The sequence below is a fragment of the Taudactylus pleione genome, unplaced genomic scaffold (genome assembly GCF_031769625.1).
Source record: "Taudactylus pleione unplaced genomic scaffold, aTauple2 ptg000185l, whole genome shotgun sequence".
In the NCBI taxonomy this organism is placed as follows: Eukaryota; Metazoa; Chordata; class Amphibia; order Anura; family Myobatrachidae; genus Taudactylus; species Taudactylus pleione.
In genome coordinates, this window is record NW_028284587.1 from 649561 (window position 1) to 793739 (window position 144179).

Here is a 144179-nt window from a genome sequence, read left to right on the forward strand (position 1 = left end):
GCTATGACTTTGGTCATGGGGTTTAGAAAAATACTCTTTCAATTTCAGCTGTCTGTTTAAGGCAAATTGTTCGATTTGCCATTGTAAGGGATCCATTTTCACCGTTGGCATGAAGGACAACCCTCTGTTAAGTACTGCTAGTTCTGTACTTGATAGAGTGTAACTTGAAAGGTTCACCACTAGGTCTTGCGGGATATCGGCGGCTTTCTCCCACTTCCTCTTCCTTTTATATTGCCCACCCCTTCTGGTGTGGCACCTCCACCTGTCTCTTGGGATCTGGTAGTCATCCCTAAAGGGTAGACCCGCTGCTTATTCCTTCGTCTAGTACCAAGTTGTTCATATTCACTGTCTGATGATCTATGTTCAAAAGGTGAATCTGAGTCATGCCACTTATGCCGATTTCTTCTAAAGAACGGTTTTCTACCCTCATTGTGCATATTGCTAGTCCATCTATACACAGTGTGCAGTTCATAGTCAAGATCCACTTTAGTGCGTTTTTCTTTTTTGAATTTTATAATATCACGTTTATACAACTGTATATGTGCATTGAGTTTTTCAAGCCATTTGGTATCAGGATCATTCTCTAAAGTCCCATAATGTGTTGCTTCAAAGCTCTCTATTTTTTCTTTCACCAAATTGAGTTCCTTAGTGGATTGTTCAATGATCAGGAGCATAAGGTCAAATGAACATTTGTTCAAAATACTAACCCAGCGTTTGCAAAATAATGGGTCATTTTTACCTATGGTAGGGCAGTTCTTAATCCTCAGTCCCCTCGGGATCTTTTTCGCCCTATGGTACTCACTGAGTGTAGACCCATATAGAAAATAATCTATTTATCTTTTTGAATATGTGAATATGAACAACTTGGTGCTAGACGAAGGAATAAGCAGCGGGTCTACCCTTTAGGGATGACTACCAGATCCCAAGAGACAGGTGGAGGTGCCACACCAGAAGGGGTGGGCAATATAAAAGGAAGAGGAAGTGGGAGAAAGCCGCCGATATCCCGCAAGACCTAGTGGTGAACCTTTCAAGTTACACTCTATCAAGTACAGAACTAGCAGTACTTAACAGAGGGTTGTCCTTCATGCCAACGGTGAAAATGGATCCCTTACAATGGCAAATCGAACAATTTGCCTTAAACAGACAGCTGAAATTGAAAGAGTATTTTTCTAAACCCCATGACCAAAGTCATAGCGATGTTGTGCAGTTACCAGCTAAACTGCAAAAGCTACAGCCTAGATCAACATTTGAGCCACTATCGTCAAATGCGTCTATTAAGACATTTATGAGACTGCTGCAAATGGAAGTGGAAACTACTGTAGCTGCGTTGCCCCCTACACGCTTTAATTTATCTAAAATTGAACAGCAAGCACTGATGAATCTAGCTAAAACAATCAGCTGGTATTCCGCCCTGCTGATAAGGGTGGTGCGCTGGTCATCCAGGATCTCTGTAAATATAAACAACAGGTGAACCAACATCTGCTTGATGTAAGGACATATGAATTGCTGTCTACTGATCCAACGAGATTGGTACGGAATAAATTGATCGGGATATTGGACACTGCAGTACAGCGAGGAAGCTTACCTAAATGCATCCGTGATGCCCTAATTCCCGCACATCCTGTGGTACCACTGCTGTATTGTACGCCGAAGATCCATAAGAGTCTGGTGGATCCACCAGGGCGTCCCATAATTACTGCTAGGGGATCTCTACTACAGCCGACAGCCATATACCTTGATTCATTGATGCAACCCTGTATACGGAGCCACCCATATTACCTTTTGGATACGTCAACCTTGCTTAGGAAATTGGTGGAACTCCCCACATATAATGAAGAAATTTGGCTGTGTAGCCTGGACGTGGGGAGCTTATATACGATTATCCCTCATGGGGAAGGTCTTGCAGCCAGTAGACAGTATCTGACTAATCATCCATTGTATCAAGGACCACATATCGATGTTGTTATTGAATTGTTGAATTTGATTTTGACTCATAACTTCTTCCTCTATGACAATAAGTATTATTTACAACAAGTTGGATGCGCGATGGGGTCCAGTGTGGCCCCATCGTATGCGAATCTGTACATGTTTGTAGTAGAGGAGGAAGTGTTTTTCAAACAACAGAATATTGCTAATAGGATTGCGTTTTACGTACGCTATATTGACGATTTGTTGTTGTTTTGGTTGGGACCCAAACAGGACCTGATTGACCATGTTGAGTCACATAACATCAGTGATAGCCCAGTGAAATTTACGTACAATATTAGTAATGAATATGTCAATTTTTTGGATGTAAATATTTCGATTAAGCAGGGTAAAATCACAACCCAACTGTATCAAAAGGCTACTGATAAAAACAATTTACTTAGGTTTGATAGCTGTCATCCCAGGCCGCTAGTGAAGGGGCTACCCTACTCCCAATTGATGAGGATTAAACATATTACATCTGACCCACAATTGGTTGAAATGGGGATGGATGATATGATATGTAAATTTATCGCTAGGGGCTATGACCCTATAGAGTTGGAAACAACCAAACAGAGGGTGCTTAACCTTGATAGAAATGCAATTTTGGCACAAGGTCAGCGCACTAATAAATCTGAATGTGTACCATGGGTTAACCAATATAATTGCAATAGTCATTATGTTAACAAAACATCTAAAAAGCTATGGCATATTATACAAAGTGACCATGATTTGAAACTTAATGACACGCGCATTATGTCATGTTATAGACGTGGACGTAGTCTTAAAGATATTCTCGTTAAAGCAGATATATCGAGCCCTGTTCCCATGGCAGATAATAGGTCTGACGGTAAACTAGGATGCTTTAGATGTACGTGCACTACTTGCAGATACATGATCCCTGGAGAGTTTTTACCATCCTCACTCGGGCTTTAGATATACCATTAGGCATAAACTGACATGCAATTCACAATATGTAATCTATCAAATTTTATGCCCGTGTGGTCTTTCATATATTGATAAGACCGAGCGGACATTCAAGGAACGCATGGCTGCGCATAGAAGTGCCATTAGAACGGCAATCAATGGAGGTAGAAGTGATCAGCCTGTTGCAAGGCATTTTGCCAGTGCTAGACATGCTTTGTCCGTGCTTAAGTACCGCATGATTGATCACGTTCCCCCCCTATCTAGGGGTGGTAATAGAAGTAGATTGTTAATGCAGCGTGAGACTAGGTGGATATACCGTCTGGGTACTATGGCACCCAGAGGGCTCAATGAGCAACTGGGCTTAAGTTCATTCCTGTAGAATTGATTGAATAGGTATATGTGAGTGGGCTAGATTTACATCATAGGTCTTTATATCTATTGATATAGCCAGCGTCTTTGGGCACGATATGTGCCGTCATAGATGTGAGTAGGCAAAATATATGTAGCGCTTCTACACTTTATTGGGTGCTAATGCACTTAATGTTGTTAACATCATTGCAAAATGTATGGTGCAGCGTTGTTTGTTTGTTGTATGTTTAGTCAGTGTATTTTGTTACTGTGTTACTATGGTTATGGGAATGTGTCACTCATGGAGCGACGTGATGACGTCATTAGGGAGCTGCTGGAGTTTGGGCGTGTGGTCGCGCCTTAGCTAGCATGCTGATTATCACTGGGTGATTATGCTTATGTATATAAGGTATGTTTTTTACTCTGCGAATTTGTTCTGACGAAAATGCTGATGCATTGAAACGTTAACCGTTTTCTACAAGCCGTATCCTGTGTGTTTATTGCGTGGAGTGCCACACTTTGCAGATTCGTATATCTCACCAATTCAGTGGGGGCAACCAGCTAAGTAACCATGTTATTTTGAGTGCCGGACCTTGGTATTTATATGATATAGGCGTCCAGACTGGCTTCCTGGATGCTGTTTGTCAAGGCACCAATGTGTGTTTATTAATATTATTTACATCAGCAATTTCATTCAGTGGTTCAAGTATCTTGCCAAGATACGTTTTTGCTATTCATAGCACAGAATCTTTGTTTTTATATCAAGCACAACTTTCTTTGCACATCCTGATTGATGGATTATATGGTTCCCTGCACATTGTGGATCACTATGAAATATTGGTGTTGATTATTCAAGCTGCATGTATAAATTTTGCTCCAACATATCTGTGTTCTACACATGAACGAAAGACCTATGCTGCTATAAGACATTGAGTTAAGTGAATTATTTGCAACAGGTGATGGCGGAGTTTGAGAATGAGGATGTCAGTAGTGGCTATGTACACACTGAATATACTATTGGTGATGTACACTCATATTCTGAGTCAGACGCAGAAGCTATTTTGTCTAAATACAAACCTTGTGGCCAGTTAGAGAATGTTCCGGCTGATGATTTGTATTATGAAATCCTCAAATACAAAAAAAGAGAAATCGATTATTTTCTACATGGGTCTACACTCAGTGAGTACCATAGGGCGAAAAAGATCCCGAGGGGACTGAGGATTAAGAACTGCCCTACCATAGGTAAAAATGACCCATTATTTTGCAAACGCTGGGTTAGTATTTTGAACAAATGTTCATTTGACCTTATGCTCCTGATCATTGAACAATCCACTAAGGAACTCAATTTGGTGAAAGAAAAAATAGAGAGCTTTGAAGCAACACATTATGGGACTTTAGAGAACGATCCTGATACCAAATGGCTTGAAAAACTCAATGCACAGATACAGTTGTATAAACGTGATATTATAAAATTCAAAAAAGAAAAACGCACTAAAGTGGATCTTGACTATGAACTGCACACTGTGTATAGATGGACTAGCAATATGCACAATGAGGGTAGAAAACCGTTCTTTAGAAGAAATCGGCATAAGTGGCATGACTCAGATTCACCTTTTGAACATAGATCATCAGACAGTGAATATGAACAACTTGGTACTAGACGAAGGAATAAGCAGCGGGTCTACCCTTTAGGGATGACTACCAGATCCCAAGAGACAGGTGGAGGTGCCACACCAGAAGGGGTGGGCAATATAAAAGGAAGAGGAAGTGGGAGAAAGCCGCCGATATCCCGCAAGACCTAGTGGTGAACCTTTCAAGTTACACTCTATCAAGTACAGAACTAGCAGTACTTAACAGAGGGTTGTCCTTCATGCCAACGGTGAAAATGGATCCCTTACAATGGCAAATCGAACAATTTGCCTTAAACAGACAGCTGAAATTGAAAGAGTATTTTTCTAAACCCCATGACCAAAGTCATAGCGATGTTGTGCAGTTACCAGCTAAACTGCAAAAGCTACAGCCTAGATCAACATTTGAGCCACTATCGTCAAATGCGTCTATTAAGACATTTATGAGACTGCTGCAAATGGAAGTGGAAACTACTGTAGCTGCGTTGCCCCCTACACGCTTTAATTTATCTAAAATTGAACAGCAAGCACTGATGAATCTAGCTAAAACAATCAGCTGGTATTCCGCCCTGCTGATAAGGGTGGTGCGCTGGTCATCCAGGATCTCTGTAAATATAAACAACAGGTGAACCAACATCTGCTTGATGTAAGGACATATGAATTGCTATCTACTGATCCAACGAGATTGGTACGGAATAAATTGATCAGGATATTGGACACTGCAGTACAGCGAGGAAGCTTACCTAAATGCATCCATGATGCCCTAATTCCCGCACATCCTGTGGTACCACTGCTGTATTGTACGCCGAAGATCCATAAGAGTCTGGTGGATCCACCAGGGCGTCCCATAATTACTGCTAGGGGATCTCTACTACAGCCGACAGCCATATACCTTGATTCATTGATGCAACCCTGTATACGGAGCCACCCATATTACTTTTTGGATACGTCAACCTTGCTTAGGAAATTGGTGGAACTCCCCACATATAATGAAGAAATTTGGCTGTGTAGCCTGGACGTGGGGAGCTTATATACGATTATCCCTCATGGGGAAGGTCTTGCAGCCAGTAGACAGTATCTGACTAATCATCCATTGTATCAAGGACCACATATCGATGTTGTTATTGAATTGTTGAATTTGATTTTGACTCATAACTTCTTCCTCTATGACAATAAGTATTATTTACAAGTTGGATGCGCGATGGGGTCCAGTGTGGCCCCATCGTATGCGAATCTGTACATGTTTGTAGTAGAGGAGGAAGTGTTTTTCAAACAACAGAATATTGCTAATAGGATTGCGTTTTACGTACGCTATATTGACGATTTGCTGTTGTTTTGGTTGGGACCCAAACAGGACCTGATTGACCATGTTGAGTCACATAACATCAGTGATAGCCCAGTGAAATTTACGTACAATATTAGTAATGAATATGTCAATTTTTTGGATGTAAATATTTCGATTAAGCAGGGTAAAATCACAACCCAACTGTATCAAAAGGCTACTGATAAAAACAATTTACTTAGGTTTGATAGCTGTCATCCCAGGCCGCTAGTGAAGGGGCTACCCTACTCCCAATTGATGAGGATTAAACGTATTACATCTGACCCACAATTGGTTGAAATGGGGATGGATGATATGATACGTAAATTTATCGCTAGGGGCTATGACCCTATAGAGTTGGAAACAACCAAACAGAGGGTGCTTAACCTTGATAGAAATGCAATTTTGGCACAAGGTCAGCGCACTAATAAATCTGAATGTGTACCATGGGTTAACCAATATAATTGCAATAGTCATTATGTTAACAAAACATCTAAAAAGCTATGGCATATTATACAAAGTGACCATGATTTGAAACTTAATGACACGCGCATTATGTCATGTTATAGACGTGGACGTAGTCTTAAAGATATTCTCGTTAAAGCAGATATATCGAGCCCTGTTCCCATGGCAGATAATAGGTCTGACGGTAAACTAGGATGCTTTAGATGTACGTGCACTACTTGATCCCTGGAGAGTTTTTACCATCCTCACTCGGGCTTTAGATATACCATTAGGCATAAACTGACATGCAATTCACAATATGTAATCTATCAAATTTTATGCCCGTGTGGTCTTTCATATATTGATAAGACCGAGCGGACATTCAAGGAACGCATGGCTGCGCATAGAAGTGCCATTAGAACGGCAATCAATGGAGGTAGAAGTGATCAGCCTGTTGCAAGGCATTTTGCCAGTGCTAGACATGCTTTGTCCGTGCTTAAGTACCGCATGATTGATCACGTTCCCCCCCTATCTAGGGGTGGTAATAGAAGTAGATTGTTAATGCAGCGTGAGACTAGGTGGATATACCGTCTGGGTACTATGGCACCCAGAGGGCTCAATGAGCAACTGGGCTTAAGTTCATTCCTGTAGAATTGATTGAATAGGTATATGTGAGTGGGCTAGATTTACATCATAGGTCTTTATATCTATTGATATAGCCAGCGTCTTTGGGCACGATATGTGCCGTCATAGATGTGAGTAGGCAAAATATATGTAGCGCTTCTACACTTTATTGGGTGCTAATGCACTTAATGTTGTTAACATCATTGCAAAATGTATGGTGCAGCGTTGTTTGTTTGTTGTATGTTTAGTCAGTGTATTTTGTTACTGTGTTACTATGGTTATGGGAATGTGTCACTCATGGAGCGACGTGATGACGTCATTAGGGAGCTGCTGGAGTTTGGGCGTGTGGTCGCGCCTTAGCAAGCATGCTGATTATCACTGGGTGATTATGCTTATGTATATAAGGTATGTTTTTTACACTGCGAATTTGTTCTGACGAAAATGCTGATGCATTGAAACGTTAACCGTTTTCTACAAGCCGTATCCTGTGTGTTTATTGCGTGTTGTGCCACACTTTGCAGAGTCGTATATATATATATATATATATATATACACTGTATATATAACTTTGGGAAAGTTTTAGTTCATAATATGCAATAGTAGTAAGACTATCGCCGTCAAAGTGGGGGTAGCTAAAAATGTCACTGACCCTGCGGCACACAATCAGCAATGTTTAGGTTACTGCTATGATGGATCTAGAGGAGTAAAAGTTGTGTATATTGACATGCCTGTACAACGTTTGGTGCCGATTTCCAAAATCGAAGCCCCAAGTCTAAATTCTTATTACTTTTTCCGCAGGTTGAAGCCAAAGTAGGCAAAAAAATCTGTTGTGTCAAATTAATTTTTGAATTCAGCCGCTTGTATCTCCAAAGAAAACCATTATTTTAGTATGTATCAATACTGCTAACTCCCTAGAAGGACACCATCACACTGCTAACATATCAGACTCTAAACTCCTTTAGTTCCTTCATTAAAATGAGCAAATTGCAATCGACAACATAATATGTTGAACATTTTCTGGATAGGCGTTTTGCCACTAAAGGGAGAACACAAGGTCATTTTTAGCTTGCTGCAACAATATTATGAAAAGAGGCATTTTTGAATGGCTGCTGTTATAAAGTAACAAGAGCCGGAACCCTTTGTTTAGGTGTCTGTACACTTTTTGGTTGACGATTTCAAAAATTTTAGCCTGGATTGCTATCAATATTTGTTTTGCAAATTAAGCTGAAAGTTATCACACGGTGCATGAGTTACAAAGGCACTGTTGCCATCAAGACACATGGTATAAGAAATGTCTAGGAAGTGATGGTCATTACTGGGCGGTGGGTATCTGCATGCAAAATGCTACGTTACAGTGTCACAGCCGATGACACTGTAACGTAGCATTTCGCATGCAGATATAACCGCAGTTGCACACAGAACATGTCACGGGCTGGGAAATTGGAAGGGGTGGACCCAAGCTGGGTTGACTGACAGAGACACCTGGACCAGAAAGGAGTTTGAATTTAGTTTAATATAATTCCAGTTCATACAACTGAATGAGGACTAAATGTAAGATGGTAAATAAAGTCCTTGGTGCAGAGATGCACAACTGCAGAAGAATAATGTTAAATCTTATAGTAGAATCCGAGCTGAAGTTTACTGTAGAGGAGTTGAATAGTTGAAGGTGACTCCAGGATGGAGCATGCAGGAATGGAGTGAGAACTTGGGTCTGACTCCGGGATGGAGTATACTGGATTGGAGTAAGCACTTTGAATAGGACTCCGGGATGGAGTGTGCTGGATTGGGTGAGCACTTTGAATAGGACTCCGGGATGGAGTATACTGGATTGGAGTAAGCACTTTGAATAGGACTCTGGGATGGAGTATACTGGATTGGAGTAAGCACTTTGAATAGGACTCCGGGATGGAGTGTGCTGGATTGGGTGAGCACTTTGAATAAGACTCTGGGATGGAGTGCACAGGAACAGAGTCTCAGGTGAACTGGAAACAGCAGGGCTCAGAAGCATAGGTCTGGCTAGGGCAAGAGCATTATTGTACTGGCCATGAGACAAAGTCAGGGAAGGGCTTTTATACCCCTGGTCGGATGCTGATTGGCTGGAGCAACTGGAGAGTGCTGCAGACTGGATGGATCTGGGCCACCTGACTTGATCCAAGATGGCTGCGCCCCCATGATCCGGAGGTCTGACCTACTGAAGTGCATGGAAGTGTGGCTGGGACTCCTAGGCAACAGTGGGGATGCAGGAAACCACCTTCAGGCATAGGCCCCACTCTGGATTCCACCGACAGGAGCGGCAGGCGACTCAGCAAGGCGCGATGACATCAGCGCATGGGGAGATGCAGGGGTCTCAGCCGGAGGTCTCTAGCACGGTCTGCGACAGAACATAGGCATGCCGCATATCATTTTAATCAGCAGAAACTGCTTGTGCGTCCTATTCTCATCACTGTGAATAAAATGAATTTGAAAAAAAAAGTTGCATGGAAAGACGCTCGGCACTACAGAGTCACACAACGCTCGCATGTTATGTGTAACGTGACTTGGAGCGCACGGAGGGTAGATGTATGTGGACACATCTGTATGTGTGGAAATTCACTATATTTCCAAGTACTCTTTGTTATGTGTGGCCGCTGCGGCTAGCTATCCGATTGGCTCTCAGCAGCTGCCTAGCAACTTAGACGCCGATACGGCTCTTTGCCGTCTGTATTATGGCTGTTTCCTAGTCACTAGGATGCTGGCTGATACGTGCAGCAGCTCACCTGTTTGGAATACCTTGTTACCTGACTGGCTGATGACTCCTGTGATTGGTGTCTCCCTTTCATTCGGGATTCTGGTCAGTTCCTGCCGGCCAGTGATATTTCCTAGTTCCTGATTCTAGTGAGCTCGTCAGGCGGTCGCTGTACTCTGTACAGTTCCCAGTCTCCCCGTGTGTTCCTGTGTCCTGGTATCCTGCCATTGTATATCTGCATCCTTGAACCTCCTCAGTCCTCTGTGTGTAGTCCCTGCCAGTCCTGCTCCTGCTGGATTCTGCCCTGTATCCATGTCCTGTGTCTTTCCCAGCTCCATCTCTGTGCTTTGCCAAGACCCTCCAGCTTACCTCCTCAAGTCTGTGTCGAGTCCCAGCAAGTTCCTGTGGGTTCACCCTGCCAGTTCAATCATTTCAAGTCCTGGTTCCGCTACTAATCCAGCCAGTATCCTGAATAGCTGGCACTGTTCCAACTCCAGCTAGTATCCTGTCTTGCTGGTTCTTGTACTACCCCAGCCTGTGTCCTGAATAGCTGGCCCTGCTACAACTCCATCCTGCATCCTAAGTAGCTGGCCCTGCTACAACCTTGTTCGTATCCTGCAATACTGGTTCTGTGCACAGCCAGCCTGTGTGTCTGGTGTGGACTATTGCAGCAAAGTATATTCACCCCAGCTGTGTCTGTAATTTATAAATAGTGTGGAGCGCTGGTTTAAAAAACCAAACAATGGTAAAAACAATATATTTATTCACAAAACTGACAATATAACAGACAATGAAGCAGGATACTGTGTATGATCCAGTACTGGGTTCTGATCAAGCTCTATATGGAGCTTCCAAAATCTTTACTTAGATAGAAAGTTCAAACAGGTATATCCAATTGCTGACATATCAGGGTGGTAAATAATTATAAATTCCTCTATAAACGCTTAGCCAGCATGTGAACCCCAATGTATAATTGCAACCTTCAGTGTGCAAAAAATTGTAGATAGTGGTCCACTAAATTTGTCCAGAAGTTCAAGTATGTGTAACACTGTAGATTGAGTTCCTGGAGTTTAACGATACTGGATCAGAACCTCTATATACCCCTGCCTGTACCTGCATGATGCAATCTCCCCACTGATAACACCGGAATACTGTAAAAAGAGTACGCATCAGTACGAAACCAAACATGACTTGTTTAGCATGTATAAAACCTTAGTTATTAAATATCTTTATTTATCAGCATTTAATCTAACTGAACCAACTTAAATCATATACTTTAAAGCGTATTAAACCTTATGTGCGAATATGTAATGTGTGAGTATTCGGGGTTTGATATAAGGACGCTAGTTAACTTGAGGCAGATGCGTGCGCATAAAGCTAATAAAACAGCGGTTTCATACAAAGTCCTATGCATTCGCTAATATGCGACTAGTTAACAGCGCAATTATGTGTATTAATGTGTGTATGAGGAATGGTGAAAGAAGCAATCGCATGGTGCTAATAGTATTATCGCCACATGTACTAAAATGTGAGTTTATTTAAAATGGCGCTTAGGCGGCCATTCGCAAAATGGCATCTTGCGATCTCATTTTCAAGATGGCGTCTTGCGGCCAGTCGCAAGATGGCGTCATCGCGATTAAATTTTAAACTGAACTTGTCTCAGCCAATTATTCAGCTTCGACAGTCCACCCTTTGATGGCAAACAACATGCTATCACAATCTGCTATTAGAATTTAATTTAGGCTTACATTTACATATTATTTAGTGTTATTATGGGATGGCACAAAGTGGTTCTTAATCCATCAATAATGTGTCTCTGGGTGGGGACATAAAACTACTATTATACGCACACCGCGGATCTTGGAAGATCATGTGAAAGGCGTGGGAATGCACCAGTCTTATAAAAGCAGTCTTGAAGGGGAATTGAGACTTTACATTATCTGAGGTCTTCTATAAATAACATTTCAATAATACATTCTATCCATGTCTAAATATAATACATCAAACAATAGTATTTCCTAGTTCAGGGTTGTAATGCAGTTCTATATTTACCTCGGTATACATATTGTCATTACTGACCACCATCATAGTTTCATTCGTACGTTTTACTCTGTTTTTACATTTTCCACACTTCAACACAATAGGAACACACCGGACGCATATGCCAATTATTATGATGACAATCAGTATAATGATTAAGAATTTGCCTATGTTGGCGATCACTTCCTGGACCCACTCCCCTAGACCTGAGAACCATTTCACTGGGTTTAGCCATGAAACCCATCCTTCTATCTTCTCCCCTACTTCAGCCACTGAAGCGTTATGGTTCTTACGAAACTCCCATTTTAGCTGCAGAATTTCATCCATCTTTCGGTCTATCACCTCCTTGGGGTCACTGGTATTATTGGTGACATAGGTGCAACATTTTACTCCAAATTGGGTGGCTAATGTTACGCAATACCCTCCAGTAACAGCAGTTAAATAATTCAGCACTAGCTTATGTTGCACTAATTTTTGCTTGTACGCTTGCAATTCTCTCCCTGTATACCTGAATGTGTCATCGTACATCTCGGTGATATTATCTATCAATTTAGCAAGTTCCTGGATATATCTAAAATTGAATGTACTCCGAGCGATCCTGGTGGGATCCAATGCGACTAGAACTTGAAAGCCAGTTGCCACCAATCTTTGTGGACTTATAATCAAATGAGGTTGTCTACCGAACAATATTTCAAATAGGGACAGATTCAGCGGAGGTCTAGGAGTGGTCCTTATGCTATGTAGGACCAAAGGTAACGGTTCTGGCCATCCTAATCCAGTCTCTGCCATGATTTTACTTAGCTTATTATTAATAGTCCCGTTCATCCTCTCTACCTTGGCACTGGCTTGCGGTCGGTAGGGGGTATGAAGTCGGCTATTAATACCCATCAGCTTACACATATTTTGAAAAACATCACCTGTGAAATGGGCACCCCTATCACTCTCGATGATTTTAGGGATACCGTACCTGCATACAAATTCCTGAACTATTTTCTTGGCAGTGAACGCAGCAGTATTAGTGGCCGCTGGGTAGGCCTCAACCCAGTTAGAAAATACGTCTGTGCACACTAATACATACTTAAGGTTCCTGCAGGGTGGTAATTTGATTAAATCAATTTGTATCACCTGGAAAGGTCCATCAATCGGTGGAATGTGGGACGGTTCGGTAGGGATCGCTTTCCCTATGTTCTTTCTCAAGCAGGTCAGACAGTACATTGCTATCTTTTCTGCTTGTGAAGAAAAACCTGGTGCACACCAGTATGCCCTCACCAACTCGAACATACCCTGTTTACCCAGATGAGTCAGGCCGTGTGCTGCCTCAGCCAGGCTGGGGTAATATGCCTTGGGGGCTACTGGCTTACCATGTCCATCCCTCCAGAGCCCAGAGGACTCTTGCCCACATCCCTTGGACTTCCAAATGGATTTTTGCTGAATTGAACACAAATTTTGCATCTCAATTAATTTCAGCATATCAATTGTTTGAAATGACATAATTGTTTCAGTTGGAGAAAACATTTTTAACCCTACTGCCCATTTTGCAGCTTCAGAAGCTCTGTTGTTGCCCAGTGACACCGGGTCATCCTCACATGTATGGGCTTTGCATTTAATTACTGCCACCGCTTTGGGCAGTTGGATTGCTTCTAAAAGATGTTTTATATGTGTCGGGAATGTGCAACTGGTTTGCCTGCTGCTGTCATAAAATTTCTCAGACGCCGTAGAGCCACAAAATCGTGCACCACCCCGAACGTGTACCTCGAATCAGTGTAAATGTTAGCAGATTTGCCTGCTGCCAGTTCACATGCTCTAGTCAGTGCTACTAACTCTGCCACCTGGGCTGAGTGAGGAGGACCAAGAGGTTTAGCTTCTATGATGTCTGTGTCATTTACAACAGCATAACCTGTACATAATTCACCTATGTCTGTTTGTCTATGACAACTCCCATCCGTATAAAAAGTTACATCCACATTCTCTAAAGGTGTGTCATGTATGTCAGGTCTAGCAGCGAAGGTCTGATTCAGATATGTCATGCAATCGTGCATATCATTATGGTCTGCTGAACTCACCTCCCGCCAGCAACTCCTCTCCTTCCACCCTTTGTACATCATGTTGTACATATGGTAGGTATGTTGCCGGATTCAGCGCACTGCACCGTTTAACAGTAATATTTGCAGGAGCGATTAGCGCTAGTTCCCATTTGGTGAACCTAGCCGAGGAGACATGTCTGGTTTGAGCTGAGTTCAACAGAGCAGATACAGCATGGGGAGTGTAGACAATCATATCATGGCCCAATACTACGTCCTCACTTTTACTCACCAATAGAGCGGTAGCTGCTACACTTCTCAAACAGGTGGGGAGTGATCTTGCCACAGTGTCCAATTGGGCACTGTAGTATGCTACGGGCCTACTGGCCTACTTTTTGTGTAAGGACACCTGCAGCACAACCATCGGCTTCCGTACAATATAAATTAAAAGGTTTTTCATAATCGGGTATTCCCAATGCAGGAGCTTTCGTCAGACTATCCTTAAGATTAAGGAAAGCCTGCTCTGATTCCTCTGTGTGTATGACACGATCGGGCTTTGAGGAAGAGAATAATTTTTGTAAAGGTAAGGCCAAAATAGAAAAACCTGGTATCCACATTGTACAGCATCCACACATTCCCAAGAAGGTACGAATTTGCTGTTGATTCTGCGGCAGTGTCATGTTTTGTATGGCCTGGATTCTATCTGTCCCAAATATTTTACTCTGGATTGGCACGGCTGTAGTTTGTCCTTAGCCTCCTTGTGTCCTGTTTGTGAGAGATGAAGTAACAAAAGTTTAGTATCATTCAAACATGACATAAACGAGTCAGAACATAGCAATAAATCGTCCACATATTGAATTAGAACAGATCCATTGGCAGGTTGAAAAGATTCTAATAAGAATAATATATAAAAAATAACTTTTATTAGATATATTTTAAAATACCAAAAACAAGTCTGAGCCTGTTACTTATTGGCATTACTGTTGGAATAACAGCTATAAATTATCACAAGCAGAACACGAACATACATAGAACATAAGACAACATATAATACAATACTTATCACAATTATGTGAAGTTAAGTGAAATATTACAAATAGGTCTATAATTCTCTGTTATATACAATATTGAGACCTATATAAAACATATACTAATTCAATGACCTCATAATGTCGTCATAGCACAATGGCTAATCAGAATTACGGCAGAAGCATACAAGGAAATCTTCTAGAAAAGAATGTGATAATAACCATACAATATTCAATATAGGTTACGTGAGATATCACAGCACAATAACACTGAACAGTAATCAGAGAAATACAATGATAAGGGGGTCAGATGAAATAATAGCTGACCCTGCAAATATCAAAATGAATATAAGTAAATCACAGGTTGTAATGAGAGGCAGATCACACGTAGGTCGCCTGTGATGCCACCCAGGTACTTGTAGACAGTAAGGTTACAGGAAAAAGTAAAGCTACTCCTTTATGTGGAGTTTACAAAATAGCAGCTGCTGCATGCCATTGTATAACCATTGAATGGCATGTGAGCGTACTATAAAGGTACTCCCAGGGTAGGGAATAAGTACAATGAGTATCTGCTGTTGGACTGCGTTAAAAAGAAGGTCCTGGTGTAAACATTGCAGGAACCTCTAATAGGCGCACCCCAATGAGAGTACTCATAGAGACAATAGTTATCGTAATGAAATAACACAGCATAGGTTTGCGATCTGTGCTGCTGCCAGTCATATACCAAAGGTAGTGGTGAGTGGTGGGAAACCCAGATCGCATATGCAGTGATAGGAAGAAAGAGTATGAGTGTAGCTGCACTATGGCTAGTACAGGACAAGTGGAGCTCTGTTGCCCTAAAGGTATTGCAGGGTCACAAACTTGCATCTGACTGAGGAAGCGACAGAGAAACCCACGTCTCAGACCCGCGAATCCGGCTGTGTACAGGCGGGATTCGTCATGGCAGCATACTGACAGGCTCTTCTAGTGGCAGATTTTCTATACTACACACCGGCTCCCTGGAGGTGAGCGCTCAGGTACTTTTCATACTACACTTTCTTTAGTGCACTGAGTGGCTTTATTTAACAGAGACAAGTTTGTGACCCTGCAATACCTTTAGGGCAACAGAGCTCCACTTGTCCTGTACTAGCCATAGTGCAGCTACACTCATACTCTTTCTTCCTATCACTGCATATGCGATCTGGGTTTCCCACCACTCACCACTACCTTTGGTACATGACTGGCAGCAGCTGTGATATCTCACGTAACCTATATTGAATATTGTATGGTTATTATCACATTCTTTTCTAGAAGATTTCCTTGTATGCTTCTGCCGTAATTCTGATTAGCCATTGTGCTATGACGACATTATGAGGTCATTGAACTAGTATATGTTTTATATAGGTCTCAATATTGTATATAACAGAGAATTATAGACCTATTTGTAATATTTCACTTAGCTTCACATAATTGTGATAAGTATTGTATTATATGTTGTCTTATGTTCTATGTATGTTCGTGTTCTGCTTGTGATAATTTATAGCTGTTATTCCAACAGTAATGCCAATAAGTAACAGGCTCAGACTTGTTTTTGGTATTTTAAAATATATCTAATAAAAGTTATTTTTTATATATTATTCTTATTATAACCTTTACATTCGAGTGCCCCCAACAAGAGAGTTTTCTTCTTCTCCCCCATACTACGTTTATCTATACTCTCATGGGGAGCACCTCCACACTTTACAATATTTTTGCTTGACACCTATACTAGGGTTTGATATTTATAATTGTGGATTTTCATTATTCTTTTGACTAATTATATCCAATATATTATATCCTGTGCTCAAACTATATCCCCCTATTCCCCCCTTCCCTGGTCATTTAGGTTGAAAAGATTGTAAACAGTCGTGCAATGCCTGGGAGAAGATACTGGGGCTGTCTATGAAACCTTGGGGTAACCGTGTCCATGTGTATTGTAAACCTCTGTATGTAAATGCGAATAGATACTGACAGTCAGGATGGAGAGGCACAGAGAACAAAGCAGAACAGAGGTCAATGACAGAGAAATGGGTTGCATTTGGTGGGATCTGCATCAAAATGATAGCTGGATTTGGCACTACAGGGAATTGGCTCTCTACTACCTTATTAACACCTGAAAGGTCTTGTACCAGCCTATAACCCCTCCCACCACTCTTCTTCACCGGGAAAATTGGACTGTTGGCTACACTAGCTGTACAAACTAAAATTCCCTGTTGCAATAATCGCTCAATTATTGGAAAAACCCCTAATTCTACCTCCTGTTTTAGTGGGTACTGGGGAATTTTTGGAGCTTGCCTACTGCTTTTTAAATTTACCATTACGGGACTTACATTTGCCATTAATCAAGTGTCCTGTCCATCTTTAGTCCAAAGGGAATCTGGAATTAAGGACAACATTTCATCTACCTGTGATGGAGTTTCATTTAAAACTGTAGAGTGATACATTATCCTTTGAGGAGTGTCTAACATATCCCGCACCTCGTATACCATTCTCTCTGGGATATCTAAAAATACACAATCAGGGGTGCAATATATAACACATCCCATCTTACATAACAAGTGTCTGCCCAGTAGGTTAGTAGGAGCCGCAGCAGCCAGGAGAAAAGAATGCCTGGTATGCAACGGCCCAATAGTAACCTCTGTGGACTTTGTTAAAGGATAATGTTCCACTTTACCTGTTACACCCATTGTTGGTACTGTCTCGCTGGTCACCTGCAAATTAACGGGAGATTTTATCACAGACCTGGTCACCCCTGTGTCTACAAGAAAAGGATATTCAGTACCAGCTACATCAACCATCATAACCGGTTATTCCCTAGTACTTCCCGTTAACCTGACTATCTGTAGACTAGTGGTATGACCTGACCCCTAGCGTTGGCTACCATTCTCCAATAAAGCATTTACGGCTACAATTGGAGCTGGTGCCTGCTGAACATTTGCTGGCCTCTGTGCATATCCCTTATGGGGATATCCAGGTCTTCCCTGATGTGGGATCCCTACTCTTTTTACTGTAGTTTCTACTTAAGTGTACTGTTTTTTTACAGTTAAAACATGTTCGTGTATCGGGTGAAGACGTGGTGTTGTGAGGTGTGCGCAGAGGGTAAAGGTGGTGGATATGGGTAAGGATAGGGAGGGTAAGGGTATTGTGGGGGATAAGAAGTTGGTGGGTAGCCTGGGACCTGTGGTTGCATTGGGTTAGTGGGATAGAGTTGTGTTTGTTGTTGCGTGGGGTTAGTGAGAGCACATACTTGTTCAGAAGTGAGTGTGTGTGCAAGTGTGTCTGTTGGCTGTGATGCTACCGTCATTCCCTCCAGAGCTTGTATACTGACAGCCATTAGTTTTTCGCTCTGGGCTTCTCTCTTCTTGGAGATGTTTTTATCATGTTCAATGGCGGTTTCTATGAGGGTATCTATTGTGAGTCCCCGCCAGCCAGGCTGTGAGGTCTGAACCCGAGTTTTTAAACTCTCTTCCAGACCATCCACAAGTACAGTGACTATCATTCCCCGGGGGTGAGTGCTATCTTTAATATCCTCTATCCCAGTGTACTGGGTGATAGCCTGCAGAGCCCGATCGCAATAATCTTCTGCAGTTTCACTCTCCTTCTGCTTAATGGTGAAAATTTTGTTCCAGTTAACTACTACTGGAAAATATATACCCAATTGAGTTACAATGCGGGAAATGTTACCTTGGTTTACTTGGTCTGTTAAGGGAACGTCACCATCCAATACACAATCCGTGATAAATTTTGTCACGTCGGTATTGCCTGGCAGACAGGCCCTTAACACCACTCGCCAATCTTTATTAGTGGGTTCATGTGAACTACCCAAATTTCTCAAAAATCTTTGACATTTGGCTAATTCCTTTTTGGGATCGGGGAAATCATTTATGATGGAATTTAGTTCTGCTCTTGTCCAAGGACAATGCATTACTACTTCCCTCGTGGGCACTATACCGTTTGCATCTGCATTTCCATTTGGAACAGTTATTGTCCGAATGGGATGCAGACCAGTAGCGCTGCTACCTTTGAGCTGATTACCTGGCTGGGGGTTTAGTCTGCTGCTGCTACGTATGGAATGAACAACTTCCTCTACGGGTGCAGAGGGCATTAACACTTCCCTTGCTGTTACCGATGGAGATGGCGGCACCACTCGTGATTGTGGCGATGCAGCATCTATCATCTGCACAGCATGGGAAATGGCAGACATTACAATAGGCTCATCATCCGCATCATGAACATTGTCTTTATAGTTGCTTAAGAGAGGGTACAAGTTGCTTGTTACATTTTTATGGGTATTTTTGGTAACTGTACTTGCACCTCCATCCACATAAGTTGGGGGAGGTGAGCGTGAACTGCTGGCAATACTCTCCACAACGCTACCTTGCTGCATGGGTGCGCCATTTTGCAGCTCGCCCGTATTGCAATTTAGTGCCGCAGATGTATTTTCTGGCATTGTGCTCACGACGCTAGTTTGCGTCGTTTGAACATTTTTAAGCGACGCATCCCCTTCATGCTGCCACAGTTTTAAACATTCAAAATATTTAACCTTTTTCTCTCGGGAGCGCATCGAACTGATGTGACCTCGGACATTGTCTAACACATTTTTATCAAAACTACCAATTCTGGGAAACGGTCTAACACTCTTCCTCGTCATATTAAACCATAAATCACAATACCTTATTGCATAAGTACCGCACTTAGTATGCATGATACGACGAGCCGATCCGATCGGCGCCTCCATTAGCAGCACATCATTGTCTAACATCTCTACTGTTTGCGCGGCTGCCATTCTGAGACAACTCCTACGCTTTTCAATAAAGATTTAAACTGGTGAAAGATAATCAAGATACTTTCACTTACCTGTGGACGATTTAAGTCGGCGGCGCCCACACACCTGGATAAGATTTAGTAAGGCAACGTCCACACCTGGATAAGATTTGAAAAAGGCAACTTCCACACCAGGATAAGATTTAGTAAGGAAACTACCACACCTATTAGAGTTTATATGTCGGCTACTCTCACGCACCTCTCTACAACAAAGACAACATGTACACCTGCTACTGTGTATAGAATGGTAAAGCTACTTACGGAGCGGCTAGACTAACCCTTGCACCTAGCCCTTAAAGGTCATACGGTACCCTTAACTTTGTTCAACAAATATTCACTGATACACACTTTTTTCCTGCGCAGAAAAATAAACGTTAACCCAGATATTGGTAACAATTGGAAAAAAAAAAAAAAGTAAACCTCAATGGCTTTGTTAAAACACGTGGCAGCTGAACTGGAAGTGCGTATAAGCTATTGTGCGACCAGCCGCATACACAATAATGCGACTACCACACAACCGTATAATGACTTTTTAACTGCGTACACAAAAGTGCGTGTTTTGCTATGCGCAAACCTGCGACTTAGCAGCGTACTCAGTACTGCGGCACCCCTTTAAACGTAAGGTTCTATCAACAGAGGAAAACAAACTTTTCCTCTCTTGTCCCTGGATTCTAGTCAGCTTCCTTGATTCACACGGAGACGGATAGCGATCTTTCAGCACAAAGCGGTTGCAGGCAAACCCTGCATGTGGCCACTCCACCCTTTGCTGAAATATCGATAGCCGTATGTACCGTGTGAGCAGGTAAGTGACTTCACTATGAACCCCCAACTAACGATACCTGATCAGAACCTCTATATACCCCTGCCTGTACCTTCTAAAATCCTTCCTATAAACCTCGAAGGATGACGCTAATTTGCGTACGCAGTCATACAGTAAATAAACACTTAGACCTGGAATCTGTGGTTCCAAAGCACAAGTGGTATTCAAGTAAAAGTTCAGACAGTTACACGCAATTGATCCAGACACAATTTAGGCGCAAAAGGAATTATTCAGACCCAAGTACAGTATACATACGCAGCGCTTCCGGACCCGGAGATAGGCATCAGCAAGAGACCTCTCGTCATTCTGCATTCAGCACGAAGACTAAGAACCCACCGTTTGAGCACACATATTTATACCCCCCCAGAATAGACAGGACAATAGAGAAGTTTGTTGCTGAAGTCATTGGTTCCAGGGGAGAAGCATTTGCTGCAGAGCATTTAACAGGTTGGTTCAAATAGACTCTCCCTGCCTCTAACAGCTGGGGATCTTTCCCTTCCCGCCCCCTGCAACATCCTAACAGTTGTTCATGAAATATACATTTTGTTGCTTGTAGGCTCTGCGATCCATAACTCGAGAATGCATGATGCGACCTCCCCACCGATAACACCGGAATATTGTAAAAAGAGTACGCATCAGTATGAAACCAATATATGCTAATGCTTGCCACAGCTCAGCCAGCAGAAAGAGGCCCACTGCTGCTTTCTCACATTCGTAATACCTCACAGTCCTGTGCATACATCAGTACCATCGACATACATCGGCCAATCGGGATGTAGTCTGGAAGCCGACGGTCTAAATGCCAACCGTCGGCTTCCAGACTGCTTTATCCCGACTATGGACGAATGACAGGCGTCTAAATCTAGACGCCTGTCATTTGCCCGACGTCGGGAGACCGGCGCCCAGCATCCCGATCGACTGTTGTCCACTGCGGGGGGTGGGGGAGGGTTAGGTTTAGGGCTCCTGGGGGGGACTTAGGGTTAGGCACCCTCCCGGGAGGTTAGGGTTAGGCTAGGGGGAGGGAGGGTTAGGCACCCTCGGGGGGAGGTTAGGGTTAGGCATCCCCCGAGGGACTTAGGTTTAGGCAGCGGGGAAGGGGGGGTTAGGATTAGGCACTTAGAGGGGGGTTAGTGTTAGGCACAGGGGGGGGGTTAGGGTTAGGCACCCCTAAGTAGGGTTAGGTTAGTAAATACTTACCTTTAGGACGATCGGGATTTCCTCCTTTGTCGGGCAGCCGCTGTAGGGAATTGAACCACCGGCTGCATGGCCGGTAATACATATCACACCCGGCCCATCACGCTCATTTACAGCAGGTCTAACCAGTCGCAGAAACTGCAAGTCTCATCGCACGTAGTGAGTACTCAAGCTGCGTATGCAATCGCAGTGGCTAATTTATGCACGCCCATGCAATGGCGTTCCAATGGACAGGCACGCCTGCGTTTCTCCAACCACTCCCCCGTCACCACCCCCAAATGCTCACGGCCTGTCACTCACTCTGCGATGGATTTCTCTGTGCTTGCGTGATCGCAGCACACATGCAATGCGGCTTATACGCATGCGCAATGGCTAATAATCGCTCGACCTGTGTACATAGTTGCATTTGTGATTGCTGCTAAAACAGGCCCTCAGTTACTACAGAACCCTCATGCATCTGCACATGTGGCTCAATGGGTCTAACTGGACAGCAATGGTGCATCTGCACGTAGGCATAGGCTCGTATTCAATTTGGAGTGAAAAGTCTGTGGCCGGACTTTTTGCCGTCATCGGTGGTTTTGCCGTCGAAAAGTTATCGTGCGTGGCCCCGCTTATCCCCGTATTCAGTTCCAAATCGTCGAACACTAAATCAGCAAAAAGTCCTGTCAATTTGGGGGAAATCAGCCTGACATCCCCCAAAAGATGCTCTGACATGGGGGTTTACTAAGGGTACCCCTGAATAGCCCTGCTGAAGGTATGTGGGGTCTTTAAACGGTCTCAATAGGTGCTGTTTGGCATTTTAAGAAGGTGGTGAAGAATAGCATTCAGGAGGGTTTTTTTGGCAAAATAAGTAATCCCATCAAATTTGGGGTACATGAAAATGGGTACTAGCATATTTTAAAGTTGCTAATATGAAGTTTTAAAAAAACTTGAAAAATCCACCTACCGCAACTACTTGCAATCAAAAAAACACCTGGGGCATACTTGGCGACCCCCCCTGAGTCTATTTCGCTAGTTTTAAAGTTTGTCCCCCAACTTAGTTTTTTTTCGCCCCCAAAACAAAAGTACTTTTTCGGGGTCTCCTAAGGTACTTAAAAAAAATATATAAAGTATAACATATATGTTTGTGGGAATATAGGAGCTCGAGGTACACTATATATTTCAGTAAGTCACACTGTGAATATGTGGCAGCAAGGAGGTTCACTGTGACTGTGTATATGAGTGTGTGGGAGGGGAGAGCACGAGGCACATTTTGTACAATATATGCATGGGGGAGCCTGAGGCACACTATACATATGGTAGGCAGGAACACTTAGGGGCATATTCAATGAGCCGCAAAAGTCGGACGCTTTTCGCATGACAGACTTTTCACCGTCATCGCTGGTTCTAGCTGCGGAAAAGTTTTGCACTCGTCACCGCTTATCGCCCTATTCAATTCTAAAGGGCGCGAAAACGGGACCCGGCGAAATGTGTTGTCAGTTTTGGGGAAATCAGCCTGACACCCCCCAAAATATGCAATAACTTTGGGGATCACTATAGATACCCCCGAATAGCCCTACTGAAGGTATTTGGGGTAAACTGTCAATAGTTGCTAATTAGCGTCTTTGCATAAGTGGTGAAGAAGGGCATTAAGCAATATTGTTTCATCAAAATAACTAGTCCCAGCAAATTTGGGGTACAAGAAAATGGGTGCTAGCATATTTAGAAGTTGCTAATGTGAAAAATCCACCTGCTGCAAGCACCTGCAATCCCAAAAACACCTTCCCCATACTTGGGGACCACCCTGGAGTCTATTTCGCTAGTTTTTAAGTTTATCCCCCAACTTTAGGTTTTTTTCGCTCCCTTTTTCAAAGTGCTTTTTTGGGGTGTCCTTAAGTCTTTTTAAAACTTTTTTTTGACACAGTTTACCTTTGGGGCACTGTCCCAAAGCTGCAGAGTGGTTCCCACAAGTTTGTACCAGTAAACCCCGACTCTGCACTTTTTTTTCGCCAGCATTCATAGGTGAAGCTTTTTCGCCTATTCCAATATATTGACTTTCCGCATCTGCGAAAAGTTTTTGGAATTGAATACGGGGATAAGTTTTCGCCTGGTGAAATGATGTCAACAGCGAAAACTTTTCGCCAAAAACGGCTTATCGCGGCTAATTGAATATGCCCCTAAGGAGGGTATCAAATTAGGCGCGATAACTCGTTTCTCGGCGAAAAGTTTTCTCTTGTGAAAACTTTTCTCCAAAAATGGTTATCGTGCCATCCAACTAGCCACGTTCCGAAGTCTTCCATAGCAATTATCGCAAATTAGTTTTCACCATCTCTGAGGTGAAAAGTTGTGCAAAATCCCCATTTTTGGTCTAAAATGTCAGGACTTGGTGCAGAACCCTTGGGACACCCCCCCTGGGGTGGAGAGTCTGGGATACACTATACCAGGTGTAGTATAGGTATTACCTATGGGAATCAGGAGTACACCCATACACTGTACCTATGCTGGAAGGGGGGTGGATAGTCTGGGGTACACTATACCAGGTGTAGTATAGGTATTACCAATGGGAGTCAGGAGTACACCCATACACTGTAGCTATGCTGGAAGGAGGGTGGATAGTCTGGGGTACACTATAGTATACCAGGTGTAGTATAGGTATTACCTATGGGAGTCAGGAGTACACCCATACACTGTACCCATGCTGGAATTAGGGTGGAGAGTCTGGGGTACACTATAGTATACCAGGTGTAGTATAGGTATTACCTATGGGAGTCAGGAGTACACCCATACACTGTACCTACGCTGGAATGGGGGTGGGGTGGAGAGTCTGGGGTACACTATAGTATACCAGGTGTAGTATAGGTATTACCTATGGGAGTCATGAGTACACCCATTACCATACACTGTACCTATGCTGGAAGGAGGGTGGATAGTCTGGGGTACACTATAGTATACCAGGTGTAGTATAGGTATTACCTATGGGAGTCAGGAGTACACCCATACACTGTACCTATGCTGGAAGGAGGGTGGATAGTCTGGGGTACACTATAGTATACCAGGTGTAGTATAGGTATTACCTATGGGAGTCAGGAGTACACTCATATACTGCACCTATGATGGAAGGGGGGTGGATAGTCTGGGGTACACTATAGTATACCAGGTGTAGTATAGGTATTACCTATGGGAATCAGGAGTACACTCATATACTGCACCTATGATGGAAGGGGGGTGGAGAGTCTGGGGTACACTATAGTATACCAGGTGTAGTATAGGTATTACCAATGGGAGTCAGGAGTACACCCATACACTGTACCTATGCTGGAAGGAGGGTGGATAGTCTGGGGTACACTTTAGTATACCAGGTGTAGTATAGGTATTACCTATGGGAGTCAGGAGTACACCCATACACTGTACCTATGCTGGAAGGAGGGTGGATAGTCTGGGGTACACTTTAGTATACCAGGTGTAGTATAGGTATTACCTATGGGAGTCAGGAGTACACCCATACACTGTACCTATGCTGGAAGGAGGGTGGATAGTCTGGGGTACACTATAGTATACCAGTATAGGTATTACCTATGGGAGTCAGGAGTACACTCATATACACTGTACATATGGGAGGATACACTCACACCTATGGGGGGGGGGAAGAACACAGTGTGTGTGAGGTCAGGACGATCTGTAACCAGGCAACCACGGCCAGACAGGAACCTCCCCCCTGTGCTGCGTCACACAGCCCCCCCTGCAGCCGCGTGGCATTGTGGGACACAAACAAACTGATGCGTTCTACTCCCCTCCTTCGCCCCCCGCCACAGAGAAGTGGAAGATTCCGGGCGCCTGGGCCTGTGTTCGGCGGCCGCTCACACACACGTAGGCAGAGTTTGCCGGTTGGCGGCGCGCACCAACTGCGCAGCGGCAGAGGGGGGATCGGGAGAAGGGGGAGGGAGGCGGCACTCAGGCGCTGGAGGCTCCGGCAGAGTGTACGAGGGAACCGGGGCTGAGGCCTGTAAGACGGAGAGTGCGCTGGACGCCTGGCGGGCCGCACCGAGACTAAGCTGGCAGGTGAGCTGTGTACCGAGTGCTGGGCCGTGTTTCCCGCCTATGGGGGGAGGGGGCGTTAAGTGACTTGCGCCCTCCCCTTTATTTATCCCATCGCCACCGGGGAAGGGGCTCCCTCCATTAATTAGCGTTCCCATATATAACATATATAACATACAGCTATCTGTACATATGTTATTCCCATCACACACGTCCAGGTCCTGCCACAGTCCAATAGCTTGGTCATATACTGAATATAACACCCATATGTCTATGTATCTGCTGTATACTGTGCATGATGTCCCTCGCCCTCTGTATACTGGTCCTATACTGTATATAACACCCATCAGTCTATATATCTGCTGTATACTGTGTATGATGTCCCCCGCCCTCTGTATAGTGGTCATATACTGTATATAACACCCATATGTCTATGTATCTACTGTATACTGTGTATGATGTCCCTCGCCCTCTGTATACTGGTCCTATACTGTATATAACACCCATATGTCTATGTATCTGCTGTATACTGTGTATGATGTCCCTCGCTCTCTGTATACTGGTCCTATACTGTATATAACAGCCATGAGTCTATATGTCTGCTGTATACTGTGTATGATGTCCATCGCTTTCTGTATACTGGTCCAATACTGTATATAACAGCCATCAGTCTATATATCTGCTGTATACTGTGTATGATGTCCCTCGCTCTCTGTATACTGGTCCTATACTGTATATAACAGCCATCAGTCTATATATCTGCTGCATACTGTGTATGATGGGCCTGATTCAGTAAGCATCGTAACTGCGATTCCGCACGCAATCCGCCGATTGTTGCCTTCTACGTTGTGCATCGCAGTGCACAAACACTCCACTGCGATCGGAACTGCGATCGCAGTGACTACTCAGACTCATCGCAGAGGCTCCAGTTGTACTCAATGTTACCAGTGGTTTTGCAGTAAGTATTACGGATATGTGGGTACAGTAAAGGGGGCGTCCTTATGTTAGGCTGCGACAGCATTCTGATTGCAGTCATTAGCAGAACTTCGCAGTGAGACTGCGTGCCTAATTGCTATTGTGATTGCAATAGCAATCCTTACTGAATCAGGCCCGATGTACCTCACCCTCTGTATACTGGTCCTATACTGTATATAACACCCATCAGTATAGCCTGGCTTTATACTGTGTATAGTGCCTAATCCTCTATAAACTGTATATAACCCCCTTACTCTCAATATTATGGTTCTATACTGTATATAAACACCAAGAGGGAATTCAGGTAGGCCAGGGTAACCACAGCTAATTTAATGCGCTGCCCTATTCAATTAACTGCGGGTACCCTGCGCGCTAAGCCCCAGAAGGTGGATCTTTCCACTCATACCCCTTTTACACCTAAATTCCGGGTCTGACCCGGAGTTGGAACAGGGGTCCTGATTTAGACCCGGTCGCAAGCACTGTGCACTCACAACCGGGTTGATGGTGGGCCAGTCTGCATGCGTACGACGGAGCCGGCTCTGTCGTGCGCATGCGCGAGACCCGGATAGCGTCGGGCACTTCGGCGCTCCGGGTCTCGCAACAAAGGGGGCGAGCTGTCGATGTTGAGTGACAGCTCGCCCCCTTTGGTGGGCCGGTCGGGGGAGTGGCTACCCAAACGGAGGCGTTTCCATGAGAACGCCTCCGTTTGGGGGTGGCCCCACTGACATCACGAGTGATGTCAGTGGGAGAGATTTCTGCTCTGTTAGAGCCAAAATCTCTCTGGGGCTTGTGGCAATGAGACCCTACCACAAGGGTCTCGTCGCAAGCCCGATGGTCGCATCTTCCTGGCTGCTCGCTATAGCTGTGGGTGGTCACCCACAGCTATGCGAGCGGCCAGGAGGCCGTTCAAAAAATAAAATTGCCCGGCCCTGATTCAGAGCGAGCGCTCTGTCAGAGCGACCGGCTCTGAATCAGGCCCAGGGTTCCAATCCGGATCAGACCCGAATTAGCCGGCGCTGACTCAGGACATTCCCGAGTCAGTGCCGTTCACACCCGAGTCGGGTCTGCATAGACCCGGCTTTTCCAACATTGAAGTGGACGCTTGGAGATGACGTCATCTCCAAGCGCCACTGAAGCCGGACCATCGTGATCCGGAGTGCGCCGTTCACACTGCAGGGTTTCACGGGTTACGCCCGTGTTAAACCCTGCAAGTTATCTGGGTTGGATTGCCGGGTCACTCGACCTACGATCCAACCCTGTCCCCTTTTACACCAAGGAGCTACCCGGGTTAACCCTGCAATAACCCGGGTTTTAGCTCCGGTGTAAAAGGGGTATTAGACTCTGCATTTTAACGTGCTGGGAAACCCATGGGGGGATGCTGTTAGGCGCAGGGTAACGTTCTGGGTTCCATGCCCAGAACTAATCAATCAATCAATTAGATTCTGTGAAGTGCTGGAATCTATGGGTTTCTCCAATGCGTTAAATTGTAGCGTTTGCATTTTAACGTAGATTTTTCCTTGCAGCTCCCGATGGATCCGGGTTGGATCGACAGCATGGGGAAATCGGGCCGTAGATGGCCGGTATTACTCTCTCTATCCCGGTTACATATTTTTACAGCGTGCATATAGTGCAAACCTTACAGGATAACATTATGCATAACATTGTGACACAATGCATAACAGTGCATAACATTATGACACAAGTTAGCTAATTAACAAACAATTATGCATGTAGACTCATAATAACAAAGTCAGCACTGTTGATGGGTACATGGGTAGATGGGTGCAGCAGAGAGGTTCAGGCCACTGTAAGCGTGGGGGAGGAGATAATGATAACAGCGAGGAAAGAGGATACTTGTTAGAGCTTACAGTTATAATATCAGTGATGGATAACCTGACATTCTTCAACTGCTATTCACATATAAAAAATGTAGAACACCGCACAAATTCTATTCGACAACCACCCTATAAACATACAATCATTATTTATTATCCAGAAATGTATATATGGGTGGTGTGCTACCAACTACCGTTATACATAGATACAACAAGGAAGAAGAAAAAGAGGTAGTATATCGGTGCGCAAGTCGATTGGTTACAAATTACTTAAAACATAACTTTTATTAGATATGTATTATAATATATATCACCCCTCTAGGGAAATAAAGCGGCGAAGTATTAAAATATATAGAGATAGAAGAAATTAGAATTAAAATGAAACTGAGGGTCTTCTCTTTAATGGGTTTATTAATCAATATCTTCTAGTGAGAAGATCAACTATCTCATCTGTGATTGGATATAGGGCCTGATTCAGAGCTGAACGCTTTGACCAGAGCTCTCGCTCTGAATCAGGGCCCTCCTCCCTGAAAATGGAGCGTCCTCTTTTGCGGTAGGGTCTCGCTGCCGCAAACCCAGGAGTGATTTTGGCTCTATCAGAGCCAAAATCACTCCCACTGACATCACTAGTGATGTCAGTGGGGCCGGCTCCAGACGGTAGGCGTTCCCATGGGAACGCCTCCGTCTGGCAGGCACGCCCCCGGTACGCCCACCAAAGGGGGCGTGCTGTCAATCAACATCGACAGCACGCCCCTTTTGGTGCGAGACCCCGAGCGACAGCTTGGCTGTCGCAGTCCGGGTCTCGCGCATGCGCATGACGGAGCTCCCTCTGTCGTGCGCATGCGCAATGGGGGAACATCGACCCGTTTGCGAGCGTCCTTTGCTCGCGAGCGGGTCTGAATGACCCCCATAGTTTAAATTATACTTCTGTTATTGATCTATATCTTGGATCTCCTATGTGAACTCCCACAGTATATAATTTGTATAATCTATAAAATTTGTAGATTATACTCCAAATGTTGCAGATTCAGCTGCTTCTATAATATCGGCACCTTCATATCAATTAACATTTACAAATTATATTCAAAACATTGATGTTATGCCGATTAAATCATTGGTCCAATTATTGCTATACTAATGTTTGGGTTGCCTCTATAAATAGGCAAATAAATCCCTGATGTTGCGCAACGCTTGTACGTCGATTAAATACCTGCAGATTGTATTACTGCAGTAAAAAAAAAAAAAAAAAACACACTACAGCCACTTTATCATAAATCTCGATAAATAGCAGTATTCAATTTGAATCTCAATATTACAGATTCAGTTGTTGAAATATCAGCAGCTTTGTATCTTATATAGTATCAGCCGTTTACTATCACTTATCGTTTGAGAGTTGTATCGCTGAAATCAAAAAAACGATGTTATGCCCGTTAAATCATTGGTCCAATCATCACTTTATTGGTATTAAGATTACCTTTATGTATAGGCGAATACGTCCCTGATATTTAAATATCTTTATAGAGCTGCTTCTATACTATCTGCAACTTTATATCACTTAAACATTTACAGCTTATATTGCCAGATTCAAAACATCGATGTTATACCGAATATATCAATGAACCACTCATCACTATACTGATATTAAGGTTGCCTCTGTATGTAGGCAAATAGATCCCTAAAAATGAGCAACATTGATACATCGATTCATCTCTGCAGATTATGTTGCTGCAGTAAAAAAAAAAAGACAACAGCCACTTTGGGACTGATTCAGACCCACTCGCGAGCGGCTGTCCGCTCGCAAGTGGGTCGATGGTCTGCACTGAGCATGCGCACGACGGAGGGAGCTCCGTCGTGCGTATGCGCCAGACGCGACGAGCGAAGGACTTTCCTTCGCTCGTTGTGTCTGATCAAAGGGGGCGTGCTGTCGATGTTGATTGACAGCACGCCCCCTTTGGTGGGCGTGCCTCCCTGACTGGGGCGTTCCCAAGGGAACGCCTACCGTCAGAAGCCGGCTCACTGACATCACTAGTGATGTCAGTGGGAGTGATTTTGGCTCTGATAGAGCCAAAATCACTCCGGGCCTTGCGGTTGAAAACCTCAACCGCAGGCTCCGGCTCGCAGTTTCGATGGTCGCGATGGTCAAGACCATCGCGGCCATCAAACTGCACGCTCGTATAGGCTGTGGGTGGTGACCCACAGCTATTCGAGCGTCCAGGAGGACGCTCCATTTTTATGGAGGGCGGCCCTCATTCAGAGCGTGCGCTCTGCTCAGAGCGTACGGCTCTGAATGAGGGCCTTTGTCATAAGTCACGACAAATGGCAGTTTGGTTTGAATCCAATTGTAGCAGATTCAGTTGCTTTTAAAGTATCAGCAACTTTGTATCTTCTATTATATCCGCAACTGAAAAATCGATGTTGTGCCCATTAAATCATTAATCCAAATGTTGCTTTGTTGGTATTTAAGTTGTCTTTGTATATAGATGAATGTGTCTCTGCTATTTAGATATCTTTTTAAATTAAGTTTTTACATCGATCAATCCCTGCAAATTATCTTACTGTGGTCAAAAACATCGATGTCACACACCAGGTACTGATAGCAGTCTAATAAGCTATCATGTTAGATTACCTGCATATTAAAGCAGAAATCCATCAATATGTTACTTCTATGTAGCAATATTGAATTGCCTTTGTGTGTCAATGGAATCAATTATCTTACTGTGGTCAAAAACATCGATGTCACACTAGGTATTGATAGCAGTCTAATAAGCTATCATTTTAGATTACCTGCACATTTAAGCAGAAATTCATCAGTATGTTATTTCTATGTAGCAATATTGAGTTGCCTTTATGTCTCAGTGTATATTCATTATTATCTTTATCATATATTAACACAACCAGACAATACAAGTATTAATGTCCCTTAATGCCTCATATACATAGGAAATCTCCGATCACAGATGGAGTTAATTGCAGTCACATTCGCTGCTATAATGCATCTGTTGTACTAACAATGAATGCTATATTGATTGCAATACATAAGAAGTCTACGATCACAGATAGGGTTAATTGCAGTCACATTCGCTGCTATGCATCTGTTGTACTGACAATGGGCCTGATTCAGAGCCGCTCGTAAGCGGCCGCTCGTTCGCTCCGAGCGATGTTTGCCCAACTGCGCATGCGTACGGATCGTAATACGCATGCGCGAACCAGTCAGTGCGGTCGAAATTCATGTGCTCGCAAAATAGCGAATGCCTGATAATTTGAGTGACAGAATGAGGCGTATGTGGGTGGTAACAGGGGAAGGTGCTTGAAAACGGGGAGTGGAGATCCGAACGCAGGCGTGCTTAAAGGTCAAAACGGGCGTTTTATGGGTGTGCATAATTAATACAGCAGCGTCATTGACCACGTCACTGGGTTATTTTATAGCCGGAACTGCTCGCAAGATTGTGGTAGGAAAAACCAACCACAAGAATAGCGAGCAGTTCATACCCTGGTCGATGTACTCGATTAATCTAATAAATAGCGGACATGACGTAGGATGCGAGCGGCCAGGGGGCGTATTTTTTAAAAAAACGACCACAAGTTTTGTTCGCTCGTTCAGACATAGAGGCGTGAACAGACCGCAAAGAGCGAACGGTTCATTTGAATAGCCACCCCCTTTTCCTGAACGACCGTCCGCAAATTGCGTCCGGCTCTGAATCAGGCCCAATGAATGCTATATTGATTGCAATACATAGAAAGTCTACGATCACAGATGGGGTTAATTGCAGTCACATTCGCTGCTATAATGCATCTGTTGTACTGACATTGAATGCTATATTAATTGCAATACATAGAGAATCTGCGATCACAGATGGAGTTAGTTGCAGTCACATTCGCTGCTATAATGCATCTGCTGTACTGACAATGAATGATATATTGATTGCAATTATTTGGTTGGTCATTTGTTGAACATATTAAGATATAACCCAGCGTGCATCTAATAGTGAAGCCATAATAGGCATAATATCTTTGCACGCACAGAGAGACCCTCAGAGAGGTCCGATGCGCATTTCGCTAGTGGCTTTTTCAAGGGATCAACTCGATGGGCATGTCTCAGGGGTTTAAATACCCATACCTATTCCTTTCCGGCCAATCGGCGCTCCGCAAAAACGGAGATTGTGAGGCAGGAATAAACATTGCTTGCCGATTCATTCATCAGGCCAAAGCAATAGAGTGTGGAAGTGATGATTCTATTAAGATGAGTCTATGGATTTAACACCGCTCATCCATCCATTGTATGAAATAAGGAATTTATATGATGTTATTATAGAATTAGCAATCCATTATGCCAGACAATATAGTATTAGTGAAGATATTGTTCCCAATATGAACTAATCGTATTACACTCATTACCCAAAGAATAACCTCCTACAATTAATGCCTAATATTAATAATAAATTCATTTATTGGTTTGTACTCATAAGTGTGCGTGTATATGTGTAAACATAATGTGTGTTAAGGGGAAAAAAAAAACTGAAAGTGCAAGGATTATATTAAGAGAGAGAATAAAAGAAATGACGTATGACTCTCATAGTGGTGACAAATTATACATAATACTAATTAAAAATCATAAAGTGAAACTCCTAATTAAATATATACCAAATCAATTAATGGGTGATTAATTTATCTATACAATTATGAATTAAAAAAACAAAAAACTGAATAAATAGAATACCAATAAGAATAAAAATATAAACCCCTAGTGCATAGTGAGATAGATATAAATGTGATACCCTCATTAGGATAATATTTCATTTGACAAGGCATTACTGATATTGTCACGGGATACCCTTTCTTTTTTAAAACCAAGATTATAGATCCAGAGTTGATTATCCAAAAATTAATTCACAGGAAAGCAGAATAATTGTTCCTCTCATTCAAACCCCAGGGATGAACACTTCCCATCAAAAATATGAGCCGTGCTTCTCTTTTAAGAAGTTGTTTAGTCATCTCTCCTCCCCTATTGTCAGTTTTAATTTTTTCCATTATAAATGCCTTCAATAGACGAGGATTACTTTGATGGTAAAGTAAAAAATGCTTGGCTACTGTGGGTAATGTTTTAAACTTTTTTTGATCTGCATCTGCATTACGAATATTACCTGCATGTTCTAACAGTCTTTGTTTAAACGGTCTGCTCGTCATGCCGATATATCGGAGATTACAAGGACACATCAAACAATATATGACGTTCCTTGAGTTAGTTGAGAAACTCTTTAATTTGCCACATGTGATTATACTTATCTGAAAATTGTTTTGTGTTGACCATATGCTGACACGCCTTACAGTGTCCGCAACTAAAAAAAAACCCTTCGTTTTTATTCCAGTGGTGGGTTCTGATCTAAAATGGCTGTGTACCAAAGAGTCTTTCAAATTTCTGGATCTTCTCCAGCAAATTTGTACTCTGTCTCCAATGATGGTGGCTAGATCAGAATCTGCCTTCAAAACATGCCAATGACGTTGAATAATCTCTCTGATTTTTTGGTTCTCCTGACAAAATGTGCCAATAAATCTTATTGGTGGTTGTTCCTGTTTCCTTGTCCTTGAATTGGACTTAGGATGAATTAACACCTCTCTTTTTTGCGCATGGGCTAAGTGTAAGGCTTTTTGTGTGGATCTTTTGCTATATCCTCTTGCCCTTAGCCTCTTGTCTAGTTCTTTAGCTCTCAATTTGAAGGTTTCTTCCTCACCACAATTCCTACGAGTTCTTAAGAATTCCCCTTTTGGTATACCCATAATAACTGATCTTGGGTGGGAACTTGTAGCATGTAGGATACTGTTTGTGGCTGTTGGTTTTTCTATACATGTCAGTGATAAGATGACCATCTTCTTTGACAGATATGGATAGATCCAAAAAATTCACTTTCCTTTGGCTAATTTCCATTGTCAGTCTTAAATTCAAGGTATTCAAGTTAAGGATGGATATAAACTCCTCAAATTTTCTTTTTCTCCATCCCATATTATGAAGAGGTCATCTATATAACGTAGCCAAAGAAGGACATGCTGGGTATGATGTTCGTTAATTTCCGTGAAGACGTGTTCCTTTTCCCACCGACCCATGTATAAATTAGCATAGGTCGGTGCGCACGCGGTGCCCATTGCAGTCCCTCTCTGCTGTAGAAAGAAGCCTCCTTTGAAGGTGAAAAAATTCCTCGTCAGGACAAACTCAAGGAGTTGAACCAAAAAGATATTAAATTCTGAGTGAATACCCATCTTCAAAAAATATTTTGTCGCATGTAATCCCTTGTTGTGTTGAATGTTGGTATATAGGGATTCCACATCACACGTGGCCAGCCATGTTCCTGGGGTAATTATAAGGTCTTCTACTTTTGTCAAAATATCCATACTGTCCCTAACATATGATGGGAGACTTATGACAAATGGTCTCAAATACTTATCGATGAAACAGCTTGCTTTATCTGTAAAATTATTTATACCAGAGACAATTGGTCTACCAGGCGGATTGACTTTATCCTTGTGGACTTTCGGTAACATGTAGAAAGTTGCCACTCTTGGTTCTTTAACCTCCAGGTATTCAAATTGAGTTTTAGCAATCACGCCCGCATCCCTGGCTTGTTGAATTAAATTGTTATATTGTTTCAGAAAATCATCCGTTGGATTAGATGACAATTTCTTGTAGCATTGAGAATCCAATAGTTGTTTCTCAGCCTCTTTGACATACATTTCCCTAGGCCATAAGACTCTGGGCCTGATTCAGAGCCGGACACTCTGACCAGAGCGCTCGCTCTGAATCAGGGCCCTCCTCCATGAAAATGGAGCGGCCTCCTGGCCGCTCGTATAGCTGTGGGTGACCACCCACAGCATATGCGAGCGGCCAAAAAGATGGTCGCGATGGTCTTGACCATCGCGACCATCAGACTTGCGACAGAGACCCTGCGGTAGGGTCTCCCTGCCACAAGCCCTGGAGTTCTGAGGTTTCTTCCTCCCTCTCCTGGTCCTTTTATATTGGGATTTTGATCTTCTTGTCCTCTCCCTAAAAAATCTCTGGGACCAAAGGTATATTTTTTAGAGGTTAATGGTGTGCCTCAGTTATCAGAGTCCGATGACTCTACTTCTGAGGTGGTATAACTGTAATCAGTTTTAGTCATCCTAGTCTTTGATTTCCTCCACTGGAAAACCTGGTCTTCAGCATAATCGTTTCTGTCTCTTTGGAATTTACGTTTTTTCCTTTCAATACTTAATTTTTCCATATTTTCTACTTCCAAAATATGTTTTTCATACACTTTCTGGAAATTTTTGAGATTTTCAAACTGTTTCAATTTCTCACTTGTGCAATTTATCTCCTTAGTACATTGTTCTAAGATGATCTCATCATGTTTAATCAAAATCTTAATAAGTTCAAAAGAATAATTAGTAAGGGTATCTTCCCATTCTTTTTTAAGTGACTCATTGGCCAATTCAAAGGATGGCACCCCTCTGCCACAATTGAATTCCGCCCACAGTGTATAATAGTCCATCACTCACTATATACTGGTCCTATACAGTGTATAATAGTCCATCACTCACTATATACTGGTCCTATAGAGTGTATAATAGTCCATCACTCACTATATACTGGTCCTATAAGTGTATAATAGCCCATCTGGTCCTATACAGTGTATAATAGCCCATCACTCACTATATACTGGTCCTATACAGTGTATAATAGTCCATCACTCACTATATACTGGTCCTATAAGTGTATAATAGCCCACCACTCACTATATATTGGTCCTATACAGTGTATAATAGTCCATCACTCACTATATACTGGTCCTATACAGTGTATAATAGCCCATCTGGTCCTATACAGTGTATAATAGTCCATCACTCACTATATACTGGTCCTATACAGTGTATAATAGTCCATCACTCACTATATACTGGTCCTATACAGTGTATAACACACCTCACTTTCTATGTCCTGGTTATAAACAGTGTATAACACACCTCACTATGTCCTGGTTATAAACAGTGTATAACGATCCTCACTCTTTCTATCACGGTCCTATACCGCAAATAATATTCCTTGCTTATACAGTATACAACACCCCTCACCTTCTATACCTTAGTCTTATATAGTGTATAATGCCTCTCACTGTCTATACCTTATTCCTACACACTATATATAATGCCCATTACCCTTACATACCATATTCCATATTCCCATACAGTATGTAATGACCCTCACTATATTTATACAGTCCTATACTGTACAGTATATATCGCTCCTCACCCTTCCATACCATAGTTCTATACAGTATGTAATGACCCTCACTGTATATTATACAGTATGTTACGCTCCTCACCCTTTTATACCATAGTCCTATACAGTATATAACACCTCTTATATACAGGTACAGACTTTAAAGCAGAAAGCCCAAGCACACAGTGCTTGCTCCCAACAGGCCCAATAAAATGATCCCTTCCATCTGGTACATAAAGCTTTCCGCTTACAGACCCTCCAGCATCACCCTTTCCACCAGCTATATAGATTGCTCTAAAGCTTCTCCGTATACAGACCTGCCATTATGTCCGTGCTAGGCCCCTGTACTTCCCACTCGCAGCCCCTCCAACATCAGCTCTTCTTCCAAGCTTCTCACTACAAACTCCTTTAACTTGACCCCTTTCACCCTGTACATAGTGCTCTGCTCCTATATATCCCCCCCCCCCTTATAAACCCTCCAATACCACTGTATCCACAGGTACACAATGCTCTCCTCCGTAATGTCCCAATTACAGACAGTCCATCACTACCTATTCCACCTGTGTTCTGCTCCGAACTTCCCACTTACTGTACCTCCAACATGACTTCTCCCACCCAGCTCTTTATGCTGTACTGGACCTCCCATGACCCTTTCACATGATGTTCTGCTGTAGCACTTCCCACCTACACATTCTCCAACAACATTTGTTCAGCCGTGGGCTCTGCTTCTGCACTTCCCACCTCCAACTCTCCAACATGACGCTTCTCACTCTGTATATAATGTTCTGCTTCTGAGCTTCCAACCTAGAGACCCTCTAGCAGGAACTCTTTCAGCCGATACAAAATGCTCTGCTTCTGAATTTCCCATTTACATACCCTACATCTTCACTTCCACCTGTTAGAAAATGCTCTGCTTGTAACTTACCATTTACAGACCCTCCTACAATACCTGATTCTCTAAGTCAGGGGTAGCCAATCCTGATCCTCGTGAGCTACCAACTGCATATTTCCCAGGTCTCCTCACAGAATCACAAGTGAAATAATTAGCTCCACCTTTTTCAATTGTGTTAGTGAGTAACGAATACACCTGTGCACCAGCTAGGTGATCTAGAAAACGTGAACTGTTAGTAGCTCTCGAGGACCGAGGTTGGCTATCCCTGCTCTAAGTCCTCTGTTCCCGAAATTCCGACCTACAGATCCTGAAACTTCACCCTTTCCACCAGGTACAAAAGCTCTGCTCCCGAATTTTCACTTACAGCTCCTTCATCATGAACCCTTCCACTTAGTACTATCTTCTCAAGCTACCTCCTAAAGACCCTCCAATATGAACATTAATCCCAGGCCTCTGCTGTCAAACTTACCTCAACTGCCCATTTGTCTGCTCCAAGAACTTCCCACTAAGGGCCCTCCCACATACCTCAACTACCCATTCCTATGCTTCCGGACTTCCCACTATAGACCCTCCCACATACCTCAACTACCCATTCCTCTGCTCCCGGACTTCCCACATACCTCAACTACCCATTCCTCAGCTCCCGAACTTCCCACTATAGACCCTCCCACATACCTCAAGACGCGTCACCCTTTTCGTCACTCTTGGGAGAGTGTCCGGCACTTACGGACACGCCGGGCAGCCCGCAATCGCTGCTGACAGGGAGAATAGATGCCGGGCGCACAAAAGTACTAGTCCCCTGGGGGAAGTCCGCATCTCCGGGATCCCCGGAGTGACTAAAACGGGGGTTTGGGCTGCGAGGCCACCCCTTACCGGCGAGGCCACGCCTCCTTTTTGGAGCCGCACGTAATACACTTCTATCTGCACCGGGTATCACCACGGGGAGGGACGCCACTGATTGCTGGTATATTGACTCAGGTGCTACTAGGAATTTCAGCTGCAATGAAGAGTGGTACACTACATTAGCCACAATGGTTTGCGATGGTGGGTGGACTGCACTTTAGTAGGAACCATTCTGCACATGTTCAGAACAGGTCCAGCATCACACACAGTGCCCCATTAACCTCAGCCTGAATAGCTCTGGGCACTTAACACGGGAGTTACATCCCCGCGGTGCTAATTGATTTGCCCAAATAGTGAACAAACAGAAGTTGGGTCTGGTAGATACATGTTTATTTGGCGTTCTTAGTCACTTTATTAGAATGATATATCCTCTTTACTAATGATCTGCAAAACTATTTCACCAAACCATTGCAGAATTAAGCCGCACATCCGCTAGGCGACTAGGGAAAGACAGGACGATTACAACATCGTAATCGTACTGTCGTTTCCCATCACCTGCAGTGCCTATGATTAGTCGTTCAGTGTAGGCACCCTCCCTCATACCCGGACATGGCCAATCTGTCGTTATCGGCAGATTGACTGCCATGTACCGGCGATGATTGATGTCAGAAACGACCAGCAGGAGCGGGCATCATTTGTCGTTTCCGACTTTATAGTGCACGATTAATAAGCGATTGCACGATTAAGATGTCGTAATCGTGCAATCGCTCATTAATATCGTCTAGTGGATGTGCGCCTTTAGGCAGCTTTCTTGTGGAACTACATGTCCCATCATGGCCAGCCAGACGACATGTTGTCCTCCTGCTTGTACAGAAAAGTACCCGTACAGAAGTTACAGTACATGTGTATGAGAGTAACACATTCTTTACATCCTGTGTTCTGTGATTGGGAATATATATTGTCTACATGAAGTACAAATGGCATTCGTTAATTGCTCAGAGAGCAAGCACACAATGAGATCAGGTAAAAGCGGATTGTGTCCTGCATGTGTGAGGCAGGTGTGCAGTATGCAAATAGGCTGGCCGCACTGTCCAATCCCATGGCAGCAGGATTTGCATGTGAGATTTGTTGGGAAGACATGAACAAGATATTGTTCCACCATGGAGACGATTTTGTTTTCCGCCAGATCGAATAGATAATATTTTCAAGCATCGGGCGCAGTGGGTGTGGCCATTTTGTGGGCTGAGCTAATGAAAGTTCAGCCTGTCAGTTCTATGGAAACTAGTGACATTATAACCTGTATTCATACATACACATTTCTATGGAACTGTCAGCTGTCATTAGACGTTTTCCAGTCTTGTACATAGCTTAATAGAAAAAGTTCTGCTGACATCCCTGTTGATTTTGCGCAGCAGAATGCCGAGCAAAGGGCACTGTGGAGCAAGTGCGCCACTACCGAAAGTGCAAGGGGGAACTTCAGACCCAATGTGTGTGTGTGTGTGTGTGTGTCACCCGATCACCGCGGTATACAATCGGGAAGCCGGCTGCCTTAATACCGGCAGCCGGCTTCCCAACTGTCATATCCCTGCGAGGGTGAAATTCCGGGCGTCTAGATGTAGACGCCTGACATTTCCCCGACGCCACGAGCGGACAGCCGCGGGGGGGGGGGGTAAGGTTTAGGGCACCCGCGGGGGACTTAGGGTTAGGCACCCCCCGGGAGGGTTAGGCTAGGTGGAGGTGGGGTTAGGGTTAGGCACCCCCCCCGGGGGACTTAGGTTTAGGCAGCGGGGAAGGGGGGGTTAGGGTTAGGCACTTAGAGGGGGGATTAGGGTTAGGCACTTGGGGGGGAGGATAGGGTTAGGCACCCCTAAGAAGGGTTAGGGGGTTAGGTTAGTCAGTACTTACCTATGGACGATCAGGATTTCCAGCGCTGTCGGGCTTCCGCTGCCGAGAACTCTGCTTTGGTCGGCCGGGCACTGCCGGGAATCGGTATTTCATACCGATTCCATCACCGCTATGCTGATCTATGCAAGTTGCAGAGATCAACTGCAGCTGGGGGCACTGATAATCATTCCCTTATGACCCACACTCTCCGCCGCTCTGCAATAGGGGTCGGTAGAGGGGTCGGTGCCCGGAGAAGTGTGTGTGTGTGGGGGGGGGGGGGTCAGATAATGGCCCTGGTGTGTATATTTGCTACATTAATGTTACTGGGGATATATTGCCACTTGAGTTATTTTTCAATAAATAGTCAAATCAATTTTTTAAATGTTTTTAACTTATATTAAAAAAAAATTTACAATTTTATGTGGGCCTTCTTGCAAAAAAAAAAGTGTGAGTTAAGTGGTGAATATGATGTTTTAAATTAGTGGCGTATTGCTGTGTGCAGTGATGGAGGGACCAGTTGGGAGGTGAGTATACTGTAGTTGTCAGTCATTGCTGAGTCACAGTAGGGAATAAAACCCATACGTATTGCAATGTAACGCAGTTTGGCATTTGCGTACTGTGACTTAGACAGGAAAGATTACAACCAAGATAACACTAACATTGCGTACAATGGGTCTGATTCACCACGGATCGCTATTGCGATCGCAGCTACGATTACGCACGGGGGTCTGCTGCAGAAATATGCTAATGAATGCCGTCGCACAGCCAGCATGGAGACGCCCACTACCGCTATCTCACATCCGTAATACCTTGCAGTCCTGCGTATCCATCCGTAACATCGGGCCCTCACGCACAATTACAGCAGCCCTGACCTTACTTAGAAATTGCTAACCTCGTCGCACGCAGTGAGTACTCAAGCTGCGTATGCCGTCTCAGTGGCTAATTTATGCACGCCCATGCAACGACGTTCAAACGGACAGGCACGCCTGCGTTTCTCCAACCACTCCCCCGTCACCACCCCCCAAACGCTTACTACCTGTCAATCACTCCGTGATGGCTTACCGCGCTCTGCGTGATCGTAGTGTAGCCGTCGCGCACTGTGATGCATGCACAGTGCGCAACTATTAGCCGACTGCGTACGCTGTTGCAGTTGCGATCCGTAATGAATCGGGCCCCATGTCCTTATACCTCTTGCAAACCAGAGCCATCTTCAGTCTGGAACATTGAAATGTAAGAGAACCCCTCTAGTTCTGTGAGTGACAGCAGGCGAGCTTATCCGTCCCTGATTTTACCTGTACATTGCACAGCACCAGTCTTATTACATTGCGAATGGTACAAGCCCTCTGAGAAATTGTCACCATAGAAACCCAACTAGGGCAGATTAGGTGGGACACATTGATCTGCCGTCAGCATCTGTGTTAACCACAAGTCACTGTGGAGATATTTAGCAACAGATTCTAACCATGTACCTTTTGTTTTAACCCTACTGTATGCATGAATCATCTAGGATTGATTTTACTATAAATGTCAAAAAGATATCGCACCACACTGGGTGCCTGTTGCAACGTGCTGAAAGCCTTCGTCTGAAATCGTATGAATGGCCTTGCCAGCTGGAAAGGGTCCGCCTGAAGTGACTGGAACCTAATTCAGTTGTTTTGTGCGACCAGCTCCGAGACTGCACTTATTTCAGATTTCTGCTCACACCCTCCTGATATGCCAACAGAAATTCGCCTAAAGTAGGTCTTTGGAGCTGGTTGAGAATGCTGTGCGCGCCTTAATTGCAGCACGCTCTGCACTTAGGGCCTGATTCAGAGCCAGACACTCTTTCAGAGCGCTCGCTCTGAATCAGGGCGGCATTTTTTTTTTTGCGAGCGGCCAGGTGATGGTCGCGACCATCGGGCTTGCGACGAGACCCTTGTGATAGGGTCTCGTCCATCGCAAGCCCCAGTGAGCTTCCGGCTCTAATAGAGCCGGATGCTCACTACTGAGGCCGCCCCCAAACGGCAGGCGTTCCTTCGGGAACGCCTCCGTTTTGCCAGCCATCCCCCCTGCCCGCCTCCAAAACGGGGCGAGCTGTCAATCACAATCGACAGCCGCCCCTTTTTGGTGCGAGACCCGTAGCGACGGAGCGCCCGTCACTGGCCGGGTCTCGCGCACTCCGGAGTTGGCTCCGGCATGCGCAGTGGGGGACCATCGACCCGCTTGTAAGTGTCGGACTAAGCAGCGTGCTGAATTGAACTTCCCCATTCTATTCAATTCACTCTGGATTAAACCGCCCCCTATGAGCCTGATTTTAGGTTGAATGTAGGTCTTTGCATATGCAACAACTTATCCCAGAATTTAACATTACACCTGTCTTGCACTTATCCCTGCATGAGCGGATTAGGGGTGTTTATGTGCAGGTTCATAACCGGAAGGACGTTTGTGTTGATGATAACACATTGTTTGACCAGTGCTATGTAGACCAAGCTGATTGGCATTAAAACAAGGGCAACTAGCATAAACCCACCCCTGGTAAAGTGGAAACCAGCACTCAGCCTACATTAGGGGGGGGTTTAGTCACACTAAAACGGGGGGAACCATCAGGGTTCCCTGACATAATGGGATCTATGCCGTCTGTTCAGCTGAGACTGTGGGTGATTCGGGGGTATGCAATCGGGAAGCCGGCGCACGTAAGCCCAACAGCCGGCTTCTAGACGCCTGTCATTTTACCGACGCTGGGAGACCGGCGCCCGGCATCCCGATCGAAGTGATGACGGGCGCTGCTGCGGACAGCCGTGGGGGGGGGGGTTAGGCATCCCCCCGGGAGGTTAGTGTTAGGCTAGGGGGAGGGAGGGTTAGGGAGAGGCACCCCCGGGGGGGACTTAGGGTTAGGCACCTCCCCCCAGGGGGACTTAGGTTTAGGCACTTAGAGGGGAGAATAGGGTTACGCACTGGGGGGAAGGTTAGGGTTAGGCATCCCTTAGGGGGGTTAGGTTAGGTTAGAACTTACTTACCTGCGGACGATCATGATTTTCAGCCGTGTCAGCCTGCCACTGCCGGGATTTGAACCACCGGATTTGTGTCCGACGGTAATTCGTATGTATTCCGATTCGGGATGCCCACCAAAAAAAAAGTGCACACCCTTAAGAGACTACCAACCCCATTCTGAAAAGTGTTGAGACCCCTGGGTTTTGGGTACCAGACTTATGGTGATAAAATAAAAACTGGGAGCATGGAGTGTCAGTATAATACCGTCAGTGTCCTGAAGACCTTCCTCACTAATACAGAATAAGTCAGTAAATAAAGAACACAGAGGGTTGGAATGTTTACTTACATAAAGTTTACATGACACTTCTCTTTGATCACTTCTTCCTCCATGTAATGTAAGGGCGCCTTCTCCCTTGTCACAGTCCTGCGGGAATAAAATAATTACCTCTAATATTGGACGAACCCCTGTGCGTTAGGAGCATCTAGCTCTAAATGGCGCACGTACCCGTATCTTTAGATATGCGTAGCTTGAATTCCGCATGTAAAACGTTAGTGCGCAGACCGTGTATCGTGCAGGTAAGCGGTCAGAATGTAGACAGGTTCTAAATGTCAACAGTTAGAATGTCTACATGGACATAAGGTTGGCAAGAAAAATGTCAATGTTAACATGTTCGTCATGTCGACACCATGTCGGTCGTACATATTTGTGTTATTTTTTTTAGGATTAGGCTACAATATGAAAGAAAGAAAAAAAAACACTGTATGTGGCGACATTATGAACATGTAAACATTTGTGAATGTGGACATATTGCTTGCTGACCTATTGTCCATTAAAATTTCAGAACCTTTTGACTTTTCCTACTACACCCTACCATGAATATAGGGCCTGATTCAGACCCGGTCGCTATCTGCGTACGCTCACTGGATGCATATGCAAATTTGTCAAAGTGATGCCATGGGAAGCGAATACTCGCCAAGGCATGAGCACGCCCACCATGTCTTAGCGAGCGGCCACTTTGTGTATGTGTCCGCCCAATCACACAGGCAGAGCCGCCCACCAGCAACACATCATCTCCAGGAAGTGTATGAAAACATTGGTACATCCAGCACCATCGGATGTGAACGCAGTGCTTGCGGGAGCTTTACCCTATCACAAGCATTGCGAGGAAATCAGTGAAAAAAAAGGCAAGTGACGTGTACTATGACGCTGCCTGTTAATTATGCACGCCTCTAAAACAGCGTTGAAACACTCAGGCACGCCTGCATTCACATCTCCAACCCCCAGTTATTAGTGTCCAGCCCCTGTAACCACCCACATACGGCCTCTCCTGTCACTCATTACCCTGGGCTGCCTTTGCTAGGCGAGCGAGAGGGTTGTGATCGCAGTGTGTAGTTCGCGCAACCGCAGAACGAAGCATGCGCGTACGCTGAACATCGGGCTGCTTGCGAATCAGGCAGATAGTCCATATAGTCATATGTATTGGTCTTATTCACATCCTGACATATACAGTTGGCTGGTACAGTAAGACAAATCCAGTATTCTGTCCTCACCGGAATAAGAGTAGCGGCCGGTGGTGACTCCGTAATGGGACAGACTATTAGCTCCACCCACAGCGACAAGTGCAAGAATCATGCTGCAAGTTTCATGCATAGAAGGGTCCTTTTGTTTTTTCTGTATGAAGTCTTTATGTTTTGGTTTATACCCTGATGAATGCTATTAGAGCTCTAGGACGTTTGACCAGATAAAGTCCCTGCTCTACCTCCAGGCGCAGTGGTTACGTTCCCAGTAAAAGACCGCTGTCATTGGTGTTTGCGAAACATTTGTGTAATTGTAATACCGCTGAGGTTCTCCATGCAGCAGTGTGAAACGCGTAGTTTAAGTCTCCACAATGTATCTGCTGTATGCACAACATCCGCCAATAGAAGCAATAGGGAGAAGTATCTGACTACCGTGATTAATCTTTTTTTTTTAAATGTAACCATGTCCCTGAGCAGGTGATGGGTGGTGGGTGATCATAGCCATCTTTTTAGTTACCATCATGCACATGAGCAAAAGTCAGGGGCTGCTTATCTTATTTTCTGCACATCCTTATGTGAGGCCCAGAGTAGTCCTCATTTCCTCCTGGTGAGAATGGTGATATGATTTATACAGGATAATACTCACATATGTGTTTAGTTACATCAGTAAGGCTTCTTTCTATCCAGCTATTCTTCAATGTTTGGCCCTAAGGAAAAAAATTTAATTTAAACCAAATGATTTCCCAGAGATTAATTCACATCTGTGCCCCCACGTTACTGTATGATCAGTGCTGTAAATGCCCAATATGTCTTCTTGAGACACCGCAGAGAAAAGGCGACTCAAAGCCACATGTATCCGGACAGTAATAGTGCTAACACGCTCTAGTGCTGCATGTATACTGTACGTACAGTAACACTACTAACACGCTCTAGTGCTGCATGTATACTGTACGTACAGTAATAGTGCTAACACGCTCTAGTGCTGCATGTATACTGTACGTACAGTAACACTGTTAACATGCTCTAGTGCTGCATGTATACTGTACGTACAGTAATAGTGCTAACATGCTCTAGTGCTACATGTATACTGTACGTACAGTAATAGTGCTAACATGCTCTAGTGCTACATGTATACTGTACGTACAGTAACACTGCTAACATGCTCTATTGCTACATGTATACTGTACGTACAGTAACAGTGCTAACATGCTCTAGTGCTGCATGTATACTGTACGTACAGTAACAGTGCTAACATGCTCTAGTGCTGCATGTATACTGTACGTACAGTAACACTGCTAACATGCTCTATTGCTACATGTATACTGTACGTACAGTAACAGTGCTAACATGCTCTAGTGCTGCATGTATGTGCACAGTATCAGTGCTAACATGCTCTAGTGCTACATGTATACTATACGTACAGTAACAGTGCTAACATGCTCTAGTGCTATATGTATACTATATGTACAGTAACAGTGCTAACATGCTCTAGTGCTGCATGTATACTATACTTACAGTAATAGTGCTAACACGCTCTAGTGCTGCATGTATACTGTATGTACAGTAACAGTGCTAACATGCTCTAGTGCTGCATGTATACTGTACATACAGTAATAGTGCTAACACGCTCTAGTGCTGCATGTATGTGCACAGTATCAGTGCTAACATGCTCTAGTGCTACATGTATACTATATGTACAGTAATAGTGCTAACATGCTCTAGTGCTACATGTATACTATACGTACAGTAACAGTGCCAACACGCTCTAGTGCTGCATGTATACTGTACGTACAGTAACAGTGCTAACATGCTCTAGTGCTACATGTATACTGTACATACAGTAACAGTGCCAACACACTCTAGTGCTGCATGTATACTGTACGTACAGTAATAGTGCTAACATGCTCTAGTGCTACATGTATACTGTACGTACAGTAACAGTGCTAGCATGCTCTATTGCTACATGTATACTGTACGTACAGTAATAGTGCTAGCATGCTCTAGTGCTACATGTATAGTATACGTACAGTAACAGTGCTAACATGCTCTAGTGCTACATGTATACTATACGTACAGTAATAGTGCTAGCATGCTCTAGTGCTACATGTATACTATATGTACAGTAATAGTGCTAACATGCTCTAGTGCTACATGTATACTATACGTACAGTAACAGTGCCAACACGCTCTAGTGCTGCATGTATACTGTACGTACAGTAACAGTGCCAACACACTCTAGTGCTGCATGTATACTGTACGTACAGTAATAGTGCTAACATGCTCTAGTGCTGCATGTATACTGTACGTACAGTAACACTGCTAACATGCTCTATTGCTACATGTATACTGTACGTACAGTAACAGTGCTAACATGCTCTAGTGCTGCATGTATACTGTACGTACAGTAACACTGCTAACATGCTCTATTGCTACATGTATACTGTACGTACAGTAACAGTGCTAACATGCTCTAGTGCTGCATGTATGTGCACAGTATCAGTGCTAACATGCTCTAGTGCTACATGTATACTATACGTACAGTAACAGTGCTAACATGCTCTAGTGCTATATGTATACTATATGTACAGTAACAGTGCTAACATGCTCTAGTGCTGCATGTATACTATACTTACAGTAATAGTGCTAACACGCTCTAGTGCTGCATGTATACTGTATATACAGTAATAGTGCTAACACGCTCTAGTGCTGCATGTATGTGCACAGTATCAGTGCTAACATGCTCTAGTGCTACATGTATACTATATGTACAGTAACAGTGCTAACATGCTCTAGTGCTGCATGTATACTGTACATACAGTAATAGTGCTAACACGCTCTAGTGCTGCATGTATGTGCACAGTATCAGTGCTAACATGCTCTAGTGCTACATGTATACTATATGTACAGTAATAGTGCTAACATGCTCTAGTGCTACATGTATACTATACGTACAGTAACAGTGCCAACACGCTCTAGTGCTGCATGTATACTGTACGTACAGTAACAGTGCTAACATGCTCTAGTGCTACATGTATACTGTACATACAGTAACAGTGCCAACACACTCTAGTGCTGCATGTATACTGTACGTACAGTAATAGTGCTAACATGCTCTAGTGCTACCTGTATACTGTAAGTACAGTAACAGTGCTAACATGCTCTATTGCTACATGTATACTGTACGTACAGTAATAGTGCTAGCATGCTCTAGTGCTACATGTATAGTATACGTACAGTAACAGTGCTAACATGCTCTAGTGCTACATGTATACTATACGTACAGTAATAGTGCTAGCATGCTCTAGTGCTACATGTATACTATATGTACAGTAATAGTGCTAACATGCTCTAGTGCTACATGTATACTATACGTACAGTAACAGTGCCAACACGCTCTAGTGCTGCATGTATACTGTACGTACAGTAACAGTGCTAACATGCTCTAGTGCTGCATGTATACTGTACGTACAGTATCAGTGCCAACACACTCTAGTGCTGCATGTATACTGTACGTACAGTAATAGTGCTAACATGCTCTAGTGCTACATGTATACTGTACGTACAGTAACAGTGCTAACATGCTCTATTGCTACATGTATACTGTACGTACAGTAATAGTGCTAGCATGCTCTAGTGCTACATGTATACTATACGTACAGTAATAGTGCTAACATGCTCTAGTGCTACATGTATGCTATACATACAGTAACAGTGCTAACATGCTCTAGTGCTACATGTATAGTATACGTACAGTAAAAGTGCTAACATGCTCTAGTGCTGCATGTATACTGTATTTACAGTAATAGTGCTAACACGCTCTAGTGCTGCATGTATACTGTACGTACAGTAACAGTGCTAACACGCTCTAGTGCTGCATGTATACTGTACATACAGTAATAGTGCTAACATGCTCTAGTGCTGCATGTATGTGCACAGTATCAGTGCTAACATGCTCTAGTGCTACATGTATACTATACGTACAGTAACAGTGCTAACATGCTCTAGTGCTACATGTATACTATATGTACAGTAACAGTGCTAACATGCTCTAGTGCTACATGTATACTATACGTACAGTAACAGTGCCAACACGCTCTAGTGCTGCATATATACTGTACGTACAGTAACAGTGCTATCATGCTCTAGTGCTACATGTATACTGTACATACAGTAACAGTGCCAACACGCTCTAGTGCTGCATGTATACTGTACGTACAGTAATAGTGCTAACATGCTCTAGTGCTACATGTATACTGTACGTACAGTAACAGTGCTAACATGTTCTATTGCTACATGTATACTGTACGTACAGTAATAGTGCTAGCATGCTGTAGTGCTACATGTATAGTATACGTACAGTAACAGTGCTAACATGCTCTAGTGCTACATGTATACTATACGTACAGTAATAGTGCTAGCATGCTCTAGTGCTACATGTATACTATACGTACAGTAACAGTGCTAACATGCTCTAGTGCTACATGTATAGTATACGTACAGTAACAGTGCTAACATGCTCTAGTGCTACATGTATACTATACGTACAGTAACAGTGCTAACATGCTCTAGTGCTACATGTATACTATACGTACAGTAACAGTGCTAACATGCTCTAGTGCTGCATGTATACTGTACTTACAGTAATAGTGCTAACACGCTCTAGTGCTGCATATATACTGTACGTACAGTAACAGTGCTAACATGCTCTAGTGCTGCATGTACACTGTACATACAGTAATAGTGCTAACACGCTCTAGTGCTGCATGTATGTGCACAGTATCAGTGCTAACATGCTCTAGTGCTACATGTATACTATACGTACAGTAACAGTGCTAACATGCTCTAGTGCTACATGTATACTATACGTACAGTAACAGTGCTAACATGCTCTAGTGCTATATGTATACTGTACGTACAGTAATAGTGCTAACATGCTCTAGTGCTGCATGTATACTGTACATACAGTAATAGTGCTAACACGCTCTAGTGCTGCATGTATGTGCACAGTATCAGTGCTAACATGCTCTAGTGCTACATGTATACTGTACGTACAGTAACAGTGCTAACATGCTCTAGTGCTACATGTATACTATACGTACAGTAACAGTGCTAACATGCTCTAGTGCTACATGTATACTATACGTACAGTAACAGTGCTAACATGTTCTAGTGCTACATGTATACTATACTTACAGTATCAGTGCTAACATGCTCTAGTGCTATATGTATACTATACGTACAGTAACAGTGCTAACATGCTCTAGTGCTGCATGTATACTGTACATACAGTAATAGTGCTAACATGCTCTAGTGCTGCATGTATGTGCACAGTATCAGTGCTAACATGCTCTAGTGCTACATGTATACTATACGTACAGTAACAGTGCTAACATGCTCTAGTGCTACATGTATACTATACGTACAGTAACAGTGCTAACATGCTCTAGTGCTATATGTATACTATACGTACAGTAATAGTGCTAACATGCTCTAGTGCTGCATGTATACTGTACATACAGTAATAGTGCTAACACGCTCTAGTGCTGCATGTATGTGCACAGTATCAGTGCTAACATGCTCTAGTGCTACATGTATACTATACGTACAGTAACAGTGCTAACATGCTCTAGTGCTACATGTATACTATATGTACAGTAACAGTGCCAGCACGCTCTAGTGCTGCATGTATACTGTACGTACAGTAACAGTGCTAACATGCTCTAGTGCTACATGTATACTATACGTACAGTAACAGTGCTAACATGCTCTAGTGCTACATGTATACTATACGTACAGTAACAGTGCTAACATGCTCTAGTGCTACATGTATACTATACGTACAGTAACAGTGCTAACATGTTCTAGTGCTACATGTATACTATACTTACAGTATCAGTGCTAACATGCTCTATTGCTACATGTATACTATACGTACAGTAATAGTGCTAGCATGCTCTAGTGCTGCATGTATGTGCACAGTATCAGTGCTAACATGCTCTAGTGCTACATGTATACTATACGTACAGTAACAGTGCTAACATGCTCTAGTGCTACATGTATACTATATGTACAGTAACAGTGCTAACATGCTCTAGTGCTACATGTATACTATACGTACAGTAACAGTGCCAACACGCTCTAGTGCTGCATATATACTGTACGTACAGTAACAGTGCTATCATGCTCTAGTGCTACATGTATACTGTACATACAGTAACAGTGCCAACACGCTCTAGTGCTGCATGTATACTGTACGTACAGTAATAGTGCTAACATGCTCTAGTGCTACATGTATACTGTACGTACAGTAACAGTGCTAACATGTTCTATTGCTACATGTATACTGTACGTACAGTAATAGTGCTAGCATGCTGTAGTGCTACATGTATAGTATACGTACAGTAACAGTGCTAACATGCTCTAGTGCTACATGTATACTATACGTACAGTAATAGTGCTAGCATGCTCTAGTGCTACATGTATACTATACGTACAGTAACAGTGCTAACATGCTCTAGTGCTACATGTATAGTATACGTACAGTAACAGTGCTAACATGCTCTAGTGCTACATGTATACTATACGTACAGTAACAGTGCTAACATGCTCTAGTGCTACATGTATACTATACGTACAGTAACAGTGCTAACATGCTCTAGTGCTGCATGTATACTGTACTTACAGTAATAGTGCTAACACGCTCTAGTGCTGCATATATACTGTACGTACAGTAACAGTGCTAACAGCACTATTACTGTATGTACAGTGTACATGCAGCACTAGAGCATGTTAGCACTGTTACTGTACGTACAGTATATATGCAGCACTAGAGCGTGTTAGCACTATTACTGTAAGTACAGTATACATGCAGCACTAGAGCATGTTAGCACTGATACTGTGCACATACATGCAGCACTAGAGCGTGTTAGCACTATTACTGTATGTACAGTGTACATGCAGCACTAGAGCATAACACGCTCTAGTGCTGCATGTATGTGCACAGTATCAGTGCTAACATGCTCTAGTGCTACATGTATACTATACGTACAGTAACAGTGCCAACACGCTCTAGTGCTGCATGTATACTGTACGTACAGTAACAGTGCTAACATGCTCTAGTGCTACATGTATACTGTACATACAGTAACAGTGCCAACACACTCTAGTGCTGCATGTATACTGTACGTACAGTAATAGTGCTAACATGCTCTAGTGCTACATGTATACTGTACGTACAGTAACAGTGCTAACATGCTCTATTGCTACATGTATACTGTACGTACAGTAATAGTGCTAGCATGCTCTAGTGCTACATGTATAGTATACGTACAGTAACAGTGCTAACATGCTCTAGTGCTACATGTATACTATACGTACAGTAATAGTGCTAGCATGCTCTAGTGCTACATGTATACTATATGTACAGTAATAGTGCTAACATGCTCTAGTGCTACATGTATACTATACGTACAGTAACAGTGCCAACACGCTCTAGTGCTGCATGTATACTGTACGTACAGTAACAGTGCCAACACACTCTAGTGCTGCATGTATACTGTACGTACAGTAATAGTGCTAACATGCTCTAGTGCTGCATGTATACTGTACGTACAGTAACACTGCTAACATGCTCTATTGCTACATGTATACTGTACGTACAGTAACAGTGCTAACATGCTCTAGTGCTGCATGTATACTGTACGTACAGTAACACTGCTAACATGCTCTATTGCTACATGTATACTGTACGTACAGTAACAGTGCTAACATGCTCTAGTGCTGCATGTATGTGCACAGTATCAGTGCTAACATGCTCTATTGCTACATGTATACTATACGTACAGTAACAGTGCTAACATGCTCTAGTGCTATATGTATACTATACGTACAGTAACAGTGCTAACATGCTCTAGTGCTGCATGTATACTATACTTACAGTAATAGTGCTAACACGCTCTAGTGCTGCATGTATACTGTATATACAGTAATAGTGCTAACACGCTCTAGTGCTGCATGTATGTGCACAGTATCAGTGCTAACATGCTCTAGTGCTACATGTATACTATATGTACAGTAACAGTGCTAACATGCTCTAGTGCTGCATGTATACTGTACATACAGTAATAGTGCTAACACGCTCTAGTGCTGCATGTATGTGCACAGTATCAGTGCTAACATGCTCTAGTGCTACATGTATACTATATGTACAGTAATAGTGCTAACATGCTCTAGTGCTACATGTATACTATACGTACAGTAACAGTGCCAACACGCTCTAGTGCTGCATGTATACTGTACGTACAGTAACAGTGCTAACATGCTCTAGTGCTACATGTATACTGTACATACAGTAACAGTGCCAACACACTCTAGTGCTGCATGTATACTGTACGTACAGTAATAGTGCTAACATGCTCTAGTGCTACCTGTATACTGTAAGTACAGTAACAGTGCTAACATGCTCTATTGCTACATGTATACTGTACGTACAGTAATAGTGCTAGCATGCTCTAGTGCTACATGTATAGTATACGTACAGTAACAGTGCTAACATGCTCTAGTGCTACATGTATACTATACGTACAGTAATAGTGCTAGCATGCTCTAGTGCTACATGTATACTATATGTACAGTAATAGTGCTAACATGCTCTAGTGCTACATGTATACTATACGTACAGTAACAGTGCCAACACGCTCTAGTGCTGCATGTATACTGTACGTACAGTAACAGTGCTAACATGCTCTAGTGCTGCATGTATACTGTACGTACAGTATCAGTGCCAACACACTCTAGTGCTGCATGTATACTGTACGTACAGTAATAGTGCTAACATGCTCTAGTGCTACATGTATACTGTACGTACAGTAACAGTGCTAACATGCTCTATTGCTACATGTATACTGTACGTACAGTAATAGTGCTAGCATGCTCTAGTGCTACATGTATACTATACGTACAGTAATAGTGCTAACATGCTCTAGTGCTACATGTATGCTATACGTACAGTAACAGTGCTAACATGCTCTAGTGCTACATGTATAGTATACGTACAGTAAAAGTGCTAACATGCTCTAGTGCTGCATGTATACTGTATTTACAGTAATAGTGCTAACACGCTCTAGTGCTGCATGTATACTGTACGTACAGTAACAGTGCTAACACGCTCTAGTGCTGCATGTATACTGTACATACAGTAATAGTGCTAACATGCTCTAGTGCTGCATGTATGTGCACAGTATCAGTGCTAACATGCTCTAGTGCTACATGTATACTATACGTACAGTAACAGTGCTAACATGCTCTAGTGCTACATGTATACTATATGTACAGTAACAGTGCTAACATGCTCTAGTGCTACATGTATACTATACGTACAGTAACAGTGCCAACACGCTCTAGTGCTGCATATATACTGTACGTACAGTAACAGTGCTATCATGCTCTAGTGCTACATGTATACTGTACATACAGTAACAGTGCCAACACGCTCTAGTGCTGCATGTATACTGTACGTACAGTAATAGTGCTAACATGCTCTAGTGCTACATGTATACTGTACGTACAGTAACAGTGCTAACATGTTCTATTGCTACATGTATACTGTACGTACAGTAATAGTGCTAGCATGCTGTAGTGCTACATGTATAGTATACGTACAGTAACAGTGCTAACATGCTCTAGTGCTACATGTATACTATACGTACAGTAATAGTGCTAGCATGCTCTAGTGCTACATGTATACTATACGTACAGTAACAGTGCTAACATGCTCTAGTGCTACATGTATAGTATACGTACAGTAACAGTGCTAACATGCTCTAGTGCTACATGTATACTATACGTACAGTAACAGTGCTAACATGCTCTAGTGCTACATGTATACTATACGTACAGTAACAGTGCTAACATGCTCTAGTGCTGCATGTATACTGTACTTACAGTAATAGTGCTAACACGCTCTAGTGCTGCATATATACTGTACGTACAGTAACAGTGCTAACATGCTCTAGTGCTGCATGTACATTGTACATACAGTAATAGTGCTAACACGCTCTAGTGCTGCATGTATGTGCACAGTATCAGTGCTAACATGCTCTAGTGCTACATGTATACTATACGTACAGTAACAGTGCTAACATGCTCTAGTGCTACATGTATACTATACGTACAGTAACAGTGCTAACATGCTCTAGTGCTATATGTATACTGTACGTACAGTAATAGTGCTAACATGCTCTAGTGCTGCATGTATACTGTACATACAGTAATAGTGCTAACACGCTCTAGTGCTGCATGTATGTGCACAGTATCAGTGCTAACATGCTCTAGTGCTACATGTATACTGTACGTACAGTAACAGTGCTAACATGCTCTAGTGCTACATGTATACTATACGTACAGTAACAGTGCTAACATGCTCTAGTGCTACATGTATACTATACGTACAGTAACAGTGCTAACATGTTCTAGTGCTACATGTATACTATACTTACAGTATCAGTGCTAACATGCTCTAGTGCTATATGTATACTATACGTACAGTAACAGTGCTAACATGCTCTAGTGCTGCATGTATACTGTACATACAGTAATAGTGCTAACATGCTCTAGTGCTGCATGTATGTGCACAGTATCAGTGCTAACATGCTCTAGTGCTACATGTATACTATACGTACAGTAACAGTGCTAACATGCTCTAGTGCTACATGTATACTATACGTACAGTAACAGTGCTAACATGCTCTAGTGCTATATGTATACTATACGTACAGTAATAGTGCTAACATGCTCTAGTGCTGCATGTATACTGTACATACAGTAATAGTGCTAACACGCTCTAGTGCTGCATGTATGTGCACAGTATCAGTGCTAACATGCTCTAGTGCTACATGTATACTATACGTACAGTAACAGTGCTAACATGCTCTAGTGCTACATGTATACTATATGTACAGTAACAGTGCCAACACGCTCTAGTGCTGCATGTATACTGTACGTACAGTAACAGTGCTAACATGCTCTAGTGCTACATGTATACTATACGTACAGTAACAGTGCTAACATGCTCTAGTGCTACATGTATACTATACGTACAGTAACAGTGCTAACATGCTCTAGTGCTACATGTATACTATACGTACAGTAACAGTGCTAACATGTTCTAGTGCTACATGTATACTATACTTACAGTATCAGTGCTAACATGCTCTATTGCTACATGTATACTATACGTACAGTAATAGTGCTAGCATGCTCTAGTGCTGCATGTATGTGCACAGTATCAGTGCTAACATGCTCTAGTGCTACATGTATACTATACGTACAGTAACAGTGCTAACATGCTCTAGTGCTACATGTATACTATATGTACAGTAACAGTGCTAACATGCTCTAGTGCTACATGTATACTATACGTACAGTAACAGTGCCAACACGCTCTAGTGCTGCATATATACTGTACGTACAGTAACAGTGCTATCATGCTCTAGTGCTACATGTATACTGTACATACAGTAACAGTGCCAACACGCTCTAGTGCTGCATGTATACTGTACGTACAGTAATAGTGCTAACATGCTCTAGTGCTACATGTATACTGTACGTACAGTAACAGTGCTAACATGTTCTATTGCTACATGTATACTGTACGTACAGTAATAGTGCTAGCATGCTGTAGTGCTACATGTATAGTATACGTACAGTAACAGTGCTAACATGCTCTAGTGCTACATGTATACTATACGTACAGTAATAGTGCTAGCATGCTCTAGTGCTACATGTATACTATACGTACAGTAACAGTGCTAACATGCTCTAGTGCTACATGTATAGTATACGTACAGTAACAGTGCTAACATGCTCTAGTGCTACATGTATACTATACGTACAGTAACAGTGCTAACATGCTCTAGTGCTACATGTATACTATACGTACAGTAACAGTGCTAACATGCTCTAGTGCTGCATGTATACTGTACTTACAGTAATAGTGCTAACACGCTCTAGTGCTGCATATATACTGTACGTACAGTAACAGTGCTAACAGCACTATTACTGTATGTACAGTGTACATGCAGCACTAGAGCATGTTAGCACTGTTACTGTACGTACAGTATATATGCAGCACTAGAGCGTGTTAGCACTATTACTGTAAGTACAGTATACATGCAGCACTAGAGCATGTTAGCACTGATACTGTGCACATACATGCAGCACTAGAGCGTGTTAGCACTATTACTGTATGTACAGTGTACATGCAGCACTAGAGCATAACACGCTCTAGTGCTGCATGTATGTGCACAGTATCAGTGCTAACATGCTCTAGTGCTACATGTATACTATACGTACAGTAACAGTGCTAACATGCTCTAGTGCTACATGTATACTATACGTACAGTAACAGTGCTAACATGCTCTAGTGCTATATGTATACTGTACGTACAGTAATAGTGCTAACATGCTCTAGTGCTGCATGTATACTGTACATACAGTAATAGTGCTAACACGCTCTAGTGCTGCATGTATGTGCACAGTATCAGTGCTAACATGCTCTAGTGCTACATGTATACTGTACGTACAGTAACAGTGCTAACATGCTCTAGTGCTACATGTATACTATACGTACAGTAACAGTGCTAACATGCTCTAGTGCTACATGTATACTATACGTACAGTAACAGTGCTAACATGTTCTAGTGCTACATGTATACTATACTTACAGTATCAGTGCTAACATGCTCTAGTGCTATATGTATACTATACGTACAGTAACAGTGCTAACATGCTCTAGTGCTGCATGTATACTGTACATACAGTAATAGTGCTAACATGCTCTAGTGCTGCATGTATGTGCACAGTATCAGTGCTAACATGCTCTAGTGCTACATGTATACTATACGTACAGTAACAGTGCTAACATGCTCTAGTGCTACATGTATACTATACGTACAGTAACAGTGCTAACATGCTCTAGTGCTATATGTATACTATACGTACAGTAATAGTGCTAACATGCTCTAGTGCTGCATGTATACTGTACATACAGTAATAGTGCTAACACGCTCTAGTGCTGCATGTATGTGCACAGTATCAGTGCTAACATGCTCTAGTGCTACATGTATACTATACGTACAGTAACAGTGCTAACATGCTCTAGTGCTACATGTATACTATATGTACAGTAACAGTGCCAACACGCTCTAGTGCTGCATGTATACTGTACGTACAGTAACAGTGCTAACATGCTCTAGTGCTACATGTATACTATACGTACAGTAACAGTGCTAACATGCTCTAGTGCTACATGTATACTATACGTACAGTAACAGTGCTAACATGCTCTAGTGCTACATGTATACTATACGTACAGTAACAGTGCTAACATGTTCTAGTGCTACATGTATACTATACTTACAGTATCAGTGCTAACATGCTCTATTGCTACATGTATACTATACGTACAGTAATAGTGCTAGCATGCTCTAGTGCTACATGTATACTATACGTACAGTAACAGTGCTAACATGTTCTAGTGCTACATGTATGTTATCTGTATGACAGTGACTGGTGTAGCAGAAGAAACACACACGGGGTTACTCCACTCACACTACTACATACAGGGATCTGTCCCCGCACATCAGATATTAGGCAGAATATTATCTATATGACAGTGACTGGTATAGCAGAGGAGACACACACGGGGTTACTCCACTCACACTACTACATACAGGGATCTGCCCCTCCCCTCAGATATTAGGCAGAATATTATCTGTATGACAGTGACTGGTGTAGCAGAGGAGACACACACGGGGTTACTCCCCTCACACTGCTACATACAGGGATCTGTCCCCGCAGATCAGATATTAGGCAGAATATTATCTATATGACAGTGACTGGTGTAGCAGAGGACACACACACGGGGTTACTCCCCTCACACTGCTACATACAGGGATCTGTCCCCGCACATCAGATATTAGGCAGAATATTATCTATATGACAGTGACTGGTATAGCAGAGGAGACACACACGGGGTTACTCCACTCACACTACTACATACAGGGATCTGTCCCCTCCCCTCAGATATTAGGCAGAATATTATCTATATGACAGTGACTGGTGTAGCAGAGGAGACACACACGGGCTTACTACCCTCACACTGCTACATACAGGGATCTGTCCCTCCCCTCAGATATTAGACAGAATATTATCTGTATGGCAGTGACTGGTGTAGCAGAGGACACACACACGGGGTTACTACCCTCACACTGCTACATACAGGGATCTGTCCCTCCCCTCAGATATTATGCAGAATATTATCTGTATGACAGTGACTGGTGTAGCAGAGGAGACACACACACGGGATAACTCCCCTCACACCCCTACATACAGGGATCTGTCCCCTCCCCTCAGATATTAGGCAGAATGTTATCTGTATGACAGTGACTGGTGTAGCAGAGGAGACACACACGGGTTACTCCCCTCACACTGCAACATACAGGGATCTGTCCCCTTACATCAGATATTAGGCAGAATATTATCTATATGACAGTGACTGGTGTAGCAGAGGAGACACACACGGGGTTACTCCACTCACACTACTACATACAGGGATCTGTCCCCTCCCCTCAGATATTAGGCAGAATATTATCTATATGACAGTGACTGGTGTAGCAGAGGAGACACACACGGGGTTACTCCCCTCACACTGCTACATACAGGGATCTGTCACCGCAGATCAGATATTAGGCAGAATATTATCTGTATGACAGTGACTGGTGTAGCAGAGGAGACACACATTGGTTACTCCCCTCACACTGCTACATACAGGGATCTGTCCCCGCACATCAGATATTAGGCAGAATATTATCTGTATGACAGTGACTGGTGTAGCAGAGGAGACACACACGGGGATACTCCACTCACACTACTACATACAGGGATCTGTCCCCTCCCCTCAGATATTAGGCAGAATATTATCTATATGACAGTGACTGGTGTAGCAGAGGAGACACACACGGGCTTACTACCCTCACACTGCTACATACAGGGATCTGTCCCTCCCCTCAGATATTAGACAGAATATTATCTGTATGACAGTGACTGGTGTAGCAGAGGACACACACACGGGGTTACTACCCTCACACTGCTACATACAGGGATCTGTCCCTCCCCTCAGATATTATGCAGAATATTATCTGTATGACAGTGACTTCTGTAGCAGAGGAGACACACACACGGGATAACTCCCCTCACACCCCTACATACAGGGATCTGTCCCCTCCCCTCAGATATTAGGCAGAATATTATCTGTATGACAGTGACTGGTGTAGCAGAGGAGACACACACGGGTTACTCCCCTCACACTGCTACATACAGGGATCTGTCCCCGCACATCAGATATTAGGCAGAATATTATCTTTATGACAGTGACTGGTGTAGCAGAGGAGACACACACGGGGTTACTCCACTCACACTACTACATACAGGGATCTGTCCCCTCCCCTCAGATATTAGGCAGAATATTATCTGTATGACAGTGACTGGTGTAGCAGAGGAGACACACACGGGGTTACTCCCCTCACACTGCTACATACAGGGATCTGTCCCCTCCCCTCAGATATTAGGCAGAATATTATCTGTATGACAGTGACTGGTGTAGCAGAGGAGACACACACGGGTTACTCCCCTCACACTGCTACATACAGGGATCTGTCCCCGCACATCAGATATTAGGCAGAATATTATCTATATGACAGTGACTGGTGTAGCAGAGGAGACACACACGGGGTTACTCCACTCACACTACTACATACAGGGATCTGTCCCCTCCCCTCAGATATTAGGCAGAATATTATCTATATGATAGTGACTGGTGTAGCAGAGGAGACACACACGGGGTTACTCCCCTCACACTGCTACATACAGGGATCTGTCCCCTCCCCTCAGATATTAGGCAGAATATTATCTGTATGACAGTGACTGGTGTAGCAGAGGAGACACACACGGGGTTACTCCCCTCACACTGCTACATACAGGGATCTGTCCCCTCCCCTCAGATATTAGGCAGAATATTATCTATATGACAGTGACTGGTGTAGCAGAGGAGACACACACGGGGTTACTCCCCTCACACTGCTACATACAGGGATCTGTCCCCGCAGATCAGATATTAGGCAGAATATTATCTGTATGACAGTGACTGGTGTAGCAGAGGAGACACACACGGGTTACTCCCCTCACACTGCTACATACAGGGATCTGTCCCCGCACATCAGATATTAGGCAGAATATTATCTATATGACAGTGACTGGTGTAGCAGAGGAGACACACACGGGGTTACTCCACTCACACTACTACATACAGGGATCTGTCCCCTCCCCTCAGATATTAGGCAGAATATTATCTATATGACAGTGACTGGTGTAGCAGAGGAGACACACACGGGGTTACTCCCCTCACACTGCTACATACAGGGATCTGTCCCCTCCCCTCAGATATTAGGCAGAATAATATCTGTATGACAGTGACTGGTGTAGCAGAGGACACACACACGGGGTTACTCCCCTCACACTGCTACATACAGGGATCTGTCCCCTCCCCTCAGATATTAGGCAGAATATTATCTGTATGACAGTGACTGGTGTAGCAGAGGACACACACACACGGGATAACTCCCATCACACTACTACATACAGGGATCTGTCCCCTCCCCTCAGATATTAGGCAGAATATTATCTGTATGACAGTGACTGGTGTAGCAGAGGAGACACACACGGGCTTACTACCCTCACACTGCTACATACAGGGATCTGTCCCTCCCCTCAGATATTAGACAGAATATTATCTGTATGACAGTGACTGGTGTAGCAGAGGACACACACACACGGGATAACTCCCATCACACTACTACATACAGGGATCTGTCCCCTCCCCTCAGATATTAGGCAGAATATTATCTGTATGACAGTGACTGGTGTAGCAGAGGAGACACACACACGGGATAACTCCCATCACACTGCTACATACAGGGATCTGTCCCCTCCCCTCAGATATTAGGCAGAATATTATCTATATGACAGTGACTGGTGTAGCAGAGGAGACACACACGGGGATACTCCACTCACACTACTACATACAGGGATCTGTCCCCTCCCCTCAGATATTAGGCAGAATATTATCTATATGACAGTGACTGGTGTAGCAGAGGAGACACACACGGGCTTACTACCCTCACACTGCTACATACAGGGATCTGTCCCTCCCCTCAGATATTAGACAGAATATTATCTGTATGACAGTGACTGGTGTAGCAGAGGACACACACACGGGGTTACTACCCTCACACTGCTACATACAGGGATCTGTCCCTCCCCTCAGATATTATGCAGAATATTATCTGTATGACAGTGACTGGTGTAGCAGAGGAGACACACACACGGGATAACTCCCCTCACACCCCTACATACAGGGATCTGTCCCCTCCCCTCAGATATTAGGCAGAATATTATCTGTATGACAGTGACTGGTGTAGCAGAGGAGACACACACGGGTTACTCCCCTCACACTGCTACATACAGGGATCTGTCCCCGCACATCAGATATTAGGCAGAATATTATCTTTATGACAGTGACTGGTGTAGCAGAGGAGACACACACGGGGTTACTCCACTCACACTACTACATACAGGGATCTGTCCCCTCCCCTCAGATATTAGGCAGAATATTATCTATATGACAGTGACTGGTGTAGCAGAGGAGACACACACGGGGTTACTCCCCTCACACTGCTACATACAGGGATCTGTCCCCTCCCCTCAGATATTAGGCAGAATATTATCTGTATGACAGTGACTGGTGTAGCAGAGGAGACACACACGGGGTTACTCCCCTCACACTGCTACATACAGGGATCTGTCCCCTCCCCTCAGATATTAGGCAGAATATTATCTGTATGACAGTGACTGGTGTAGCAGAGGAGACACACACGGGTTACTCCCCTCACACTGCTACATACAGGGATCTGTCCCCGCACATCAGATATTAGGCAGAATATTATCTATATGACAGTGACTGGTGTAGCAGAGGAGACACACACGGGGTTACTCCACTCACACTACTACATACAGGGATCTGTCCCCTCCCCTCAGATATTAGGCAGAATATTATCTATATGATAGTGACTGGTGTAGCAGAGGAGACACACACGGGGTTACTCCCCTCACACTGCTACATACAGGGATCTGTCCCCTCCCCTCAGATATTAGGCAGAATATTATCTGTATGACAGTGACTGGTGTAGCAGAGGAGACACACACGGGGTTACTCCCCTCACACTGCTACATACAGGGATCTGTCCCCTCCCCTCAGATATTAGGCAGAATATTATCTATATGACAGTGACTGGTGTAGCAGAGGAGACACACACGGGGTTACTCCCCTCACACTGCTACATACAGGGATCTGTCCCCTCCCCTCAGATATTAGGCAGAATATTATCTGTATGACAGTGACTGGTGTAGCAGAGGACACACACACGGGGTTACTCCCCTCACACTGCTACATACAGGGATCTGTCCCCGCACATCAGATATTAGGCAGAATATTATCTATATGACAGTGACTGGTGTAGCAGAGGAGACACACACGGGGTTACTCCACTCACACTACTACATACAGGGATCTGTCCCCTCCCCTCAGATATTAGGCAGAATATTATCTATATGACAGTGACTGGTGTAGCAGAGGAGACACACACGGGGTTACTCCCCTCACACTGCTACATACAGGGATCTGTCCCCTCCCCTCAGATATTAGGCAGAATATTATCTGTATGACAGTGACTGGTGTAGCAGAGGACACACACACACGGGATAACTCCCATCACACTACTACATACAGGGATCTGTCCCCTCCCCTCAGATATTAGGCAGAATATTATCTGTATGACAGTGACTGGTGTAGCAGAGGAGACACACACGGGCTTACTACCCTCACACTGCTACATACAGGGATCTGTCCCTCCCCTCAGATATTAGACAGAATATTATCTGTATGACAGTGACTGGTGTAGCAGAGGACACACACACACGGGATAACTCCCATCACACTACTACATACAGGGATCTGTCCCCTCCCCTCAGATATTAGGCAGAATATTATCTGTATGACAGTGACTGGTGTAGCAGAGGAGACACACACGGGGTTACTCCGCTCACACTACTACATACAGGGATCTGTCCCCTCCCCTCATATTAGGCAGAATATTATCTGTATGACAGTGACAGGTGTAGCAGAGGAGACACACACGGGATAACTCCCCTCACACTGCTACATACAGAGATCTGTCCCCTCCCCTCAGATATTAGGCAGAATATTATCTGTATGACAGTGACTGGTGTAGCAGAGGAAACACACACGGGATAACTCCCCTCACACCCCTACATACAGGGATCTGTCCCCTCCCCTCAGATATTAGGCAGAATATTATCTGTATGACAGTGACTGGTGTAGCAGAGGAGACACACACGGGCTTACTACCCTCACACTGCTACATACAGGGATCTGTCCCCGCACATCAGATATTAGGCAGAATATTATCTGTATGACAGTGACTGGTGTAGCAGAGGAGACACACACGGGGTTACTCCCCTCACACTGCAACATACAGGGATCTGTCCCCGCACATCAGATATTAGGCAGAATATTATCTATATGACAGTGACTGGTGTAGCAGAGGAGACACACACGGGTTTCCTCCACTCACACTACTACATACAGGGATCTGTCCCCTCCCCTCAGATATTAGGCAGAATATTATCTATATGACAGTGACTGGTGTAGCAGAGGAGACACACACGGGGTTACTCCACTCACACTACTACATACAGGGATCTGTCCCCTCCCCTCAGATATTAGGCAGAATATTATCTGTATGACAGTGACTGGTGTAGCAGAGGAGACACACACGGGGTTACTCCCCTCACACTGCTACATACAGGGATCTGTCCCCTCCCCTCAGATATTATGTAGAATATTATGACTGAATTTTATCCCCACTTTTGCTCCACTTCCATCCGGTGGTTTTGGAAAGATGCCGTCACAATAAAAAGCGCTGTTATTTATAAATATCATATACTGTATAGGAAACATCTCAGTCATGCAGCTAATTATAGAGCATGTTGCCCCAGTTCCAGCTTGTGAATATGATTATTCTGCATTGGTAGGTCCCATGTCTTACAGTCTGCTGAATGATTTTCTGGCTTGTGTAATTCCCACCAGCTTGGCTCTGTCAGGGCACATTGTAGGCTCATTGGATAGATATGTGCATAGGGAAAGTCTTTATTTGAACAACCTCCTTTGCAGCCCTTTGTCTCTGTGTAGTGTTTATACAGCTGCTGCAGCTGCCGGAGACCAAATGTCCGTGTCGGTTTTATTGCACAGTTGGTGGGAAAGCAGTGTTAGTATTAGCATGCAATTGCCAGTCTTCTCACATTGATGCCGCACCTTTGGGTGCTTTGAACGCAGGGTGTGTTATTATATAGTGTACAAAGGCTGCAGACGGGTGTGGTATGAATGGTTGACATTCAGAATGTCGGCAAGTTCTGAATGTCAACAGTGAGAATGTCGACATGGACTTAGGTCAACATGGTTAGAAGGTTGACACATTGACATTTTTTGCAGCACGGATTCAAACAATTGCATTATCCCCTAAAATTCAACAAATACGTCGTAATTCTGGTGTCGACATGTTAGGTGTCAACATTCTGAACGTGTCGATATTTATGAATCAGGTGCGGTGCGCCCCGCGTCCTTACATTTTATTTGCTATTTCTGAGATGCAGAAATGCGATGTGTACCCACCCTAAACCTCATGAAACACAAGCAGATGATACTGTTTGCTCCTCATACATGGGTGTTTTTCAGGTGCTCAAGTGGCAAAGCTTACTGATCATTCCCTGTGTATTACAGACCTGGCCTCTCTCATTGCTGGGGTGGAGCTTCTCTATCTTTTATCTTTGCACTCAGGGATAGGAGACAGTAAGATCCATTTTGGCAGAAAACGGTCCTATTACTGTACAAAGTGCAAACCAATTGTATCTGTGCTTTTTATATCTGACACATTATTTACTTGACTAATGTTTCCGTCATGGGGCCATATTCAATTAGACGCAAAAAGCTGTTTTCAACGAAAAAGTTTCGCCGATGACATCATTTCGCCAGGCGGAAAAGTATCGCCGTATTCAATTCCAAATACTTTTCGCGTACGTGAAAACGCAATGCAATGTAGTAGGTGAAAAAGATTCGCCTATGAATAGGTGGTGATAAAAAGTGCAGATTTGCAGTTTTGGGGTGCAAACGTCTGGAATCCACTCAGCACCCTTGGGACAGCCCCCCAAAGCATAACTGCGTAAAATAAATCCATGAAGAACACCCCAATAAATGACTTTGAAAAAAAGGGGTGAAAAAGTACAAAGTTGGGGTACAAACTTAAAAACTAGCGAAAAAAGTTTTTGGGGTGTCAGCAAGTATGGGGGAGGAGTTTTTTTTGGATTGCAGGTGCTTGCTGAAGGTGCTTTTTTTAAGTTTTTTTTAAAACTTCACTTTTGCGATTTTTAACCATGCTTGCACCCATTTTCATGTACCCCAAATTTGCTAAATGCTATTCTTCACCACTTGTGCAAAAGCGCTAATTAGCAGCTATTGAGAGCATCTTAAGTACCCCAAATATCTTCAGCAGGGCTATTCGGGGGCATCTACATTGATCCCCAATGTTAGTGCATCTTTTGGGGGGTGTCATGTCAGTCTTAAATATCTTTTGAGAATTTGTTACAGTTTTTAATCCAGTGACAGGTTTCTGTTACATTAGACGATTTTTGGTCAAATCCGACAAATCGTCTAATGTGTACCCACTATGTCGGCCACGGCGCGCTCCCGTTCGGTCGTTAGCCACATTGTCAGGTGGTCCCTACATGCAGCTCAATCTGACGATGCAATTGACGACCCCCGGCCGCGGGATGCGGCTGGGGCCGACAAATCGGGCGGTCGGGCATCGGATCGTCTTATGTGTACCAGACACCCCGTATGTCGGTGCAGGGGGGGTCGCCAGTCGCATTGCTGGGTACACATATCGTTTAATGTGTACCCAGCTTTAGTAGAGTGTTAGAATAAATATATGTTATTTTTATGGGCATTGGATAGGGGCAAACAGATACAGGGCCTGATTCAGACCCACTCACGAGCACATAGCGATTGCAAGCGGTTCGATGGTGGCCTAGTGCGAATGAGCGGCGCGTGCACAATCCCCGTAGCGAGTGAGAACTTCACTCGCTCTAAGGCTCGCAACAAAACGGGGCGACTGTCGTTGTTGATCGACAGCTCGCCCCGTTTTGTAGGCGGGTAGGGGGGGTGGCTGCACAAACGGAGGCGTTCCCGAAGAACAGGAAGTCCACTCGTCATTGCGAGTGCTGAGAGCCTACCTTAGGGTCTCCTCGCAATGCCGATGGTCGCGATAATCGCGACTATCTCCAGCCCGATCTCACAAGCTGTGGGTGGGCACCCACAGTTTAGCGAGCGGGCAGGAGAAAAAATAAATAAATCCCCGCCCTGATTTAGAGCAAGCGCCTCTGAATCATGCCCACACTTTACCTGTGTTTCTGTGCTCTTTAGAGTGGAGCCAGTACCACTGTGTGTGACTCTGGACCTCATTCAGAGTCGGTCGTTGCGGCCGCACGGTCGTACGCCACCGATGTTCGCTAAACTGCGCATGTGGAAAATTCGCAATGCGCGTGCTCAAACTGGCTATTACGATCAGAAATTTCTCTCTCCTTGAACACAGCCAGGTATTTAGTTTGAGTGACAGGAAGAGGCGTTTGTGGGTGATAACAGGGGAAGGTGCTTGTGAACGAGGGAGTGTAGATCCGAACGCAGGCGTGCCTGACTATGCAAACGGCGTTTTATGGGAGTGCATAATTAGCTAAGTAGTGTCATGGCATATGTGACATGGGAGGATTTTACACTGACTTGATCGTAGTGCTTAAGAGAAGGTATGGTCAACCTTAAGGTCTACGACCAGCTCCGATGGTTTCCGATGGTCTCGATTAATCCTTATATGCCCGGAGATGACGTGTAATGTGAACGAGAAGGGGGGCGTATTTTTAGTCTTATGGCCGCATCCTCCCCTCGCTCGTTCAGCTAATGATCCCATCTTAACGACGCAACTTGCGAGCGCTTCATTTGCATATCCGGCTCCTTTTACCTTACGACCGTGCGGCCGCAACGACCGACTCTGAATGAGGTCCTCTGTGTGATGACATATAACATTTATGCCACGAGTTCCCTTAGGGCCACAAGTAAGTGAGGTGCTGTTGCCGGCATAGGAAACTTGCCCCCCTCTCTGCTTAGTGGCTTGACCCCTAAATGGGGCAACACTGTGCCACGAGAACCATCCAGCTCTGTGTTGTTGCGGCTCACGGTACTCTGTGACGCCTGTCCTTCCTACTTATTTCAGTTTCTGCTCCAGGGCCGATGCCTCGATGATAGCACAGAGAGTGGCACCTGTTTCTATTTAACTGGCAATGTATATGGATGCAGCACACACAGCATTCTGGGTACGTCTCAGTGTCTGCAGTGTTTATGCTCCCCATGTGCCTCTCACCACTATTTTTAGAAGCTACTTTTTAATGTTTGATTAGAGTAACAAAACTGTCAGCCCCCAAAAATGAGTGATTGTAATGCACAGGCCTCATCATTCTCATATATGGGCCATTATCTCTGCCCACAGCACATTTAGCTTTCTGATTTACAGGTATCTGTGGGGAATTCTCTCTTGTGATTGGATGAAATGTGAAGTCCCAACATTATGCGGTGTAATCACAAAGAGGGAGCTTGGACACATTCTGACTTAGGTCAGATCTCCTAGTGTTCCTAGTGAGCTGGAAGTCCACTTGGCATTGCGAGTGCTGAGACCCTACCATAAGGGTCTCCTCGCAATGCCGATGGTCGCGATAATCGTGACCATCGCCAGGCCGCTCGCACAAGCTGTGGGTGGTTACCCACAGCTGTGCGAGCGGCCTAGAGGCCGGAATTTAAAAAAATAGGGACGCCCTGATTCAGAGCGAGCGCACGCAAATAGTGTTGGTGCGAACGCAGGCGTGCCTGAGAAATTTAAAGCCATTTCAGAGGCGTGCATAATTAAACGCCAGCGTCATAGGACACGTCACTTGCTTGAAACCTACATTGAAGTGCTTGCTGCAGGGTATAGTCAACCCCAAGCGCTGCGATCGCATCCGATGGTGCTTGATGTACCATTGGTTTCTTGCACACCCTGGAGATGACATACGCACGTGGGCGTATCAAGACAGGCTGGAGGGCGTCTACAAACAAAAAGTGATCGCTCGCCAATACATAGTGGGTGTGCTTATGACTTGCCCTGTGAGTGGCTGCCTTGATGTGACTTAGCTGAATTTCCATACGCTGGGAGCGAGCGATCGCATCTAGCAAGCGGGTCTGAATCAGGTCCTATGCTACAAGCAAGCTGAGAGAACATTACTGCTCAGTATTTCATACACTATGTGGAATCGGTATGATTACACGGCGTACGAGATGCCGACGGTCAGAAGACTGACAGCGGTATCCCAATGATGAAGATCCAGACCGGGGTCCAGTAAGTATACTTATATTCTCCCCTTCTTTCAGTAACCCTCCCTTCTTGTACTGTGATCCTCCCCACCCCGCACTCTAACCCTAACCTTCCCCGTAAGTGCCTAAACCTAATCCTCCCCCCTTGATGCCTAAACCTAACCGTCCCGCCTTAGTGCCTAACCCTAACCCCCCCAGTGGTGCCTAACCCTAACCTCCCCTCCCCCAAAACCTAACACAACAAAACCTAACCCCTTCCTAAACCTAACCCTCCCCTCCACAGCTAACCGCTACGGAGCCCCGCTTACCTTCGTTTGGGATGTTGGCTTGTCTGGATTTCCGCGTGGGGCTAATGATAGGCGTTGGTATTTTGACGCCTATCTTTAGTCCCAAGTCAGGCTTCCGACGTTGGGATTTCAACGGCCAGCATCCCGGGCGTAGGCAAGCTAACTACATCCCCACTGTGCTACAAGCTGCTCAGTACTGATGCATCAGTGGACACAAGTTTGCGTTTTCCACAGATCAGGCAATTATTTGCTATTGCGCACCAATTCGATCGTTTTGCGATTACATACGCACATAGGAATCATTCGCAAAGGAAATGTCCTGCTCAGTGTTTGGGGAATGTAACGGGGGGTTGTTAGGTAAACGCAGGCATGTTTGATCGTTTAAACGCCATTTCATGGGCGTGCATAAATTAGCCGGAGAGCTGCAGTGTTTGCAGGTGATCAAACCGTGCCATACACGCTGCGTGACTGCTTGATGTGCATAGACGGTACCGATGTTTAAGCTGGAGTGCGACATTGGACGGATAGGAGAAGGCAGCAGTGGACGTCTCTATGCCGGCTATGCTTTGGCTGCCATTAGCATATTTTTGCAGCCGTGTCCATGCAAAATCGTAGCTGCCCTTGGCACACGAACAAGCTGAGAGAACATGCTTTACATACTCTGTTAACGGCTGCAGCTCTGCTTTTCACAGGTATTTTAGACCGCCCCATGTAGATTGGGACTTTGGGCCTGATTCAGAGCCGCTCGTTCGGTCCAAGCGATGTTTGCTCAACTGCGCATGCGTACGGATCGTTATACGCATGCGCAAACCAGTCAGTGCGGTCGAAATTCATGTGCTCGCAAAATAGCGAATGCCTGATAATTTGAGTGACAGGAGTAGGCGTATGTGGGTGGTAACGGGGGAAGGTGCTTGAAAACGGGGAGTGGAGATCCGAACGCAGGCGTGCTTAAAGGTCAAAACGGGCGTTTTATGGGTGTGCATAATTAAAACAGCAGCGTCATTGACCACGTCACTGGGTTATTTTATAGCCACAACTGCTCGCAAAATTGTGGTAGCAAAAACCAACCCCAAGAATAGCGAGCAGTTCATACCCTGGTCGATGTACTCGATTAATCTAATAAATAGCGGACATGACGTAGGATGCGAGCGGCCAGGGGGCATATTTTTTCAAAAAACGACCGCAAGTTTTGGTCGCTCGTTCAGACCTAGAGATGTGAACAGACCGCAAAGAGCGAACGGTTGATTTGAATAGCCACCCCTATTTTCTGGAAGAGCGAGCGCTAATTGCGTCCGGCTCTGAATCAGGCCCTTTGTGGTAACAAGGGTGGCTTCCACCTGCTAAAGTGGAGACCAGGCTGAAGCTGATTCCATGACCTGGAACCCACACTCCAGGTTCATCCATTGTTGTATGTCCAGCACAGACTGGCGTCACCATAGTGGGGGCCACGCTCCCATTGTCCCTGTGTTTTAGTGGGATCCAGCCCAGAAAGGATTAGCACTGTACAGTCCGAGGAGCCTATTTATTTTGGTTTTATAGTATTTTTTTTATTATTTTTTTTAATAACGTGGCATGTGTACAGGCAGTTGTAGACCTGCTCTCCCTGTTTCATCTAGGTCAGTGTATAAAATTATAAGGTTGCAGAAAATCGGATTTAAAAAAAAAACTGATTTATTTTATTTAAATAGGATTTTTTATAAAAAAAATTTTGAAGGAAACGTTTTGAATTTCAAAAGTTAACTTTAAAGAAAATTGTAATAATAAATCCTTTTTAAATCTCAAAAAATCTAATTTAAATCAAATAACTCCGTTTTTGATTATTTTATTTTTTTTAAAAATCTGTTTTTTTTGAAACCCTAAATTTATAACTAATATTGTTTTATTTTTTAAATGGCAGACATTCCTAAAAGTCATAATATTTGGTAGTAAGTGCATTATATAAAAAATAACGTAGTGCTTGAAATGTCAGAACAACAAATATTTACATGTAATATGCTTTTAGCAGGAAACCAGCCAAAAGGGGACGTATTTGCTAAAGTAAATGTGTTACTTTGCAAGTAGATAACAAAAAATTACCCGGTTACTAGTAACGAGATAAAACAGAGGAGCAGCGATAATGTAAATATATCATCATATATGAATAAGTTATTACCAATATTAATATCAATATAAACTGCTTGGTTAAATAACAAATGTAATTCTTTAATCAAAGGACTTGAACATACCAATACACCACAATAATTATAATAAAAAAAATCTAGGTATGTAGATTCTATATCATGAGATATATTCCAATAGGGAGATCGTTGATGTCCTTTTATTAAAGAATAAAAATTTTAAATCAACCAAGCTGTTTATATTGGTGCCAGTATATTATAAAGGGGTATATGTACTCAGCCTTAGAGAGAGAGAAAGTGAAGAGAGATAAAGTACCAACCAATCAGCTCCTGTCATTTTTCAAACACAGCCTGTAAAGTGACAGTTAGGAGCTGATTGTTTGGTACGTAGGGGTCTAGTTACTAAGCTGTGTCAGGAGACAGAGTGAAAAGTGATTAGAAAGTGATAAGGTGCCAGCCAATCAGCTCCCAACTGTCATCTCACAGGCTGTGTTTGAAAAATGACAGTTGGGAGCTGTTTGGCTGGCACCTTATCACTTTCTTATCACTTTTCACTCTGTCTCCTAACACTGCTTAGTAAATAGACCCCTTTGTACCCAAAATGAGAAACAATTTGTTGTAAGAAAATTAAAAAGAAAGACTAAACATAATATTCATAATAGGAACGAAAATGCCAGAGATTTAGGTGTCATATCGAACATTGGTAAGAAGGGTGAGGACCCCCCTCTACAGATGTGTCCTCACTCGTCTCAGCTGCAGGCGTGCCAAACAGCCCCTCTCAGTGCGCCTGGACCTGTAAGATTCTGCTGGCACCGGGCGTCTTTTTTGCCAATAATGTGTCTAAGGGCCTGATTCAGCTCGTATGTGCAATGCTGAATGCAGATTCCTGATCATCGGGAGTCTGCCCGTGCACAGGACCCGTTCTGCGTGATCACACACAGGCCCCCTGCATGCCTCTGCCTGATTGACAGGCAATTACGGGGCGTTAAGGCCGGCGTTCCTGGAAATGGGGGTGTATCGTCCCAGTTTTATGGGAGTGGCAAGGCCAGGATCTGCTTCCACGGATGCAGTTTCCTGGCTCCGCAAGCCGGCCAGCCTGAGTAAGCTGAGGCTTACTCGGCTGGCCGCCTCCGTCTGTCATCACGACCGTTACCCCAGCCTTCGACCTCGGTCGCGGTGCTGGGATCGCAAACGTAGCCAGGGGGTGTCAGACACACCTTGCTCCATTCGCAGCTTTGAAATTCCGTCCACTTCTGAATCAAACCTTCAGTCACAATGCGATGCGGCTAGGACGCGCCAGGAAACTGTGTTGATTAATGTGATATGTGACACCTGTATATCGGTGAGTGCGACTGAGTCTCTCAATCTGCATACAAAGCGCTACGATGCAGCGGCCGCAGCTCTTTTCCACGCCAAGCTCTATTTACAGTAGCCCACAGATATGCAAGTGTCACATGTCACATTAATCAGCGCAGTCTCCTGGTGGGTCCTGGCCATATCACATTGTGACTTGTGCAGCATACACACGTAACGATTTTACTAATGGACCATTTTCGTTCAGTGTTTCCCTTGAAAAAGTGAACGATATTTTGAAGTGCAATGAACGATTTTTTGAACGATTTTTTTTTTTTTTTAAACGATGAACGAAAAAATGTCCCTTCCCTTGTTGAAAATCGTTAAGTTGGACAGTCTGAAATGGACGATAAACTACAAACGGGAGCGCGCTTGAACGATTATCGTTCATCGTTGTAACTCAGAAAGTGAACGATTTTTTGAACGATAGCGACGTTATCGATGAATCGTTCAAAAAATCGTTACGTGTGTATGCACCTTTAGATAGATTTTCAGTAAAAAAAAAAAAGAGACACCCGATGCTAGCAGAATGGCATTGACTTGTGGCATATTGCGCTGTCTGGCATATTGAGGATTGATGAGCAAGAACACATGTGTATGAATGAGAAGGCTGTGATGTCTTCGCGCCACACACACAGCGTTCCCGCTAGGCTGTTTTAGCGGGGCGCTGCGCCCTGCCCTCCTTCTGGAGGGCAAAAAGCACCCTGCCCCCACCCCGCAGCGCCCCGCTAAGACAGCCTGCAGGTGCCATCTTCACCCGCGGGTCGCAGTGTCCCGCGGGTGGGGAAATGTGCGGTGACCCGGTCACCGCCGGTGAATAGACGAAAAGGGGACGCGTCTTATAGACACGCCCCCTTTCAGTAACCACGCCCCTTTTTCGGGTGCGCGCTCGGTTAGTGCCCTCTCTAGGTCTGGCGCCCTGCCTGTCTCCGGAGCTAGAGTGAACACTACACACACACACAGCGGCTGAGTGTCAGAGTGCAGATCTTATGAGACCTCAGGCTGCGTAGGCCATGGCACTGGATAATTTATGCACGCCCCTTGAATCGGCGTTGAATCGCACTGGCACGCCTGCATGCGCCCGATCACCCGCACCCACCGTTACCACCCACAAATGGCACTTCCTGTCAGTCACTCTGTGATGGTTCTGCGTAGTCATTGCGATCACAGTCCCGATCTCAATGGCTAGTTCGCGCACTGTGATGCATGCGCAGTACGCAACAATCAGCCGATTGCGTGCGTATTCGAAGTTGCGTACGGTAGTGGATCAGGCCCAAAGTGCACAACTTTAATTCAGGTTGTACATTAATATTCCAGTTAAGGGCGTAACTACCATAGGTGCAGCTGGTGCAACCGCCATAGTGCGCACAGCTGAGGGCAGCCTGTATTCCCTGTCTGGCCCCTGTTTCTATATGAGTCATTTTGCCTTTGGGCAGTACATGGGGCCCTTACATATGTTGCTATGGGGCCCACAAATGGCTAGTTACGCCACTGATTCCAGCATTGGAATGTGGTTTTACAGGTGTTGATGGCATATTTTCCTTATGCAATGAAAGTGGAACTTAGGGGGTCATTCAGACCCGTTCACGAGCAAAGGACGCTCGCAAACGGGTCGATGTTGCCCCACTGCGCATGCGCACGACGGAGGGAGCTCCGTCATGCGCATGCGCAAGACCCGGAGAGCGACGGGCTCTCCATCGCTCCGGGTCTCGCACCAAAGGGGGCGTGCATGTCGATGTTGATTGACGGCACGCCCCCTTTGGTGGGCGTGCCGGGGGCGTGGGAACGCCTACCGTCTGAAGCCGGCCCCACTGACATCACTAGTGATGTCAGTGGGAGTGATTTGGGCTCTGATAGAGCCAGAATCACTCCAGGGCTTGCGGCAGCGAGACCCTACCGCAGAGTCTCCGTCACAAGCCCGATGGTCGCGATGGTCTTGACCATCGCAACCATCATCATGGACGCTCGCATAAGCTGTGGGTGGTAACCCACAGCTATGCAAGCGTCCATGAGGACGCTCCTAAAATAGGTAGGAGGGCCCTGATTCAGAGCGAGCTCTCTGGTCAGAGCGTTCAGCTCTGAATCACGCCCTTAGCGTTGGAGAAAACACATAGAGTAAAAGTGGGAGGATGGTCTCGCTTGGAACAGTCATGTAGTGTATAGTGCATAATCTACTTGCTTACAGTATGTTACTTTGTAACCCCACTAGGTATGTGCTCTGACTCTGGGCCTGATTCAGACCCGGTCACAAGCGCAGAGCGCTCGCAACCGGGTCGATGGTGGCCCAGAGCGCATGCGCACGACGGAGCCGGCTCCGTTGTGCGCATGCGGACGACCCGGATAGCGACGGGCAATCCGTCGCTCCGGGTCTCGCACCAAAGGGGGCGTGCTGTCGATGTTGAGTGACAGCACGCCCCCTTTGGTGGGCGGGCCGGGGGCGTGGCTGCCCAGACGGAGGCGTTCCCATGGGAACGCCTACCGTCTGGGTCCGGCCCCACTGACATCACAAGTGATGTCAGTGGGAGAGCTTTCTGCTCTGTTTGAGCCGAAAGCTCTCTGGGGCTTGCGGCCACGAGACCCTACCACAAGGGTCTCGTCGCAAGCCCGATGGTCTTGACCATCGCGATCATCATCATGGCCGCTCGCATTAGCTGTGGGAGGCAACCCACAGCACTGCGAGCGGCCAGGAGGCCGCTCCATAAAAAAAAAAAAAAAGACGCCCTGATTCAGAGCGAGCGCTCTATCAGAGTGTCCAGCTCTGAATCAGGGCCTCTGTTCCCCCTCTGCAGCATCTCTGTGTAGGAACGTTCTATACGGCTGCAGTCCCAGTTGGACACATTTGTGTTTCTGCACTCACACTTCCTGAGGAGAGCGCCCCCTTCGTGTACATAATGGCAAAGCAAGGGGTACCAGGGAGGTTGTGCTGTGACCAAGCATGGTGAGGAAAGGGGGGGGGGCTACACTGCATTGACAATCTGACAGGGGTGGGCAATAAGCAGCCCCCAGCTGTTGCTGAATTACAATTCCCAGCATGCCTTGCCACAGTTTTAGCATGGCCAAATAGCAAAACTGTGGCAAGGCTTGATGGGATGTGTAGTTCTTCAACAGCTGGGGGCTGCTTATTGCCCACCCCTAGAGTATTATGTGACTGGTTGCCGTGGTAGTCACATGACACAAAGCAGCAGCAATAAGTAGGAAAAGCAGAACAGAAAGTTAATTGCTGGGTTTTTTGTCCTCCATTGGAGTGCAGCTATAAAAACTGCATATTTACTATTGGTCTGTTGCTGCACATCTGACATTCAGACCATAAAATAAGTCACCTCTTCTCAAGCATGGTTATCCTTAAATCCTGGACCGTTAGGACCGAGTTTGGGAACCTCTGGTATAAGGCCTCCATTTAACGGCGAAACCAAATAGCGGCAGAATATATTGTTTAGTATCATTGTGATTCTTACGGATATGCTGCCGGTATTTAAAGTGACCGTCTGGCAAGGTCCAGCGCTGCCGTCTTCCTTCGCAGTGCCCCCTCCTGTGTTACCGGCAATCTTAGTGTTCCGGCGTCAGGTTGCTGACTATTGCGCAATGGTCGTCAAATCTGATGGGACTCTACAAAGCCTGGAAGGTACAGTAGATGTGATATTTTTTAGGGCTCTTTCTGGCGGTGATGCATACAGTAACATTGCACATCCTCTATGTATTTCCATTTTAGTGTATTTGTAAGTCTAAAGAGAATCTTAAAACATTGCGTGCACTGGTCTGAGGGCCTGATTCACTACAGATCGCTATTCTGCTTATACGCACGCAACGCAGTTGCTAATATCAGCGGTGATATGTAACATAAGGACGCCCACTTCCCCTTACTCACATCCGTATACTTTGGCAACATAGCGAAACAATCGGTAACATGGGGTAACATTGGACCCATACGCACAGGTAGGCTGATCAGACCTCACTCAGGAATTGCTTACTTCAGCGCACGCTATGAGGCCTCAGGCTGCGTAGGGTATCGCAGTGGATAATATATACACGCCCCTGCAACGCTGTCTCAACGCACTGGCACGCCTGCCTTCGCACAGCCAACCCCCCTGTCACAACCCACAAGCGGGACTTCTCGTCAATCACTCTGCCATGGGTCTGTGTAGCATCTGCGATCACAGTCCCGATCCACTGTGATGCTTGCGCAGAACGCAACAATCAGCCGATTGCGTGCGTACGAGCAACTGCGTTCCTTGCCGAATCGGGCCCTGAGAGCGCTTTATAAGTGACCCGGAGATCTCAGGGCTGCTATTATGCAGTCTGTAGTCACACAGGGAAATGAGTGTGTAGGTCTCTTGACCTCCGTATAATACCCGGCATAAAGCAACATGAGACAACAAGATAGTACTACTGTAAAAGGCTGTGATATTAGGCTGCCTTGCTGGCATTCCAAGGGCATGACATCCACTTACAGCACAAGGTAGATGGCATGGAAAATAGTTGTGAGGGCCCTGGAGATCTTCCAGAAGAAGCTAGAAGCACTTTGCCGTCATTGGTGCGAGAAGCGTTTTTTTTTTTTTTTGGCGTTCAGGTTAAAGTTTTAAGCTCTTCATTTTGCCAGCTGTGCACCGTTCATGGTTTTACATCTCAACATATAGAGGTTTGCCGTAATATGCCCTGCAGGCAGTCCCACCGCCTCTCAGCACATAATCCAGTCACATAATGAGAACAGACTTCTATTTAAAGTAGATAGGTCACACAGGCACGCTCCCAAAGCCCTGGCCCTCACCCCCTGACTCTCCGTGCATTGCAGGGAACTCATTGCTAGCTATTGCTTCCCTGTATCTGCACAGCCATTTACTCATTCATCTGTTTCTTCTACACATGGTTTTCTGGATATGGCTGCCCGCCTCCTCACTATTGGCGTTGCCTTGATCATTCTCTTACTCGCTGCTGTAAAACAATTAGACCACATTTATGCCTTTTTTTTTGGAGCCGGCCTCCCGGCCGCTCGCATATCTGTGGATGACTACCCACAGCTTTTGCGAGCGGCCAGGTGATGGTCGCGACCATCGGGCTTGCGACGAGACCCTTGTGGTAGGGTCTCGTTCCCGCAAGCTCCAGTGAGCTTCCTGCACGAGTGATGTCAGTAGGGCCGCTCTCAAACGGCAGGCGTTCCTTCGGGAACGCCTCCGTTTGGCCAGCCACTCTCCCCTCCCCGCCTACAAAACGGGGCGAGCTGTCGATCAACATTGACAGCCGCCCTGTTTTGTTGCGAGCCCCGGAGCGAGTGATTTCTCACTCGCTCCGGGGCTCCCGCAGCGCACTCGCGGCGCGTGCGCACTGCCCGGCCATCGACCCGCTTGCGAGCGGGTCTGAATCAGGCCCTATGTGTTGCCAATGAAGAGTATATAGTGAAATAATGTTAACCTGTGCCCACCCCACCCCCCGACACACACACACACACACTGCCTGCAGGCCCACGGACTGTGTTCTCCAAGGCGTTTGTGACGTGATGTGCGGTCATTACTATTAATTCTTTGGCCTGCACACGGTCCATGCCGCTTGGAGCCATATATAGCATGGACATAGCACGGTGCAGGCATAACACAGACGGCAGCCTGATGGGAGAATTACGAGCAGTACATATGTTTGCGGATGAAGTTACTATTTTCTGTGTCTTAACTATTACCGTATACATCAGAAATGGGCAACCTGTCGCTATCCAGGTGCAGTACATGTGACAATATATTGGGCATGCTGGGAGTTGTGGTTCTATAACAGCCGGACAGAAACTGGTTGCACCAGTGATAGTGTTCATTCTAGCACCCTGCACCTGTCACAACCTGTAGAGTTCCTCGTTCCTGCCTGGGGTGTCGCTCTCTGCTCTGGTGCTTCTAGCACACTCTGGTCTATATCTCAGCAGTTTGTTGCATCAGCTGGCAGGCGGGAAAGAGGAACTGGACGGGGTGTGACAGGTGAAGGGCGCTAGAATGAACAAGTGAGAATTGTATATGCCCAAGTAAGGCACCATATAGCTTACCATATGTTATAGAGCTAAAAGTCCTACGATATGGGGTGAGGCTTCTATAGATCAGTACAGACTTGCTTTGTCACTTCTTTTTCCAGTTGTTTTTGGTTAAAGTGTTGGTAACAAAAGAAAACCCAAAGTACACACTTGGCTTATAGATGTGCACACATAAGATACGTGTTGTATGTAACCTTGGCCCATACATGAGACCTTGTACGTGTCTCCGTTTCACGTATTCTGCAAGAGGTCGCTTCCTATAATCTGGCCTTCTAGTGGTTCTAGAGTCAGCATAACATTTTGGTGATGTGTAAGATACTGAAACTATCATGTAGAAGGTTTGTAACTAGCAGATGGTAACGAAACTGTCTTCATTATTTTTCTTTCTTTTTATTCCAGATTCGGAGCTATTGCACCTGTTTCTTAAAAGGAGAAAAAAACATCTCTCCAAAAACTCCAGGATGGGGGTTAAGACGTTTACTCACAGCTCCCCGGCACACAGCCAGGAGATGTTGGGGAAGTTGAACATGTTACGTAACGATGGGCACTTCTGTGACATCACTATACGGGTGCAGGATAAGATCTTCCGAGCCCACAAGGTGGTCCTGGCAGCGTGCAGCGAGTTCTTCCGTACCAAGCTGGTGGGCCAGGCCGAAGAGAGCACCCAGTGCGTCCTAGACCTGCATCACGTCACAGTCACCGGATTCATCCCTCTCTTGGAGTATGCCTACACTGCAACCTTGTCTATCAACACCGAAAACATTATTGACGTCTTGGCTGCTGCGAGCTATATGCAGATGTTCAGCGTGGCCAGCACCTGCTCCGAGTTCATGAAGTCCAGCATTTTATGGAACACACAGCAAGAGAAGGTGCTGGACACTGGGCAGGAGAACCCGGGTAACTGCAACAACTTCCGAGACGGCAGCCTCTCTCCAGTGTCCTCAGAGTGCAGCGTGGTAGAGAGGACCATTCCCATTTGTCGGGAGTCCCGGCGCAAACGCAAAAGCTACATAGTCATGTCACCGGAGAGCCCACTAAAGTGCAGCACACAGACGAGCTCCCCGCAAGTGTTAAACCCCACACCTTCCTACACGGAGACAAGGAGCCAGCCCGTGGACTCGTCTCATGCCTTCCCCTGGACTTTCCCCTTTGGCATCGATCGAAGGCTGCAGTCCGACAAGGTGAAGCAGATAGAGTCCAGAACGTTAGAACTTCCCGGCCCTTCCGAAGTTACCAGGAGGGTGACTGATTATGTGCCATGTGAAAGCACGAAAGTCAACTCCCCCTTGGTGATGGAAGACGACGTCCGAGTCAAGGTGGAAAGATTGAGCGATGAGGAGGTGCACGAGGAGGTGTCTCAGCCGGTCAGCGCATCTCAGAGTTCAATGAGCGACCAGCAGACCGTTCCCGGGAGTGAACAAGTGCAGGAGGATCTGTTGATTAGCCCACAGTCGTCTTCCATAGGTGAGCGCTGCCGTTCTGCACTTCCTTGTTTTTATAGGTATGTGCCGATTGTTAGGATCATTCAGTGCCGTAGGGGAACGCGCCTCGGAATGTTTTATTGGATTGTGTAAGGCTGGGAGTCAGCCACTGCATTTCTCTAATACAGCAAAGCTGTCTCGCAGATAAGAGGCAGACTGTAGTCAGAGGAATAGCTTAGTTATGTGAGTGGTTATGTTTTGCTTTTAATCATGTTTGCGGTCACCATTTATCATTTAAAATCGTGAGCAGTGACATGATGTGAGGAGGGAAATGGAGGCAGCAGGAAATTTAACAGAGTTATTTAGTGTGAGGTGCAGAATCCCCCAGCAGCACAGAGAATATCAGGAGACAAATGACGTGTTATCCCTGAAACATAACTTGGGTCAAAGTGACCCAGGAATCCAACCAGGGCAGCGAGCAAGGTTAGACACGGGAACGACCCCGGGTCCCTGTGCAGTGTGAACTGTCTGACCCGGGTTATCCGACCTGGGTCATGCCAAAAAAAGAGCTGATTGGCGGCTGTGGAACAGTCACCACCCACTTTTTGTGACCTCACAAATTTAGCAGGACAGACCGTTCAGCGTGAATAGTGCCTACCCAAGAATAATCTGGGTCCGAGGTGCAATATAAATAGGGTCTCATCCGGGACTGACCCTTGTTCCATTCCTGGGTCGGACCCGGGATTTTGGTGTGAAAGGGGTATTAGTGAGGACAGTGCTGCATGTGACAGGGGCAATGACATGATCTGAGAAGGGGAATGGATGCAGCAGAAAATCAGACTGAGAGTTATGTAGTGGAAGGAATGGAATCCCCAGCAGCACAGAGTATATCAGGAAATTAGTGATTTGTTAGTGGGTGGACACGGAATGCATGTGACCGGGGCAGTGACATGTGAGGAGGGGAATGGAGGTAGCAGGAAGCCTGAGAGTTATATAGTGGAAGGAGCAGGTCCACCAGCAGCACAGAGTATATCAGTATCGGGATGAGTGATGTGTTAGTGAGGATAGGGCTGCATGTGACGGGCAGTGTCATCATGTGAGGGGGAGAATGAATGAAAGCCAGCAGACCCGGAATAAGCATTCTATAATGGTAGGAGAAGGGTCTGCTAGCAGCACAGAGTATATCAGGAGATGAATGATGTACTAGGACAGGGCTGGGTTTCTGTTCAGTAGTATATTTATATATGTTCCCGGGGCCTGATTCTGCAAGGATCCAACCAATGTTTGCGTTCTGCGCTTACACGTGCGCAAACCGGCCGCTGCAGTTTCAGCACACATCGATTGACAGAAAGTGACAGTTGGGGGTGGTGACGGGGGGGTGGTCAGTGAAACGCAGGCATGCCGGTGCGTTTGACCGCCGTTACTGGGGCGTGCATAGTTAAGCCCCTTCGACGGAAAACGCAGCCAGAGCTGTAGTTGCACACAGGAAGCGGCCCAAATCCTGAGTGAGGTCCGGTCAACCACTACTATGCTAATGGGTTCGATGGTCCTTGATGTTTTCGCTGTCTAGCGAGGTATTGCGGATGTGAGTAATGGGAGTGGGCGGGATTATGTAGTGATGGGTGTCTGGTTCTTGTGCTGCGATGTCATTGCGATTGGGTTCATTAGCATATTTTCGCAGCGGCCGGGCGGGTGCGTGTGTATGCAGACTTACGTTCCGTGCCGAATCAGACCCTCAGTCCGCTGCGCAGTTTGTTTCTTTTCATACAGTCATTTAATATCTGAAGATCATAGCAAGCAGCAGCGCCAGATGTCTGGTGTAAACATCGTCCGCAGCGCGTGTGATAACCGGCATCAGGCCTGATCCCGAGTCGGACGCAGCCTCGTCCGTGTCTTTTACCGCTCGAATACCATTAGGCGCCAGTATCGGTCGCACCATGGATACTTGCACCAGCGCCACGGTGTATATCGTCCAATGTGAACGATGAAGCCTCTTTGTATGTAACCACTATCAGCAGCGCACGTGCGACACTCCCATAAGATGCAGCATCTCCGAGCGTCTGATTGGTCCTCACCCAGGAACGCCTAATACAGGTCAGACTCCGTGCATCTGAATCAGTACTGCCACTCTGCGCGCTAACAATCCAGACTCATGCGCAAAGCGGCGTTGGCACATTACGCCACTGCGTCCGTCATCAGCAGTGCGGCGAACCGGAATCAGGCCTTCATTCAGAGGCGGCCGTACGGTCTATGACCGCACGGACGCCTCGATGTTTGTCAAGTGCGCATTGCGCACGAGGGAGCCGGCTCCTTCGTGCGCATGCGTGAGACCCGCTACGACCGACAGCGCCGGTCGTAGCGGGTCTCTTTCCAAAGGGGGCGAGCTGTCGATGTTGATTGACAGCTTGCCCCATTTGGAAGGCGGGCCAGGGGGGGTGGCAGCCCAAACGGAGGCGTTCCCATGGGAACGCCTGCCGTTTGGGGGAGGCCCCACTGACATCACTAGTGATGTCAGTGGAGAGCTTCCGGCTCTGACAGAGCCAGAAGCTCTCCGGGGCTTACGACAAGTGAGACCCCTACCCTAGGGTCTCGTCGCAAGCCCCGATGGTCGCGATGGTCTCTGACCATCACGACCATCACCCTAACGACCGAAACAGAGGCGGGCGGTCAGGATGCAAGCGGCCACCCAGTTTCTGAGCGAACCCTTGCATCCTCCGACCGCCTCTGAATGAGGCCCTCAGTACCTTAGTGAGGGTGGGTGAGCCAGTGACTGGCACATTTTCCGGTAGGTGTGCCCTTTGTGTGTAACAGCCCATTGGTCAGGGCATGCAGCGTTTGTAGTATTCCAGTTTAACCTTCTTTGGTAAGATATTGTTAGATGTTATAAGTAGCTCTTTAATAAACAGCTGTAGATAATTTCCTTGTAATGTTTAGATTCCTAGAAATGACATATTCCCTGTGTCCGGTGTGCCCCCCCCCATCGCCCCCTGTCTGTAATACCAATCCCAGCTCTCTGCAAACATTACATCATTACATCAGGAGTGACCAGCCTCGCAGCTATAATATCCCAGACTTAGGGAATGTTTCACAACCGAAAGGCTGATTTCCCTAGAAAGGAATTCATTACTTTTCTGACCTTTGTACGTAATTGAATACTTTCCACTTTCCTCGTCTTTTGCACATGACCTGTCATTTATTGCTTTACCTAATGGTGTATTAGCGCATGGAGCAATTAGTGCCTATTTTTCAATCAATGGGCACGATTCTATTTAGCGCGATGTAAATAGCGCCGGGAGTGAGCTCCCGGAGCTATTCAATACACCGCGCTGCCAAGATCGACTAATGATTTCTTCTCTCATCCCTCCGGTGATGACAGCAGAAATCCGACAAAAGTCCCGGCGCGAGGCTGTTTTCTGCCCTTCGCGCCTGGAAAACAGCCTCGCGCCGGGAAGTTAGGTCGGGGAATGCCCGTTATCGCGCCTAAACACCCTGTTTAAGGCGCGAGAACAAGCCTTCCCCGACCTAACATCGCGATGTATTGAATAGCTCCGGGAGCTATCTCCCGGCGCTATTTACATCGTGTTGAATAGAATCGTGCCAATAAATTGCTAAAAGGACCGAGAAACAATCATTTTGAGTTTGCAACAAATAAAATGTTTCCCCTGGACCCACCCCCACGGCATATGCTGGTTACTGAATGTGGCGTCTCTGACAATTTCCTACTGCCAGCCTAAGTAATGGGAGCCTGAAAAAGCAATTACATTCTTGTTCCAATTGGGCGTGAGTGCCGCGGGCACCCATTGCTTATCGATCTTATCACGCCCAAATGTACGCGGCTATACCTATCTAAAGGTCTGGTTAGAGCGCCCAGAAGACCCTTTTTTTTCATGGATTTCTACTCGCCATATCAGGAGGAACTCACGCACGATTGGAGCAACAATTGAATTGCTCCATCGTACGCCCATTAAAACAGGCGCCCAAACAACAATTTAATTCCCCCCCATAGGGGGAATTCAATTCTTTTTGCCCACAGCTGATAGTGCCAGATGCCCTACGGAGCAATTCAATTGTTGCTCTGTTTGGCCGTGTACAGCCGCAGTAGCATGAATTTCTGCTCGCACATAGGACTTTAGATGTAGCGTTCCTACTAGGCTTGTTTCAGCGGGGCGCCGCGCCCTGCCCTATTTCTGAAGGGCAAAAGGCACCCTGCCCTCCAGCGTGGCGCCCCGCTGAAACAGCCTGCGAGTTCTGTCCTCCACCCGCGGCCAGTGTCCCGTGGGTGGGGGAAACGGCAGAGCAACAGTCACCGCTGGTGAATGGAGGCGCCCTGCATCCATTCACAGTGACCGCGACGCTTGGGGGCTGCCTGGCGTGTCCGTATGTTCCGGGCATGCCCCTAATAGTGACGAAAAGGGGACGCGTCATTAAGGCACGCCCCCTTTTCATTGGCCACTCCCCCTTTCTCTAGTTCTAATGCCCTGCCTGCCGACGGACCTAGAGTGAACACTAAGATGGGTTTATCCATTTTACGTGGCTAAACCCTCTCTATATGGGCGCGATATGCATGGGCTGCCCATAAACTATTGACTATCGCACCCCGATCTCCTGCCACTTTAGACGGGATATAGAGTAAACAATTGAATGGCCCCCATAGAATCCAGTCAGCTTGGAGGTAGCATTTTTAAGTACTGCATATTCTATAAAATGATAGGTAGAAGCTGATTGGTTGCTATGGGTAACTTCTTCACTCTTTAGAACAGGGGTCATGAAACTTTTTTACCTTTTACCCCAAAATATATTTAGATACGCCGACGTTACTCCCTTGATTTGAAAGGAAGAAAATCATATAGTAGTGTCCTCATATAATGCCCCTGTAGTAGTGCCCCCATAGTTATTCCCCTGTAGTAGTGATCCCATATAATGCCCATGTAGTGCCGCTTGTACAAAAGAAAACACCTAAATCCCCGCTCCTGCATCCGCCGCCGTCCTGTCCGCCCGGCTGCTCCTCGGAACTATGGGAGAGACGTCATGACGTCTCTCCCATAGTGCGCATGGAGAGAGCCGGAAGTGGAGTTCAGAAGAGAACTCCAGCCTCCGGCTAACGCGGCGCTGCATTGAAGGAGCCGGGCGCACGCTGGTAATAACATATCAGTGGGCGTCCGGCTTAGAGTCTCCCTGCGGCACAATGCATATGAATCATTCTATATTATAGAATGATTCATATGCATGCCCGGCTGTCTGTCCATTACCCCCAGGAATTTCATTTTTACCCCATGTGGGGTAATTTACCCCTGTTCCCTGAACACTGCTTTAGAAGGCTTGGTTGAATCATTATTTTCCGATGTAACTACCATGGACCGCTCTTCTATATGCTGACCTTGAGTCAGAGAAGTCAGTTCAGGAGTTTTGTGACTCTACCAGATGTCCCTTTTAGATGGGGCATTTTTGCAAGACCCCTCCTTAGATGAATACTCCTCCACGTGAAGTAAAGCACGGGCTTTATTAGCAAAACCAGGGGGGGGTTTAGAGTGCCGTTACCGTTGTTCAAACTCAGTGAAGCGGCACATGGAGTTGGAACCGTTAGGGAGCGATTCAGTTTTCACAGGCAGCTCTGACTAAAGGGCGCCCGACAGAGCAATTCAATTATTGCTCCGTGCGGGAGCGATAGCCGCCAGGGCCGGCATTTCTGCTCACACCCTCCTGAGGAGGCGAGCCGAAATGTGCGCCCTAACCAAGACTTTAGATGGGTTTAGCTGTTTTACACGGCTAAGCGCAATAATTAATGGGCGCCCAAAAACAATTGAATTGCAACATTGGCAGCCCATTAATTAATGTGCCTTAAAAAAAAGTTTAATCGCCCTCCCCCCCCCTCCTGTCTTATGTATATGATACTGCATTAAGTACTTTATTGCGTACTGTAAAATTTTACTACTAAAACTCACCCACATCTCCTGGCGTAAACCTGGCATATATTACTGTTCTCTCATAAAACTGGCACCTATGCCGCCTTTGCATGTTTCACAAAATTCTGGGTTATTTTAGGCGCATCTTGTGCCTGCGTTTTTGATGCAACAACCGTCCAACTCTACATAAACCGCAGGAGCGTAGTCTATGACATTGCGGACCGCAGCTCTTAGTTACTTCAGTAAGAAAATGTAACCTGTACAGAGATATTAGATGCAGAAAACCATTTCCTCCTGGGAAATCAGCGATGAGACTCTAGTATCGGCGGCTGCCACATCATTTAAATTACGATGAATATTTAGATAAGTCCAGTCCTTGTATTTCAAGTGTTTCTTGGTGTTACATTGAAAATACAATCTGACGTTCTACAGTCCATGACCCATGTTCTCTGTAATGCAGGCTCCATCGATGAGGGTGTCGGGGAGGGACTGCCCACACTCCAGGGAACGGCCAGCACCAATGTCCATGCAGATGATGATGACCGGTATGTGCACATCATATCTTGTATCTGTCTCCTCATTGTCCTCTTCCTTGTGTACCGTCTATCAGTAAGCGGGGTTAGAAGGTGACCAATACAGGACTTCCTGCCATGATTCTAGCAGTGGTGTAGTAACATAATAGACAATGATGCAGTCTTCATTCTAGCACCCTGCACCTGTCACAACCCGGGCAGTTCCTCTTTTCTGCCTGGGGTGTCACTCTTTGCTCTGGTTCTTCTAGCACACGCAGCTGATGCGACAAACTGCTGAGGTTCTGAAGCACCAGAGAGTGACACCCCCAGGCAGGAAAGAGGAACTGCACGGGTTGTGACAGATGCAGGGTGCTAGAATGAAGACTAATGATGTAACCTATAGCAACCAATCCTATTCTGTCGTTCTACTTTGGATTATGAAAGCAAATGTCTGGATGACATTACTTAATGCTTTTGCACCAGTTTTTATGAATGCTGTTTATTGTGTATATCTGTCTGAATGTTCCTTCACAACACGTTAGACCTTCATATACGGGAGAATGTTAATGGACCATTGGCACTGCCATTCCGACACATCCATCATACCTTTATTCCAGTCAGGCCCACAATTCTGCACTATAAGGCACAACTTTGATTTTCAGGCGTCTACCTCCAAAACTGGAATGTAGGAGCGTGTTTTGCAGTCCCCAAAGTACTTTTATCCCATCAATCTCAATGTAGATCTGTCGGAAAGTAAAGATACATTACTCCATCACAGACATTTGTTTGTAATGGGACCCGATACATGTGATGAAGCTGATATCACATTCCGCGCCCCTTTCTATAAAGGCACAAACCTACACAGTCCATTGGTGTAGAGCAAGTCTACAAGCCTGACACTCAGCTGACTCCGAGAGAAGCACCTCCCACCCTACATACCACCCTGCTGTAGAAGAGCGACAGACCTCACAATGGAGAGGCTGCCATGAAGCTGACTTTTATCTTCGCTACTTCCGAGTATGCGGCTTATCCACCCGGCATCGCTCCTATGAGCTGTAAGGCAGAGTACACACTGTAACGATATCTGCACAATTTGTCATTTCCAGGCAAATTGGAAAGACAAATTGTGCACATCGTGCAGTGTGTGTGCACAATTGCGCACTGCCGCGGGTCGTACACAATATCTTTTGGTTGGCCATGCCGCACGGCCAATCAGAAGACAGCGTGTACTATGAGGTGCAGTTTAATGCAGGTCGGAATGTCCAGTGTTCATTAAATTGTACAGCGTGTACGGGCAATCACAGATGGTCTGGGAAGAAGGGAGTTCGTCCCGACCATCGTCTCGATCGCCCGTCGTTGTAGTGTGTACCCGGCCTAAAGCCGAGTACACACTGAGTGATGTGTACCAGTACGATATGTTAGCCCGACAGGCCGACATATCGTACCTCGGGTACACATTAGAACGATTCCTTGTTCTGTCCTTCATTACCTTCAACGGGATATCGTCCGGGAATCAAGTACTTTTCTTTGAGATACTCAGCCCAGGTGACCGGATTACATGGAGTAAAGTTATGGCAGTCTGCCAATGTATCCCAAAAACTGGCAGATCAACGTACGGTATTACGGTAATAGGTATATGGTCAGGCATCCATTGTTGTTACCAAAATGAACACAGTCGGTCAGGTGCTTTTAGTTTGAGTTACAGCCCAATCGCTATCTACAGTGGCGTGAAAAAAGTTTTGCGCCACCCCCCCTTCCTGGTTTCTTCTATTTTTGCATATTTGTCAGACTTGTTTCAGATCTTCAAACAAAATTGGATGGAGGACAGAGACACCCTGAGTAAACTCAAAATACAGTTTTTAAATGATTGTCTCATTTAGTGAAGGAAAAAGTTATCCATCACCTATGTGAAAAATAAATTGCCCCCTACTTACTAACTGGTTCCGCCACTTTTAGCAGCAACAACTGCAACCAAACACTTCGCATAACTGGAGATCACACTTTCAGATCGCTGTGGAGGAAGTTTGGCCCGCTCTTTACAGACATGCTTTAATACAGCCACATTGGGGGGTTTTCTGGCATAATCTACCCATGTAAGGTCCTGCAACCGCATCTCAATAGGATACCAGTCAGGACTTTGACTAGGACACTCCAAAACCTTAATTTTGTCTCTTTTGAGCAATTCAGAGGTGGCCTGGTGTTGTGTTTTGGATCGTTGTCCTGCTGCATAACCCGATTCCATTTGAACTTTAGATCTCGGACTGTTGACCGGCCATTCTCCCTCTGGTAGAGAAGAGAATTCATCATTCCATCAATTACGGGAAATCACCCAGCAAAGCACCCCCCTATCATACCACCACCACCATGAGTGACTGTCGCTATGATATTCTTATTGTGTAAAGCGGTTAGCTTTACACCAAACATAAAAAGTTACATTTTTATCTCATCATTCCTCAGAATATTAGCCCAAAATGTTTGGGGGTTATCGATGTGTTTTTTGGAAAAAGTGGGACAAGCTTTTATATTCCTCTTGGTTAGCAGTGGTTTTTCCCCTGCAGCTCTCCCATGGAAACCATTTTTGCCCAGTCTCTTAAGGTGGAATCATGTACCCTGACATTAACTGATGCAAGCAAGGCCTGCAGCTCCTCAGATGTCCATCTGAGTTTTTAGCTGACTTCCTGGATGAGTTGTGGATGGGCTCCTCTGATAGGTCAGACACTCCTGGGAAGATTCACCACTGTTTCAAGTTAATGGCTCTCACTGTGGTTGGCTGGCATCCCAGAGCCTTAAAAACAGCTTTGGAAACCCTTCCAAACTGATATACTTCAATAACCAGTGATCGCGCTGAGTGACAAAATATGTGGGTCCTAGGGACCCTCTATTTTCAAAAAAAAAATTGGGTACTATGGCCATTTCTGGGTCCCATCATAATTTATGCATTAGATGTCCCCATATGTCCCTCAGACCTCCCCACATCCCCACATACCATTAGAATGCTCATCTGATACCGCCAACAGCATCAGACCTCTCCACATGCCCCTTAAATGCATGTTTAATGCCTCCATAATCCTATATACTTAACTTGTATGCAGACAAAACCCATAGTGAATAACAGCCATAACACATTATGCCATGCAGTAATACCCAGCATTTACATATTATGCCACGCAGTAATACCCAGCCATTATACATTATGCCATGCAGTAATGCCCTTTACACATTATGCCATGCAGTAATACCCAGCCTTTACACATTATGCCATGTAGTAATGCCCTTTACACATTATGGCACGCAGTAATGCCCTTTACACATTATGGCACGCAGTAAAAATAGATTCCAGCAGATAAAAAACTGTCCATATAAATGCAAGCGTGACTCCAGGATCATAGGGCACAATTGATTGCATGCAAAAAGTCCTAAACAGAATAATCTTGCATGCATGAAATCCCCAGCAGCCAATAATAGTATAAGCAATATCGGTTATGTGTCAGGCAGCTAGCTGATCTGGATAGTCAGTAGTGGCGGAACTAGAGTGTGGTGGGCCCAGGTGCAAGAATATGCGTTGTGCCCCATTAGTAGATACCCCCTATGCATTGCCCCTAGTAGTCCTCCTATGCATTGCCCCCCGTAGTAATCCCCCCCTATGCATTGCCCCTAATAGTCCTCCTATGCATTGCCCCCAGTAGTAATCCCCACCCTATGCAGTGCCCCCAGTAGTTGAACCTCTATGCATTACCCCCAGTAGTGGCCCACCTATTTGCCCTTTAGTGACCTGAGCCTAATGCCCAGGTCACTCACACCTATTTGGGGGGCAGGTATCTTCAATTGGGCCTAATGCCCCCTATGTAGCCTGGGCCTTGTGCCCACCTATATCCCCACAGGCCTATTGCCTGAATTTATCCCACGGGCCTAGTGCCTGACAACCTTGGTGGTCTAGGAAGGGTTCATTACCAGTGGCCCAAGGCCGCCTACCGGCACGGTGGAAGAGGCTGTGAGGGGGGAACTTTGTTGGCTCTTTTTCTTTCCACCCCCGCATTCCTCTCCGGTCCTCAGCTTCGTTCTTCTGCCGCTGGCCCATCCTGGCCAGCGGCGCCACCTCTTCCTTTCTTCCTCCTTGATCACGCCGTCTTCTGGCCTCTTGCGCGGCCGCCGGAACTGTTGCCGCGACGCTCTTTTTTTCGGGAGGTCTTCACTCCTCCCCCTCCGCCACTGGACTGAACTTTCCGCTCAGCGGCGTCTTAATTCAAGACGCCGCGAGTGGGCGGGGCTATGACGTGGCGTGCCGCGATTGGCTCTTCGCGTCTGCCTCCTATTGGCTGCTGCCACAAGCCGTGTTTGGCTCGCGGCCAGTGCCAAACAACCGCCGCCGCTTCTTGGCTTTCGGGCGGCGAGCTCCCCTTAGCTTGCGCCCGGAGCCAAGCTTCTCCCGCCGCCACTTTACCGCTGAGGCGGTCCCTTAACCAGGTACCCTCCGCGGCTGCTTACCCGGCGCTGGGAACAAACACACCGTCCCAGCGCTGGGCACAGATGCCTGCCCCTGCAGCTGTGCCGATGCTGGAATCAGACACTTGATCCCAGCACGGCTTTCCACAGCAGCAACCAATGAGAGTCTGCCTGACTCTCATTGGCTGCTATAACAAACAGCGTTGTGTTTATTACACGCTGTGCTGCTGCCCGCTGTCAGGGATTGGCCACAGCACAGCGCATCCCCGGGGACCCGACTACTTTTGAAAAGTGAGTCCCCGGCGCTCAGTCCCGGGTAAAATACGCGCTATAGCGCGTATTTGCGAACGCTGATAACTTTCTTTCTCCTCTCGTCCGGAATTTGTTATGATGACGGCATACTGTGCTGCTGCTTGTAGAGACCATTTAACCATCTTCACATTGCCGGAAAGGTTCTTTTTAGGTGGTATTTACATTCAGCAGGGTTGGCAGTAATCAGTCCTGATTGTTTCTAGTCTAAAGCTGGGCACACTGAACAGGTATATCTGCAGATGATGCACACTGACCAACCATCATCTGTCTCTGTCCGGGGGGCATGTCGTGCCCCCCTCCCCCCTCGCGCCTCTGCTGCATGCGTCCACACTGTTTGATGCCATATGTCTGTGTACAGCGTCGGTCACAGACATATCGCTGGTACACACCGGCCGACAGGCATCCGGTATATTGAACGATGAATTGATCGCCCAATATATCTGTCAGTGTGTACCAGGCTTAACTGACCCCTAATTATCATTTCAATTTGGTTCAATGAGTAACTTGGGGGGCAATTACTATTTCACACTTGGCCAGTTTTATCCTTCAATAACTTAAGTGAACATTTAAAAAACTGTATTCTGTGTTTCCTCAGTTTGTATTTGCCTTATATTATATTTTGTTTGGAGATCTAAAACAAGTAAGTGTGACAGATATGCAAAAATAGAAGAAACCAGGCAGGGGGTACAGCACTGTATACATGCACCACGTTACACTTGTTGTGGTGACTAGCTGCCTGTGAATGAGGAGATTATATGTTTCTGGTTATACTGTGTCAGGACTCATGTAAGGGACTTATATAAGCCCATTCCCTTATACCACATGATTACAGCAGTGTTTCTCAAACTCGGTCCTCAGGACCCCAAACAGGTCACATTTTCCAGGTCACCCAGCAAGTTCGCAGGTGCAGTCATTACTCAGCGACACATTTTAAAAGATCCACAGGTGGAGCTCAGTATTTCACTTTCTGTGAGGAGACCTGGAAAACATGCTCTGTTTGGGGTCCTGAGGACTGAGTTGGAGAAGCTTACCTACAGGGGCGTGTGACCCGCCTTATTGTGTCTGTACATAACTGGCTATAGGACTGACGTACAGCGGATGGGCTATCTAGTCCAGTATCCCTTATAGAAATAACATGTTACAAGGTGCACTAGGAATATGCCGCCTATATAGTGTAGTGAGAACAGATCACCCGGCAGACTCGTATCAAACAACCTGCGTACTTTATAAGTGAAGGTATTCACATGCTTATTACTTATTAGCTAGCTATACACCCCGAGTCCCTGGTTTATTAGTAGGGATACATACCTAAGGCTTCTGACGTGTATGTAAGAGCTTGCACAGTGCTAAGTAAGGTGCAGGCACAACCTTGTAGTTTATCCTCTCTGTGGCCACCACTGCGCCTCACACTTCCCTTCTGCTTAGTGTATTATGTACTGATGGCAGGGTTCCCATAGATCGGCAATGTATGTTCTGAGTGTCAGCAGACTGCCAGTGCAGGTCATTCACAGAATAGTACGGACTGCCCTTGTCAGGGTGCATTTAGTTGGCTTTGATGAGACGTATGTGAAATAAGTGCCCGCATGCATATTAGGCCTCTGCAGTAATAGATAAACCTTCATTGGTAGAGAGGAAAGAGAACCCTGCCCCGTAAGATGGGAGATGGCATAGAAAGAGACACAAAGGGTTTAGTAATAATTATCGGTATCTCGCAGTGAAGGCTGGGACAGGTTGCAGCCTTCCGCTGCTCTCCCCTTCATCCCTGACCCTTGTGGTGCTGGCTTTGGCGTCACACTCTCAGGGGGAGAGACCAGGAGGGGCTGATGAAGGCAACACTACATTTCTCTCTCTGCATGGTTCCATATAAACAAGCCCGTGCGCCTCGTATGTGGAGCCTGCTGATCAGTGCTCCGGGAGACCCTCTTGTAATCCTAATATTGTTGTTGTCCTCAGATTGGAAAATGTCCAGTATCCCTACCAGCTGTACCTGACTCCTTCCACAAGCAGCACAGAACGGCCTAGTCCTAACGGGCCCGACAGACCTTTCCAGTGCCCCACCTGCGGAGTGCGCTTCACCCGGATCCAGAACCTGAAGCAGCACATGCTCATACATTCTGGTTAGTACCCGGTTACCTGTCTGCAGACATGGCGCGTGTGTAATGTGTCTGCCTTCCTGTATAACCCCTGCTCAGTCCCTGTCACATTACAGTTATCTGACCCAGACATACATTGTACAAGTCTGCGCTGTCCAGCCTCGGCCACGGTGCAGAGGTGACCCCCTCACGTGGGCCGATAGCGAACTACATTTACCAACAAGCCCATTATGCTACAGTAACATGTGTCACAGCATTATTATATGCATTAGTGTGGATATCTATGCTGCCATAATGTTTTCTTTAATGACATTGTGCAAATAAATACCAATATATTCACTTTGATAAATCTGGAGCAACCGTTCTGACACTTAGGGGGAGATGTATCAAGATGTAAACAAGTGGAGGCCATCGGAAACCATGGGCTTCTAGCTATCATTTAGTAAGTACATTCTATAAAACGATAGGTAAAAGCTGATTGGTTGCTGTAGATAACTTGTCCATTTCTCCACGCTTTGTAAGACTTGATACATCTCCCCCTTTGTTTAATGCACTGAAGTTGTTTTACCTTCTCAAACATTTTATAAAGTAACATAAATGAACATCAGAAACCGTAACAATTTATTTGTAAATGCAAATGTTTTCCGAGTGTAATTGTACTTTCATTTATCCAAACATACCAACCAACCAAGCCTTCCTGTATACCAGCCCTTAGAACAGGGATGGGGAACCTCAGGAATCAATTGGTGTGGCCCTAGGAGCCTTTTTCTGCTAGCCTCATCTGGCTAGCAGGGTACCTAGAATGGCACCCTGCAGCCAGAATCTATGCAGCAGTGCCACCTGGAGTGTCCTTAGGACGCTTCAGATGGTCACACCGCTGCCCTTACAGCTCCCCGGAGCATCCTCAGGATGCTCTGGGCATTGCTGTAATCACTGGCAATTGTGGCCCCGCCCCCGTGTGACATCACATGGAGGGGCGTGGCCTGCACCGGGCCCGCAAATAATGTTATACATATCAAAATGGCCCTCGGCAGAAAAAAGGTTCCCCACCCCTGCCTTAGAACTAAAGGACTTACTCATTGTAAAATACAAGTTCCCCTATACAAAACTGCCACAAATAACCATTAATAATATAAGGCATCTTGTGTTTCCGATGTAGATAGTTATGTTGACCGGGTGTCTCTCTGTTTCCTAGGAATTAAACCATTTCAATGTGATCGCTGTGGGAAAAAATTCACTCGGGCTTACTCCCTAAAGATGCATCGGCTGAAACACGAAGGTAAACGCTGTTTCCGGTGCCAGATTTGTAGTGCCACATTCACTTCCTTCGGGGAATACAAACACCACATGCGGGTTTCCCGGCACATTATCCGCAAGCCTCGGATATACGAGTGCAAAACATGCGGCGCCATGTTCACCAACTCTGGAAATTTAATCGTGCACCTGAGGAGCCTGAACCACGAAGCGTCAGAGCTAGCAAACTACTTCCAGAGCAGGTGAGGTGCACAGCAACCAGGCAGCCGAGAGCCACAGCCAGAAATAACCTAATATTCCTCTACACAGCATTTCCTGAGAGGTCCTTCAGAGGTGATCTCTGTTGTCAGGCGTAATTCCACACGCTGGCATTTCAGTCCTACTGTACTGCCGCCGATTGTAGTTGTGTTATTGGTTACTGTAGGATATCATTTCTTTTATAATAGCCAGGTTATGGGAAGTTCTACGGCTAAGATACATATACAATATAAAGGTAAGATTTAATAAATGACATATCTATCAATGAGTGTGCAATAGTTAATGGACACACCAGACTCCCTTAGTTATGTCCTTTTTTGTTAAAAATATATATGTTAATAAAAATATTAGGCCCTAAGCGGGGTATTCAGTTATCGGCAATTTGCAGCCGCACACGTCACCGGCAATTAAGCAAGTAGTAGGCGTATTTTCCTGCGCACATCTTTGCAGTGCGAGGAAAAATAAATGATGTTGGTGGTCGTGAGGTCCTGGGAAAACTGTTGTAACACAGACGCCTCGCGGTTATTGACAGTAATTACATAACCCTTTTTAGGTCTCTTCTGCAAGAGGTTACGCTCCCTGTTACATTGCAGCTAATGCCTCTTGCCCCTTCCCAGTTTACAGTGACTATTAAAGGACCACTCCCCCATTCCACAACTTATTCTTCTCATCAGGGCCTCAAGGCTTTTAACCACCCAGGCTTTCAACCAGCCAGCATGACAGCTCTGTGCATATCTAGCCCATATTATACTGTTAAAAAGGATTAAATGACTTGTAAACGGTGACTGAGCAGGAACCACAGCTAAGACGCAGGGAGCAGGAGGCACAGCTAAGACGCAGGGAGCAGGAGGCACAGCTAAGACGCAGGGAGCAGGAGGCACAGCTAAGACGCAGGGAGCAGGAGGCACAGCTAAGACGCAGGGAGCAGGAGGCACAGCTAAGACGCAGGGAGCAGGAGGCACAGCTAAGACGCAGGGAGCAGGAGGCACAGCTAAGACGCAGGGAGCAGGAGGCACAGCTAAGGTGCAGGGAGCAGGAGGCACAGCTAAGGTGCAGGGATCAGGAGGCACAGCTAAGGTGCAGGGAGCAGGAGGCACAGCTAAGGTGCAGGGAGCAGGAGGCACGGCTAAGGTGCAGGGAGCAGGAGGCATGGCTAAGACGCAGGGAGCAGGAGCCACGGCTAAGGTGCAGGGAGCAGGAGGCACAGCTAATGTGCAGGGAGCAGGAGGCACAGCTAAGACGCAGGGAGCAGGAGGCACAGCTAAGGTGCAGGGAGCAGGAGGCACGGCTAAGACGCAGGGAGCAGGAGCCACGGCTAAGACGCAGGGAGCAGGAGGCACGGCTAAGACGCAGGGAGCAGGAGGCACGGCTAAGGTGCAGGGAGCAGGAGCCACGGCTAAGGTGCAGGGAGCAGGAGCCACAGCTAAGGTGCAGGGAGCAGGAGCCACAGCTAAGGTGCAGGGAGCAGGAGGCACAGCTAAGGTGCAGGGAGCAGGAGCCACAGCTAAGACGCAGGGAGCAGGAGGCACAGCTAAGACGCAGGGAGCAGGAGCCACAGCTAAGACGCAGGGAGCAGGAGCCACAGCTAAGTTGCAGGGAGCAGGAGGCACAGCTAAGATGCAGGGAGCAGGAGGCACAGCTAAGGTGCAGGGTGCAGGGAGCAGGAGCCACAGCTAAGACGCAGGGAGCAGGAGCCACAGCTAAGACGCAGGGAGCAGGAGGCACAGCTAAGACGCAGGGAGCAGGAGGCACAGCTAAGACGCAGGGAGCAGGAGGCACAGCTAAGACGCAGGGAGCAGGAGCCACAGCTAGGGAGCAGGAGCCACAGCTAAGACGCAGGGAGCAGGAGCCACAGCTAAGACGCAGGGAGCAGGAGGCACGGCTAAGACGCAGGGAGCAGGAGCCACGGCTAAGGCGCAGGGAGCTGGAGCCACGGCTAAGGCGCAGGGAGCAGGAGCCACGGCTAAGACGCAGGGAGCAGGAGGCACGGCTAAGACGCAGGGAGCAGGAGGCACGGCTAAGACGCAGGGAGCAGGAGGCACAGCTAAGACGCAGGGAGCAGGAGCCACAGCTAAGACGCAGGGAGCAGGAGGCACAGCTAAGACGCAGGGAGCAGGAGGCACAGCTAAGACGCAGGGTGCAGGAGGCACAGCTAAGACGCAGGGAGCAGGAACCACAGCTAAGACGCAGGGAGCAGGAGGCACAGCTAAGACGCAGGGAGCAGGAACCACAGCTAAGACGCAGGGAGCAGGAACCACAGCTAAGACGCAGGGAGCAGGAGGCACAGCTAAGACGCAGGGAGCAGGAGGTACGGCTAAGACGCAGGGAGCAGGAGGCACGGCTAAGACGCAGGGAGCAGGAGGCACGGCTAAGACGCAGGGAGCAGGAGGCACGGCTAAGACGCAGGGAGCAGGAGGCACGGCTAAGACGCAGGGAGCAGAAGCCACGGCTAAGACGCAGGGAGCAGAAGCCACGGCTAAGACGCAGGGAGCAGGAGGCACAGCTAAGACGCAGGGAGCAGGAGGCACAGCTAAGACGCAGGGAGCAGGAGGCACAGCTAAGACGCAGGGAGCAGGAGGCACAGCTAAGACGCAGGGAGCAGGAGGCACAGCTAAGACGCAGGGAGCAGGAGCCGGTAGATGCATTATTTTATTGAATGTATCTAACAACCTTGATGCCAGGTAAGGTTTTCTATTTTAGAAATGAAGGTCTAAACCTATATGGGTTTTCTTACTACAAAGGGCTCTAGACTAGTGCAAAGGATTCTGGGGCACTTATCCTTTATGGGGATATTATGAAATGATAGATTTGACAGATAATGTATCAGATAAGATAGCACTTAGTCTGTCCTGCCTCCGTGTTTTGGGCATTACAGCCTAGCTATTCTATAGATGTATACCTGGGGCTGCATGTATCCAGGTAGGGAGTTAGGTGGTCTCGCCATAGACAGATGTACTCTAGCCCCTGCTTGACAATCACTTTGCCACCAGAAATCTTGTTTTCCTCCTGCTGCGTAACACAATTCCAAGTTCTCTAACTCTCTAGGCCCAGTTATTTGCTGGCAAAATAAATGAGATTTGTGACCTTGTTTTTCATCTTTGGGCTGTAAGATTGTGAATATAAACTCGTTACAACTGGCTGAAAAGCTAGCACAATGCTACAGAGGCCGACACTGTTACTGCCGTATTCCTGTTACTAGCTCTAGCATCTGATTGTCTGTAGATGGGGGTTTGTATAGTGCACCATGGACCTCTGCATGTCTCTGTAGTGCTTGTGTGCGGTACTTGCTGGACTTTAAGCTTTATAAAGCCACACAGACATCTCTGGTTCCCCAACTGGAAGTCATGACAAATGAAAATACAAGCTTTAATTTGGAATGAGGCGGTCTTTCAACCATGGCATCTTAAACCATGCTTAATATATAAACTCTCTCCGGATAAGTGCATAATAAGTGTGGACACGGTATTGGTCCTGCTCCAGGCTACAGACTATGGGCCTGATTCAGTAAGGATGGTAATAGCGATTGCTCACTGCGAAGATTTGCTAATGATTGCAATCGCAATGCAATCTGCAGCCAAACATGAGGACGCGCCCCTTCCTTACACACATATCCGTAATACTTAGCAAGTCTGCGAAACCATCGATAACATGGAGTACCATCGCAGCCTCACGCACACTTGCACGAGCTCTGACACAGGTATAGAGGGTTATGTACGGCAGAGCAGCTTTTCCTCTGCCAGCCAGTGAGAAGGTGGAAGCGGAGATAGATCAAAGGGATAGCTTAAGGTGTTTATGCATAACTATATATGTCCACCATGTTCTTTCAATCTTGCCACATTAGGAGAGGACTAATCCTCTGGGCAGACAGAGTTTGAGTGGCCGCTTTGCAGACTTGCTCTACAGAATGCAGTGGGTGTGTTGGTGGATTCCTACAGAGGGCCCGGAGTCAGTGATGTCACAGTATGACAAAAGTATGCAGAATCTGTATGTATGAGACACTGTCCTGAGGATGTGGTAAGAGCTTAGCCTTTCTCTAGTGGATTAGGGAGGTAGCCTAATGCCTTGTAATAGAGAAATGCAGGAAACAGTCAGTGTAACATGGAACGGTGCAATCTGCCTCCAGACTCTGATTCTCCAGCTTCCTGTGTCCGTGATATGTCTTACATTATAGGTAACATGCACGCAGTAGACACATAAAATCAAAACAGATCTGCAGCCATAGGAAATTTTATTTTTAAAATACCTATGAGTTTGTTTAATAGGGACATTCTCCCATAGCAGTTTGCAGTTTTCTGTTTAGTGTATTTAATTTTCCAAGAACTGCACATTGTTCCTTATTTAGTCACTTGACTGAAGTGTGCACGCAGGGTAGACGTAGAGTGATGCTCCTATTACTTGTCCTTGTATGATAGTTGTATAGCACTGAGCTGAAAGCCAGGCAGGCTGAGCTATAGGTAGCAGTGCCTTACACCCAAAGGGTAGGAGGGCATCACGGTACGAGGCAACGCCTTATTGAAGGAGGTAGGAGAGTTGTGGCGTTTTCTCGTCATTGCATATTTATCCCTCTTTTTAATGAACAAGGTAACTCTGACAAAGTTGCATTCTACTGAGACCCCCGCGCTTAATGTGGTGCTGGGTGATGTCGAGATAGCGCTGATGAGTAAGTGAGACAGGCAAATGTATTTTGGTGTCACCTCTGAAATGTTATATATTCTGTTGGTACCAAAATCATGGAGCGCAAGTCATCACGTGTAGCAAGTATTGGGTAGAGACAATGGTTACGCGCGTCTCTGATAATCAGGAGGATCTGCAATTAGCTGACTTACTGATGGGCAGCCTGGAAGAAAAATTCTATCACATATGCTGATTTATATAGGTGGGAAAGTGACTACCAGCAGCTAAACTTAGTAAATGCAGGCTGAGGTTCAGGGCCGTACAGTAGGGAGCACTTGATCTTGAATTCAGGAGCCTGTTGGTGAAATCTAGGAACTAGGACAGGAGATATAACGTATTATCCATGGACACTGCTCAGACAGGCGCTGTGAAGCACGTTAGGGTCAGTAGTCTAGATGAATATTATTACTTTATAGCCCCCCAACCAACAAATCTTTACTGAGCTTTGTTGTAATATCATTTTATTGCACTTTAAAAATTGACCTTCAATAAATATTAACTTGGAAAGGCCAGAGGTTGAGAACACACAGGTCCTGATCTCTAAATGTACGCTAATCACACAGCCAATGTGTCTTGTACGCAGCTTCTCTGATCCACTGCTGCGTCCGAGGACACAGCTTAGGATCATCTGCGTGACCATCGGTCATCTGGGTAACCCGATCATTTGCGTGACCATCGGTCATCTGAGTAACCCAATCATCTGCGTGACCATCGGTCACCTGTGTAACCCTCATGTTACGCAGGATGGCCGGGAAATTTACGCTGCTAAAGCCAGTGGCGCTGCGTCCGAGAATGCAGCCACTGGCCAGAAAATGAGGCAGGCACGCCCCCCCCCCCCCCCCCCCCCGTAGTCTGAGATTCTGCTGTAGTCGCCTACCCCCAAACGCCAGCAGCATGTCAGGCAAGCTGCAGCGAGTGACATCGCAACCGCAGATCTGCATATGCGCAGATCGCAAAAACATCGGAGATGTATGTAAACCATCGGATTCGCTTACATCTCTGAAACAGGCCCATAAAGCCTCCAGGATATATAATAATTTGAGGACGATTACTTTCGCCTATGGGAAATTTTGTCTCAACGTTTCCAGGGACCCTTATGTGGGACCAGGGACTGTACCAGGAAGTGCTGGGGGCAGCCATGTGTCATTTGCAGTTACAGGAAAATGAGAGGGTTGCACGGCACCGCGTGCCGCCTGTATAAACCCTGACTGTGTGCCATGAGATTGCAGACACCGTTGTGAGCAATATTCATTCTATAATCCTGTTTCTCCTGCACACATTAGGTTACTAATAGTTTCTCCATCAAATAATTTTAGCTTATTTAAAAGACAACTAAACACCACAGCTAAGAACATTCAGATATGAGTCATGAAGGCAAAATATGCTGTTCAGTGCTACCCAGCCAGTTCCCTGGAGCTCTGCTATAAAGGGCAGCACTGTCTCTCCCTCCATACAGGGAGCTGAATCTAACACTATTGTAGTTACTAGGGGATCCAGCTTGCTCTAGATCTATTACCACTAGGACAGGGGGGGTTCCCGACTAGATAGACAGTAATTAGATAGACACCAGATGTTAGACTAGGTCGACACACTAAAGATCGACAGAGTCCAAATGTTGATACAAAAATGGTCAACACCTGTTTCTGTCCCTATAATCCCTGTGACTGAACTAGCTGAACACGATTCTGGATCATATTCATTTGGGACAGGTCAGGGGTGTTTGGGTTAAAGGTAACCATTGGAAAGGTGATGGGAGTTATATTTTATGCTCAGTTAGCTAATAGATGTTACCAAGAGAGCCCCCTACCCTTATTGCTGACAGATCTGATCATTTGATGACCCAGATTTGTGACTAATACCAGCCTAACTCACAATAGACTGATCTAATCTAGTTTCAGATGCTCTAGGACAGTGGGCCTGATTCAGAGCCGCACGCTATTTGCGCTCGCTCGGTCAGAAAAAGGGGCCAGCTATTTAAATTTAGCGCTCGCTCTTTGCGGTCTGTTGACGCCTCTATGTCTGAGCGAACGAAACATGCGCTCGCTATTTTGTAAAGACGCCCCCTGGCCGCTCGCATCCTACGTCATCTCCGCTATTTATTAGATTAATCGAGTACATCGAAAGGCGTCTGAACTGCTCGCAGTGCTTGTGGTAGGTTTATCCTACCGCAATCATGCGAACAGTTCAGGCTAAGAGACAACCAAGTGACGTAGCCGATGACGCTGCTTTGTTAATTATGCACACCCTTAAAACGCCCGTTTTGACCGTTTGGCACGCCTGCGTTCGGATCTCCACTCCCCGTTTTCAAGCACCTTCCCCTGTTATCACCCACAAACGCCTCATCCTGTCACTCAAATTAGCAGGCACTCGCTATTTGGCGAGCGCTCGATTTCCGATCGCACTGACTGGTTGGCGCATGCGCAGTTGTGCGAACATCGCTCGGAGCGAGCGAGCGGCTCTGAATCAGGCCCAGTGTTTCTCAAACCCGGTCCTCATAGAACCCTAACGGTGCATGTTTTCAGCGTATCCTCAGGAATAATTTGTACCGCCTGTAGATCTATTGTGTTAACACACCTGTGCTCCAGCTGGATGATCTGGAAAACATGCACTGTTGGGGTACCACGAGGACCAGGTTCGAGAAACATTCTCTCTGGATTTTTCTCCAGGCCATCCGAATATTACAAGAAAACAATGGTAGGAATAATGTGCTGTATGCCTTGTGGATCATGACGCTTTCAATCTTATACATCTGTCTGTAGCATCAGCCACCAGCCCTAAAACACTAAACCATACACTGTACAATAGCTGAGGACAGTTCTTCACACTGCACATCACGTATTCATTATACACGTTATAAAACGAGATAACATTTAATGATGCACAATCCTTTGTCTATGCCTGTGCTCAGCTATTGTAGGACTTGGGTACGTTCTGCTGTAACAGGGCTCCAGCCATCGTCTTAGTACATCAGCCCCTATGGGTGACGAGGCAAGGCTTAGCTTTTGTTCTAGGTGTAATAATAGATTTCATTTTCAGCATCGTGACCTGTTTTATAGTCCTCGCAGCCTATTCATGTGTGCCTGCCTGTCAATATCATATCTACTTCTCATCTGTCTGTCTTTAACATGTTTCTCACTTGTCTGTCTCTCTGTCCTAGCTATCATATATTTATATTATGGGCCCGATTCCGAGTAGCACGCAGCAGCAGCGTTTATTGGCGGTCGCCCCTCTGCGTGTATATGCAATTGGCTACAAACGCTTTCCCTGGTGTGCATCCGTGCGGCCGATTGTGCAAGGACTGAAGCGACCGTGCAGGCTGCTATACTGATTATTACGTCCTTATACGCCACAATCGGTCGCATCATCTAAACTTGCACATACCCTAGAGCGGGTGCAGCTTCGCCATCTAACCAATGGCCTCCGATACTTGAGGCTGTGCGTCTGGGAACGCAGCCATTTTCACTGCCGCTCCCACGACACTCCCATAGCCCGTCCACTGAATGGGCTATTTTTTGCGCCACCACCCGGAAACGCACATCGCTTTTCCGCCACCTTTCTGATACTGTCTGAATCTATTGCAGCTGCACCTTTTGTGCGCGCGCTGTGTGTAACGCATGCGTCATAGGGGCGTTAAGAATTTTTTTGCGCAGTTGCAAACGATCGGTCAACTGCATGAACATCAGCGCTGCGTGCGAAATACGTGTCCCTATGATTCACGCTCCTAATGTGTCTGTGGCTTTGTAATAATGATAATATGAAGCCATCTGCCGCTGTCATGGGTCTACCTATTTCTATGTATCCATCTCTCCTCTCTCATATCTGTCATCAGTCTATTTCATATCTATGGGGGCGATTCAATTGTTTTTTAAGGCGCGCTAATTGATGGGCGCCCAATACTGCAATTGAGTTGTTTTTGTGTGCGCTCATGGATCATCGCGCCCAATTACACCGGGTTTAGCCGGGTAAAACAGCTGAACCTGTCTAAAATCCAGGTTAGGGCGCCCAAAGGTTTAATCTCAGGAGGGGGCGAGCATGTGGTGCCAGCAGCTATCACGCCCCAAACAGGGCAACAAATTAATTGCTCCGTCGGACGCCCAGCACTGACCGCCACTGGCGCTAACAATTGAATCGCCCCCAATATATCTAGGCCAGATTTATTTTCTATCATCTATTCCCTTCTCACCTATTAATTGTGATCGTTACCGGCAGGAGAAGTTCGATAGAGGCCAACTGTGGTGACCATTGTAAAGCTTTTAGTATGGATGCCAGTTCTCATAGTGATTGCTGACAATTAGCCTTCCAAACTTTCATGTATTGCATTTATAGGAACTTGCCGTTGTAGATGAGTAAGTAAAGTCTGCTTAGTTCAATGCGAGAGGTCCCTGCTGTTAGAAGGTGTAGGGTGTATGCAGTGGTATTTCGGTGGTGTGATCTCCTTGTGTTTTGTCTCTCTCCCCAGCGATTTCCTAGTGCCGGATTACTTGAGCCAGGAGCAGGAAGAGGCCCTTGGGCAGTACGAGCTGGGAGAACACGGCTTTGAAAGCAACTCCTCTGTCCAAATGCCTGTCATCTCCCAGGTCTCCTCCACACAGAACTGCGAGAGCACCTTTCCCCTGGGCTCCCTGGGTGGCCTTGCCGAGAAAGAGGTGGAAGAGGATGAAATGGCCGAGCCTGCAAAGGTCAGCCCCATGGAAGAAACCATCAGAGATGACACCCCAAAAACAGAGGTGGCTTCCATTGCTGTTGAATAGCCGTTGTCTGGAAAGATCTGCCCTTTATCCGGACCTCATCCACGTGCATTGTTTTTGTTTTTTCTTTTTGATTGTTTTATTTTTATCCTCCTTTGGGAAATGCCTGTGTTTGGTCAATTCTATTTTTACTTTATATTGTCTGAGGAACGTAAATGAGGCCCCCCCCAAGGCTGTTATCGGGGTGCGCACCTTGTTCTTCTCTCGTTTTGCTTCCATCGATGAACGGAGGACAGCCGCTTCCACCACAGGCAGAAAGCTGGAATCTTCAACCATTTATCGGAGTAACGCTTTGCTTCTTTCGTTTTAAAGCCTGGTCCCTTTTACCCGAATATATCGCAATGACACGCCAGGTAGTCGTTTAATGACATCGATATTTGCGCAGCCAGCTTAAAGGATGGTGCAACGGAGGCTGCTTTAATGAAGTGACCGACACCCAGCCGTGACTTGCCTCTGGCTGGGTTGGATAGTTTGGCCCAGGAACGAGAGGGGCTGGTGGAAAGAGATCATTCATGAAGGTATCTACATTGGGTTAGCGTGTGCATTGCAGCAGGAATCCTCTATTTCTCATGTTACGGCAACACTTGAGAGCTCCAGAACTTTCTCTTCATCATAGGAAGAACAAAAGAAAAATTATTTTTTAGCGTAATTTGTGTTACATGATTGGAGTGTATTTTAACGTGAGGAGTGACCTGTATTGTCTCGGCGTGGCCTGTCGCAGCACCGCTACAGAGATTAATCTCCACTGTCCACGCTCGCAAATGTGATTTTAATTTCAGCGAATATTCAGACCAAATGTATTCACCAGCAAAAAGAGAAGTGTACAGATCATCCTCCTAACGAATGGATCAGCCTGATTCAGCATATTGTGTTACCCCCCTCCAAGAGTTGTAAAGACATTTCGCTTGATTGGTATCATTTTTACGGTTCTAAACTCGGCAAGCACAAAACGTTTCTTCTAGATTAGCTGAACTAAGCGATGATTTAATTGGTTAATGTTTTACTGATAGTACTGCTGCTGTTGCTTTCTATTGACGATATTACCTGTGTTTTTGTTTTTTTTAATTTACTAACCTTTTTATTGTATCTATAACTGCTAATTCTCCTACTTTCATGGAGTTTATTATTATTTTATTATATATCATTTTTTTTTTTTTTTTTTTTCTTTCAAGCCTTTAGCTGAACTGATAAATGTCTGATGTACGGATTTTCTGGTCCCGATGGAAATTTGGGAGCTGGTTTGGGTGGCTGGTGGCGTTATAGCGTATGACAGCCGCCTGAGTAAAAAAACAAAGGATTGTGGTGTTTCTGCTCAGGGAAAGCCACCAGTAGATAATAAGCTAATTACGTGGAACATCAGGACCTGTGGCGTGAAAAGTCTCGTTACTAGGCAAGTTCTTCTGCTAATGAGATCGCAAAATTTACAGCTTGCCTGACATTAATGCCAATCACTGTAGCAGTTCGTTCGCAAAATTCACCTTTTGATGACAGACAAATCTAGAACTGTGAAGGTGACACTCAGTCATAAGGCGAGGATGCCCAGTCTCCATTATACTAAAAATAAATATATATATATATATACATACATACACCATACCCACCAAGTCTGGCAAAAAATACTAAGATTTATAGCTGTTTATACCAGTCACAGTGGATGCTGTGGTTACCATGTTACAACAGCCATAATAATTCAACATTGACAACATAGTAAATTACAGGGGTTTAACTGGACTACTTAGTAGAATGTAAAAGACAGAGGGAAATATATGAGGAGTATTATTAGATTACATGCCACAGATCTAGCAGGTTGTTGGACAGCTCTTCTCCAGGTCAGGATGGGAGTCCTGATGCCGTAGATTAGGGGTTCTCAGCCCAACAGGTCGTGTTTTCAGGATTTCTGTCTGTGAAAGCGGGTATGATAATTCTTGATCTGGCAAAATAAAATTAACTCGCCTGAGCTTGGTGAAAGAAATTCAGAAAACATGACCTGTCGGTGGTACCTGAGGACTGGAGTTGAGAACCCCTCTCCCTTGAGGGATCCCAGGTAGCACAGAAAGGCTTGTTGTGGATACGCTCTATGCATGGAAATGGTTACTTCTGCCTCCCCTGACGTTAGGTGTTTCTTGCTCACAGAAGAGCTCGTGGCCGCTGCCGCTGTTACATGTAACAGATCAGTGGGTGGGTGGGAAATTAGGGAATTTGGCAGGCAGGTGCACCCTCGGGATTCTGCAACACCTGGTTTCAATGCTAATGAGCAATGTGTGGGGTTTTGTTGAAATTGAGCAGATCGGGACGGGGTGCGGCTCACGCTGTGTGCTTGCAGGAATTTTGTTTTCAGATGCTTTTTTGAAACCTTTGCCCCCTCCTGTATCTCTGCCACATAGGAATCTTATTTAGACGAGCACAGTTAGCACCGCTAAATGGTTAACCATCACTACACTACAGAGAGTATTGTCACACTGCCTTCCAGTGTCTGTCCTATTGCTAGCACTGGCAGCACCCCGCAGGCAGATGGCGCTGTACTTTGGACACCATAGCCTTCTCATTGGCTGCGCCTTTTTGCTGTGACATCACCGCATTAACGCCTTCTGCTGTTTTATTATCAGCGCCTCTGACACGGGGCACCTAAGGGGGTGCGTTGCCTGATACATGTAAACTCGCGCTGAATTGTATCTGCAAAGGTACTAAGACATGACAACACTTACATAGAGAATAAAAGGTACTGTATAAATAATGTACATATATATTTACACAGCTTAGTTACTACAAGTCACTGCTTATTGCTCTCACTCATAGCTCCAATAATCACTTATACAGGAACGAACTAGAAATAACAACCCATAGAGCATTGCTTCCTCTACCTCTGCTAGTACTAGGAAACGGACATGCAGTGACTAGCCTAACTCCTGTGTTTTACAAATTAGCTATTTATTTTACCCTGTGTGTCTCCTCCAACCCCAGTAACGAGAGCAAACAGCCACCTGTCTCTGCACAGTTCTAATTATTATCTATTATGATGTATTATGCAGCACTGTGCATTGATGGTATCATGACACCAATGACCTACAAAGAGGGGAAACAAGATATAGATGCCCCTGTCCACATGAGCTCACCATCTAAGGGGGGGAATTCAACTGTTTTACTCTGCCGTGATAATTAATGGGCGCCCGAAGGAGCAATTCAATTGTTGCTCCGTTCGGGTGCAAACGCCACGGGTGGACACATTTCTGCTCGCACCCTCCTGAGGTGGCGAGCAGAAATGTCCGAAAAATCCTGGGTTTGGGCACGCTAAGGACTTAAGATAGGTTTAGCAGTTCTATGCGACTAAACCCAGTCTATGTGGGCGCAACACGCGCCCTTTCTGTTTAGACAGGGGATAAGGCGCAATTGAATCGCCCCCTGGTAGAGAGTTCCTATCATCTAAAATGGGGCTTGGGACTATCAGCGTTATAAAAGGCCAAAGGCTTAACCTCTTGTTTTCATGTGTTACAAGGACAGGCAGATGATCTTGAATTCATGATGAGACAGCAAAGCACGAAAGCGTAGTACATCTCATTCAGGTGCTGCTATATGTTATATTACAGCCCATGCATCTTTTAGAAACAATGCAATTGTTGTCCCAGACTTCTGTATAACAGTGAAAAGAGGGCTAAAAGGCTTTAGGGCCATGCAGCGGGACTGATGCTTAGTAACTAACAAAGTGCAGATATAAAAGTCCAAACAGCTAGTCCAACAAAATCAAGTTTTAGTAAATAAGCCCAGGGTCTGTTCTGTAGGCACAGCTGGTAGCTATGCCGACTGCTGGCGGTTTGTCTTCTCTGCATGCCAAGCACATGTATCTTCCAGTAATAATACAGATTACACAGCACAATGTACTGGAACAATGTCAGAGGGCTAGAGGACCGTAGCAGAAACCAGCTTCCTCTGTGCTCCTTTGTAGTGGCTGAAGTTAGCAATTTTACAACTTTTGTTCCTCTTTATGTTTAATTTTTTTAATGCTTTTATTACGTGGCTGAATGTAACGCAGCTCTAGTTCCAGTGATTACACTATCGAAGCAACACGCGTTACGTTCCTCAGCTGTTAGGCAATGAAGACCGTGCCGGGGGAAGTCTGTGTTTAATGCTGCTTTACAGTTTATTCAAGGTGAGGGACTTTGTGTAATCATTCTGCATACTTGTCCTCCCCTCATTACATGGGCTGAGTGGTTAGGTAACGCAGAGGCATATTTGTTGATCGCCGAATAGCGTCAGTCTTCAAGACTTGTGTTTCACCAGAACATTTGTGAGCAGAAGCGTTTTATTTCAGTGGCACCATCGTGGTTTAGTATGGTTATATTTACTAAAGTCTTTCCCGTTCGGTTTCACTACTGCATTACGGAGTTGCATACCTAATGTTCTGTACATCTCATAACCAACCACCAGCAGACTTTAGTAAATACCTTGGAAAACTTAACGAGGCAAACGGAGAGAGTTGAAAATAAATCCGTATGCAGGGCGTGTTTTTGCTCTGGGCAACGGGTGTCCAGATTTGGGGGTCTGCGGAGTAACTGCATCTAATTTCAACTGTGTATAGGGCTGCTGCAAGGGTACACCAATAATGATGGCGGCTGTCAATCTAAGCGCATGGATAGGAGTGGTCCGGGCCGCAGAGATGCATCCAATTTTGCCTATACGTATTTAGGGCCTGATTCAGACCCGGTCACTAAGCTGCGGTCGCTCGCTGCCAAAAGGGGCAGGGTATGCAAATCCCGCGATCACACTGTCTGGCTTAAGGACGCCCTCTATGTCTCAGAGGGCTACGGCAGTGAGCGTACGCAGGAGTATATAGCCGCCCACCTCTCTCGCTTAGCACACGTCATCTCCAGGAAGTGTCTGATTAATCAGGAACATCGAGACCCATCGGAGGTAGCCCCTACCCCACTGCAAGCACTACGATCAGTTCAGGCTAAAATACAACCAAGTGACGTGTTCATTGACGCTACTTTGCTAATTATGCACACCCATTAAACTCCGTTTTGACGCTCAGACACGCCTGCGTTCCCACATCCACTCCCCCGTTCACAAGCACCTTCCCCTGTTACCACCCACAAACGCGCGCAATCTGTCGCTCAAAATAGCGGCCAGTCTGTGTACTACGAGCGCACGATTCCCGGCCGCAGTGACTGGTTCGCACATGTGCACTTTGGCGCATGCGCAGATGTGCAATAATCGCCCCTAGCGAGCGTTCGCAGCTTAGCGACCGGGTCTGAATCAGGCCCTTAGTTCCCTGCACACAACGTTACAGCAAAGCGATTTCAACTCTGCACCTATTATTAGGTGAAAGGCACATTCGTGACCGCAGTATTTTTTTTTCCCTTCCTGTATAATTCGCATATATTGGACGCCAGTTTTACCGTCACAATCATGGATACTACCTTATAGAAGATTTTACTAAACTGCTTCCTCAAATTTGCCATTGCTATTTAGAAGTACGGTTAGACTAACTATTGTTGTTTTACTTTAATCTGTTCCAAAAAAAAAATTAAAAATTCAAGAAAGATTTTTTTTTTTTTTTTGTTCAATCTATACTATCAACAGTTATGTGTTTTTAGAGAGATCTACAAATCCTCTGCCAAAATGTAAGAAAAGAGTTGGTATTTTTTATGTTTTTCCCCTGCTGTGCTTAGTAGCCCTATGTTCTAACACCCTGCAAGTAGCTGTTGCCATTCCACTACACATTGCGCAAGTGAAAACTGGTATCTGTTTATTTGCGGGTAACTACAGCGCATTTGGATGTGTTACGGCATGGTAACCTTTGGTCCAGTCCCTGAGCATAATCCGGGCTTCATACGGGAGTGCCCAGGTACACTAAGGGGGTACTGAGTGTTACTATCACACAATTCCTGTGCACAGCAATAAACACAAGTCCTTCTGCGGAGCGTATCTTGTGTGTTTTGTCGCATGGCACATGTGCCTGGTCCAAGGGTACACAACTATTTGCAATCCAGCGTTTTGCCAGGTTCATTTGCATCTCCACTTGCTACTGAAGGGGCACAGCTGGGTTGTAACAAGGCGTGCCGTCGTAATTAAGGACTGTGCACAGTTGTGCGTACGTGTAATCTTTTGCCCTACGGCAAATCCAATAGCGGTGACAGGAAACAGTACGAAAGGGAGCGGGATGACAGCAGAGATACATACTACCTTTTACACCGGCCAATATGCAACTTTGATGCGGCGCGATCACTGCCATCTTGCGTTCGACTGTGCGCCAGCCCCTAATTGGTTGTTCGCAAAGGAATGTTTCTGCTTTATGGTTTTCACCTATTATGTTCAGGTTATTTTAAGCACAGGTGTCACATTTGTGTAGGCGTTACAGATTGTGGGATAGTCCGTGTCTGGACTAGATAGATATATTTTCTTTTATCCGACTGTACTATTCATCATCCTGTTCTAGAAAAAGACATATACTCTGCCTCTGCGCTGTTTGCAAGCAGCCCCCTTGGAAGTCTCAACAGCTGAGTCCGGATGTTAGTAATTTGGAGTGCTCCTGGTTTATAAACCTTTTTACATTTCCCTTCAAGTCCTTGAACCTCGGTGAACGGTCCTAGTGTAACTAAAACAATTCAAGCTGTTGAATTTAAAACACCTAGCATGTATATTAATCTGTTGGCAAAGATAACTTTCTTTTTGTTTAAATGTACACAATGTTTAAAAAGAAACAATACACATTTTATATACTTGTATCTGGCTTTTAACATTTTTATAGTACCCCATTGTTCTTGGTGGCGACAATATCTATTTTTGTGCCCATTTTTGGAAAACAAGTGCCGTTTTGGAAATGTTACGATTATTTCTACAGTTCTTGTAATCAATGTGAAGGTCACAGTTGTTAATTTTATTGTCCTTTTGTTTTCTGATCTGTTCTTGAGCCCGTAGCTGTATGCTTTTGATGTTTTCAAAATGTCTGAGAGGGGTAGAGCCAAACTGCATGTCACGTGATCATTCTCTTTACACCTGGGGGTAGACAAAAAAAACAAAAACTGATACACCAAAAAAAATAAAAATAAACAGTTCAGCAACTTTTTAGTGTTACCACCTTGACCACGTGCTGTGTTCAGGTGTGTCCTCATACACTGCAACTTCAATCGCCCCAAACAGCCCCTCTCTGCGCGCTAGTTCCCAGGCGACTCACTGCTGCGGATCGGATGCAAAATTTAAAGAGAAATCTGGCGGCTTAATCGCGCCAAGTGTCTCGCGGCGTATGGCGTATTGACACTAGGTGTACGAGGACACATCTGTACGTTGCCAGAGTCCGTGTAACACAGAGGAGATGGAGCGCCACGCTTTTTCAGCTAGAACCTAGAATGACTGATCAGCTACTGTTGTCATGCCGGCAAGGATTATGACATTACTTCGCGTTTGAGCTTTAAGCTCTTCTGGTAGCTTCACTCCAAAATTATTTAGAAAAAACAAAAAAAAACAATTTTCCCTAATCAAATCATTATGCTGATTTACAGAATCTTCCTGGAGTAGTTCCTGGTATTTGACTGCTGCCTGAAATGGACAGTTGGAAGCCTCGGACGTGACGATCGCTGCCATTTGGCGAACATGTCGTGAATATCTGACTCTTATCAACATCTGCAGCATGGAAATAGTCATCGTAGGCCGCAGTTTGTTTCGGTGCTTACAGATGTTGCTAAGGAGTGTCCTCTGTTTACAACTGGTCTGCTAGACATCAACGAGAGCCATGCAGGTCTTCAACTGCTGATTTCAGGCAGATGTCATTTTTAAAGTATCGGTTGTTACTCCTTTCATTTTTGATACCCAGCATAATTAGACAAAATACTTTTTTATTATAATTTTTTTAGTCATTTTATTGGAGTTAACCTTTTAAGTTGGACCAGTTACCTAAACACAGTGGAGGCAGCCATTTTGTGGTTGGATCCAATATTGATTTGTGGCTCAGCCTTCAGTGGTGTTATTATGAATTGTTAGGCTGAATATATTGGCTCCCCCACAGAATTGTCACCACCTACTTGTGTACGGGACGGGTTCCCTTAAATCTCTTCTCATGTTCCACGCATTTGTTAGTTCTGTGTGCACAATAGTCTGTAAATTCTTTTCTCTCCATGTGTAAATGAGCATTCTAAAGGGTTGTGCTCTGCGCCATTTTGGCTCATAAGTACAGATCGGGCCTGATTCAGAGTGGCACGCTGTGCCGATAGGAGCGCATTTGGCGGATGTTTTAAGTACTGCGCACGCACCTCGATCGTTGCTGCACAGAGTCGCAGAGCAAATTTGGGCGCAGGGAGTGTGCCTTCTAGTGAGCGATCTTGGAAGGTAACGGGGGTGGCTAGGCAGACGCGGCCCATACTCAGACATACTGCACCAGCCGTGGGGATGGTGCACGTTTCGGTGGGGATGGTGCACGTTTCGGTGGGGCTGGTGCACTTTTCGGTGGGGCTGGTCTAAAGACGCATTGAGACGGATTTCCATAGACACAAGGCGCTTCAAGTGGGTATCTTGGAAGAAATCGGCTGTGGAATTATAATGACGCTGCTGCGTGCGATTCTGATTCAGGTCCTTTGTGTCTGGCTTGCTCAGAAACCTCCCATTCATTTACAAATGTTAGAACTTGTCGGCTGGAACTCTGACATGATGCAGCCTCTCCGCAAGGGCTTAATGTGCTCCGTGTGACACACATACATTTTTACAATCGGGGCTGCGATTAAGTACAAGAAGCAGATCCGCTTCAACCAGAATAGATCATGTATCAGGTATCCTAAATATTATTAAACAGTTTGCGCGCACTATATCTAATCGACCCCACTGTTGATCCAGGACCAAGTTTGGTTTCACCCCTGATGTGTAATGTATATACTCTGTATAGCTACATTGTATGGAATACCTAGCTTGTTTGATATAAGAGAAGTGTGTATTGGGTACATTTTGCTAACCTGGTTGTTTTAATCTAAAAAAAACAAAATACAAAAAAAAAAAAAATGTTTGAAAAAGCTGAAAGGATTTCAGTTCTCATCTGGTTCTGTCATAGGTCAAATTAAGGACAAAAAAGTTAGTTTTGAGTGTCTTTGGATAGGAACATGATGCTAAGATTTTTCATTAAAATATATTATTATTAATGTTTTATGGTGTGTGTGTTTCTTTTTTGCGCCATGTGCTTCGTGATAAAACCGAAAGACCTGTCATCTACATTAGACATTAAATATATGCGCTGCTTATTCTCTCACTGGATGCTATTATAGAGTCGGCACTGTTGGATACAAAGCGTCAGAGGCCTGGCCACTGCATTGGCTGAATGAGTAATGTAATGTTCTTGTTTAGATTAATCTGCGATATATTGGGCCAATTCACAGCTCCCCGGATGGGGCCTGGGCACCAGTGAAATCCAAAATGTACGATTTCACTGATTGGCCAATCCTGATGACCAACCAATCGGGGATTTTTAACATGTAGACTTTCACCGATTCTCTGATGGATAAATGGTCATCAGTGGACGCCAATCTGCATTTCTGATAGGTGGTTCCGGTAGGATCGGTGATGCGGCCGTCTGATGTATGGGACCGTTAACTGCACCTTGGAAACACTGCAGATGAGGCAGATGAAACGTGCAGAGAGATTTAGATGGGGGAGGGCTGCCTGATGCATGCTGATGACATCAGCGGCAGTCGGAGAGAGAGAGAGAGGCCACAGAGATGATGCACACACTCAGAGGAGAACAGTGCCAGTTGTGAGAGTGGGCGGAGAACAATGCCAGTGACGGTAATAACGGTAAGTGGTGACACAGTGCAGAGGAGAAGTGACAGTGGGCGGAGAACAGTGCCAGCGGTAAAAGTGCGGAGGAGAACAGTGCCAGTGGTAAAAGTGTGCGGAGGAGACAGTGCCAGTGGTGAAAGTGTGCGGAGGAGACAGTGCCAGTGGTGAAAGTGTGCGGAGGAGAACAATGCCAGTGGTGAAAGTGTGCGGAGTAGACAGTGACAGTGGTGACACATTGCAGAGGAGAACAGTGACAGTGTGTGAGGGAGAACAGTGCCAGTGGTGAAAGTGTGCGGAGGAGAGCCGTGTCAGTGTGCAGAGGAGAACAGTGAAAGTGTGCGGAGGAGACAGTGCCAGTGGTGAAAGTGTGCGGAGAACAGTACCAGTGGTGAAAGTGTGCGGAGGAGACAGTGCCAGTGGTGAAAGTGCGGAGGAGAACAGTGCCAGTGGTGACACAGTGCACAGGAGAACAGTGACTGTGTGAAGAACAGTGCCAGTGGTGAAAGTGTGCGGAGGAGAACCGTGCCAGTGTGTGGAGGAGGACAATCCCAGTGGTGACAGTGTGTAGAGGAGACCAGTGGCAGTGTGCGGAGGAGAACCGTGACAGTGGAGACAACCAGCCCCACCTTTGCATGACCTCATGACTGTGGGCCAGCAAAGTGTTCCTTTTAAATGACAAAGCTGTGTAAATCTCGGCTTATGTCTGAAAGGGGTCGACCTGGCAATTTCCCGGGTCTCAGGTGTTGTGAAAGGGGGTCTCGAGCAAAAACAGGATTTTGCAGAGGTGAAAAACCTGGGTCTGAGCAGGGAAATTCCAGGGTTGTATGTCTGAAAGTGGTATGAGGTGCAAAGTCGGCAGTGATGTCAGCAGTCAGAGATCACTACATCGCTGTCTGGGGGCCGGCAGAATAGACTTCCTCTGATGAACGCTGGGAGATGGCGGAGGTCACACTGTCAGTTATGTGCATTATCAGTTTTGCTGTTAGTAGAGTCTGTATGACAATGATCCCCTGCATTACACCCACATGTGCACGACATCCCCCATTATACGGAATCCTATGTACATTCTCTCTGCTAATTATTCATCCATTGTACACAGCATCTAATTTCACACTCCCCCAAACTGTCTACTGTATCACTAACCTCACTATGGCGGCCACATCCCTAACCCCCTGGGGGAGATTCACTAAAGTGTCTAAACATGAAAAGTACAGCTGTTGCCCAGCGCAAGCAATCAGATTATAGCTATCATTTATCTATTGCAGTCTAGAAAACGATAGACAGAATCTGATTGGTTGCCGTTGAAAGCACCATCACCTGTCTTGTTTTAGAGGCTTTATTAAATCTCCCCCCTGGTCCCCGTATCGTGCTGCCAGCTCCTTACTCATATCTGTGGGATCATCTACTGTGATTGTTACCTCCTGTACACATGCCGTTCTCTGGCAGCTCTCTTGTAAGTATCTCTCCCATCTGGGAACAAACCACACATGCAGCTTGGCTCCTGTGACAAGTATGTATCCCTCCTGAAGGTGCCGACATGAAGGCACTCGCTAGCTCCTGGCACCAGATACAACGTTCATAGAAATCTGCACCCAGCCCTACCCAGTGGTGAAGTAATGAGGTGCCGAGTGTTGGAAAGATGTACATTCCTGCCCGAACACTGCTCTGATTACAGGAAATGCTCTGGCAAGATGCTTTGTACTGGTAAATGCTGTGTTAAAAGCCCTTTTACTTTTTTTGATAAGTGCTGTCAATTCACCTCTCTCTCCCCCATCTTATAGCCCCCTCCCCTGATCTATACACCCTGAGGCTCAGTTGGGCATACACCCGCTTGGCTTAAAATACGACTGTAGAGGGGGAGGTCAAACTCAGTCTGAATACAGGGCCTGGTTCAGATCCGGACGCAATGACCTAGGTTTACGCAGATTGAGCGACTTGGCCATTGCGCAATTACGGCGATTGAATTGTGATTAAGTTCACACTAAGGATTTACTTTCAGACTGAATGACAGGCAGTCAGCATTTGGGGGAGGTAACGGGGGGTGGCTCCATAAATTAGCCGCTGCGTCCTTGCTAGCAGCAGGAGCATGTCTGGAGACTCGCTGTGTCTCCTGCATGTTAGATTTACTCAGAAGGCTGATGGCCGCCTGATCTGCGTTCCATGTCTCCGCTTTTGTGCGTGAGCGGCAGATGTTTGATGCTTTCAGTGGGCATCGCTAAGCTATGGACAGCGAGCGAGTCATTCGCAGATTTTTTTGCATTTGCGACCCGCAAGAGACCGCAGCTGCGATGACATTTGGCTGCGGATCAGAGGCAGGCCCCACAGTAAGGGCGCAATTGAGAACAGAGGGCCTGATTCAGAGCCAGACGCTCTGACCAGAGCGCTCGCTCTGAATCAGGGCCCTCCCCCCTCAACTTGGAGTGGCCTCATGGACGCTCGCATAGCTGTGGGTTATATAGCTATAGCGAGCGTCCATGATGATGGTCGCGATGGTCTTGATGGTCGGGCTTGCGACGAGACCCTGCGGTAGGGTCTCGGTGACCGCAAGCCCTTGAGTGATTTTGGCTCTATCAGAGCCAAAATCACTCCCACTGACATCACGCCTCCCACTGACAAAAGCACGCCCCCTTTGGTGCGAGACACATAATGACGGCTTGGCCGTCGTTATTCGGGTCCCGCGCATGCGCACGATGGAGCAATTTGGCACCATTGACCCGCTTGCGAGCGTCCTGCGCTCGCGAGCGGGTCTGAATGACCCCCAGAGATCCACCTGTCAATATTTCTATTACTTGCAGATCCCTGGCAGCTGTTGCAAATACAAGCTAATGAAGCTAGCTAGCCGCTTCTGATTGGTGGATTCCCCTCTGAAGCACATAGGACCTCATTCAGAGTCGGTCGTGAGCGCTGATGCACTCGTAACCGACTCGATGGTAAGGCCTGCGCATGCACAGCGACCGCACTGCCCGTGTGCAAGCCCCGGAGCGACAGATAAACTCTGTCGCTCCGGAGTTCGCTACCAAAGTGGCGGCTGACGATATTTTATTTTATTATTTATTTATTAACAGTTTTTTTAGATAGCGCAGCATATTCCGTTGCGCTTTACAATTGGAAACATTTATAGAACACAACAGGGTAATAACAAACAGATATATAGGTAGGAAGGCCCTGCTCGCAAGCTCACAATCTATAGGGAAATAGGCATTGATACACAAGGATAAGTGCTATATATTGCATTTTGGTCCAGCCAGAATGCACAGTTTCTTGGTTGGCTGCATGATCCAGTCACACAGGAATATCGAATAATGTCGCGAGGATGTGAGAGAAAGACGATGTGTGAGATTGTGTGTGGACTGTAAAAGGGGATGTAATTAGATATGGAAGCTATGAAGGTTATGTGGTAGGTTCTGGAATCTGATAAGCTTGCCTGAAGAGGTGAGTTTTCAGGGAACGCTTGAAGGATTGGAGACTAGAAGAAAGTCTTATTGTGCGATGTTGATCGACAGCTCGCCCCGTTTGGTAGGCGGGCCAGGGGGTTGGTTTCCAAAACGGAGGTGTTCCTTAAGGAACGCCTACCGTTTTGTGGGCGGCCGCACTGACATCAGCAGGAAGCTCCCTGGGGCTTACGTGTGCCCAGACCCAACCTTAGGGTCTGGTCGTAAGCCCCGATGGTCGCGATGGTGATCACCATCGCGACCATCAACGTGGTCGGTCGTTAAGCTGTGGGTGGTAACCCACAGCTTAACGATCGACAAGGAGGCGGCCGTTCAGGATGCAAGCGGCCGCCCTGATTCTGTGTGACCGCTTGCATCGAACGACCGCCTCTGAATGAGGTCCATAGGCCCTTTCTTTACTGCTCATTTCTATCTTATATGACTTAGGCCCTCATTCAGAGCCGTTCGCTATTTGCGGTCGTTCGTTTAAAAACAAGGGGTGGCTATTCAAATGATCCGTACGCACATTGCTGTCTGTTCACACCTCTAAGTCTGAACGAGCGAGCAAAACATACGCTCGTTTATTTCTTAAAAACGCCCCCTGGCCGCTCGCATCCTACGTCATGTCCGCTATTTATTAGATTAATCGAGTACATCGACCAGCGTATGAACTGCTCGCTATTCTTGTGGTTGGTGTTTGCTACCACAAATTTGCGTGCAGTTCTGGCTATAAAATAACCCAGTGACGTGGTCAATGACGCTGCTGTTTTAAATATACACACCCATAAAACGCCCGTTTTGACCTTTAAGCACGCCTGCGTTCGGATCTCCACTCCCCATTTTCAAGCACCTTCCCCTGTTACCACCCACATACCCCTCATTCTGTCACTCAAATAGCAGGCACTCGCTATATAGCGTACAAAGGATTTTCGGCCGCACTGACTGGTTCGCGCATGCGTACTAAAAAGCGGACGCATGCGCAGATGTGCAAACATCGCTCGGAACGAGCGTATCTGAATGAGGGCCTTAGTTTGAATGAGTTTTGTAATCATTTTCATTCTGAAACGAGAATGAACGTCAGATATCTGCTGTTTAGGCGGGTAAGGTATGGAATGCCGGCTGTCGGTATGCTGCTGGTCGCAATACCAACAACGGCATCCCAACAGCCAGAATTCCGACACCCATAGGGAGACAGGTAAGTGTTTTTCTAACCCCTACCCTAACCCTCCCTCCCCATTGCCTAACCCTAACCTCCTCGCTGTACCCTAATCCTAACATTCCCTTACCGGTGCCTAACTCTAACCTCCCCCCCCCCCTGGTGCCTAAACCTAACCTCCCCCTCCCCGCACCCTAATCCTAACCCTCCCTACCCGGTACCTAACTCTAACCTCCCCCTACTGCCTAACCCTGCTACCTAACCTAACCTTCCCCTAACACCCCGATACTTACCTTCGGGATGCCAGCAGTCGGGATTTCGGTGCCTGTATTCAGACCGCTGGCATCCCGCACGCCTGGATGCCGACTACATCCCGTTTAGAGGTGTTTTCTTTTACATCAAGCCTGATCAAATGTTAGGTAACTTGTGTTTATGACACATTGTATCTACCTTCCTAATATTAAAACTTTTTCTTCATTTTTTTGTAGGTGTTGGCTAGTCCTACCTGTAGCAGCTTCATGATTGTAGATAATTGATAGGCATTTGTCTTTACCATGACATAAATCCAGCACATGTGCTAATGTTGCAGGGCTCTATTCCTCTTGAGATGTGTGTTTGTACATATCCTGTATATGTGTGTGTATATTATTTTTTACATTACAAACGCCCTCTTTCATATAATTTGGGCCCTTACAAGTTATTCTCTGATGATTATGAGGATATCCCTCGTAATGGCGTCAATAAACTCAGGGCGATCCCCATTTCAATGAGGAGAATCCCTTTTTCGAACTATGGGGTAAATTCACTAAGAATTGAGATAGGTCGAGATGACCATCTCGGGTGATTTATTGATTTTGTTTAATGCTTGTAAATGTACTAAAGGTAAAGTCGGGTGAGTTAGAGAGAGATTTCTCTCATCTTACTCGTAAAACTCGGGTGAGATAGCAATCTCGAATCAAATCACCATCGGGCCAAATCGGAAGTACTTTTCACCTAAACTTACATCTCTCAAATTTACCAAGAATCAGGAGGACAAGCTCGGGAGAGATAGGGGCAAACTCTCTGTCAAAATCACTTTTCAATCTCTCAACCCCCTGAGCTGCGCGATGGTCAGAAACATACACAAATCATTGTGATTTGTGTATGTTTCGTTCTGTAAATGGTTAAAATAGGGTTAATTTGTAAAATAAAATGATGTGAGGTCCCCCCCAAAAAAGACTAACCAGCCTCCTGCTTGCCAGCCAGTCCTGGTTCTTAATTTACAGGGGAAAAAAATGTGTAGAGTTCCACTGTAAATTACGAACCAGCACCAGGCAGCAGGGACAGAGCTGGTTTTAAATATACTGAGAAAAAACTTGATGTGAGGTTCCCCGTATATTTAAAACCAGCTCTGGACCCTTTCTAACGGGGGACTGATACCACAGCCAGGGTGCCCTTTCACCGGGCCCCCAAGCCGCAGCATTAAACCCTGACCATTAGTCAGCCCAGGCCAGGGATCCCTGGGGAGTTGGAGACCACCCCCCAATAAAGGGGTCACCCTCTCCAGGGCACCCCTGGCCTAGGCTGATAGCCTTGGGCTATCCCCGCCACTCCTGATATTAGCGCAGTGTAACAGCATACAGAAGCATGTTGTTACACTGTATCTGGGGCACTTCTGCGGAGAACATCGAGGGACATAAAGGTTAGTATTGGATCATTTTTTACAGGTAATTATGTTGACAAGGGGACATGAACATCTGGAAACAATTATGTGTAAGTGTGTTTATGGATGCAATAAAGCTTTATTTTCACGGTGTGTTGTGTGTTTTATTAACCATTTCTTTACAGGTGAACTACAGGTATGGCTCTCCAAGTACCAGCATGCAGGGGAGGCTTGCTGGGACCTATAGTTCCACTGTAAAGACAATGATGAAAATTCCAATTTTTACACTACACCTAACACTATCAACCCACCACCCACCGCCCAGGGGTGGCGGGGATAGCCCCGGGCTATCAGCCTAGGCCGGGGGTGCCCTGGAGAGGGTGATCCCTTTATTGGGGGGGTCCCCAACTCCCCAGGGATCCCTGGCCTGGGCTGACTAATGGTCAGGGCTGATGCTGCAGCTGGGGGGCCCGGTGAAAGGGCACCCTGGCTGTGGCATTAGTCCCCAGTTAGAAAGGATCCAGGGCTGGTTTTAAATATACGGGGAACCTCACGTCAAGTTTTTTCTCCGTATATTTAAAACCAGCTCTGTCCCTGCTGCCTGGTGCTGGTTCGTAATTTACAGTGGAACTCTACACATTTTTTTCCCCTGTAAATTAAGAACCGGGACAGGCTGGCATGTCCGGGGTTGGTTAGACTTTTGGGGGGGGGCTGCTAGCTCGGGAGAGAAAACACTGCAATCTCGGGTGAGTAATCTCCTGCAAAATTAGTTACTCGGGAGAGATATCTCGTTCTGCTTCACCATCTGCAAACTTGCTTAGCCTCAAATCGCCTGTTGCTAAATTTGGTTAAAAAAAAAAGGGATTAAATCACCCGAATTTTGGCGTGTACCAGCAAGATAAATCACTTTGAAAATCAGGACCATCTCAAATATTAGTAAATGTACCCCTATGTTGCCCCTTCGTTGTTATTGTCAGGTGATCACATGATCACCAGATATTATCGCTCTGCACTACACGCAAACTAGCAGAGCCAGAGGATGGGGGAGGTGCTAAAAATAACCAATCTCCCTCTTCTGGGAAACTACAGACTTGTGGGCAGCCTCATGGAAATAGGAGTTTCCCCTCAGCAAACGTTGTGCCATTCTAGTTATTGTCTGGTCTTGTTGAGATCTCCAATGTGAGCCTCTGGTAAGTCATGCTGGATGTGAGCCTCTGGTAAGTCATGCTGGATGTGAGCCTCTGGTAAGTCATGCTGGATGTGAGCCTCTGGTAAGTCATGCTGGATGTGAGCCTCTGGTAAGTCATGCTGGATGTGAGCCTCTGGTAAGTCATGCTGGACACAAGTTTTAGGCACATAGGCACAGCAGTGGCAGAGCTAGCCTAAGATAAACCTGTGACCACCACCTCCTCACCCACAAGTTGTGCTTCCAAGATATATATCGTAAGTCACTGGATGGCCAAGAGTTAACCAATCGCAGGGACATTTCAGGTATGGGCTCTGACAAAACCCCACTGTTTATATGGTATTGTAGACCTGTTACATATTGTGACGTTGTAGAGCCATTACAGCATACTGTATAGATGATATGTAGAGCCATTACATTATACTATATAGATGGCATTGTAGAGCCATTACATCATACCGTATAGATGGTATGTAGAGCCATTACATCATACTGTATAGATGGCATTGTAGAGCCATTACATCATACTGTATAGATGGTATGTAGAGCCATTACATGATACTGTATAAATGGCATTGTAGAGCCATTACATCATACTGTATAGATGGTATTTAATGCCATTACAGTACACTGTATAAATGGTATGTAAAACCCTTACATTATACTGTATAGATGATATTGTAGAGCCATTACATCATACTGTATAGATGGTGTTGTACATCCATTACATTATATTGTATAGATGGTATGTAGAGCCATTACATTATACTGTATAGATGGTGTTGTAGATCCATTACATTATATTGTATAGATGGTATGTAGAGCCATTACATTATACTGTATAGATTGTGTTGTAGAGCCATTAGTTACATTATACTGTATAGATGGTGTTGTAGAGCCATTACATTATACTGTATAGATGTTATGTAGAGCCATTACATTATACTGTATAGACTGTGTTGTAGAGCCATTAGTTACATTATACTGTATAGATGGTGTTGTAGAGCCATTACATTATACTGTATAGATGTTATGTAGAGCCATTACATTATACTGTATAGATTTTATGTAGAGCCATTACATTATACTGTGTAGATGGTGTTGTAGAGCCATTACATCATACTGTATAGATGGTATGTAGAGCGATTACATGATACTGTATAAATGGCATTGTAGAGTCATTACATCATACTGTATAAATGGCATTGTAGAGTCATTACATCATACTGTATAGATGGTATTGTAGAGTCATTACATTACACTGCATAGATGGCGTTGTAGAGCCATTACATCATACTGTATAGATGGTATTTAATGCCATTACAGTACACTGTATAAATGGTATGTAAAACCCTTGCATTATACTGTATAGATGATATTGTAGAGCCATTACATCATACTGTATAGATGGTGTTGTACATCCATTACATTATATTGTATAGATGGTATGTAGAGCCACTACATTATACTGTATAGATGGTGTTGTAGATCCATTACATTATATTGTATAGATGGTATGTAGAGCCATTACATTATACTGTATAGATTGTGTTGTAGAGCCATTAGTTACATTATACTGTATAGATGGTGTTGTAGAGCCATTACATTATACTGTATAGATGGTGTTGTAGAGCCATTACATTATACTGTATAGATGGTGTTGTAGAGCCATTACATCATACTGTATAAATGGTATGTAGAGCGATTACATTTTAGTGTATAGATGGTGTTGTCGAGCCATTACATAACGCTGTAGAGATGGTATGTAGAGCCATTACATCATACTGTATAGATGGCGTTGTTGAGCCATTACATAACGCTGTAGAGATGGTATGTAGAGCCATTACATCATACTGTATAGATGGCATTGTTGAGCCATTACATAACGCTGTAGAGATGGCGTTGCAGAGCCATTACATCATACTGTACAGGTAGTATAGTAGAGCCATTACATCATACTATATAGATGGTGTTGTAGAGCCATTACATCATACTGTATAGATGGCGTTGTAGAGCCATTACATCATACATTCTATTGTATTGCAAACTCTTCTGCGCATTACAATTAGGGACAAACACTATAATAAAACATGACGGGGTATTAATAAAGAGACAAGATGTAAGAGGGCAATGCTCGCAAGCGTGCAATCTTTAAAGCAATAGCATATTGATACTTGAGGTTAAATGCCTTATACTGATTATTGGTCTAGCCAGACTGCAGTGTGAATAAGTGCTTGCTCTTCGTTACATCCTCAGTCACACAGTAGAGTGGGTAAAACGTCAGTTTGGGAACTTGATAAGCGCCTCTATTGCTTTGTGTCAGAGAACGCTTGAAGACTTGGAGGCTACAGGACAGTCCTGTTGAACAAAGGTTGAAGTGATAGGTATAGAGCGGACGCGTTCACTTGGGAGATATTGTGAGAAGTGATGTATGTCAGTGCAGTTTTGTTAGTGGTGCTTTGTGTTAGTAGAAGTACATTATATTATTATATTAGACTCTGTAAAGTACAGGCAGCCAATATAGGGACTGGCAGAGCAGCAGAAGAGAGGAATATTAGTATAATCAGTACATCACTATATACATGTGATTATGTAAAGACAACACCGTAAAGTATTCTGACTCTATATGATTAAATGTCAGTAATAATAATTGTATAAGTGGAATTTTAAATTTTTTATAACATATTATATGGATCAGACTGCAGAGCCAGCTTAACAAACATATAAATGCCAGCCTTGATATATAATATATACACAGAAAATGTAATCTAAAGGGTAAATTTAATAAGAAGCATATTTGGTCCATTTGGTGAGTCTTGGAGATTTTAGTGTGATTTTGCAAATTGGGGATTTACTAAAGCCCAAATTGCACCTCAAACACCACTAGACAGACCAAGTCAACACAATGCACCATCGAACCAAACCTCGAACCCTTAACGTTGACACACATACATACAAATCACGTATTTACTAAGGATCGTGTTTGTGAAATTCTATCTCAGATTGCAAAATCAATAGAGGACCAAATCAGTAGCGTGTTTGGATGCGGAAATATTTGATATATACGTCTAGTCTTAATCATGATGCTTATAATAGATGACAAACGCAGCTGAATCACTGTCTGTGACTTACACATGGCAGAAACAGGTTATGTGGCTGTGTCTGGGCAAAGCTCTCTCTATTTTTCGGATTCCACCATCTGAATTATATTTTGAAAACGTGTTGGGATTCCAGTTGTATTAGTCTTTTTTCACTTGAACTCACAAATCCAACAATTTGCCTAAAACCGATTTAATTGTAAAGTGAATCTGTTTTAGAAGAATTGCTGGATTTGCGAGTTCAAGCAAAAAAAGACCAATATGATTCAAAACGCATGTGCCGCAATTCAAATACAAACCGACCGACAAACACGATTCATAGTAAATTTGAGATTTGGAGAGCAAAACGTTCCGGCGATGTCCAGTGAATCGAGTTCGACAGGAAACACAATTCTTAGTTAATTTATCCCTATGGGTTGTTAGGGAATTTGGTAGGGACCCACGATTTTTAATCTTGTTATTCCCTTACAGCTGGACCCTTGGTACACAGAACAGCAGGTAAAATCCTTGCGGAATATAGAGCTTTGTAGTAGATGTGTGCATGCAGTGGAGCCTCAGTTTCAACGCTTGTAGGACATTGTTTTACGTCTCCGTGAAGAGCCAGGAAACCGCTTGACATTCTCTATAAATTGAGAGGAGAAAAGAGTGTCTGTACAAAGAGGTCTCACAGTGCTCTCTGTGAGGCATCGCCATGGATACGTGTCCTGCCGTCCGGGCATCCGTTCTTCCTGTGTGTAGAATAATGGAATTACGGGATAATTCATGGCTCCTGTCGCATTCATTTATCGTAGCAAGGCCGGGTCACATCCAGCATCTGAACACTCTAGGGATAACATTCACAATGACTCTTTGGCATCTAGATTTGTTTCTATTTATGATCCATCTGGTCTGTCTACATTGCTGCTTGCAATTCTCAGCCACAATCAAAATAACCTTGGATAATATTCGATTCAAATATATAATGACAATAAGAATAAATAATGTTTGTCTTAGTGGGCTACTTGCTTGTCCTCATCTCTTTCCCCCTCCGTGACCTCTTTTTCAATTGTAGTTTAAGGGGAAAAAAACAAAAAGTAAGAGAGAGACCGAGTTTGTTGTTTAGGGCCTTACCCGCTACAGTTACATTAGGCACCAGCTTAATGCCAGCCATTGCATTTGAATGGTTGTGGGGGAGCAGGGTGGGATGGGCTAAACGAAGTTGGATGGCATCCTGGCCGAATGTCCGGCTTGGCATATAAGGGGACCGCTGCGGCGCAATGTGGTAGCGTTAATTAGCAAAATCCTATATGTCTAAGGTGTTAGATATGATGATGCAAAGATGCTTTAGGTTGGCTCAGGCGGGGGAGCCACAACAAAGAGGAAACCGAATGTAGGTTCAGCGCTTCTGATTCAGTCGTCACCCACACCCTCTTACATTTCGGTTGGTTCCATAACACACATTGAAGTTTGGGGCACCCACACCGCCTCTGGATGTGGGTCTTTGCAAGATGTCCCGTCTCACCTTAGGGTGTTCTTTCGACCAAGGATTACGTCACTTATTATAAGAGTAGGCTTGGTTTGCTTCACTTGGCATTTCAGTACACTAGAAGAGGATTGCATCACTTAGGGCGGAATTCAATTGATTGCGCAGTCCGGATCTCCCGTCTAAAGTGACAGGAGATCGCGGGCCGCCATTCAATTGCTGCCGTTCTTCGCGCTGATCGCGCCCATAGAGGTCAGGTTTAGCCGCGTAAAGCAGCTAAACCCGACCAAAGTGCTGGGCGCGATCGCGAAAAGTGATGTTTGGGCGCCCAAACATGTCACTTTTCGCACATTTCAGCTCTCATCCCCCAGGGGCTGCAAGCTGAAATGTAGCGCTTGGCAGCTGATCGCGCCCGACAGGAGCAAGAATAGAATAGCTCCGTCGGGCGCGATAGGGGATGAAAACAATTGAATTCTGCCCTTAGTGTCATAAAATACATTCCTTGGTATCACAATAGCCTACACTTGGTTCTATCACTTAGTATGTCTGTAAACCAGCATAGGATTACATCTCTTGGCATAGCAGTGTCCCAAGGTTAGGATCAGTATGTAATACCACTGGCCGCATGGCCGGCGGTTCTAATCCCGACAGTGGCAGCACGGTAGGGGGTGAAGATCCTGATCGTTAATTTGGGAAAGTATCGCTAACCTTACTCCCTGCCCTAACCCTCCTTTAGGGATGCCTAACCCTAACCCCCCTCTAAGTGCCTAAACCTAACCCCTCCTTCCCGCAGCCTAACCCTAAGTCTCCCGGGGGGGTGTCTAACACTTCCCCTTGCCTAAACCTAAGTCTCCCGGGGGGCTGCCTAACCCTAAGTCCCCCTGGAGCCCTAAAACCTAACCCCCCCCCCCACGCGCGGCTGTCCGCGCCCAGCTTACCTTCGTTCGGTATGCCGGGCTCCCAGCGTAGGTCTAATGCCGACCGTCGGCTTTCTGACTGCATCCCTTCCGTAATTGCTGTGTTTGTATAAAATGTGCCAGGTCGGCTGCATTGGCACCTGATCATTACAGTTCCAGATCACACTGCTGTTTTTCTCAACATTGTTCTTCAAGGAAAAAAATAAAGATCAGACAGTTGGGACACATCTGGGTTTCATAAGTCCTGCAGATCGCATCCCTCAGGACATGTAGTTTAGGCAGCTTGATACATTGAACAGAACATTCTGGTTACGAAAACATGTAAGCTGACAAAATGGAAGTGCTGTAGATGGGTAATAATACCTGAGGTCCAGAGATTCAGAGTGGCATGCTATGGCGATATGAATGCAGCCAGCCGTTGGTTTAAGTACTGCTTATGCGCGCATACGTACCAATTGCTGCTCCACCGATACGCAGGACCGATTTGGATGCAGGGAGTCTGGTTTTTAGTGGGCGTTCCTGAGAGGTAATGGGGAGGGGGCTAAGCAGAAATGGGCGTGTCGCAGACAGCGGCTGCGTCTAAAGACACAGAGTGCCATACTCAGACCGAGAATCTGCATCTACTCTAGAGATTGATGGATGCCCCTTCTACATTTCCATCACTAAACACTTTCTATTAAGACGTCTGTGTCAGGACTCGGTGGCTGGCTCCCCGTTAATCTCCTGTAAGAGGGTGACTCTCCCCCAGCAGGGATCCCAGCTTTCCTGCAGCTCTCTGGCACCTCCACATTGTCCAGAGTTCAGGCCTGCTATGTCCCCAGCACTTTTCCCTCCAGTTCTGTGTGCTGGGTGCAGCCATCTTAAGACAGGTCAGCTGACTCCTCAACCTCCAATGACAGAACAGGAGGATTCAGTCATGTGAATCAGGTTACCAAACTCAGTGCAGCAAGTGGTGTAAAAGGCCTTCTTTGTGCCAATGCAACGTTAGACCATACTTGCCTACTGTTGAAAAAGCCTTTCAGGGAGATTGTGAAAGAAACACCTATGTGCGCACGTTACAGCAGACCTTACTCAGAAATTGATAACTTCATCCCACGCTATGAGTTCTCAAGCTGCATAAGGCATCGCAGTAGATAATTTATGCACGCCCCTGCAACGTCGTTCAAATGCACTGGGAAGCTGGCGTTTCCCTGACCACCCCCCCACCCCGTCTCCACCCACAAACGGCTCTTCCTGACAATGATTCTGCGATGGGTCTGCGTGTTCACTGCGATCACAGTGCCGATAGCAGTGGCCGGCATGCGCACTGCGATGAATTTGCAGTATGCCATAATCGTCCGATTGCGTGCGTAATCACAGTTGCGATCGGTAATGAATCAGGCCCATTGTGGCAAGAGCTATACTGCATGACAAAATTCATAAGGGTCCTGACTGTGCTTGCTCTGTGAGGGAACAAACCGCCAGTGGTGCGTCTGTGTGCAAACGTCCCCTGGAGATCGTGTCCTACAGAGAACTGGCCACTGTCTGGGGAGGAGATGTTACCGGCTGGTGGCTTGCGGTTATCTACGTTCCCTAAATGAGTGTAGATCATCAAGTAGTCATCATATTCAGTACCTGTACCAGAGGGGTTGGGTATGGATTGCCGGCGGTCGGGATACCGCTGGTCAGAATACTGACAGTCAGAATCCCAACACCCATAGGTAAGTATGGTAGCACTAACCCCTACCCTACTAACCTTCCTTCCCCGGTGCCTAAACCTAACCACACCCCTAGTGCCTAAGCCTAATCTCCCCCTTCCCACACCCTAAACCTAACACTCCCTCCCTGCACCCTAAACCTAACCCCCCCTCCCTGCTCCCCCTCCCCGTACCCTAAACCTAACCCTCCCTTCCCAGTGCCTAACCCTCCCCCTAGTTCCTGACCACGCACCCTAACCCCCGATACTTACCTTCAGGATGCTGGCGGTTGGAATACTGGTGCCGGGATCCCGACGCTGTCAGGATTTCGGTACCGGTATATAGACCGTTGGCATCCCGCCCGCCAGGCCCTCCCTCAACCTGCCCACTTTCTATTATCAGAGAACTGTCACCCCAGACCCGCCCCCTCTTGTTCTGCTTCAGTGTGCCTTGGGGGCAGGCCTAATGATGCAAAGCACCTTGTCCCGCCCCCACAGTGATCACCTGCTCCTCCCCTCTGCAATATCTCCTGGAGCTGAAGAATAAAAAGTTTGTAAGTATGTGTTGTAGTTGTGTAACATCACTTTCTGCATTGTCTGGCTAATTATTTTATTATGTGCATGCAGCAAAAATTGGTTTGTGATCTGCCAGAAAGCTTCTACCCCCTACTATGCTTTGCTTCCCTTCAACCTTTAATGAGTTAGCCCAGTGATTATAATGGGGACGGCGTAGCATCCATTATCTGTGGTTTGCACATTAGTAATATAATGACTTCCAAAGCTATTGATTTTTTTTTTTTAGATAATGTTTAACATTTCTGGAATGCAGATTTTAGATGGGTTTTTCGTTTTAGTCTCTGCTTCCACAATAGAGAATTTGATAAATTCCCCCCCTCAGATTCACATCTCCAGGTCAGGGGAATAGAACTATCCAAATATTTGTCAAATCGAAAGGCTCACCAACGTGCATCCTGGGAACATAAATCTGAGACGGAACAGATGGTTCACATCAACATATTGTTGCGTTATAAATATGTCAGTAAATATGATCAAAATATCAACATTTGACAATGGACATGTGTGTGTTTTGTTATATGTTTCCTTCCATTTTGGAAAACTAAATATAATTTATTTATTATTTTCCATTGGGAAAAAATATGACATCATTGTTTGAGGCGTCTTCCCTGTTTGTATATCATCCTGGTTGTTGTTGTTTTTGCTGTCATTTGTACATATTTGGGGGAGGTGTTTCAAACCTTCTAAAGAGCCCATAGCAGCCAATCAGCTTCTAGGTGTTATTTTTCAAGTACATTCTATAAAATGTTAGCTAGGCATCTGATTAGTTGCTATGAGCAACTTCTACTTCTGTCCTCTTTGAAGGTTTGATATCTCTCCCCCTTAGTCTTCCACCAAAGGGCCCATTCAGTAATTTGTGACCCGCGTCGCCCCTGTGAGTAAGTGCATGCATTTGCCACATTCTCCCCATAGGACTGCAGACAGAGCTCGTAAAAATCTGGACATAATGGAGGCGAGTTCATGTGCCTTTACTGGTGTTTCCACGCAGTTTATGCGGCACATCACGGGGTTTGTGGCTAATTGAATCGACCCCTAAGTGTTATCCGCAAACAGTTAGAAAAAGTAGAGCTGAAGCATTAATAACAACCATACGTGCTGGGATTGCATTGTGCGGCCTCTAGGCATCGCAATGCTGGTATGTTGGTGAGTTATCTTATTGTGCTAACAGGCCTTGGTGGACATTAATTTTTGGCACTTGTATAGTTGCCTTAAAACGCTATACAGGGCTTTGACTCTACTGATTCAAGCTATGGTAATGGTATCACTCAATTTTTGGGGGAGGAAGGGTAAGAAAATCACTATTGGACCTTTTGTCGGGAATTCATAACTAAATACAGTATACTCAAAACAATGTTGTCATACTTCATTTTGTGGATTTTAGACATCTGTATTTTCTTCATAGTCTGTAAATTATTAGGGGTCTCTAATTTCCTTATTTTAAAGTCCTGCCATTTAGCTAGCCTCATGTTCAGTGATGGGTGCTACCCACATACTTGCAGATTTTTTACCCTTATTGACTCTTTTTAATTGGCCAACTAAGACATTTGTGGTCCCAAACAATAGTGCCAAACTGGGTATTGATAGCATTTATATAATAATTGTAGAAGACCTGTCTCCAACATGTGCATTCAGTGGAAGCCTGTACGTGTGCCCCAATGGCTACCACTGCGAGGGAGACAGAACGGACCCAGAAGAGGAGGGTCAGCCACCAGACTGGGGTAAGTATGGGAGCTGAGGGTGGGGGAGCGACGGGGAGTGTGTGGATGGGGGACGGAATGAGGCAGAGTCTGAGGTGACCCAGCATATGTCCAATATATTAATACATTTATACTTAACCTAAGATCAATAAGAAACTGGACAAACCACCTGGCAATATGATTATTTAATGCATTGGTTCTTTAAATCAACCCCTTCCACAAATCATGAATACATTTCTGCAACCGTGTATCACAAAAACTGCTGGCTTCCTTCAAGATACCACCCAATTTCTATTAGCATTTCAACATGTTGCCAACATACTTGCTTTACGTTTTCTGGTTGGATGCAAAGAGTCTATACACTTTCTTTCAAATGAGGAAGGACTTATGGCTGTGCAGATTCTCTTGCTAAGTAACAATCTTTATACTGGACCTTTTAAGGGCAGTTTTATATGCAGGTGACTGGAACCTCAATGGGTTCTGCTATGGCTCCCTCATATGCCAACACATGCATATTTTCGACCTCAAGAATTTTTTCAATTCTGTATACAAGGAACTCATTCCATTCTATATAGACAATATTTTCCTTATTTGGACTGAACTTTATTGACCATCGTCAGCAATATTAATACTTCATCAAAGCCTTCCAGATCTCATCCCAACTCACTGCTACATGCTCCTTCCTCCCTGTCTACCCCATCTGTGTCATGCCTGTTTGTTTGCCCCTCCCCTTTAGAATGTAAGCTCTTACGAGCAGGGCCCTCTACCCTCTTGTGCTTCTCCTTTCATCTACAACTTACTCCCCACAAGGGCACCTAACATTTGGTTGCTTATGCCCTGTTGCTTATTTGAGTGTTATGATTGCTAATGCAGCAATGTGTATAAACCATGTCCTTGTCCTGCATTGTGTTGTACTGTAAGCAGTGGCATAACTAGGGTATTTGGTGCCCAGGGAAAGTAAAAAAATGGAGCCCCCCAAGTATATGCGCATGGCAACAAAGTGAGTGTGGTAAAATGCCACAAGGGGCCACTGGAAAATGGGGGCATGTCAATATGACACACCACTGATTCTCATCTCTCTGGGAACATTAATTTCCATTCCATATGCACCTTAATGCCCCCAGTAGTAGTGCCCCTTATGCAATGCCCCCAGTTGCAATGGCCACTGTAGTATAATAATAATAATAATAATTACATCTGAATGCGCTGTGATACATACTGTCTCGTCTAGTCAGAAGAATTATTTTTCGAGATGTCAAGTTATGTCTCAAGGATCAACATATTGACTCCTCTCTTTTCACTAAGGAGGTGGAAGTCAACAATACATTACTATCTTCCAGTTACCATCCGGCAAGTTACATTATCTTCCACAATCCCCATTCCTTAGAATTAGAAGCATCATGTCTGACTATAATCAAGCAATCATAGACATAAAAATCATGGGACTGGAATTATAATCTCTTTTTGATTGAGACAGCTTCTAGTGACACCACAGATATTCTTAATTTGTTAGTTCTCTTTTATCTGTATGTTCTGACCCTTTACTAGTCTAAACAGGCAGTGCCAATGCCAGGCCTTTCATCTTTCTGACACGGTGGCCGTTAAATTGTCATGCCGACAGTGACAGTCTTGAATGGTAATGCCCACCTGCTTTGGCCCTATTTTAGTGGATTACGCTATCACTTTGCTGCCTGGTCTGGGTTCAGACTGTGAATTGCACGTGCACGTCTGACGGCTGGGGCAAGCATCATCTCCAAAGATCTGCAGTAACTAGCACATAGGATACCATAGTGTAAAGCCATCTGCAGTAAGTAGCACATAGGATACCTTAGTCTAACGCCATCTGCAGTAAGTAGCACATAGGATACCATAGTCTAACGCCATCAGCAGTAAGTAGCACATAGGATACCATAGTCTAACGCCATCTGCAGTAAGTAGCACATAGGATACCATAGTGTAACGCCATCTGCAGTAAGTAGCACATAGGTTACCATAGTCTAACACCATCTGCAGTAAGTAGCACATAGAATACCATAGTCTAACACCGGTATACGTTCAGGAAGGAGGCTGATGCAATGCCGACAGCCGGCTTCCCGACTACTGAATCCCGGTGAGGGCTAAATGACAGACATCGATATCTTGACACCTGTCATTTTACCTAGGCCGGGAAACCGGAGCCCGGCATCCCGATCCAAGTGATGCCGACCGCCGACAGCCACGGGGGGTAGGGTTAAATTAGGGGCTCCCGGGAGGGACTTAGGGTTAGGCACCACCCCAAGGAGGTTAGGGTAGGGGGAGGGAGGGTTAGGGTTAGGCACCCCCAGGGGGAGGATAGGGTTAGGCATCCCCCCAGGGGACTTACGTTTAGGCGGCGGGGAAGGGGGGGTTAGGTTTAGGCACAGGGGGGGGGAGGTTATGGTTAGGCACCCTAAAGTAGGGTTAGGGGGTAGAATTAGATTAGTTTATACTTATTAGGACGATTGGGATTTCCTCCTCTGACGGGCTGGCGTTGCTGGGAATTGAACTGCCGGCCATGCGGCAAATCATACCGAATGCTCTAACGCCATCTGCAGTAAATAGCACATAGGTTACCATAGTCTAACGCCATCTGCAGTAAGTAGCACATAGGATACCACATTCTAACGCCATCTGCAGTAAGTAGCACATAGGATACCATAGTGTAACGCCATTTGCAGTAAGTAGCACATAGGTTACCATAGACTAACGCCATCTGCAGTAAGTAGCACATAGGTTACCATAGTGTAACGCCATCTGCAGTAAGTAGCACATAGGATACCATAGTCTAACGCCATCTGCAGTAAGTAGCACATAGGATACCGTAGTCTAACGCCATCTGCAGTAAGTAGTACATAGGATCCCGTAGTTTAACGCCATCTGCAGTAAGTAGCACAGCCATCTGCAGTAAGTAGCGCATAGGATACCATAGTGTAACGCCATCTGCAGTAAGTAGCACATAGGATACCATAGTCTAACGCCATCTGCAGTAAGTAGCACATACGTTACCATAGTCTAACACCATCTGCAGTAAGTAGCACTGCATAGTGTAACGCCATCTGCAGTAAGTAGCACATATTATACCATAGTCTAATGCCATCTGCAGTAAGTAGCACATAGGAAACCATAGTGTAACGCCATCTGCAGTAAGTAGAACATGGGATACCATAGTCTAACGCCATCTGCAGGAAGTAGCACATAGGTTACCATAGTGTAACGCCATCTGCAGTAAGTAGCACGTAGGATACCATAGTCTAACGCCATCTTCAGTAAGTAGCACATAGGTTACCATAGTGTAACGCCATCTGCAGTAAGTAGCACATAGGATACCATAGTCTAACGCCATCTGCAGTAAGTAGCACACAGGTTACCATAGTCTAACGCCATTTGCAGTAAGTAGCACATATTATACCATAGTCTAACGCCATCTGCAGTAAGTAGCACATAGGATACCATAGTGTAATGCCATCTGCAGTAAGTAGCACATAGGATACCGTAGTCTAACGCCATCTGCAGTAAGTAGCACATAGGATACCGTAGTCTAACGCCATCTGCAGTAAGTAGCACATAGGATACCGTAGTCTAACGCCATCTGCAGTAAGTAGCACATAACGCCATCTGCAGTAAGTAGCACATAGGATACCGTAGTCTAACGCCATCTGCAGTAAGTAGCACATATTATACCATAGTCTAACGCCATCTGCAGAAAGTGGCACATAGGATACCATAGTGTAACGCCATCTGCAGTAAGTAGCACATATTATACCATAGTCTAACGCCATCTGCAGTAACTAGCACATAGGAAACCATAGTGTAACGCCATCTGCAGTAAGTAGAACATAGGATACCATAGTCTAACGCCATCTGCAGTAAGTAGCACATAGACTACGCTATCCTAACGCCATCTGCAGTAAGTAGCACATAGGATACCGTAGTCTAACACCATCTGCAGTAAGTAGCACATAGGTTACCATAGTGTAACGCCATCTGCAGTAAGTAGCACATAGGATACCAAAGTCTAACGCCATCTGCAGTAAGTAGTACATAGGATACCAAAGTCTAATGCCATCTGCAGTAAGTAGCACATAGGATACCAAAGTCTAACGCCATCTGCAGTAAGTAGCACATAGGTTACCATAGTGTAACGCCATCTGCAGTAAGTAGCACATAGGATACCAAAGTCTAACGCCATCTGCAGTAAGTAGCACATAGGATACCAAAGTCTAACGCCATCTGCAGTAAGTAGCACATAACGCCATCTGCAGTGAGTAGCACATAGGATACCGTAGTCTAACACCATCTGCAGTAAGTAGCACATAGGATACCATAGTCTAACGCCATCTGCAGTAAGTAGCACATAGGATACCATAGTGTAACGCCATCTGCAGTAAATAGCACATAGGATACCATAGTGTAACGCCATCTGCAGTAAGTAGCACATAGGATACCATAGTGTAACGCCATCTGCAGTAAGTAGCACATAGGATACCATAGTCTAACGCCATCTGCAGTAAATAGCACATATTATACCATAGTGTAACGCCATCTGCAGTAAGTAGCACGTAGGATACCATAGTGTAACGCCATCTGCAGTAAGTAGCACGTAGGATACCATAGTGTAACGCCATCTGCAGTAAGTAGCACATAGGATACCATAGTGTAACGCCATCTGCAGTAAGTAGCACATAGGTTACCATAGTGTAACGCCATCTGCAGTAAGTAGCACATAGGTTACCATAGTCTAACGCCATCAGCAGTAAGTAGCACATAGGATACCATAGTGTAACGCCATCTGCAGTAAGTAGCACATAGGATACCATAGTCTAACGCCATCTGCAGTAAGTAGCACATAGGATACCATAGTGTAACGCCATCTGCAGTAAGTAGCACATAGGATACCATTGTGTAACGCCATCTGCAGTAAGTAGCACATAGGATACCATAGTCTAACGCCATCTGTAGTAAGTAGCACATAGGTTACCATAGTCTAACGCCATCTGCAGTAAGTAGCACATAGGATACCATAGTCTAAAGCCATCTGCAGTAAGTAGCACATAGGATACTATAGTCTAACGTCATCTGCAGTAAATAGCACATAGGATACCATAGTGTAACGCCATCTGCAGTAAATAGCACATAGGATACCATAGTCTAACGCCATCTGCAGTAAATAGCACATAGGATACCATAGTCTAACGCCATCTGCAGTAAGTAGCACATAGGATACCATAGTGTAACGCCATCTGCAGTAAGTAGCACATAGGTTACCATAGTGTAACGCCATCTGCAGTAAATAGCACATAGGATACCATAGTCTAACGCCATCTGCAGTAAATAGCACATAGGATACCATAGTCTAACGCCATCTGCAGTTGGCATTAGCTTCCAGGGCCAAGCTCCAGATTGTGAATAATTTCGGAGCTTGGTAAATCCGCCTGAAAGCAGCCCCCTTAAAAACCTATGGGGGCTGATTGTGCGGTTGGAAATGTAGGAGCTGCGGCAGATACCATGGTAAATCCCAAGGCTCCTAAATATTTATGGGTAACCCCGAAAAAACCCACAAATATTGTTTAATAAATATCCCTTATAGAGCGATATATATACAGATGAAAGCTATAGATGAGATCAGTGGGGAATAGATACATTTGAGATTGATAGAGAGATATTAGATAGATAGATAGATAGATAGATAGATAGATAGATAGATAGATAGATAGATAGATAGATAGATAGATATGAGAAAGATAGAGAGATATAAGATAGATATTAGATATATATGAGAGATAGATATGAGAGAGAGAAATAGATAGAGATTTTAGATAGATAGTAGATAAATAGATTTTAGATTGATATGACATGATAGATAGATTAGATAGATATCTAGATATGATAGAGAAATAGATATAGAGATTTTAGATAGATAGTAGATAAATAGATATTAGATTGATATGACATGATAGATAGATTAGATAGATAGCTAGATATGAGAGAGATAAATAGATATGAGATAGATATAGAGATATTAGATAGAGAGAGATGAGATAGATAGTAGATAAATAGATCGATAGATATGAGATATATATATATAGATAGATATAGATAGATATGAGATGATAGATATATAGATATGAGAGAGATAAATAGATATGAGATATAGAGATATTAGATAGTAGATAAATAGATCGATAGATGTGAGATAGGTACATATATATATATATATATATATATATACTGTATATAGATAGATATGAGATGATAGATAGATATGAGATAGATAGATAGATAGATAGATATGAGATGATAGATATGAGATAGATAGATAGATAGATATGAGATGATAGATAGATAGATAGATAGATATGTAGATATTAGCTAGATATGAGAGAGATAAATAGATGAGATATATAGAGATATTAGATAGATATGAGAGATATGAGATAGATAGTAGATAAATAGATCGATAGATATGAGATAGATATATATATAGATATGAGATAGATGAGATGATAGATATATATGAGATATATATATATATATATATTATATATATATATATATATATATATAGTGTTCACTCTAGCTCCAGCGGCAGGCAGGGTGCCGGAGCTAGAGAGGGCAACTTTGTGCGCGCGGGTGAAAAGGGGGCGTGGCCATAGAAGGGGGCGTGTCTATAAGACGCATCCCCTTTTTCATCATACTTGGGGCATGCCCGGCACTTACAGACATGCTGGGCAGCCCCCAAGCGCTGCAGACAGGGAGAACAGATGCCGGGCGCATGCGCCCGGCGTCTATTCTCCGGCGGTAACCGGGTCACCGCACATTTCTCCACCCGCGGGACACTGCGTCCCGCGGGTGAAGACTGCACCCGCAGCCTGTGAGGGCAGGGTGCTTTTTGCCCTCCTTCTGGAGGGCAGGGTGCCGCACCCTGCTAAAACAGCCTAGCGGGAACGCTATATATATATAAGATAGATATAGATATAGATATATATATGAGATAGATGAGATGATAGATAGATATATATGAGATAGATATATAGATATTAGATAGATATGAAAGAGAGAAAGGGATATGAGAAAGAGACATGAAAAGACAAACATGACAATATAATATCCATTCTGGCCATTTGTTTATACCTGACGACCTCAGAACCTATTTGATTCTTTGCTGTTGTCAGATGTAAGATGCCTTATGCCTGTCACACACATGTTTCCATTCCTGCACTGTACCGGGTGATTCGTCTCTTCCTCTGAGGAATGCTCCCTCCTGTAACTTGGGAAAACTCTTGATATATTGGAAAGCTTCTATCACCCCCCCCCCCCCCGCCTTCTTCTCTGCCCCTCGCTATACCTCTTTATATTATATTCCTAAATTCCTAGTAACCTGTGTGATTTAGATCATGCTATGTTTTAGTTGCCTTTCTTTGCACAATCTTTAATTTTTTATTAGGGGATATGGGGGCTGATGCAGGGTTGAACGTAGTTGCCCGGTTGCAGAACATTTCTTGCAGGGATTTGCATTGTGCATGTTCCAAAAATGGGTGCACACAACTACAGGCCATGCATGGGTCGTACGTATTCCGATAGCATCCACTGGTTTGAGTTCATTTCACGGAGCGAGATTATTAATGGGAGGTAACGAAGGCTGCAGGTGCACTATCACTATCACCAGCTCGAGGCAAGAGGAGAGGGGTCTTCTCTTTGCATCTTCCAGTCACATTTCAGGCAATGTGTATTGTTATTATTGTCCTTTATTTATATATCGCCCCAAGTGGTCCGCATCACCTTACAACATACATAAACCGGAACAGTATAAACCAAAAAGAAAATGTGACTTACAGTACAAAAACATTGCAGAACACGGACAAGGTTTATAATAGGGGTGAGCGGGTTCGGATTTCTGAAATTCGAACCCCCCCGAGCCCCCCCGATCCGAGTCCGATCCGAGTCAGGCTCGACTTTTCCCGCCTGACTCGGATCTGAAATCGAGGCAAAACGTCATCTTCCCGCCTTCCGAGTCTCGCGGGTTTTGGATCCTATATAAGGTACACACGTCGGCGCCATTTTCTCACTCGGCTGTGGACAGTGAAGAGGGAGGGTGGGAGTTAGGGCTGTGTAGTGTAGTGTAGTGTAGTGCTGCTGTTGTCCACTACTTCAAAGTCCATAGGGGCTGGCTGTGTTGTGCTGTGCTGCTGTTGTTAATAGGGGCTGTGTCCACTACTTCAAAGTCCATAGGGGCTGGCTGGACTGTGTTGTGCAGTCAGTTCTCCATAGGGGCTGTGTCCACTCCAAAGTCCTGTGCAGTGTCCCAGTCCTAAAGGAGTGCTGTAGTGTTGTCCAGGGGGTGCTCTGTCCATCAGGGGTGCTCCCCCCAAGTGCTAAAAAAATAATATATTTTCTGTGTTTGTGAATTGTGTGCGCAGTAGCCGCACGTGCATCAACAAAGTAGTGCCAAGCGTGCGCCTGTGTCATAAGTAAAGGGCCGGCTGGCTTGACCGTTAAGGGTGCTGTAACCCCCGAAAGTACACTCCAGTCCAAACCAAAAAAAAAATTATTTTCTGTGTTTGTGAATTGTGTGCGCAGTAGCCGCACGTGCATCAACAAAGTAGTGCCAAGCGTGCGCCTGTGTCATAAGTAAAGGGCCGGCTGGCTTGACCGTTAAGGGTGCTGTAACCCCCGAAAGTACACTCCAGTCCAAACCAAAAAAAAAATTATTTTCTGTGTTTGTGAATTGTGTGCGCAGTAGCCGCACGTGCATCAACAAAGTAGTGCCAAGCGTGCGCCTGTGTCATAAGTAAAGGGCCGGCTGGCTTGACCGTTAAGGGTGCTGTAACCCCCGAAAGTACACTCCAGTCCAAACCAAAAAAAATATTATTTTCTGTGTTTGTGAATTGTGTGCGCAGTAGTCGCACGTGCATCAACAAAGTAGTGCCAAGCGTGCGCCTGTGTCATAAGTAAAGGGCCGGCTGGCTTGACCGTTAAAGGGTGCTGTAACCCCCAAAGTACACTCCAGTCCAAACCAAAAAAAAAATTATTTTCTGTGTTTGTGAATTGTGTGCGCAGTAGCCGCACGTGCATCAACAAAGTAGTGCCAAGCGTGCGCCTGTGTCATAAGTAAAGGGCCGGCTGGCTTGACCGTTAAGGGTGCTGTAACCCCCGAAAGTACACTCCAGTCCAAACCAAAAAAAAAATTATTTTCTGTGTTTGTAAATTGTGTGCGCAGTAGCCGCACGTGCATCAACAAAGTAGTGCCAAGCGTGCGCCTGTGTCATAAGTAAAGGGCCGGCTGGCTTGACCGTTAAAGGGTGCTGTAACCCCCGAAAGTACACTCCAGTCCTAACCAAAAAAAAATTATTTTCTGTGTTTGTGAATTGTGTGCGCAGTAGCCGCACGTGCATCAACAAAGTAGTGCCAAGAGTGCGCCTGTGTCATAAGTAAAGGGCCGGCTGGCTTGACCGTTAAGGGTGCTGTAACCCCCGAAAGTACACTCCAGTCCAAACCAAAAAAAAAATTATTTTCTGTGTTTGTGAATTGTGTGCGCAGTAGCCGCACGTGCATCAACAAAGTAGTGCCAAGCGTGCGCCTGTGTCATAAGTAAAGGGCCGGCTGGCTTGACCGTTAAGGGTGCTGTAACCCCCGAAAGTACACTCCAGTCCAAACCAAAAAAAAAATTATTTTCTGTGTTTGTGAATTGTGTGCGCAGTAGCCGCACGTGCATCAACAAAGTAGTGCCAAGCGTGCGCCTGTGTCATAAGTAAAGGGCCGGCTGGCTTGACCGTTAAGGGTGCTGTAACCCCCGAAAGTACACTCCAGTCCAAACCAAAAAAAAAATTATTTTCTGTGTTTGTGAATTGTGTGCGCAGTAGCCGCACGTGCATCAACAAAGTAGTGCCAAGCGTGCGCCTGTGTCATAAGTAAAGGGCCGGCTGGCTTGACCGTTAAAGGGTGCTGTAACCCCCAAAGTACACTCCAGTCCAAACCAAAAAAAAATTATTTTCTGTGTTTGTGAATTGTGTGCGCAGTAGCCGCACGTGCATCAACAAAGTAGTGCCAAGCGTGCGCCTGTGTCATAAGTAAAGGGCCGGCTGGCTTGACCGTTAAAGGGTGCTGTAACCCCCAAAGTACACTCCAGTCCAAACCAAAAAAAAATTATTTTCTGTGTTTGTGAATTGTGTGCGCAGTAGCCGCACGTGCATCAACAAAGTAGTGCCAAGCGTGCGCCTGTGTCATAAGTAAAGGGCCGGCTGGCTTGACCGTTAAGGGTGCTGTAACCCCCGAAAGTACACTCCAGTCCAAACCAAAAAAAAAATTATTTTCTGTGTTTGTGAATTGTGTGCGCAGTAGCCACACGTGCATCAACAAAGTAGTGCCAAGCGTGCGCCTGTGTCATAAGTAAAGGGCCGGCTGGCTTGACCGTTAAGGGTGCTGTAACCCCCGAAAGTACACTCCAGTCCAAACCAAAAAAAAAATTATTTTCTGTGTTTGTGAATTGTGTGCGCAGTAGCCGCACGTGCATCAACAAAGTAGTGCCAAGCGTGCGCCTGTGTCATAAGTAAAGGGCCGGCTGGCTTGACCGTTAAGGGTGCTGTAACCCCCGAAAGTACACTCCAGTCCAAACCAAAAAAAAAATTATTTTCTGTGTTTGTGAATTGTGTGCGCAGTAGCCACACGTGCATCAACAAAGTAGTGCCAAGCGTGCACCTGTGTCATAAGTAAAGGGCCGGCTGGCTTGACCGTTAAGGGTGCTGTAACCCCCGAAAGTACACTCCAGTCCAAACCAAAAAAAAAATTATTTTCTGTGTTTGTGAATTGTGTGCGCAGTAGCCGCACGTGCATCAACAAAGTAGTGCCAAGCGTGCGCCTGTGTCATAAGTAAAGGGCCGGCTGGCTTGACCGTTAAGGGTGCTGTAACCCCCGAAAGTACACTCCAGTCCAAACCAAAAAAAAAATTATTTTCTGTGTTTGTGAATTGTGTGCGCAGTAGCCACACGTGCATCAACAAAGTAGTGCCAAGCGTGCGCCTGTGTCATAAGTAAAGGGCCGGCTGGCTTGACCGTTAAAGGGTGCTGTAACCCCCGAAAGTACACTCCAGGCCAAACCAAAAAAAAATTATTTTCTGTGTTTGTGAATTGTGTGCGCAGTAGCCGCACGTGCATCAACAAAGTAGTGCCAAGAGTGCGCCTGTGTCATAAGTAAAGGGCCGGCTGGCTTGACCGTTAAAGGGTGCTGTAACCCACAAAGTACACTCCAGTCCAAACCAAAAAAAAAATTATTTTCTGTGTTTAGCCGCACGTATATATCAAATCGATATAACATAAATGGAGGACCAAACTTTCTCCGATAAAAATAAAATAGAGAAAGATCAAGAACCACTTCCTCCTAGTGCTGAAGCTGCTGCCACTAGTCATGACATAGACGATAACATGCCATCAACGTCGTCTGCCAAGGCCGATGCCCAATGTCATAGTAGAGGGCACATACAATCCCAAATGGCAAAGTTCAGGAAAATGACCTTGAAAAAGACATTTAAATCAGCTGAAGAGAAACGTAAACTTGCCAATATGCCATTTACGACACGGAGTGGCAAGGAACGGCTAAGGTCGATCCCTAGTATGTTCATGACTAGTGGTTCAGCTTCACATGACGATGGAAGCCCTCCTCCCACTAAAAAAATCAAAAGAGTTAAGCTGGCAAAAGCACAGCGAAGAACTGTGCTTTCTAAGAAGATATCACAAATCCCCAAGGAGAGTCCAAGTGTGGTGGTGGTTGCGATGCCTGACCTTCCCAGCACTGGACGGGAAGAGGTGGCTCTTTCCACCATTTGCATGCCCCCTGCAAGTGCTGAAAGGAGCACCCACAGTCCACTTGCTGATATGCAAATTGAAGATGTCACTGTTGAAGTACAACAGGATGAGGATACTGGTGTAGCTGGCGCTGAGGAGGAAGTTGGCGAGGAGGATTCTGATGGTGATGTGGTTTGTTTAAATCAGGCTCCGGGGGAGACAGTTGTTGTCCGTGGGATGAAAAAGCCCATCACGGTCATGCCTGGGCAGAAGACCAAACATTCCACCTCTTTGGTCTGGCAATATTTCTATCCAAATCCGGACAACAACTGTCTTGCCATATGTACCATATGTAAAGGTGAAATAAGTAGGGGTAGGGACGTCAACCACCTAGGAACATCCTCCCTTATACGGCACCTGCAGCGCGTTCATAAAAAGTTACTGTCAAGTTCAGAAACTTTGGCTAAGACCGTAAGCAGTCCAGGGACACCTAAATCCCGTTGTCCTGTTGTATCCAAGCGCCTGCAAACCACACCGTCAACTCCCTCCTCGTCAATTTCCTCCTTAGTCAGGATCGGAAGTAGTCCTGCAGGCCATGTCACTGGCATGACTGACTCTCCTATCCGGGATTCCTCTGGAGGATCCTGCATTGCTACGCCTACTGCTGCC

The 144179-nt window shown here is 45.4% G+C and overlaps 1 protein-coding gene across 2 annotated transcripts; it reads left to right on the forward strand.

The window, feature by feature from the left end:
- The first annotated feature begins 25653 nt into the window (after positions 1-25653).
- ZBTB44 (zinc finger and BTB domain containing 44) lies at positions 25654-114246 on the forward strand. Of its 2 annotated transcripts, XM_088476233.1 has the most exons (6): positions 25654-25965; positions 79904-80968; positions 87289-87373; positions 94049-94212; positions 95384-95684; positions 104834-114246. In XM_088476233.1, exons 2-6 carry the CDS (start codon positions 79966-79968, stop codon positions 105123-105125), a joined length of 1845 nt encoding a protein of 614 aa, XP_088332359.1. In that variant the 5' UTR covers positions 25654-25965; positions 79904-79965; the 3' UTR covers positions 105126-114246. The 2 variants fall into 2 exon arrangements, with proteins under 2 accessions (XP_088332359.1, XP_088332358.1); XM_088476232.1 differs by lacking the exon at positions 25654-25965 and having other exon boundaries at positions 76585-80968.
- Positions 114247-144179: the final 29933 nt, after the last annotated feature.

What these genes read in the sequence shown, in the direction of transcription:
- ZBTB44 (XM_088476232.1), top strand. Translation starts at nt 79,858, where the DNA reads ATGGTAACGAAACTGTCTTCATTATTTTTCTTTCTTTTTATTCCAGAT. An exon ending in CCCACAGTCGTCTTCCATAG is followed by an intron (nt 80,969 to 87,288) that starts GTGAGCGCTGCC and finishes TCTGTAATGCAG; the next exon opens with GCTCCATCGATGAGGGTGTC. An exon ending in GCACATGCTCATACATTCTG is followed by an intron (nt 94,213 to 95,383) that starts GTTAGTACCCGG and finishes TCTGTTTCCTAG; the next exon opens with GAATTAAACCATTTCAATGT.